At 31.7% G+C, this 139,499-nt stretch overlaps 4 protein-coding genes across 8 annotated transcripts; 3 read left to right on the top strand and 1 right to left on the bottom strand.

Annotated features, from left to right (window-relative positions):
• Nucleotides 1–8,974: 8,974 nt before the first annotated feature.
• On the top strand, nt 8,975–9,834 carry LOC145332166 (uncharacterized). The gene is made up of 2 exons (XM_080177121.1): nt 8,975–9,249; nt 9,394–9,834. Exons 1-2 carry the CDS (start codon nt 9,022–9,024, stop codon nt 9,499–9,501), a joined length of 336 nt encoding a protein of 111 aa, XP_080033247.1. The 5' UTR covers nt 8,975–9,021; the 3' UTR covers nt 9,502–9,834.
• A 9,565-nt stretch (nt 9,835–19,399) lies between these two features.
• Nucleotides 19,400–92,330, top strand: LOC145312795 (uncharacterized). 5 transcript variants are annotated; one of them, XM_080152041.1, is made up of 26 exons: nt 19,400–19,503; nt 29,294–29,355; nt 31,947–32,279; nt 34,499–34,588; nt 44,544–44,702; nt 45,406–45,468; nt 48,965–49,038; nt 49,538–49,590; nt 50,317–50,433; nt 51,267–51,352; nt 52,750–52,859; nt 54,391–54,488; nt 55,387–55,442; nt 58,961–59,038; nt 63,288–63,378; nt 63,749–63,833; nt 67,445–67,592; nt 69,369–69,479; nt 70,626–70,703; nt 72,873–72,921; nt 75,376–75,493; nt 77,876–77,921; nt 81,106–81,239; nt 82,388–82,463; nt 84,186–84,249; nt 90,100–92,330. In XM_080152041.1, the coding sequence occupies exons 2-25, from the start codon at nt 29,329–29,331 to the stop codon at nt 84,213–84,215; spliced, it is 2,310 nt and encodes a 769-aa protein (XP_080008167.1). In that variant the 5' UTR covers nt 19,400–19,503; nt 29,294–29,328; the 3' UTR covers nt 84,216–84,249; nt 90,100–92,330. The 5 variants fall into 5 exon arrangements, with proteins under 5 accessions (XP_080008167.1, XP_080008160.1, XP_080008181.1 ...); XM_080152034.1 differs by having other exon boundaries at nt 67,445–67,601; XM_080152055.1 differs by lacking the exon at nt 84,186–84,249.
• LOC145324499 (uncharacterized) lies at nt 21,782–25,926 on the bottom strand. Its single transcript, XM_080167118.1, has 5 exons — nt 25,785–25,926; nt 25,444–25,533; nt 24,773–24,921; nt 22,702–22,819; nt 21,782–21,787 (listed from the first exon to the last, which is right to left on the bottom strand). Exons 1-5 carry the CDS (start codon nt 25,839–25,841, stop codon nt 21,782–21,784), a joined length of 420 nt encoding a protein of 139 aa, XP_080023244.1. The 5' UTR covers nt 25,842–25,926.
• Nucleotides 92,331–100,220: 7,890 nt separating the features above from the next.
• On the top strand, nt 100,221–125,960 carry LOC145312839 (FMRFamide receptor-like). Its single transcript, XM_080152079.1, has 14 exons — nt 100,221–100,320; nt 102,731–102,799; nt 105,276–105,343; nt 107,581–107,652; nt 111,907–111,979; nt 112,222–112,312; nt 114,896–115,039; nt 116,609–116,737; nt 117,194–117,297; nt 118,600–118,744; nt 120,080–120,171; nt 124,105–124,170; nt 124,652–124,740; nt 125,636–125,960. Exons 1-14 carry the CDS (start codon nt 100,298–100,300, stop codon nt 125,914–125,916), a joined length of 1,446 nt encoding a protein of 481 aa, XP_080008205.1. The 5' UTR covers nt 100,221–100,297; the 3' UTR covers nt 125,917–125,960.
• The last annotated feature ends 13,539 nt before the right edge of the window (nt 125,961–139,499 follow it).

Here is a 139,499-nt window from a genome sequence, read left to right as displayed (position 1 = left end):
TTTATATCATTGCAATAAATTAATTTGTTTTTTTTGTGGCGAAGCTACTTTTGGAGTGGTCGTGTCTGTCTGTTTTTATTTTCTTCTTTAACGAAGAGGGAAAGTCGACCATCCACTTTAAATTCTTGTTATTTTTTAAAGATGAAAATAATTTTTAAGGGTGGGGGAGTTTTATTTTTTCTCTTTGGAGGGTGGAGGTTGTAAACCGTTGCTGGACCTATGAAAAGTGTCACTGTAAAAAAGAGCCATATGATATCTGTCCAATAATCAACAAGAGGTGGATTCTTTAAAAAAATTTGCCCCACTAATCGCTTAGTAGGGCAAAATTGTTTTCGTGAAAAATCCTCCAAAATCACATAGAAAATCTACAAAAATTAAATAAAATCTTATGTTCATAACCCTTCTATGATTTTGCTTAATTTTTGTAGATTTTTAATGTGATTTTAGTGGATTTTTTACGAAAACAATTTTGCCCCACTAAGCGATTTGTGGGGCAAATTTTTTTTAAGAATCCACCTAAAAACTTTCACTACACACTGTTACTCTTATATATAGATAAACAACATTTTATGCTAGTTATTGGGCAAAATCCTATAAAATTTCTTGGGATAGCCTAGAAGTTTCTTTGTCTTACATCTTTCCTTTATATCTATGTTAGGTTAATGAAACACCAATGCTAACTTTTGAAATTTTATAGCATTTACATTGGGGTTCAATAAATGTGTGTCCCCACCCCAATGACCATATGACGACTTTTTATTGGGTCTTTGAAAATCAACCATTAGCGTCGGGAATATTAACACAGCCAAGAAGCTACAAAAGAGCAAAAAGCAATTTGATGCCCCCCCCTAGATATACCACACTTTTCTGGGATCTTGCTGTGTCAAGTATCAACTGTTGGGAATATCAAAGGATGACTCCATGCAAAATTTGAGCCGGATCCGGCCAAAACCGGCCGTGAATTTTATGAAAAACCGGTTTTTTCCGGTTTTTATGGGGTATCTGTAAATCGATTCAGCTGGAGCAAAACCGGTCGGAGGTACAAAAAATTTTACTTCACATGAAATTTAGCCAATGCAATTGCCTACAAAAATGTACTTCATCATCAACTTGATTGGACAACTCTTTTCCCTCCTTAATGTCCATTAAAACCTCGGAAACGGCAAAAATCACGCCTTCGGCGGCGAATAACGGCTTAACGGTCAGCCGGAGGCGAATGAAACATAAATAAAGAAATGTCCGCCTCTAAAAGTTGTTCAACATCAAAGAGATGCTTGAAGTCTCTAAAATGACTCCTTCCCCTTCTTTAAGGGGATAAATTGAAAAAACGTGATTTTCAAAAGTATGCCGACTTCGTGGGTGTGGGGGGCACTGAACCCGTCACCCCAGGGTCACCAAATATAAAGTCTAGGCGGCCCACAATGCTGAATTTTCACCAAGTGAAAGTCTTGTGTCATTATCTCTTATGAGAAAAAAGTTATAAATTAATTAAAATTTCAGATTGTGATTTTTTGATGTATTTCTTTGATGAAATGACAGGCCGGTCAATTTTTAGGCCATTTTTGCGGTTTTTGGGCCGTCACGCCCAAACGGTTTGAGATAATCTCACGGGACCTTTTGCCCAACCTAAGTCTGGATATTTGTGAGGTCTAGGAAAAAAATCAGACTTACGCAAAAGATTATAATTATAATCTTTACACAGAAAAATGGCACGAGGTGAGGGTTTGAGGGGGCAAAATGAGCCGACCAGCAATTTTTGACGGCGCGCAGCGACGTCGTGCTTCATCCAATCCAGGATTTTTTTTTCTTAGACCTCACAAATAACCAGACTTAGGTTGGGCAAAAGGTCCCGTGAGATTATCTCAAACTGTTTGGGCGTTGCGGGCCGAAAACAGCAAAAAATGGCCTAAAAATTGACCAGCCTGTCATTTCATCAAAGAAATCCATCACTTTCACTTGGTAAAAATTCAGCATTGTGGGCCGCCTAGACTTTATATTTGGTGACCCTGGGGTGACGGGTTCAGTGCCCCCCACACCCACAAAGTTGGCATACTTTTGAAAATCACGTTTTTTCAGTTTTTCCCCTTAAAGAAGGGGAAGGAGTCGTTTTAGAGACTTCAAGCATCTCTTTGATGTTGAACAACTTTTTGAGGCGGACATTTCTTTATTTATGTTTCATTCGCCTACGGCTGACCGTTTAGCCGTTATTCGCCGCCGAAGGCGTGATTTTTGGCGATTTTTGCCATTTCCGAGGTTTTAATGGATGTTTAGGAGGAGAAAGAGTTGTCCAATCAAGTTGATGATGAAGTACATTTTTGTAGGCAATTGCAATGGCTAAATTTCATGTGAAGTAAAATTTTTTGTACCTCCAACCGGTTTTGCTCCAGCTGAATCGATTTACAGATACCCCATAAAAACCGGAAAAAACCGGTTTTTCATAAAATTCACGGCCGGTTTTGGCCGGATCCGGCTCAAATTTTACATGGAGTCATCCTTTGATATTCCCAACAGTTGATACTTGACACAGCAAGATCCCAGAAAAGTGTGGTATATCTACCCCCCCCCCCCTAACAGGGGGATCCAGGTAGTTTTCTGGTTATAAATCTATATTCATAGATTTATTGCATTTATATACAACCCGTTTCTACCTGAAATGTCCATCCTTCCTCGCTGTAACTGTTCCCGACATTTCCATCTCTTTCATGTACAAACAAACAAAAATAATTTTATATAAAAGATTTTCAGAATAGATCACATTGCGATATATTTGAACTCTACCAAGACTGCCCCCCAAAATAAGCTGAAATTATAAAGTTTTTTCGTCAATTGATTCAGTTGTTGGTTAGAGCTTGAATAAATCCCCTAAATATCAAATTTAATATGGGACATCTTTCCTTTTAATCCGGTAACTTTTTTTTTGATACATATTAAATCTTAGTTCTTAATATTTTATGTACATATTATGGAAGCTTATATAGTTTTAGGCTATTTTCCTACTCTCGTTACTCTTTATAATATAGAACTCCTAGATGCTAGGAGTTTAGCCGTTAGGATAGCTACAAAAGAATGCGTAAGACTTAGGTAACCCTTAGCTAGCCTAAGAAATTTAAGTTTAAAGATTTGGCCAATTGTTTACAATTTTGTATATCAAAAAGAGGACAATAAAGCTATGCACAAAAAGATTCTATAAATGATTTAATTAACAGTCTAGGTCTTGAACTTTTTTTCTTCTTACTCTATACAAAGTTATGTACCCTTTGTGCGTCTATCTAATTTTTTGCAATTTTTACGACAACATAAGTTTTTTGCAATTTTTACAACAACATATTTTTTGTATAGAAATATTAGATAACAAAGTTTTTATTAACCAGAAAACCTACATAAAAGTGTCATCAATGAAAATATCTAAGGTTATTTTAGCATTACTTTTGACTTCAACAAAGATTTCGTTTTTTTAATTAAGTGTTTAAATTTTTAAAGTTGAAAGCCTTTCTGTTAAGATTTTTCTAAACACTAACCCAATTGAATTCTCCATTTTAGAAAGCAGAGATAAGCCATAGGTTGGTTGTGCTACTTGATTCCAAGTCTTAGGACGGGTTTAGGCTACATTTTTCATATAAGAGCACCATCGTTATTTTTTTTTATAAAAAATATCATTTAAATGGCCATAATTGTTGTAAATCAATTATGAAAAGCACTTACGTCTAACATGTTGCAAGTAAAACAATTAAATTTATATTTATATTCGAATTAAATTGATTGTAAAATGTTATAAATTGGATACTTATTTTTATATATACAGGGTGACCATGGTGTATGTTATGTTCAATATGTTCATATTGAACACCATTTTAAGGTTTTTTGGTACGTTTTTGTAAGTTATTGGTTTTTGTGTTCAATATGAACATTTCAGTATACGTTATTGTACGTTTTTTGGAATAAAAAGTATAATTAGTATTAGTAATCAATAATGTTACTGTAGTTTATTTTACAAAACTAGTATAAAATGTCCTTAGGTTATTTTGTGCTTTTAGATCTTATTGCTGAAAGAAGACAGAGGGATAAGAAGACCAGGATTATCTTATAACTTACTTAAACTATCATTCTTGTTTAGATTTTTTGCTTAATCAATAAAAGTATTTTATGTAAATAGCAACCAACTATAATATAGAGATATATGTTTACTTAAATTGTTGAACATTTCAATTTAAAATACTGTTAATAAATAGGTGTTAATCATATAATATTTCAGACTTTACATTATTCACAATCTTACATTATCAATGTCAGCTGCAGCTGAAGGACCTCCTTCAGATAATTTGTCAGGGGAGGAGTTTAGTCAAGATGAAGAAAGTTCTTTTTCCTCCCTAGAGTTTGATGCTTCTTTGGCAAAAAGAATCTGGATACAACAGGTAATGATTTATTAAGTTCCTTGTCCAACAGTGTCTCTGTTGTAATTAAATTAACTATCATGACTGATACCTGAAACAAAATTAAATAAATATCCATAAGATATAGTAAAAGGATGTCTGTCTGTTTGTTAATTCATTTGTCTGTACCGAAGGAATTCGCTAACTGCTGAACCGATATGGTTCTTCTTTATAGTGTGTAGCTTCTCAGGTACTGTAGGTGCTGGAAAGGTTTATAACTTCCCAAGAAATATCGCCCCTGTAAAAAGTTACCCCCCCCCCAAAAAAAAAAAAAAACATAATCCCTACCTTAACATTTTTTTACCTTTCTTTTTTAATCTAAAATAAAAAATTGGGTCAACCCCCTTTCCCTAAAGACCCCCTTAGGCAAGTAAAAGTATTTACAAGTTTTTTTTGTAACTGTATATCAGTGTCAGGATGTTCCTTTGAAACACCAAATTTTTGTCTTTTAAGTGATTCACTAAATGTTTATTTTCTCTGTAGATTGAATCAGATTCTGATGACCCAGATGATCCAGGAGAATCAGCTGCCAATGTTAAGTCAAAAACAAAATCTTTGCCAAAGAAGAAATCTACAGGCAAAAATAAATTAAATGTCGCACATATTTTAGTGCAATAAGCAAAGTAACTCTATATTCAAGTTAAAAATTGAAAGTATGTTCATATTAAGTATTCATATTTTTAACTAGCTCATTAATGACTTAATGAATAATTTTTTTGCTCTAAATACTTTATGTGCATCCACTCTTTGTCAGTATTTGTTCATCCATCTGATTTCTTGAGCTTCAGCTTTATATATGTTTTCATTCTTATTTTATAAACATTATTCACCTCGTCGGTTTTGTGACATCCTGTGCTTTCATGTATTATAAAAAATTTTTTCATGCTTTCTAGCCACTCTGGGGTGCCTTATTCCTTACCCTACTGAGCACTTTATAACCCTTACTTAACCTAACCTTACCTAAAATATACATAGAATAGAAAAAACATGATTCAAAAAACCGACGAGGTACAAGAAAAAATCAACATCAACCTTCTTTTTTTACTTTTAGATGGCCAGAAAAAGATTTCTAGTTTTTTCAAACCTAAAGTAGTTGGACCTAAAGAAGTTGAATCTCAAGATGGATCAATTGTCCTATCTCCAGTGGTGTCTCTTGCCCAAGGTGATGAAACAAAAAATCAATCAAAATCTGGAGATCCTACACCATCTAAGTCCACAGCAGGAACAGGAAAGAATTCTTTCGTAATTTTAGCCTCAAAGTGGTAACAGCTTCTTATAGGTCCTGGGAAGGTTTTAAACTATTTTTGCAGGGGTGTCTTTACCTTCCTCCCAACCAAAAATATTTATTTACTCTTTGGAACTTAAATTTAAAAAGGATGAGGTCGACTTTTCCCCCTCCTACTTTAAGTGCCCCTAGAGGCTTCTAGGGGGCGTAGCCGCTAGTACATATTAAAACAATTTGGAACAAAGACAAAGCCTATACTCCCTGTTTATGCAAAAGTGTCAGAACTCCCCCCCCCCTTATATGTTATTTGAAAAGAATTCTTTATAGATAACGAAAAGAGAAAACGGAGGAACAAGAAACCTCCAACAAAAGTTGTAAAACATTACAAGAGTCCGAGATCGAAGCATGGTGAGGTTGCATTCCAGATAAGATGGTTAGATATGGAAGATTGCAATATGGATGAAGTTAAAGCTTGGTGTTATCAAGCTGACACTTATAATTTTGGGTAATACTGGTATATTTTTTAAAGCGAAGCTTTTCTATAATAAGGGTTGGTTCGTCCGTACGTCTGTCCGTTACAGTTAGCTCCTTTCGTTAATTTAAACAGGTTAGAATTGTCCAATTGATTTCAAAACATGCCGATTCCTATAACAATTAGGTATGACTTAGAAAGCGCAGCAATTCTATAATCGTTACTTGAAAGTCTGTACGTCCATTTAAAACAAGCTGATTTTTTACTTTTTTGACAACAAATTTTAAATTTATACTTTTCATCTGATTTTTAATACTGATTCCTTACAACAAGTTAAAATGTTGTAAGCAAAGCATCTCTATAATTAAGTCCTAAAACGTCAGTATGTCCTTAAACAGTAACTTGTATTTAATTAGTCTTGCTTCAAATTTACTTACAATTTTGTAAAAACATATGCATTTATATTCAGTTTTGACACTCAACAAGTGTTAATGTTTGTTTATCCTTCCATTTCCTTGTTAAAGCTTTTAATTTACTATCTATTCAAGCTGGATTAAATTCTTTTTGCTTAGTCTGGAAACGAAATTTTTAAGCTGCTTTTTAATTTGATTTCTTTGGTGTTTTCCGTATATTTTTCTTATTATTTCAAAGAGTTTCACTATATATGGATGTTGTCTTCCTTCTTTCTTCAAAAAAAAAGTATAAGTTATTGTAAAAATTACCTAATCAATTCTTTTTAGTTGTAATTGGTGTGAGCTATATAAGGGAAACACAAGAATGAAGTCTTGCAAACTTCTTGGGGTGACAGCTGTTTAGCAGCATGCATCAAGTGAAGGCCACAAGGAAGCTAAAAAAATGCATGACAAAGAAAGATCATCTTCAATTACAATTCCCAAATCAACAACTTCACAGGAATTGTCATCTTATTAAAGATATAGTCTTATAAACTTTCAAAGGGGGAGGGGGCGGATGTGCCACTTTTTAAAAACCAAAAGTAAAACGCGCATGTTCTCAGCCCTAAAAGAGTTACAGCTCTAAAATTCGGCACAGCAGTTGCTTTTGTGGAGAACAATATGGAGCTGTGAAGAAACGGCGGTGGAACCGCCGCTCTCGCCGAAAACTGCTGTTTCCCGCCGAATTTTTTTTGCCTAATTAGACGGTTCTCTATCATCTGAGATAAACTTTTTTTCTCATAAATATTTCCCTTATATTTTACGTGACACTTATATATTTCAAACATGTCAATATTAAGAAGTCAAGTGGAAATATAAGGGAAATTTTTATAAAAAATAGTTTATCTCAGATAAATGAAAATTGTCTATCATGGCAAGAAAAGGCAAAAAAAATTCGGCAGGAAACGGCGGTTAAAAATAATAATAAAATTTTTACCTTTGATTATTTGTAACTAGTACTATGCTAAGTCTTCTATAACTTTTTTTATTTATTTGAGTTGTATGAATTTGAAAAATGATAGGAGATTTTTTTCATTCTGTTTTTCTTTTCATATGATCTTTAATAAGTAAACATATTTAGAACAAACCCTCTAAGCTACGCCAAACAACCATATCAGTTACAGAAGATGTACCTGTTCCAACCTATGAAGCTTCATCTCTGGCAGACAAAGTTTTGACTTAAGAATCAACAATAAGTTTGTGTCAAGTCCAGCACCATTTTTCATTTAGAGGTATTGAAACCCTCCATCTAGCTTATAAAGCAGCATTGCCTCTTGATAAAGTTCTCCAAACTTCAAGTATGGGAAGAACCAAAGCTATGTACATTCCGACTCATGGAATTTCCGAATATCAGGTTAAAAGATTGAAAGGAAAATTAGACAAAGCTGAGTTTGCTATAATAAGTGTAGATATGTCAACATTTTCTCAGATTTCTGAGACAGGTACAAAAACAAAGAATCTTGACATTGTAGTTAGATTCTACAACGATTTATTCAAACAAGTTGAAAACCACTTTCTTGATGTGCATTTTCTGGAATATGAAACTGACGATATTCAGAAAGAAAGTATTCTTAAAAGTTTGTCAAGATTTTCCATTGGTCTGGACAAAATAATACAATTGTCACGTGACAATCCAAACGTCAATAAACGTTTGAATAGGTTGATTGAAGAAGAACAGATTACTGAAGTGGGTAAGGTAAGAATGTTGGATACTGGTGCTTGCCTTATTCATCCAAGCCATGGATCATTTAAAAAAGCCATTGGTGAGCTTGATGTCGAAATGGAGACAATTATTGTTTGTCACCACAGCCTTTTTAAATTGTCAACTGTAAGAAGAGACAAGTTTGCAGAGAAATGTAAGGAGTTAGGTTTACAACAACTAGAATATCTAGAATTTTGTAGTACAAGGTGGCTAGTTGCGGGACCATGTTGTGAAAGGATCGATTATTTGTGGGACGGAATGGCAGCTTTTGTCAAAGATTATTCAAAGGAGGACAAACAGATTACAAAAAACGGAGTATTTAAAAATCTCCAAAAGTTTTATTCAGATGATAACATTGAAGCAAATCGCTGCAGAATTAAGTTTGTCGTGTACACAGCAAGCAAACATGAACCGTTCAATGCCAAATTACAAACAGAAGCTCCCATATTTCCGTTTCTGAACAAGGAAACCAGATTTCTATTTTGAAATATCCTGGCAATAGATTTATATACAATTTTTATGATCTTTCACAAATCAATGAATCCAACTACCAATATATTATTAAAACATTCCTTCTTTACAATCATCAGTCATTAGCTTCAACTAGATTGTTTATTATACAATATTATATAGTATAGTATGCCTTTCAAAAGCTTTAAAACTATTGAATATTCTAACAATTGGTTTTTAATTAGAGCTTGCTGGTTTGCGTGACTAACGCCAATAGAAAGTATAAAGAAATGGAAAAAGAGAAAGAAAAAGAAGAGAGGGAAAAAATCCAGCAAGAGAAAGATGATGAGATTGAAAGAAAAAAGAAAGAAGAAATTGCGAAGAAAATGCAATCTTGGGAAGAATCCAAAAGGCTTTGCGAAGATGAAATATCTGCCATTAAATCAAAGATTGAGATTCATGAATCAAATATTGAAAGTAACACTAAATCCTTGGGTGACAAAAGAGTTGATGTCAATGTAAGTATAACTAAAGTTATTTTTAACATTATAATTTGTATCATGTTCAAGTTTTATTCCCTTTACAGTTAGTTTCATAAGTTAAGTATTTAGGTATATTAATTTGATAGTATGCTTAGATTCAAATGCTTATTCAATGATAAGGTGATGATACAAGTCATTCTTGGTCAACAACAGATATGTAAAGATTTACGTGCCAAACTAGAGGATCTTCAAGTAGTCAAAGAAGAAATTATGAAGAGAAAACCTTAAACATTAGAGCTTACCAACATCTAGTCTAAACTTTAAACATTTAAATAACCAAAAAAATGCGTAGGTACCTTGAGCATTTACGTTTAGTTTGATTTTTTTAACCAATTGTTGTTGTTTTAATTTGTTTAAATATTTACCTAACCTGGTTTAGACCTAGAACAATTATTTCAAAAGAAACATGTGTACCTAAACCTTTCTAAATACTGTAAGTTTGGTTTTTAACTTAACTGTAAATATTGACCTAACCTGTGCAACTATTACCAAAAAAACATTTGTCTAAAAACCTTTATTTCGGACCAAAGATTTAATGTAATTTAAACTTTTAATTATGTCTTCCCATATTTTTTCATGTGATATAAACTATATAAATGAGAAAATTAAATAACTGTGATTTTTTTTCAGATTAAAATGTAGAATATGATGCTGATATTTTATAGCTAAAGGGTTTTATCCTTAATTTGAATCCAAAAATTTATATAAAGAATACTAATTTCTATAAATACTAGCGGCTTTGCCACAGGAGGTATTTGGAAGTCCCCCTTTAGTAATTTGTAAAAGAAAGCGAAAAAAAATAAGTGGGAGACTTTTTCACTGGCGTGTTATTTTTTTTTGTTTACAAAAAGAAAGAAAAATTTGCTTTCAATTGTTTTTTTGTGAGGGGGGGGGGGGCTTTCCCCCCAAATATTATAGCTTAAAACCAACACAGGACCAGTAGGTATATTCCCTGAAGAGTAGATCCCAATCAGTTCATTGTTTACCGAGATCTTAAGCTTCAGGCAGATGGAAAGACATGGTTCTACTTTGTATTATAGATATATATATATGTGTTTTATGGTACGTTATTGTACGTTATTTTTTCAAAAAATGTACGTTATTGTGTTCATTGAATTTTTTTTGTAGTACGTTTTTTTCAATATTAATATCAAAAAAGTGGTGGTCGCCCTGTATATAGGATAAAAAAATGTTAGATATCCATATTTAGAAAAAAGGAAAATAAAAATGGCAAAATTTTTGATATCTCAACCCAATCTGTCCAGATCTCAACATATGATAAACGAACACTGTATAAACAAATTGCAATGGTATGTATCTAACCATCTGCTCTCATGGTTCCAGATATCTAAAATCCTCTACAACAAATCACTTCATGCAGCATGGTAAAATTGTTTTATTTTGCTAAGACATTTCTTACATGATGACCTCTAGGTGGCTTGGATTCACGCCAGGCTACAATTGAATCAAGACAAAAGTAAGTGCCGAGCTCTGGGACCTATGTATGGTGAAATTAGGCATAAAACCATGATGATTTCAGGTAAAACCAAAATGTTTCAGCGGGGTCTTTTTGAGAAAATTAGATTTGAAAATTTCATGTTCAATTTTCATCCTCTGGGAGTTACCGCATAATCATGACAAGAAAAGCAAAGATTATTTATTTAAAATTTTGAACAAGTTTGCTTCATAAAACCATTCCTGGAGGGAGTTAATTAATGGCTATTTTTATCAGTTGCTTTGCTAAGGTCACGGAAATTCAGCCTTAAATAAATCGTACATAGAGAGGTTTTATGAAAGACTTCATAAAAGCAAAGTTGGTCAAATCTTAAATAAATATTCTTTGCTTTTCTTGTCATGATTATGCGGTAACTTCCAGGGGATGAAAATTGAACTTGAAATTTTCATATCTAATTTTCTCAAAAAGACACCGCTGAAATATTTTGGTTTTACCTGAAATCATCATGGTTTTTTGTCTAATTTCACATTACATAGGTCCCAGAGCTCTGGACTTACTTTTGTCTTGATTCAATTGTAGCCTGACGTGGAGTCACATCGGGTTCACTACCTCCTACGCACCTTGAAAAATACCTAGCATCTTATAATTGCGGTGTAAAGTGTCCATTGCCCGATAGACAACCAACACTTTGATTACACGACTTTTGTATGGAAGTTCTACCTTTGCATGGTGATAAGTTGCGTCTATTTATGGGCCTAGAAATCTTCCCTACTCATACTATTGATGTCACGCACCTGACATAGCAACAGTAGAACCATTTTTAAAGTCTCTAGTATGATGCGGCGTGGTCTAGACTCGAACCCGACACCTCCCTGACTGCAAGCCGACACGTTACTAATTACGCTGATGCCGCGGTTGCTTACAAATGATACTTGAACAAGAGGTATATTGGGCTACAGCAACATATTCAGTACAGACAGACAGTTTTAGTTACTTGTCTTGTCATTATTTTAAAAATCAGCTGTTACTTCGTTCTATGAAGTTTTGGACCAATATGCATTTTCTTACAGCCCTGCTTTTATTATTTAGATGAATATTCTTGTCAACCTACAATATAAAAATATACCAAAATATATGTAGATTCATCGTCAAGGATCATTTATCTCAAAACAATAATAAATTCTTATGAAATTATGGTTTGGTTAAAAAAAAGAAGTTTTCAATTTAAAAAATCTAGATGAACATTAAAACTTAAAAAGCATGATCTATAATTTAATGTCAGGTGACTAAGAAAATTGCAAGGTGTACAAAAAATTGAAGCCACACTGAATTATACACATATAACAAATAGCCATTAGACAGTTTGGTTAGGTTATGTTGGGTTAGTCAAGGTTTAGGTTAGGTTAGGGTAGCCCCTAGCAGTGGACAGAACATCATAAGTAAGATTTGACACATACCAAATTAAAGAAAAATTTGTAAGTTATTTAACTTTTCCTTTACATTATACTCTTAGTCATTGGTAATTTTATGACTAATATGACACTTTCATTTGTCATATAATGTCAAATGTTGACACATATGATTTTAAAGCTTTTTTGGACATCGCCTCTAGATGCAAAGTTCCTGATTGTATCAAAACAAGTAAAACACAATTGCCTGTATAAAAATAAACTTAATGAGTTATGAAGTTGCCCTATGCAAATAACCAACAAAGCTTTCTTGAAAAGCACCTACAAATCAATCTAGAAATGAAATTCATTAAAGTAAAAATGGCCTTGAATGAATTAAAATCTTATCACTTAAATATAATATTCCCTAGAATTATTATTAACCTATCCTTATTTCATATATTCCCTTTAAATCCTTAATATAAATCTTAACCTCCTTGAGATAATTATGAGTTAATGAAACATAAATACAGGGATTATTAAAAAAATGATACCTTTCTTAATTTTTAAATACTAGACCCTAGCCTCTAAGGAGTATCACCATCAAGGAAATATGCATGAAAAAAGAAAGATAAATTTTAGAATGATAAGAAAATGAATTGTTTGAATATGGATAGATATATATATATTTAAACATAAGCATACAAAAATGATATTATTACCCATATTCACAGAATTTTAATGCATAGTTTGATACTTTTATTTCCAGGGTTGGCCGTTGCAAAAGCTGAAAATACCAATTAAGGACAAACATATTCAAACAAGGTTTTTAGGGTTTCTTACTATATCGAATTTTAGTAAGATAATTAAATTAGATTATATTATAACATAATAGGTTTAGACAGAATATATAAATAGATAGTTTATATCTGTTTGACTAAGAAACTCTCTTTAAAATTAGCTCAACCCTATTCTAGAAGAACTAGTAAAGAGTCCTCTTTAAAACTGTATACCTGTCTGTCTATAGACCTATAGGATCCAGATATACAGTAACACAAAATATCCAAATACTTATGAAATTAAAACTATTTGATTTTGTTTCATAAATAGTTTTTTAAGTATTCATATTTTGAAATCTATAAATGATAGATTTCTGACCCATTCCTTTATTCCTGCGTGGCTGAAATAGGATAAAAATAGCCACCTATTCAATAGAAAGCACCAAGGAGAGTATGTGTATGTGTGTGTGTGAGCGTGTGTGTGTGTGAGCGTGTGTGTGTGAGCGTGTGTGTGTGAGCGTGTGTGTGTGTGAGCGTGTGTGTGTGAGCGTGTGTGTGTGAGCGTGTGTATGTGTGTGTGAGTATGAATCAGGAGTAAGAAAAGAGAAGAAAGGAGATTTAAGTCAAGGAGGTGGATCCTACAATTAAGATAAGTTTTATTGCAAAATAGCAAAATATAAAAGAAATAAAAATAAATGATTTGTAAGAATTTGTTTTCTTATATGAAGAAAGAATATTTATTCCTTAATAATTCAATATTAATGGAAAATACATGGATTTAAGCAATTGTTTTATTAAAGTTAACAAATATCAGAAATAAAGAAATTAGTTATGGGTTACAAAACAATATAATTTTTAATTGAACTAAATTTAAAGAATTTCGTACGAAAGAAAGATAAAACAGTTAATTAACTTGCATGTACAACAATTGTTTAAAATAAGTATACATATAAGGTTATTAATAATGTTAAAAGTTTAAAAGCGAAATGAAAATACTACAGAAATGATTCTTTGAAGTTTATTCTTGATGAATAAATTTGTTTAGATTTTTATTGTTCTCTTAAAATTGAAAACTTTCAACTGTCGAAAAACATGAAGTTAAATGACGAGAAAATATCTATTAACTTGTTTGTAGCTAGCTTTATCAAGGTTATAATTGGCAAGTATGGAGGAACACCACAAGGAGGCTGAAGGGATAGAAGGAGAATAACGTTTATACAATAATTATGAAAAAATATTTTAAAAATATAAAAACACTTACTACATGAATATAATGGTAATATTTCTTTTAAACTCATGTAATAGACATGTAAAGTAGAAAACTTTTTTGTTTAATAATTGTAGTTTTAACATTTTACCTGGGGCTACAAACTTCTTGGGGAATAGAAAAAAATATTGTCATTCATTGATGGTTCAATAACTGAAAATAAATAAAATAAATAATAAGGTATGTATCGAATACAAAAATAAATACATTTGAGCGATATATCCTATTATATGAAGTTGTTAGGATATTTTGTCTGAAGCTTGATATCTCAATAACTAAAGTTCTCTTGAGGTAAACTGCACAGATGTTTATATGCCATCTAATTTTTTTAGATTTAGTTCTTGGCATTGTTTTAAGATATTTTTCTAGTCCCTTTGAATAAAAAGCTCCTAGATGTTATAGGCGCTCCTACTAATATAAATATACAAAAACTTAAAATTCCTGTTAATTGATTTCCAATTCGGAGTTTTTTTATCTATCATTTTAATACCTTTTTTAAAATAAACATTCAGTCTTTATACTTTTAAAAAACTAATCATGCAATTTTATTAGACCTTTCATTTATCTACATTGTTAAAACACCAATATAAGGAGAGGAAATAGAAATAGGTGCTCAATAGATAGATAGATAGACTTACTTTCTTAGGCACACTTAGTATAGTGCGAGTGAAAGGTATAGAGATGAATAAGTTAAGACACAAAATAATAAGTTAAAAATATGTATATCTATAGTTATTATTACATTTATATGATTTTTTCTACCATATAAACAGTACAAAGTTATTTTGTTAAATATCAATCTTCTTATAAATAACATTATATCAAAGGTTAACTTAAATGTTAGGAAGGAACTAATTTTTATATTAACAGACTGATCCATATAATACTTAAAGGTGTGTAAGGAGTTGTTACAAAAAACGGTTAAAAAAAGATACAAAATTGATACAAAAAATTATTAATTTGAAGAATATTTTTTAAGCTATGAATAACTATGAAGTCATACTTTTAAATAAATTTCCCAAATATATTTTTTTTAAATCTAAAACTGGGCCAATTTAGGTTATGCAGTCTGTGTGTAATAAACAGTAAATAATATATTTATGTTCAAGTTAACATAGGATATAACAAAAGTTATAAAGATTATAAAAATATAGCTGTGATTACATAACTTACTATATCTATATCGAAATAATATTTCCAGCATGGTATGAAATTTCCCAGCTTTATCATTTTTTTCTACTTGCAAGTCAAACCTTGTGTGACCTGTAAGTGTACAATTAACAATGTCTGGTTTTCTTTAGGGTGGCATGGCATTATGGTAGCAACAGCTTTTTTTTCGTTGGGAGAAACACCTAAAGTAAAGGGGCGCTGTCATTACGCTTTCAGGTTTTATAGTTTCCTACCTTTGACTAAATAATCCTTGTTCGTGTGCATCAGAATAAGTTAAATCTTTGACCTTTAATTTCATGGAAGAATTTTTTTTGTAGCGTGGCAACTGTGTAATTATTCCCTTAAGTCATTTGGCTTCCTGCAATGCTTATTTTTATATTACTAGTGGCTACGCCCCTAGAGGCACCTGGACACACGAGGAAAGATGTAGAAGAAGTCGACTTTCATCTTTAAATTATAATAAAAATAAATATATTTTATGGAGGGGTTTCCAGGGGCGATTCTTATGTTCTACCCTCATATAGTTATAAATATTCAGAGGATTTATGAGAACCTTATTTTAAAGGAGCACCATATAAAAATAATCTGCAAGTTGACTTTGTCTGTCCGCCAGACAGATCGTCCGTAACAATTTGGGAATGTGATTTTATCGGCTGATATTAAAGATTAACAGCTAAAATATTTTTGGATTATTCCCTGTACTAATAAGCATCCAGTATGTAAATAACTTGGTCCGTGAGCCAAGAGACAGCGCAAAACGGCACCAAAAAATGACGTCATAAAATAAAGCTGTCTAATGAGTTACATTATAATTGACCAATGGTAAAATTTATACTCGCCTCTCATTGGTTATTTCATCGTATGACGTCATTTTTTTGGTGCCATTTTGCGCTGTCTCGTCAGTCAAGGTTAGAAAGACGAAGGTTTTGTGATTACTATTTCAAAAAAAGTATCGCATATTCTTTTTTTTCATTTCTATGAAAACTGAACATCTTATCTACAACTCACTTTGCCCTTTTTGTCCAATTGTGCTTCGGTATTTATGGATGTTGTCATCTTTGATAATCTTTACTTAATTTTGTCTTTCTTAACATCATTATTAGTTCACAAGATTTATTTCATAATTTAATTGGGTGAAAAATGGAAAATAAACTAGAAGTAATTAGATTATTTTTAAACTTCTTGAAAGAAAATTTATTTAATTACTTTTTCCCGAAAATATATTATGTTTAACTAGCGACTTCGCCCCTAGCCTGTAGGGGCTTTGCCCCAAGAGATAATTTTAAAAAAAATTCGAGTTGCAACCACTAATTTCAAACTGATTTTAAAAAATTTAGGGGGATTTTTTAAAGTTGGGGATGCCCCAGTCCCCAAGAAAATAGCCTAAAATCATCTCAAGACCAGTAGGTATATTCCATGAAGAGTAGAATCTGATCGGTTCAGTGGTTACCGAGATCTTAAGGGACAGACGGACGTACAGACGTACAGACAGAAATCAAGCAACTTTGCATTATAGATATGCTGTTAGGTACAATGGTTAATTAATGTTCCTTTAATTAACCTAGTATCACTATGAGATGAAGATAGAAATTTTTTTAAAAACAGTTTCAAATTGACTTAATCACGACAAAAACGTAAGGAATGCACAGTGTTTTGCTAAAGGGGGGCTGTGATTTTTAAACTTGACACCCTCCCTTGGCTGTTTTAAGGGAACATAGACCCTTATCAAGGGGGTTTAGGGTGGACACTTATGAGGGTGTATTAACCCCCTTTATTTTGCCAGGAGGGTTGAATACACCACCCCCTTTCTGCATGCCTCTATCATAAACGTAACACAGTAAATTCGGTTTCTTATTAAACATACAGACATGTACGATGTTAAAGTAATTTTGTATTCAATATACATATTCGGCTTTGAGGAAAGTATCTGAAGAAAGGACAAATTTATCCACAATTTGTGTAACAACAACGTTGAAAGGTATGTTTTCAACTATTAAACTGTGACTTTTGGACAATAAAAAATCCATATTATAGAGTAGATGCGCCATTAAAAAATGCAGCCGCGCGTCAGCCGACTGTTTGTCTCAGGGAAATCAACCTATTATATTTTTAAATCAACTGCAAGTCTAAACCTGACTAAAATATGGCAGTCTCTCTTTAAAAAAAAAATTAAAAGCATCCAATTGGTTTTAATTTTAAGGCTTAAAGGAATTGAATATTTGGGCCAAATAATTTGAACCCAGCTTTTCTCTCAGTGCAAATAGTTCTCTCTTTCTTTTGAAATAAATTTTGAATAATTGTATTGGGGATTATTGAATGTTTTCAATGGCATTTTGGTTGGTTTAATCGAAGTATTTTATCTTAAGGCAACTTTAATATAATTTGTCATAGATTTCAGAAAATATTAAGAATCATAATATTTATGTCAATCCAAAATCCCCAAGGACTTTGCACCACGTATTTGGCGATTAGTTCACCCAATCACATTTAATGTTTGTTATAAAAGACATGAGAAACTTTTGGGAGATAGTAGATGAGCATAATTGTCCAGATTAGAATAGAGGACTGCTGTATATTTAAGCATTCATTGCAAGTTGTTTAATAAAACCGAATATGTAATTTGTTAACCAATAAGACATTTAGGATATTATTACATTTTAAAAAAATTATAAACTTTTATCAGTGGTGGTTTCTTTACAATTTTCCCATTATTTGTTTAGAGAATATCTATTTAGAGCACATTTACTTATTTATTTCATATTTTTATTATCTTTAAATGCTTCTATTCTCTGAAATAAAAAACATTTTTACATTTGTCTTCTAAAGAACTTTACCACGCAGTTTTAAACAAATTGCATTTTTTTTGCAAAGTAAAAGAAATAAATCCATACAATTCAAATCAGCTGAAAGTCTAAACCTGGCCCAAATATGGCAATCTCTCTTTTCATAAAAATATTCAAGCGTCCAAACGGGTTTAAATTCGAGGCTTAGTCGCGGCTGACAAGCGGCTGCCGAGCCATGATACCTTATAAACAAAAAACTTAAAATTTCTTGAAAAAAGAAAAGATAATTGAGAACGTCCAAGCTTTAATATTGGGGAAACATTTTACTACCCCCAATCCCTTTTCCTTGTACGGTCATGAGCGAGGGTAAAAGAAAATGATAGTTTCAGAGTAGCAGTGCAATTTATGAAAAATGTCATTTGTTATTTTTACATGAAGATGAATTTCTTTTTATTGGCCTTCGGTTAGAAAGAAACATATTACAATGTTAAATTGAAAATATTTATCCTTATTATAAAGTAACAGGATGTGTGTTTGTCTCTTTGTTTGTACCGAAGGATCTCGCAAACCGCTGAACTGATCGGGTTCTCCTTAACAGGGTAGCTTTTCATAGGTCCCAGGAAGGTTTATAACTATTTTTGGGGAGGGTACCACCACCCTCCCAAGAAATTTTTTTACGTTTCTCGATTTTACAAAGAGAGTTCAACACAGACATATTTTAAATATAAAAAGAAAACATTTAAAGTGCCACTAGAGGCCTCTTGGAGCGTAGCCGCTAGTTCATAAATAAAGTATCATAGTAAAATTTTGTCATAGTCCTCATCCCATACTTGCTCATATAAAAGAAGCTGTTTATAGTGCCTATAAAAAATTACGTCATGCAATACAAACGACCAATGATAGGCCAATAAACAGACTAAATTACCAATGGCAGGCCAGAATACATTTTAATTGACAAATGGTAGGTCAGAATGACATCATTTTTAAAAAGCTTCCTTATTAAACATTATAATCTGCTAGGGATTGTGTAGATTATGTTCATGCAGTAAGCCCTTTCTGCTTTTTAAATTAATTTTAGCGGCATTCTATACGCTAGTACCAAAATGAAGCAGCTTATGAAATGACGTCATACAATACAAATAACCGATAATATGCCATTTGTATCGTATGACATCATTTTTTAATAGGCACTATAAGCTGCTTCCTTTATAATTAGTTCTTGTTTCCAAAAGTCAAAGATTTTTTGATCTATTGCCTTATCCATATATTCTTGATTAATACTACTAATTTTATCAAATACTAATTTCAGATTTAATTGTAAAGTTGATCAAATATAAAATCTTGTAAAACATTTGTTGAGGCTGTGTTAAAGAATACTTTTAGCGAGGTAATTTTTTTATTTTATTATAAATACTTATTTGTTCACCTACGCAGCAATGTTTACGATCGTTTTTTACGATAGAAAACAAGAAATGTAATTATAGTTTCATTGAAGTTAATGTTGGTCATCGTGCTCTTAAAAAATGACGTCATACAATACAATTTACCAATAATAGGCCAGTACACATTCTTAATTAGCAATTGCAGACCAGTATTCATTTTAATAGACCAACGGTAGGCTATTATAATGCAATTTTTCTTGTCAAAATGGCAATTGACACCTCATAATGTGACATATTAACGAACACACCCTAAAGTAGAGATAAGCTTTGCAAATACAAGCTTAAACATTTAAATTCGATTATACAATTTAAGCAAGAAGTTAATAATCGGATCTACTGCAGTTCACGGTAAAATATTGCTGGTAACGAATATTGCCAAAAATTTATGAATTTAAAAGGCTGCTAGCTGCCAAACGGCTGAACGTACAGATCATGCCCGCACACTGTTTTAGGCGGCATAAGAAGGCCTACAAATAATCTGGAATAACCATAAATCAATAATGCATAATTATCTCGCAGTGCAGAGAAATGCGCGAAAAAGGCCTATTTTGCGCGTTTTTCTTTAGTGAAGCTTTCCCCTGTGCATCATTGGATCTTGGCTATTCCAGATTATTTGTAGGCCTTTTTATACCGCTTAAAATGGTGTGCGGGTATGATCTGTACATTCAGCCGTTTGGCAGCTAGCAGCCTTTAAAATTCCTATATTTTTGGCAATATTCGTTACCAGCAATATTTTACCGTGAACTGCAGTAGATCCTAATAATTTAATTTGCCAAATATTAAATATTAAAATACAAATGTATTTGGGATTATACTATACGATACAGTTAATATTAAAGTAGCAACTCTATGTAGGAGATGTTTGCGCGAAGCGTGCTGATTTTTCTTCAGGAGTAGGAACGGAAAGGGGGGGGATATTTAGTTATCATTCATGGTATATTAAACAGACAAATAAATTTAAATGTTATGTTTGGTTTGGTTTAAAAAAGGACTTTAAAAATCTATTTTTTTCTCACAATTTGGCACACCCTAGCTTGTTATATGCTGCTCCCTTCCCTATTTCCTATTTCCTGTCACCCTGTCTGTTTGAAATTTAAGATCTCGTTAACCGCAGAACTGTTTAGGCCCTCTAATCTTTAGGGAATATATACCTTCTGGTCCTCCAGTGGTTTTCAGCTTTTGTCTTACCCGCTCCCATGATTTTAAATAAAAGGAGGGGGGGGGGGGACTTCCATCACCTCTTGGGGTTAAGCCACTAATGTAATCCTTATACTTGTTACAATTTTGTAACACCACCGAAATTATAAACCACAACCATGCACGACTGAGCGCGCGGACAACCAGACAAGAATGAAGAACCAGCTGCCTGTGAAAGAAGCCAGTCTTTTTTATACATTGAAACCTAAACCATATATTTGATTAAAATGTACTGAATAGTGAAAATACATATATTGTTGATAAATAATATCTTTTTTAATTAAAGCGTAAAATATGCAATATGGAGGCAAAGCCACCGAATCTTTTTGAACCGGTAAGATTTCATTTTTGATTTTTTTTCTTCATTACAATTTTAGTATCTTTTTTTCCGCGGGGGTGCTGTCCCTTCTCAGTTCCTCCACATATAAAAGACTCAATATATTATCTATAGTCACAATTTGTCCCTTTAATTTACCTTATATTACCCTTAGAGTTAACTTAACCTTATTTTATACATTTACATATTATACATAGCTTCATACTGCTATAATTATATGTAGAATTTTGTTGAAATATTTATTATCCAAAATCACAATTTCGTCCCTTATATTAACCTTAGAGTTAACTTAACATTATTTTATACAAATACATATTATACATAGCTTCATACTGCTTTTGTTGAAATCGTTCCACTATTATTAAACAATATATCTTCTAATATTATCACAAGCTCCCTATTGAATAAAAATTTTTTGCTATCTTGCTATCGTTATACAAATATATTCATAGTAAATTCAACTCTCTGTTCATAATAATTTCCAAAGCTTCATTCTGCTTTTAACAAAAATTATACCAAAATGGACAGATATAGGGATTATGACGTCAGTGATGACGAGGCGTCTATAGGTATGAGGGGTAGATGGAGAACGTTTGGACGGAAATTCATAAAAAATGCACCTAGAGCCCCTTTACTAGCCCCTTCTGCACCTGCTCCTCAGGTTAATCCTCCGGTTAATTCCCATAACTCTACTTCTAAAAATGAAGATCAAATTAATGCTTTAAAAAATAATATAGGAGATATTGTAAACAGTCTTAATAAAATGGCAAGTGACATATCCAACCTACAGGTTAATTCTAATAATGCAATAAGGAATGATTTCAGCCAACCCCCTCCTAGCCTAAACCCTATACTTAGTTTTGGCCCTCAGAATTATCGCTACGCTACAACTGATATTCCCGTCTACAGGTCAAACCAGCGAGATTTATCTCCTACGGGATTATCCACAATTCATGCTAGGGAACTTCTGTCTTCAATAGAGGACCATATAAATAAGGCTAAAGGGTTGGATAGAATAAACAAAGAATTGCTATTAGATCAAACTAGCCAACAAATAAAACAAATCTTTAAAGCACAAAACTCAGAGAATACTTACAACGCCCCTCATTTAAAGTGTAACACCTTTAACAACCTTGAGCCCCCTTTCTTAGCAAATAGAAAAAACACGTACAATGCAGATAAACTTTTCCAAAAACAAAGAGTTATCCATCGTCAATTGATGTCCATAGAAACAGTAGGGCTAAAAGCTTTTTTAAATCAGTTGGATAGTTTTGATCTTTCAGACTTTAGCCCATGTGAATATAATATGTTAATTCACATGTCCATATCTAAGGAAATCAAAGAAAAATTGGAAATGGCTGGGGGTAACCCGTTAGATCTCCCTACTAGCGAATATTTAAATAAAGTAAATCGTGTCCTTAATGGGTCAATTACAAACATGTTTGAAGTAGAGGAAAAATTTTATAAATTTAAACCTTCCTCTAAATCCGTTATGTCCATTTTGTGGGAATACAAAAAATACCTTGAAAATATATCTGACACTATTATTTCTGAGCGGGAAAAGCAGAGAAAAATTATTAGTGCGGTATATAAATATATTCCCTATGACCTTCGGCACCTGCTTAATTCGACCGCTGCCATGCATAATGGCCAGCTTACGCTTTTCGGCTTTGAAAATTTTTTGCGTACCCACGAAGCTTCCATTGACAGTTTTATATCCAAAGAATCTAGAATACAGAAAAACATGATAAAAAGGGTAGATGTTGACTGGGAGCAATTTGACATTTATGCTGAAGACTTATATGATCACCCTGTAGATGCATGTCTAAAGAACAATTTTTTAGAAAAGTTAAAAAGGTCAAAAAAAGACACGTAAGAAAGCGTCGTCCTAAAAATGCACAAAATAACTCTTTTAATTGTACAAATAGTGTGCCATACTACACAGTCCCTGTTGTAAATAATGATACTATGTTGGAAAACCCTATCAACATTACAGATAGTAAGTTCAGTAAGTCAGTCCCTGTTTTAAATCATTCTGTTGATGTATCTTTGGAGAACCCTATCAACATTACAGATAGTAAGTTCAGTAAGTCAGTCCCTGTTTTAAATCATTCTGTTGATATATCTTTGGAGAACCCTATCAACATTACAGATAGTAAGTTCAGTAAGTCAGTCCCTTTTTTAAATCATTCCGTTGATGTATCTTTGGAGAACCCTATAAACATTACAGATAGTAAGTTCAGTAAGTCAGTCCCTGTTTTAAATCATTCTGTTGATGTATCTTTGGAGAACCCTATCAACATTACAGATAGTAAGTTCAGTAAGTCAGTCCCTGTTTTAAATCATTCTGTTGATGTATCTTTGGAGAACCCTATCAACATTACAGATAGTAAGTTCAGTAAGTCAGTCCCTTTTTTAAATCTTTCTGTTGATATATCTTTATCAAATAAGGTTAATGTAATCAATCTTGAAAAGAAAATTTATCGACATCATCTTTTTGAAAAAAATGATTTGAATACTAATTTTGCAAATAATACACAACAAATTAATAGCAGTAATAACTATCAGTCTTTACATAGTTTTACTAAATTCATTTTTAATACAACATTCTTTCTCATATTGCTAACATACTTTAGTTTAATTGACGTTAATTTTGCGTTATATCTATTTGTGTTAAGCTTTAATGTAACTAGTTTATTTCCCTTTAATAACATTAAATTTGGTATACCAAACAAGTACAGAAAATTAAAAATAGGAAGACGTTATAAAAGTTTAAAATGTAAATTTAAATCCTTTTTAATAAATTGTCCCCTAAAATATGGCTATAATATAGCCTTACCTATTTTCCCCTTCACTCTATCTTTTGTATAATAATTTAATGTCTGTCTCTATTTCTTATAACTTTTCATCCTAAGTTATAAATATATAGATAGACAGTTATACATCATACTCATTAAACCATTTCCCTGATTATAATTGTGACTATTATGGCATGTAATTTGAATTATCTATTAAACCATTTCCCCAATTAATATTGTGACTTTATGTTTGTACAAAAATTGTCCCTCCACATAAATATGCCTTTTAAAAAAATTATATCTTTAATGTTAATCTTTTAATATTATAGGAACCCTGTGTCCCCCTGTGCCCTACCTATCTTTATAAAGGCAAATTACTCTAAAAACATAAAAAGGTAATTATTAAAATACGCTAAAACGATATTTATCAAACATAATGTGTAAAAATTTGTAGTACATCCATAGCTAGCCTAATGGTTTAGTGGTAAACCTATCCGGTACGGTACGCACTTTCTAAAAAGGCGTTTCTGTGCCAGGGCAAGCTATGCGGGCCCGCCGTATATTATTTAAAAATAAATGTTTTGCAAAACTGGCTAAAAAGGCTTATATACCAAATATTAGTATCACGTCATTATACTAGTGTTTTTGTATTTTAAATCGTTATACAAGTATATTTGTTCTAAAGCCAATGCAAATTCTTTTACCAATTATTTTACACATAATTCCATCCTTTATATTGTAAATTAAACAATTTGCGGAAAAAGTAAGAACACCTTCTTGTGCAAAACAAGATATTCTACCTAGCACGATTTAGCATGACAAAGCAACATAAAAACTAGCTTTACTAGGCTTGGCATCCGGGTTAGGCTAAGCCCTACTAACGTTTTACAATTTCCGCAAGTTAAAAACAAAGTTTTCCCCTGCTCCATATGTTCGATTTTCTTCTTGCGCCTCTCGTTAGCCTGTCCTTGATAGTACTCCTTACATCTCTTCAGGCTGAAACCTACAGCTGCTAAAACAACCGCCGAAACCTAAATAAAATTAAAATAAAAATAGAATTATTTAGACCCTATTTTTCTAACTTGTTAGTATATTATCTTTTGTTGTTAAACAACTAGTTCCCAAACTTCTTTGTGTGTGTAAGAAAATAAAGGCTTGAAAATTATTCTTTGTTATGTACCATAAATAATATATAAAACTTAGTTAGGAAATTACGTTACCAACATTATAAAAAAAAAGGGTAACTAATCACGTCCGCGATTGCGGCAAGATAATTGAGTCTTACAGTTTTGCCTAGCCGTTGAATGAAAAATTTTTCTCCCCTTTCGTTCACAAGGTTCTTTTTTTGCTTGCGGAATTGATTCTTATCTACGCAATTAAACTAAATCGAATTTCTATTCTTTATGATACATAAATAAACGTTTTTATTTGCTTATACCGCATCTTTTATATTTACACAACGAAATGCTTATTAATTATTTATTATGAAGTAAAATAATAATTATAAGTATTTGCTTTTGAAGCCAGTAAAAGTGTTCTGTAAATTATCTTACCAAGAAACATGAAAGTACAAAAACAATCAGAAGTAGCCATCCGTTAACTTCATTCTTGCAAGTCTGACGTCCATCGAGTCCATAGGTTTCCTAAAAAATTAACTATTAAAAACTTTTTCATAACAAGTTGTATATTGGATATAAAAATCCCTTGCAAGTCTGACGTCCATCGAGTCCATAAGTTTCCTAAAAAATTAACTATTAAAAACTTTTTCATAACAAGTTATATATTGGATATAAAAATCCCTAAAAAAAAATTCTTATTTTTCAGGATCGACCATCCTCAATAAAACATCGCAGATTATACCTAATATTGAAGAATTATATAAGGTAAAACTCACTTTGAATCCCAATAAAGCATTGAAGACCGCTTGTCTAGTATCCGAGGTCAGATTCATCTTGTTGTACTTGATCTCATCACCGGTTTCTTTTTCCCTTAAAAAATACGTAAATTTATAATATGTATCTAAAAAATATATCTATATAAAGACAGATGTAAATATATATATTACATAACCAATCTGCATTGAGATATATTATTTTATTTTTTTATGTCTGCACAATACGCAGATATGGAATAAATATTTCAGAAAGTATTTGTCTACACATTACCATAACGATCGATATGGTCTTATATTTGTAAACAATTTGTAACGGTTTTTAGTTGGGTTTCGTGAATATCGGAAAATTCAAATCTCAAAAGTGGTCAATGTTTTTACGATACTCACACAAACAATAAAGTGTGCGCTCATAAAATACTATCTTCCTGATTTTTCAAGTAAATAGCGTTTTTATGCTTAAAAACATCCCAAAAAATTGCAAAAAAGTAATAGAAATTGCACATCAATGTACATAAATAATATTTTTGAAATAAAAACCCCCAAAAATTCCAAACTTTTAGGTATAAAATTACCGGTTTTTCGAGTGCGCACTACGTTATTGGAGCGCCAAATATCAAGGTACATTATGAGATACAACAACCCCTTTTCGAGACGCAAAATATACATACATATATACATACATATATATAATATACACATGTATTATATATACATGTATATACACATAATATACACATGTATATAAATATTAGACATATTTCATTTCAATTACATAAAAGTAAACGTAATTTTTAAATTCATTTCAAAGATCAAATGAGTAGTGGAGTTAAGTTTCCCTGTTCCTATCTTCTTTAATGGTCTTGATTTTCTTTTTAAAAAAAAATGGCTTAAAGATACCAGATAAGATTTTATAATAAGATCTTGCTTTTCAAGTTTCTAGTTTTAGATTATTTTTGTTTCCTATTAAGGTATCCAAGACAACCTTTGACGACGAAAATTTTAGACAAAGCCTGCATGATTAATATCTACAAACCTTGCCCTTTCTCGAGGTTTTTACCTAGACATTACCTGGTTTCTGTTAAACCATCTCACTCTGGGGGGTGATTCTACTCAAACATTTATCAGCGCCATATTATTACATTTTTTACAAATGTGTTTGCTCAAATTATAAAGTTATAGGGTTAATGTCCCTAAGATATACAAGAAGGAGTGCAATGTATACACCAGCTAATACACAAGAACCAGTGTTTATATCTCCTTAAGTCAATCCTAATCAGGAATAAAATATTAAAGCTGGTATTTATTGACATGTCCCTAAACTAAGCATTTTATAATTCACTCTTTATAAACCTGCGTCCCTAAATTAAGCATTTTATAATTCACTCTTTATAAAAATTGCGTAATCACAACAAGATAATTCAAACTTTATCTAGTTTATGTAAAGTATATCTGCCGTTAATTCATTCTTTAATTGGCTAATAGAATCGAAATGTAATTTACTTTTTATAAAAATTGCGTAATCACAACAAGATAATTCAAACTTTATCTAGTAGATGTAAAATATATCAGCCGTTAATTCATTCTTTAATTGGCTAATATAATCGAAATGTAAATCAATCAATAATCCATTCTTTATTCGATTGAGGAAATTTGTTATAAACCGACAAATAAACCATTATTTATAATTAAATACTTGTACAAATCAATCTAATAACCAAGTTGTCATACTTTATTTGGTTATAATAAAACAAATAAAAAACAGCAAAACAAAGAAACAATAATTATGATATTCAATTCTTATTATAATTATAATCAACAATTAGTATATGCTATAATTTTGGCGACATTTATTTATCTTTATTCTTTAATTTCTTATTTTTTAATTATGTTACATGTGTACAGCAAAATTAATTAATTTTCTTTTCATCGTTCAAACATTTTCGCCAGTAATTGTGATACAAAATTAATGTAATTCGCCAATTTGTGATACAAAATTTATGTAATTTTAAACATTTATTAATATGTGAACTATATATTTATATATGTTAAATATAAATGAAATTTAATGAAAAACTTAAAATGAAAAAATTGAATCAAATTTTTTGCAACAAAACTAAAGTTAAAAAGAGATTTAATTTTGATATTTTTTATGCTTCATGACAATTACAAATTAAATACAAATAGTAAATATTTCCCTTTGATTAAAAAAGTAATATTGATTAACATTTTTTAAGGAAAATTTTTTATAGCCATCTATAAATATAATAATTTGTAATATATGATATTGTGTACTATGTAACATGAACTTTAAACATAATTAATTAATGATACAAAGCAACTCCACTTCTTCACAAATTTGTTCATTGTCATTCTACTTCATATTATTCATATGATCCGCAAGCTTCTTCCTGGTTGAACCATCATATTGTCATCGAAACCTAAAAACAAAAACCTTACTATGATGAAGACGACATTTGCAATAACTTCCAATTCTACTAAAAAGAAGATAATCCAGGTTACTGAATGCATTGTAAGTTCCTGCCTCATTGGCCTCATTAAGAGGGGGGGGAACTTATGTTACAATTTTGTAACACCACCGAAATTATAAACCACAACCATGCACGACTGAGCGCGCGGACAACCAGACAAGAATGAAGAACCAGCTGCCTGTGAAAGAAGCCAGTCTTTTTTATACATTGAAACCTAAACCATATATTTGATTAAAATGTACTGAATAGTGAAAATACATATATTGTTGATAAATAATATCTTTTTTAATTAAAGCGTAAAATATGCAATATACTAAAGTAACAGGATGTTTGTCTGTGTGTTTGTATGTTTGTACCGAAGGATCTCGTTAACCGCTGAACCGAACGGGTACTCCTAAACAGGGTAGCTTCTCATAGGTCCTAGGAAGGTTTATAACTATTTTGGGGGAGGGTACCACCACCCTCCCAAGAAAAATAATAAAAGATCGAATTTATTTACGTTTTTCGATTTTAAGAAGAGTGTTTAACGCAACATAGACGTCAACGCAACAAAGACATGTTTGAAATAAAAAAAAAACATTTAAAGTGCCACTAGAGGCGGACGTAGCCGCTAGTATATAATAAAGTAAAGAAAGAATAGCTGTTCTATAATTGTGTGTTTCCGTATCAACACTTTAATATTTGTTTATTGGAATTGCTAATTTTCAAATTGATATCTGTGCTTAAATAATTGAATATCTAGAAGCTCATTATAGTACTTATAAAAATGGAATAAATTTTAAAACTTTTGGCAATAGTATCCCGAATGACGTCATATTAGAATATTAGACTAATATGACGCCATTCGGGAGTTTTGGGGCAAAAGTTTTGAAATTTATCCCCTCTTTTATACAGGCACTGAACACAGCTTATAAACTGCCAATTACAGCAGTTTCCACCCTTAAAAGATAAAATGAAGGTTGTACTGTTTAAAATAAAGCTTTCCTTAAAAGACACTTTAATGATAGATTGGTTTTTCAGGTTGATAAATAAGTGTTTCTTACTGGTTGGTAACAATGTCTAAGCCAGCAGCAGAAGAGGACGTAAGTACTTTTAAAACTTTAATTATATAGAAGCTATGCTATAACTACCGAGGAGGGAGGGACAATGGGCTAGTCCCCAAAGTTTTATAATATTCGTTTTCTTATTCGTTGGCTTAACAAATTTGGGGACTTCTATTGAATTTTGATCGGTTGATTTATTACCTTAAGTGTCCAAACGTTTCAACCACTAATTTCAATCTACAGAAGATATCCCTTTAGATCGCTGTTTATCCCCAGTATTTAGTCCTACTTTAAGCTAATTTGAATGTCTTAAAACATTAATAAAGTTTTAATTACTACTTCAAAAAAGATTAATATTTCTACTGTTAGGGTTTTTTTTACATTAAATTCGTATTTATGAGAATTAAGAGTACATTTTCTTATGACACAATGACTTCTTCTAATTAAAAAAATACTATAATCTCTTTCAGCAGAGCAAAAGACAGATTTGGGGCTTCATTAACAGATGATTATACAAAATTTAGTCAGGAAGAGAGGGGACAATGGGCTGTTTATCACACTAGTCCCCACAGTTTTATAATAAAGTTATTTTTATATGGAAACTTTAGTGAATTTTTATTGGTTGGTTCATTAAGTTGGGTGTCTAAACGTTTCAACCAATTATTATAATCTACATAAGGGGTAAATTTGTAAATCATCATTGGAGATGTACATCAATTTATTGGCCATTGTCTTATCCCTTTATATCGCTTTAGTACTCTAAATCTTTATATAATCAAGGATAGACATAGATATTCTAATGTTTAAGTTACTTGAAAGGTATTTACTTATTATGGCTACTTTTGATTTTATTCCGGTGATGGGATGGTGTAATATTCCCTCGAAAACTGTTGATGGTGCATATACCCGAGTTTGCGAAGCGGGGATATCGAAAGGGGTAATCACCACCCGGGTGCATTAGGGACACCCAATTTTTGTTTTTACCTCCCCCAAATAAAAAAAGCTTGGATTTCCTTTACTTGAAGCTTTTTATAAGTGTCTATCCAAAATTACGCCATGCAATTCAAATGACCCGTGAAGGCAAATACACAGACTAAATTACCAATGGCGACTGGTATACATTTTAATTAACCAATGGTAGACCAGTATAACGTCCTTTTTTATAGACACTATAAACAGCTTCGGTGTAGCATGTCTATACTTTTATCCATTCTTTACATAATAATATATTCTGATAAAGTTACCAATTTGTTTACATAAGCCTCGATATTAATATAGTATAGAAACTTATTGCATTATAAATTACAGTTAGGGAGTTGAATCCATTTTTATAGAAGCAGAAATATAATCTATGATTATGGTTTGGACCCTCTAAAACTGTAATCTACCCTTCCACTTTCCCCTCTCTTGGTGAAGATATCTTCAACGCCGATACGATTTTTGAAATATAAGATTCCACTTTTGTCTCTCTTGTTGAAGATATCTTCACCAAGAGAGGCAAAAGTGGAATCTTAAATTTCAAAATCGTATCGGCGTTGAAGATATCTTCACCAAGAGAGGGGAAAGTGGAATCTTACATTTCAAAAATCGTATCGGCGTTGAAGATATCTTCACCAAGAGAAGGGAAAGTAGAATCTTACATTTCAAAAATCGTATCGGCGTTGAAGATATCTTCAACAAGAGAGGGGAAAGTGGAAAGGTAGATTACAGTTTTAGAGGGTCCAAACCATAATCATAGATTATATTTCTGCTTCTATAAAAATGGATTCAACTCCCTAACTGAATTACACTGATAAATAAATCAAGATAAATTAATCAAAACACTATTTTTTTACTACAAACTATTTTTCTTTTTGAGAAGAATCTTCTTTCAGTATGGCTTTGAAACCGATTTATATCTTGTGGATTAGATCGAATTCTGAGAATAACTGAAAATTCATGTATAGCAACGAACTAGAGACAGTTTTTCACGAATATTAAAATTAAAATTATAAAATTGATACCAGTTCTGTAAGCCCAGGCCTCCGGCCCTCGGGACTAACAAAACATGTATTAATCTAATAATTTTTCATTTTATTACTTATGGAAATCTGCCTATAATACTATTATATAAAGAACTATTCCTTATTTATATGTATCTGTATCTGTAATTCATAAAAATTATGTATCCAATAAATAATTACCATTTCTGATTAATTGAATTTAGCAATCAGGTTTCAAGCGTTGTCAAATTTATTTACCCCCCCCCCCCCCCAATATTGTTTGGGGGGGGTAAGTACCCCCTCCTAAATGGTTGGGGGTGTCTACGGCACCCCAGGGTAGGGGTAAATTTTTAAATGGGGGGGGGGGGGGTAAATGAAAAAAATCGTTTGGGGGGGGGGGGTAATCGCCCCATTACCCCCCCCCCCTTGGACGTCTATGTGTCCCCGCCCCGTGGATCCAGTACTTACTTTCAATTGGGTCTTTGAATATCAGCCAATATAGCCAGACATATTAACACAGCCAAGTTGCTACAAAAGATCAGAAAGCAATTCGTTAGCAGACCAAAAAAGTCCCCAACACCAGATCTAGATAATTATCTATATTAAATATCTATACTTATACATTTATTTATATAAAAATTATTAAAGTGGGAGTACTGCTCTGAAGACGGGGAAGATTATGAATGGGAATACTCAGAAGAAGAGGCAGAAGAGCCTGAAGCTGCCGCAGCCGCCACCACAGCAGCTGCTGCTGAAAATAAGCCAGAAGAAAAATCCACCAACGGAGTTGAAAAATCCGCAACAGAAGTAAATAATAAATCCGCGAATGGAACTGAAACAGTGACAGAGAAAGCTGAGAATGAGGGAGAGTCTGAATATGAATATGAGGATGAAGAGGGGGAAAAGGAGGAGGATGAAGACCTTGAGGAGCTGGAGGATATTGATATTCCGGATCCTTTCAGCACAGAACCGGTTCCTAAAGTGAGCGAGAGTGTTGTGTGGTTGCTTAGAAGGAGCTAATATAAGACATAGCTTCCAAACACATTACAGTATTTCAAATATTTATTGTTCATCCAAAAGTCATGATACCATATATTTTATTATCTTCATATCATTGTCATGTTATAATTTGTTTGAGTTGGTGTTTTCAGAGTTCTTGGCTAAACAGGACTTAGCCAATAATAATCTTATTTTTTTATTTTGATTTTGTACATTAAAAATACTTCAAAAAACATAAATTTTAAAATAGTGTTTTAGATTCAATTAAAGGATTATGTAATGTTATTTCTTTTATTGGTAAAGGATTTTATTATCTTATTATATCATAATTCAATGTTTTATGTAGGGAAAGGACATCTAACTGTAAATTATAATGGTACCCACAGTTTTGCACTGGTTTATTTAATGGTTGTACCAAATTTATTGCTTTCCCCCACATATATGATTTTGCTTTCATAACTAAATTAAGACATAGCACTAATTAATACGTGAAAACATTCTACATAATGATTCATATTTTTTGCTTAAATTTGTAATAAAAAATTATTAATTCATATTCATTAAATAAGCGTGATAAAACTTATTAAATTTCTACACAATATGAAATATCTAAATCTAAAACTTTTATTTCATTTTCCTATGTATTACAATACAGATCTTATCATTGCAATTAGTCTCTTTTTCAAGTAATGGAATATTCAATATATGGGGCTTTTTAAAAAGGTTTAAGATAATGATGGTTTTATTATAAAGAGGGATAAGGTAAATGAAGGTTATAAATTGTTCCCAAAAAAATTTCATGAAAGAATTGATTCATAATAAGAGCAATCAGATTTGTGAAGGACATCATTCCCAAATTGTAAATTAATTTGATTGTAAAAAAATACCAAACAAAACGTGTACAATTTTTGAGACATTATTGCTACACAACCTTTAAGACACTAACCAAGTAAGGTTCTACTTTGTTTTTTAGCCTAAATGAACCTAACACATTAAAGTAAACGAATAGAAGGGGTAGAGCTTAAAAAGCTGTACATTCAGTTCACGGGGTGGGGACAATGTGCTGACTTTCAATAGGGTCTTTGAATATAAGCCAATAGCGTTGGAAATATTAACACAAATAAGCAATTTGCTAGTAGACGAAAAAGGTCCCCTCCACTGGAACCATGTACTTGTCTGGTTCATACAACTACACTTGTACATTTATTCCTAACACAATACCAACATCAAATATTTGTCAAAAATTTAAATTGGTTCATGTGTGCTTACATTCATAGAGAGAGGCGACACTATTACACTAGTCCCAAAAGTTTTATAATAACGTTTTTTTAATTCATCGGCTTAACAACTTTGTTGACTTTAGTGAATTTTGATTGGTTGGTTTATTAGGTTGAGTGTTCAAACGTTTCATTCACTAATTGTACTATACAGAGAGGGTAATTTTGTGCATCATTATCGGTGATGTATACCAATTTGTCAGCCATTGTCTTATCCTTTTAGATCCCTGGCCCATATCCCAACTTGCAAAACAAACAAATTACCTAAAAGATAAATCCCTCATCTCAGAGGAAAATCCGGAGAAGTTGTAATAAAATGTTTTAAACTAGTTGTTGCACCAAATAGCTGAACAAAACCATCCAATTATTTCTAATAAGATTAGCCTTTTCCCCCCACACAATTACTGTATTACATACGTTGCAAAAAAGATTAAGTAGTACAAAATCTTAATTGCAATATTTTTAGTTAAGATTATGAAGGTTTCTCAATTATAAGCATTTTTGCTCAAAATTTTTTTGTATTTACAAAATCTCACATTTTACATGAGGATTTTCTAATAATTGACAACACCACTTTGTTTTTTCTTCAACAAAATATTGTTTTTAAAAAAACATTTTATATGCTTTATTATTAAAATGCATATTTTTTCTAATAAGATTTTGGATCATGGAAAACGTAGCAGATTTCGTCATATTTTCAAAGTAGCTTTTCTCCTATGTCTAGCCCCTACGGGGATCTCTAACCCTGCGGGGCCAATTTTTTTTATTCAATCATTACCATATGCCTAACATAAAATAGCCTAAAAATGCTACTATGAAAATACGACGAAACCCACTACTTTGTTTTCTTTCCCTGATCCAAATTCTTTTTTAATTAAGGTTGGAAATGCCTAATTGTAATTGTAAACTAATATTATGATTTAGGTTCGAATGAATGGTTCTGATCAGAATGGAGATTCTGACAAGAAGGACAAGAAACACAAGAAGCATAAATCAAGACATCATGACAAATTTGTAAGTAGATTTGCTCATTTTTTATACATTTTTTATTACAATGGATTTATTATAACTTGGATCTTATCTTGTACTCTAATAAGGTGAAACTTGTAGATGTCTAAAATAAACCCACCTACCCCTTTACTAGGGTTGGGCCGGATATCCGGTGTGGCCGGATATCCGGCCGGATATCCGGCCATTTTCAATATCCGGCCGGATAACGGATATTGAAACTATCCGGCCGGATATCCGGCTCTTTAATTTTTTATACTTTACACCAAAAATCTCTGCTTTTTAAAATTTTAAATGGCTATAATTTTCTTATTATTGAAGCTAGAAGAACATTTTTTCTGAACAAGTTTAACTTTATGTAAATTTATATAAGATTTCTGAAGAAATTTTTTTTGCTACTTTAGTATCTGGTAATTTGGCCGGTTATCCGGCCGGATAACCGGATATCCGGCGTTAGCCGGATATCCGGTATCCGGCCAAAAAAGTATCCGGCCCAACCCTACCCTTTACCCCATCATCTCCCGTTCTACTGGATAAACAAACTAAACAATAAATGTTGTCCATATTAGCAACCTAAATTGACGACATTTTCCCCCTGTCAAATATCTACGTTTATTCAAAAGTCAAAAGCTTTGCTAATATCAAACTGACAAAAATAAAATTAACTTATCATTCTATTCTTATTATTATTTCTCTAAAAATCGTTCTAACAAACAAAAAGCTGAGACTAGATTAGCCCTTCAATTAGTTTTTAATATTAAGTAATTCTATTTAAAAAAAACTTGGGAAATGCGTAGTTGTAATTTTATTGAATACTTCCCAAAAACATTTTGTAAATGTTTTTACCCATAAAATGTGTCATTAGGTATTAGTAGGGAAATTATTTCTTATAAAACAAAATATTTACTATGATTCACTATTATCCAGGAAGAAGGTAATGTATCTCGTGATTTTAATCGGATTGAATCAGTGTTATTATTCAAAGAGAAACGGGAAAATGGCTAGTCCCCAAACTTTTGAAAAAACGTTTTCTTTTTTTTGGCTTAACAACTTTAAGGACTTTTACTGAATTTTGATTGAGTGGTTTATTAAGTTGAGTGTTCAAAAGTTTCAACCAAAAATTGTAATCTAGAGGAGGGGTAATTTTGTGTGTCATCATTGGGGAAGTACTTCAATTTATCGGCCATTGTCTTATCCCTTTAAATCCTTAGTTACTATCCCTCCAAATTAAATAGATTTAATTTTTTTTATAAAACTTATTTCTGGCCCTTGCGGGGATCTTTGAAAATTCAAATCCCTTTTGTAGGACTTTTAAAACCTATTTTTAACCTAACATAACTTTTGAAATGCGTTGTTTAAAAAGTTTATTTTGGTCCACATTTTCATAGCCGAATAATAAAACATTAAAGTTCAGCTTGTAAAAAGTATATATAGAAAAAAATATCTTAACTTTTTATAAAAATATGATTGTTTCATTATAAATTGCAGTGTCTATATTACATGAATTATTCACCTACAGTGCAAAAAGTGCTTGATTTGACTTTTTAAAATTTCCTAAATTCCTTTTCCCCCCAACTTTCCTAACCTTTCTCTATGCTTATTAACCAGATGTTTATACAAAAAAGAAAGATTGTAAAAATCTTAATAGTTATTTATTACATCGTATTACAGACAACTTTCCGCGGATATTTAAATGAAAATTTAAGATTAAACTTGTTTTTTTTTTGCCCCGATCTAATTCAATGCTGTTCTTGATTTTTCAGTAGGCTGTGATCCGGTTCTAATCCAACGGATAATAATCGGTTTCTAAGCCATAATGGGAAAACAACAAAATTGTACATTTTAAACTTTTGACCAAGAATTTTTATTAAAAAAATATTTAAAAGCAAAACTACAATTCTTTGCATTTTGTTTGTCTGTCCTTCTATAAAGTAAAATTCTCTGTGATATTTTGCTATCACTATCCAACTATCTTATTATCTCTCTCTTGATTAATGCCCTTGTGTTTAGATTATTATTATTTTGAAAAGATTTGCAATTGTTGAATTAGTTTAGTGTTGTTATTAAAAAATTGTGCTGTTTTGAATAACTCGTAATTCTCTATTTTTAAGCGTGCCCATCCCCCTCTCCCCCCGGTTTAATATCCCCCCTACCCCGGCTTCTTGACTTTCTAATGAGCGTCCACATTTTAAACTGCACAGATATGTTGTTGAATGTATGTATGTGTGTGTTTTAAGACATGCATATTCTACAGAGATAGAGGGGACCTTGGGCTGTATATTACACTAGTCCCCAAAGCTGTATAATAACGTTTTCTCATTTGTAAGCAAAACAACTTTAAAGACTGAATTTTGATTGGTTGGCTCATTTAGTTGAGTGTTCAAACGTTCAACCACTAATTTTAATCTAAAGAAGGGGTAATTTTGTGTATCATTATTGGGGATGTCATTGTATATCAATTTATCGGACATTGTCTTAGATCCTTTGATGTTCTAAATATTAAATATTCTCATTTTATAGATAAAAGTAATTTATGAGGTTGGTATATACGTTTCATGTGTTAAATGAAGCTTAAATTCAACCTTTTGAAGCTCTATAAGAGACTTAATTACCAATATAAAAAATCTAGGAAAATTTATTCTTTTTTCTTTATTGCATCATCTATGTAAGTTAAAATTAAAGAAAAAGTTTGTAATACTATCAGGGATCTTAAGAAATAAGACATTTGCTTGATTTACATCCAAATTATGATAAACAAAATTACCCTATTTTTAGATCAAAGTTATTGGCTGTTTGTGCCAATAAAAAAAAACAAAAAGTTTTCTTTTTTTATGCAACGAATGAGAGGCGGCATTTGAAAAACTTTGTCCACTCCCTCAATGAATATAACACTACTATTTTAATTTGATGCCGTTTTAAAAATCTTTCAATTTAAGATAAATAAATGAAATCAATAAATTTAAATTTCTTGACATCTGAACTAAATTAATGTCTGGTTATTATATTTATTTTCCATTGATTGACAAGTGTTTATAAACTAAGCCACTAAACAGAGGTAAATCTGGGATCCAAAGGAATAAGAAAATGGAAAATAAATTGATGTACATACCCAATGATGATACACAAAATTACCCCTTCTTTAGATTACAATTAGTGGTTGAAATGATTGAACACTCGACGTAATAAATCAACAATTACGAATTGTTATGCCAACGAATAAATAAACGTTCATATACAACTTTGGGGACTAAAAAGAGTAATAAACAGCCTAATGTCCCCTCCCTTCCTGGAGTTTAATATAGAACATACATTTGTATATTTTAGTCATAAACTCTTCCAAAATAGATAAACAAAAACTTTATTTCACTTAAAAAGAAACTTTACTATAAAGGAGATTTAAAATAAGATATAATTAAAAAGCTTAACTACAAATTCGTTTTTTTTATTAAACCAACCGTTTGAAGGTTGTAAAGTAATGGTGGTTATTTTATGGAAAAATTTTGCAGGCTTTTTAAACAGGTTCATGGTATATATTTAAAGATCACTCAAACTAAAATTGAAAGTTTAAACCTATAATATTGCAAACTGTAAATAAGATCTAATAAAAAATAAGAATTAAAACATCTTTTATATTTTATTTTTTAAATTCCAGAATGGATTTTTAAATGTGTTTTAATAATAAATTTCTCTTATGTTTCTTATTTCAACTTTCAAAAATCTTAATTAAATTTAAAATGCATAGAAAATGCTGTTAAAGATCTCAAAGCATCACAAAAAAAGAATCATTTCCTCATTTAGTAATTTGCTTTGAAAAATGAATTTCTAAGGAATTTAAAAATTTAACTTTTGAATGAAAATCTAGTATGTTCTATAAAACCAAAGATCAGAAATTATATTCTCAAAAACAATTTTTGGAAAATTTAATTACGCAATAGTGCCGCAAAAACAGCCTATCATCTAGAATAAAATCAAGGCTCAAATTGCGTCACAACTAAAGACTTTAAAATTCATCCTTCAGCTACTATTTCTGGTGCACAACATAGACGGTATGCACTGTCCTAGAATAGGCTTAACTCAATAGAATTTACAGCTGAGACTCCAAGACAAATGTTGTATAGTAAAATAGTGCCTACTTGTGAGGAAACAGTGAGAGAAAGAAGACAATGGATTAGTCTCCAAAGTTTTATAATAACGTTTTCTTCTTCGTTGGCTTAACAACTTTGGGGACTTTTTGTTGGTTGAGTGTTCAAATGTTTCAACCAATAATCTTAGAAAGGGTTATCTTTGTATCCATAATAGGGGCGCACATAAATTTATCGGTTATTGTCTTATCCCTTTAGATCCCTGCTACTTGAAATGTCTGGCTCGCCGTTATCATTAACCCTCCCAAGAGTAAATAATCAAGGATAAGTGATATCTAAAAAGAAAAAAAAGGCAAAGAAGTTTACTTTAAATTTTACTTTTTATTACCCCATTCCATATCCCTGTCAGAATGACACAAGCACTAAGTTGAGTTGCGCAGGGAAATTCCAGCCTCGATAGAGTTGTCCTACAAAATTCAAATATCTTAAAAAATGATAAAAACTATTTCTTTTAATAGTAAAATGAGAGTAATCATAGCTCAAAAGACTTTTGCTGGAAAAATCTTTTTAAAACACTAGGACATTTAGACAAAGGTTATGGTATCAAAGGGTTGAATGTCTAACTGGTACTCTACAAGGATGGCATCCACAAAAGCGATACTTAACAAATTAGGTAGTACTAATTTGTTATTGAAAAAGGTAAAACTCTCGCAATGTTAGCAATCTCAAATGTAGTACTGACGAGCTGATTAGAAATTCATAAAAGCCTTTCTTTCCATTATTTGTAGAACTATCTAGCCTCACATGTAGATGTTCATAACACATGCATACACAGACGCACACACGCGCACACACACATACACACACAAACACACACGCGCACATTCACACACAAGCGCATTGACACACAAATCATTGTATGTTTATGTCTGTTGCGACTTCCCCCCTCTTCCATCACAAATAACTCTTAATAGATGCCCTTCCAGAAAAATTCAGCTTGGACTAACGATTATATCTTAAACTTTTAAGTTTCTGTCAAATTATTTTGTCTCGTGGTTGATTAGCTTTAGACATTATTGTTTATTGGTTGGTCCATTCCTCAGCTTGATTCATCAAGTCAATTTACACTCTTCAATGTTAATTTAGGATTGCCTATTAATAGATAGAGTTAACTTAAGTTAATTTATACATCTCCGTGTTAATTTAGTATTTCATATTAATGGCTATAGATAAGATAAGAATAAATTATAGGGCATAAGTTTCAAAATGAAACTGAATTTAGGATAATTCAGATAATTATAAGTTTTTCATTTCAAAGTTATTTAATCCTAATAGTCAATTACTGCATCGTATTATAGAGACGAATATTGAAATGATAATTTATAAGATTTGTTTGCCCGGGTCTTCTGCAACTCGGAGTTAAAAAAACTAGTATTAATTTTAATATTCGTGGAAAACTGTCTGTAACACGATGATATACATGATTTTTCACAGTATGACAGGGAACCGGTTCTAATACACCGGTTAATAATCGGTTTTGAAGCCATACTGGAAAAAAAAACTACTAAAAATCTTTCCTACTTAATCCTGTATATATGCATCATTTGTATAATGTCTAATATAATGCAGTTTTTTACCCGAATATATTATTTTTCTACATCCAAACACTTTCCCTAATTTTTCCCCGGCTTCTTAATTTTTGGACATACGTAGAGTTTCCATAAAAAAGCCAAAAAAGCTTGCTTATCTTTTATAATACAAAGTAGAATGATGTCTGTCCGTCCGTCCGTTGAACCGCTGAACCGATTGGATTCTTTTACTCTTTAGGGAATATATCTATTAATATTATCTAATATATATTATTTGAAATTAGTGGTGGCAGCTCCTCCATCAGTACTTATTTTTTTTTTAAATTACCTCTAGGGGCAATTTAAAGGCTAGTATTATTTATAGCAGAAAGTTTTTTTTTATGTCTGTAGGTTTAGATTTCAATAACTACTGAACCGATTGAGTTCTCCATTTAATGGAAGCTTCTCATAGGTCCCTAGATGGTTTTCGGCTATTTAATTTTTTTCATCTAAGTTTGGTTTTAGGCTATTTTTCTGCTTTCCTTACTCCTTCAAATACATAGCTCCTAGATGATTGAAGCGCAGCCACTAGTATGCTATATTACTATTTCTTCATTTTCTTTTTAGAATAGTAAAAAAAAATCCAGTTGAAAATAATCCTTAGATTTTATGAATCTTAAGTAACAGAGAAACAGACTTCTTTCCTTACATTAGTTGGCAGTTTTAAAGAAACATAAACTTTCTCTGAAGCCTCCCTCCTTTAATATCTACTTAAACTGACCCTTAAAAGGCTTCCCTATAGTCTCCACTATTGTGATGATGAAATTTATTCCCCCCATTGACATTTTACTTGTGCAAATGTTTTTCAACAATATGTGAACAATATGGGGCAACAGGGGGTGCGTGCATATGTGTACAATATGGGGCAACAGGGAGTGCGTGCATATGTGAACAATATGGGGCAACAGGGGGTGCGTGCATATGTGAACAATATGGGGCAACAGAGGGTGCGTGCATATGTGAACAATATGGGGCAACATGGGGTGCTTGCATATGTGAACAATATGGGGCAACAGGGGGTGCGTGCATATGTGAATAATATGGGGCAACAGTGGTTGCGTGCTTATGTGAACAATATGGGGCAACAGGGGGTGCGTGCATATGTGAACAATATGGGGCAACAGTGGTTGCGTGCATATGTGAACAATATGGGGCAACAGGGGGTGCGTGCATATGTGAACAATATGGGGCAACAGGGGGTGCGTGCACAGCACATGTATATTTTGATGATAAAGGGCTCAGGTGACCCACACAAAAAAATTCTATGATACCTTACTCTTGTTTATTAATTATTACCTGGTACAACCTAAAATTCTCATAACTGAGACTTTTTTTTAAATGGATGAAAAAACATTTAAAAAACAGATTTCATTAACTGCATTTAAATATTAAAAAATATTTGAAGCAAATATGAACTGACACTGTAAAGAACAAATATATTCAAATGGAATATTTATGTTTTTTTTCTTCCAGTCCTTAAATCAAGCACTGCTGGATGGTGCTAGTTCAAGTTCATTGTGACATGGACTTGCCATGTTGTAGAGCAGCGTTACTAATGGATAAATGAGTCTAACTTTTGGAAAGTATGTTTATTAGAATGTCCCGTCCTAGAAAAATTTTGTTAAAATTTTGGCCCCCAGCCAAAATATGATTGATTTGTGCAAAAAAAATAACACATGGAAAATATTTTTTTTCTGTAATGCAAAAATTGCGACGGAACAAGCACTTTGAAATTTACCAATTCTCAATTCTCAATAAACTCTAAAAAATGGTGGTTTTTTAGTAATTTCTAAGGCTAGGAATGAGATATTTTGAAACGAACAAAGTGTCCTGATTCTCCTCATCAAGGCCTTTCCTGGGAGCACCACGAAGCCATTCTGATGCAATGAATTTTTGCCCTCCATAAGGGGGGCCAAAATTTTAACAAAATTTTTCTAGGACGGGACACTGTAATGTTTATTTATAAGAAGCATACAAAAAACTGAGGTATAAATAATTCAGATGGAAAGTGGACAGTTACATTAATGCTCAATAATACAGATTTTTATTACATGAATAACAAGCATTAATTGGAAATGGAAGTGCAATTAAGTCTGTCCCTTGTTGTAGAACCGAAATTCAGGGGACAGCTTAATTTCAATTCTTAAAAAGACTCTGGAATAGCTACAGGACTAATAATAAAATAAGCATCAGGAACGAAAATGTGCATGATAACCTCTTTTTTAGGGGTTTTCTTTCCCACTTCTCCTCTCATTTCCCTCATTTATATGACGTCACATGGCTAATTTTTGAGACACTATATTTATTAAAAACAAATTATAATATTTTTTACAGTGCATGTATAGGATTACTGCTACTGTAGGGCAAAGGGACTTTTAAACTGACCGTTTAGGCTAGCTAGCCACTAGGGGATAAAATGTAACATATTTTTAATGTTGCTTAAAAAAAACAAGATATATTTTAAAATAACAATTCTTTTTTTACTTTATGATATACTGCGCCCCTAGCATCTAGTAGCTCTGTATTCGAAGTGATTGGGATAGCAGAAAAATAGCCTGATGCCATCCCAAGCCTAATCTATCCAGGGACCTTTGTGAAGCTTCCATAGAATGGAGAACTCAATAGGTTCAGTAACAGTTGTTATCGAAATCTTATGCTACTAGCTAAAAATCATATTATTTAGGATTTAAATAATAGTTCCCGTTTACTCTAATACATCGCATTTTTAGTAGCGAAGCTACTCTATAATTCGAAATGTCCGTCCGTCCGTCTGTTTGTCCGTCTGTCCATCCGTCCGTCCGTCTGTCCGTCTGTCTGAGACAGAGTGGGGGAAACGTGATTTTCTCGGCTCCTATTAAAGATAGACAGCTGAAATTTTTAGTGAACATTCCCATGACATATGCGCATCTAATCTATATATTGTTTAGTCCATTTGTTTGTTAATTGGGGTGCTAGATCGATTCCTAGATTTTTTTGTATTCGTAATTTTCTCGACTCCTTTTCAAGTAAGACAACTGAAATTTTCAGGATTTAAGTAAATTTGCATCCTACATGTTTTTACTAAGTTTTATTAAGATTTGTACATTGATTGGGGTGCTAGATCGATTCCTAGATTTTCAAGTTTTCCTGATTTTTTCGACTCCTGTTCAAGATAAACAGCTGGAATTTTTAGGGATTAATTAAGTCAACATTATACATATTTTCACCAAGTTTGATAAGGACTTGCTATTTGTTGGGGTGCTGGATCAATTCCTAGATTTTACGTTTTTATTATTAGCTTAATGCTTTAAAAGATATTATACATTTTTAAAAGGTTTCGTGATTTATTTCATTTATGTCTTTTTATCATACTCAAAAGATTATTTTTTCCTGATGTCTATCAATAAATTTTGAGCTTCGCTACTTTTGGATGTTGTCATCCTTGTTTTAATTTTATTTTTTAAAATTTAATTTTGAGTTCTGTCAGATATTTTTACTTAATAATGAATAATCAATCATTCATAATAGTTCATTAAAAAAATATAAATTATCTAATTTTTTTTATTATACATTATTTCTATAAATAAAAAGTATGATTATTTCTTAATAATCTAATTAGTCACATCAAATAATAAAAATGTCTTAATATTAAGATATAAATAGATATATATATATAAATAGAATTCTTCATTTGAAAAAAAATCACAATTTTAAAAATAGATTTATTATTATTTGAATATTACACCAGAATATCATGAACTCTAATAAAGTGAATCTTGTAGCTGGCATAAAAAAACTACCCCCCCCCCATCGTCTCCCCTATTACTGGATGACCAATAAATGATGCCCATGTTAGCAACCTAAATTGAGGACAACTTTTCCTCTGTCACAATATCCACTATTTTAATATTAAATGCGACTTTGATATTAGCAAAGCTTTTGATTGTGATTTAATAATGTAATTCAGAGGCGTTCAGAAGTGGGGGGGGGGGGTGGTCGACCCCTACATAGAAGTGTTATATCAGGGGAGTGTAGAAACATGTCAAGAGTATGTAACCAAACAATTTTATCATGCACATAGGGGGGGGGGGGGGGGTAGATACACCCCCCTATGTGTCCACACCCCTACACCCTTTATTTTGTGAATTTTAGTCGAAAGTTATTTTGCCAAAATGTAAGTACTCAATCGTTTCTTTGGTTAAGGAGATCTTACCATACAAAAAAAACTTTACTACTTTATACAAGAAGCTTACTAATTAAATCTGTTTTTAGGAAAAATTCCGGCGATTAGAGGACGGCGGAGAGAGTCGGTCTAACGATGATCATAAAACCAAGAAAATCCACGTGAGAAGTAAAGATCCATCAAAAATCGCCAAAAAGTTTGAGAGGGCGGAAAGAGACAAGGACAGGGACAGAGGCAGACCAAAGAAGGTAAAATGTTAACTTTTTGAATGATTTAAAAATATCAAAGACATTTAATAGTTATTTCTCGCATCGTATTATAAACGGCTTTCCGCGGATATAGAATGTACAATTATAAGATTAAAACTAGTTTTTTTTTAGCCCCGAGGTGCCAAAGGCACCGGCTAAAAAAATGGTTTTAATCTTATGATTGTACATTTTTATATTCGTAGAAAGCTGAATATAATACGATGCTAGACATAGTTTTTTTTCGTACGGATAAGAACCGGTTCCTATCCACCGGATTCGAATGAATACGAGAAAAAGAATTTATTTCATTTATTGAAAAATAAAAAAAATAGTTATAGGTAACAAAGTTACTCTGCAAGTTTATGTGCCTGACTTTTGGTCTGTTATATTCATTGGTTGCCAATATTTCTTTTACTCTTCCATGTTTGCTGGACAAAGTGCCTCAAAAATCAGCCATGAGACGTCATAAAAATGAGGTAGATGAGAGGAGAAGTGTGAAAGAAAACCCCTAAAAAAGATAGGGATAATCCCTCATTTTTATGACTTCACAAGGCTGATTCAACCATTGTCCAGCTACTCCATTCTCCTAATATTTAACTGAATATTTTGCTTGTGCAAATTGCTTCCTTTGGAATTAATTGTTTTTGTTTTGTGAATAAAAACATATAGAATACATAAATTTAACTGTATAATTAATTTTTAGTTGAGTGCAAATGGAAAAGAACTACCAAAACCCAAACCCATTGAAATTAACAAGATATGTAAGGTAAGATAGTTATTTATCGCATCTTATTATAGACAGCTTTCCACGGATATTAAAATAAGAAATAAAGATTATAGCCAGTTTTGAGATTTTTATTTTAATATTCGTGGAAATTTGTCTGTAATTCGATGCTATATGTGATTTATCTGAGAGAGAACCGGTTTTAATCCATCGGATATTAATCGATTTCGAATATATACTGGAAAAAAATTAAATAAGTTCAAAAGTTTTAATTAGCAAATGAAAAACATTTATTAATTAAAAATCTAAAACTTATAAGCTTTCCAATGCAGGTTCAAAAGCTTTTATGGTTGCTATAGATTTTTTAAAAACAAAGCTTTTCTTTATTTAGGGTCGGCCCTTCCGTCCGTCCGTATATATGGAACGGTTAGCTCTTTTAGTTAACTTAGACATGTTAGAATTGTTCTATCGATTTCATACTTTGCATGATGTCCGTACGTCCATTTAAGACATTTTGCTTTTTATGTTATATAATTATTCTATGTATTCATATTATTATTCATAATTATTCCTAGCACAACAAAGTACAATGTTATAATCAAGTCGAACCCAGTAAAAGTGTCGAACTATTACGTCAGAAAAAATTAACAATTAACCAATGAGAGACCGCTATATATTTTACCATTGGTCAATTACAGTGAATACTGGCTTCTCATTGGTTAATTGTTTTTCTGACGTCATAGTTCGACACTTTTACGAGGTTCATCAAGTCCTTAAAAATGTAAGTATGTCCGTAAACAATATTCTGTATTTGCAACAAATTAACTTATAATTTTGTTTAAACTTATTATTTATATTCTATTTATTCTATATAATTAATTTAATGTTCGTTTGCTCACTATTTCAAAGCTTCACTTTCCTAGATGTTGCCATCCTTGTTATTTATATAAGTTTTTGATTTTCATTTTCATTAATTTAGGATTTTATAATTTTAAATCAAATTAAATATTTCTTCTAAATACCACTTCAAGAAGACGTGCAAATTAATTATATTATCTGTGCAAATTATTAGTAGAAAATCTACTCTATAATTTTTTTAACTCTATGATCATATGTTAAATGGAAAATTAAATAAATTGTATCGAAAAAATAAGATAGTTTTAAAAATATAGAGAAAGAGATTATGCCTTTTTTAGAATCCTGGTTTTGATGCTGCGCAAAATGGTACAAAAAAATGACGTCATATGATAAAATAACCAATGAGAGGCGAGTATATATTTTACCATTGGTCAATTACAATGTATACTGGCCTCTCATTGGACAACTTTATAGTATGACGTCATTTTTTTTGAACCATTTTGCGCAGCATCCTGGTTTTCTCTGCTCTTATTCATAGGGTTCTTCTTGTAGTTTGATGTCAACTAATCTATTTGAAATAGTATATTTCCACTAATTCACTAAACTTCATGCATAGGATAAAGCTTCTTTGAAAATGTTTTATTATAAAATATACTTTTGTAAACAGGATTTTATTGTTTTTTACAATATGGCTTCGAAACCGATTAATATCCGGTGGATAAGAACAGGTTCTGAGCCACATGTATAACATCGAATTACAGATAATTTTCCACGAATATTAAAATGAAAACCATAAAATTAATACCAGTTTTGTTGGATAGACCCTTTGGCTCCTTGGGGTAAACAAAACAGGTTCTAATCTTATAATTCGTGATTTTAATATCCACGAAAAGAGCTGTCTATAATACGATGCGATAAATAAATATTATACCATTTAATAATGCACTTTTTTTATTTACAAAAATGGTTAAGATCTTAATATTTTACGGTTAATTTTGTATCTTTAAACCTCTCCATGTTTCTATTGTATGAAACCATAACTTCTGAGTTTGAGTTATGAAATAAGATTATTATAATTATTAAGATTATTAATTCTAAGCTCAGAGAATATGAAAGGTTTTCCGCTATTCTGCTGGATTATGAACAGAGTTGGATTCTTAAAAAAAATTGCCCCACTAATTGCTTAGTGAGGCAAAATTGTTATCGTGAAAAATCCACCAAAATCACATAAAAAATCTACAAAAATTAAACAAAATCATAGAAGGGTTATTAACATAAGATTTTATTTAATTTTTGAAGATTTTTTATGTGATTTTGGAGGATTTTTCACGAAAACAATTTTGCCCCACTAAGCGATTAGTGGGGCAAATTTTTTTTAAGAATCCACCTCAGGAATTATCAGGGAAGGAGAGGACATTGTACAAGATTTTACACTGGTCCCCATAGTTGACTTTAAAACTTTGGTTTATTTGGTGAAATATCGATTGAGTTGTGCAAACATTTCCACCAATGACTTTAATTTACTGAATTTTGTCTATAGAAATGTACATCAATTTAACAATGCAGGGAGGGAGGGTAGTCCCTCAATTGAAATGGTCAAGGGGTTATATCCCCCTGCCTTTGTAATGTGAAGACAAAAAAATAATTTAAACAAAATATCAAAAACAATTTCGACCTCAGAGTTATGTTACCTATAAACTAATTTGGGCTGGATTCTTCTTTGATTTCAAGTGATCATCTAGAGAACCCAAGGGCATCATCGGCTTGTAATGGGATGCAATACTCTAACACCCACTGGTGGTTATTAGGCTAAGTAACACCCAAAAGACAACCAACTTTTTGACTGCACTACCTTTGTCTGCGAAGTCCTAATTGTGCAGGGTAATTAGTTGCAACTGTCAATGAGCCAAGGCATCCCCCCTATTCTAATATCGCGAGCCACAGTCGCGGGTTTTGCAAAGTTATGTAAGAGTTAAGGTCTATTTCTATAACTTACAACTATAAAAATGATTAATTAGCAAATTTAAAGAATTTATTTTGAATTAAGAGACAGGAAACACAACAAAAATGTTGTGGCATTTAACCCTTCTATCCTTTGTTTACCTTATCATGTTCCTGTCATTTTCTTTTCATCAGATAACCTACATTTTCTCTTCTTCCGTTTATACTCGTTAGAATTGTCCTATCGATTTCAAACTTTGCTAGATGAATCCTATAACAGTTAGTACTATTTAGAAAGCGTATCAAATCTATATTTGTTACTAGAAAGTCCGTCCGTCCATTTAAAACATGCTCATTTTAAAACTTTTTTTTATAACTTTTTGTATGATATAATTTTCCTGTTTATCTGATTTTTAGAACGATGATTCATGGGACAACAAGGTACATAAGCGAAGCATCTCTATAATTAGATCTTAAAAATGAAAGTATGTTATACAGTATCCTGTATTTTCGCAATTTTGCAACAATTTTATGTTCAATTTTGTTTAGACTTACAAATCGACGTTCTACAAGAGTTATTGTTCGTTTGTCCTTCATCTTTAAGGGAGTTTGCTTTTATGGATGTTGTCCTCCTTTTTCTAAGTACAATTTTTCTTAGACAGCTTTCAATGTTACCGGGTTTTCCCTCTTATTTTTTATTTATTTAAATTCTAAATTTATGAAATTTTAATATTTTAAGATATGTGGAAAAGAGCCTTACTTGGTTGAGAGATTGGTTGCAGAAAAATCATGGTGGCACAAAAATTGCTTTAGGTAACATTTCCTAAAAATCGAAAAAAAAATACTTATTTAAAAGCTTTAATATGATCGAAAAATATCCCAAAACGTTCATGCAGCATGGAAAAAAATGATATAATTTCCGTAATATTTATAGATTTAATGAAAACTTTTTGAAAAATCTAAGAGCATCAAAGTTATTGAGACGAATAATTCCAAGAAGTTAATTTAACCAGTTGATAATCAAGCTTTTGTTTAAATTATAATGTTATAATTATATTTTATAATAAGCTTATTAAGGTGTTATTCAACATTCTTGGGTTCTTTAATCTTATAGTAGCTTCTCTTAGGTCCTGGATAACTATTTCTGGGGAGGGTATAATTATCCTCCCCAGGTAAATCAAAAAAACTAGTCCCCTGAATTCACCCCCCTTTTAAAACTAAAATTAAAAGTGGGGTTGGCAACCCCCCCCCCCCCCCCCCCTACAATAGTTTATGAATAAATTATCTCTATCAATTTGTCTATTTTAAATAGATGCAAGAATTGTCAGAAGATTCTGAATTTGGACACCTACGCTTCACATCAAGGTATAACAATTATTTATTTTTAAGATTGTAAAAATTTTATATGTAGGTCTTGGCAAGATTAACATACTATTTCAATAGTTTTAAGAGGGTTAGAGTTGACAATCTATATGAATTGTGTTAAGTTTGCTGGATATTTTTGGCAGTATAACCTTCCAATAAACTACTTACTTATGGTAAACTTATATTCTTGATGGCTGGAAATATGCATTTGGTTATGTAACTATGTTTACAAATATGTTATATACGGTAGGAAACGATAGTGCTTACAATATACGATTAAAACAAATTGTTTTAATAACCTTTAATGCCGTTAACTAAACTCACCGTATTGAAGCTTTAATGTTTTTTTATTTAATCTTATCTTCTTAGAACCATAAGCCATATTAAAAAATGTAAAAGTTTTACAAATATTTAAAAATTATATAAAATAGCAAGAATCTTACACTTATTGTTAGTTTGACTTTGACATAACATTCGATAACCATATTGAGGTGTAATTTTTTTGGTTAGGTGTAATTGTAAAATACGTAACAAAATGTTGTCTGCCTGTCTGTACCAAAGGATCCCACTAACTTCTAATCTAATATCTAAAAATGAATAGGAAAGGACCGTCTCCCCCCCCCCCCCCACTGACAACAACTGTCCCTGGAGGCCTAAAGATGCTAGTTTCAATAATGTTAATATTGGATTTTTTAACGCCTTCTCTAACAACTCGATCTCTTCCAGGTGTAATCTACTGCAAGCCCCACCACCGTGAACTCTTCCAGCCCAAGAGGGTTGATATGGACCTAACCCAAGAAATTATCAACAAAAACCTTGATTTCTCTACAGAGGACCCAATTGGTAAGGAATTGGACCTTCAATTACAAAACCTTTCAAAACCTTTGTCTGAAAGTCCTTGAGTATTTTAGTGATTTACCCTTTACCCTTAGACCATCAAAACTGCCCTCCACCTATATGTATTTTCAATTTTGTCCCTTTTCAGACTAGGTATTATTCTTGTTGGGCTTTTTAAACCCTTACCTAACCTAATCTAAAATATGCATCAAAAATACAACGACAAACCAACAGTTTTAAAAATATTTATTAAAACATCAGAATTTCAAAATATGTCAAGTGGTGATTAAAATATTCTATTTTGACTAGCAATTATTTCTGTGTTTTAATTGATTAATTTCTTATTTTTATAAAATGGGAACTTTAAATTTAAAATCAACAAAAATTTCCTTAAATGAATAGAATTAATTCAACTTTTAATCAAAGTTTTAAAAACTTAATTTTGATTTGCTTTTTCAATCTTGAAAAGTTGATGATTAAAATGGAAAGAAACATTCAAGAAAATCGTAAAAATTATTTTAATTCTAATAGTGATGTTTCGGGGGATTATTTTTTTTATTAACATTTCATGAGTTCGTTTTTTATTTAGGTCAGGTTAGGTTATGTTAGATTGTACAGGGTAGCCCCGAAGAGTCTATCACATTTGGAAGATCTTTGGATGGTCTTAGATATTTTTCTGCCCCCAATCTCCTTCTTTGAAAACAGAGTCTTTAGTTGCTAAGGACGTAACCTTATAACAAAAAAATATAATACAGTTTAGAACACATTTGAATAGGGAATGATTTATTAATTCCGATGGGCCTTGAGCTGTATCCATATTTAATTTTTCCATCTTTTAGAACGTCACCGACGCCAAGAAAGGAAAATGGAGACTATTGTCAGAGAATCTAAGCCAGTCAAACTACAAGGAGTTGTTAAATCACAGGTAGATAGATAGATAAATATATATGTAGATAGATAATAGATATGTACAAGATAGATAGACAAATATATTTGTAGATAGATAGATAAATAATAAATATATATATATACAGGGTGCGCCACATATCTAGGGACTTTTTTAAAACGGCCATAGCGTCAAAACTAATTGACCAATCAGGACGTTTGACCCAACTATAAAAAGCTTAGGTAATGACCTTTTATCACAAAAAAATTTTTGGGCGAAGATGGCTCGTACTTCGAGCTGGCCGCGCTTATGTTCAACAAGGCAGATTCGAAGTGCGCCGGTGGTATAATCTGGATTCTCAACTAGGGCCCACTAAATCGGACCTCAGCCCATCTGTAGATGAGCTAGAGTTATGCAACTTGCTGGGGATACTGTTAGATACATAAGTAAGACACTAAAAGAATACAGCTCTTTATCTAAAATGGCTTGGCTTTAGTACTCCGGCAAAGTGAAACGTGGCAGATTTAGAGATGTCAAAAACGTCAAAAATCGTGTAAACTCGTGAAAATTTCTCGTTTCTCGACGTCAGAGACACATATGGAACTTAAAACTCATTTTAGACTATGAATCTTCCTGCCATTTCCAAAAAGGTATAGAACGTCGTTCTAGCTCAACTGTGGTCTAAATAAGAGCCTCCGTGTCAAAGGGTAGCTTGAAAGTTGGGTGAATTTGAATCCTTCGGTTACTAACATTCCTAAGGAAATGGGGCCTCCCAGCAGCCCGATCTGAATTCAATGGACTTTTGGACCTTGGGCTACTTAAAAGCATGCACCAATAGACGTACCCATACCATAAAGACCTCCCTCATTGCCACTATCAAGGAGAACTTCGCCAGCTTGAACAGTTACATTCTGACCTTGGCCTGCCGGCGGTTGAGGAGGCGGGTAGAGGCGGTGATTGATGCTTGCGTCGATTTTATTCAATGATCTAATAGTCATATACCTAATTTGCTCCCCAGTTTTTAAAATTTAATAAAATCTTTAAAATTGACGATTTTATGTTCATTTGTTTACAATTAAGAAAAAGTCCCTAGATATGTGGCGCACCCTGTATATTGTCAGGAATCTAAACAATTTAAACTCGGGAGGAAGGGGAAATTGCACAGTGAATTATACTGGTCCCAAAAGTTTTAAAATCACGTTATCTAAATAGTTGGCTTTAAAACTTTGGGTACTTTTAAAGGTCTTGATTTCTGTGTCAAATGAATAGACCCATTTTGTTTATCACCAGGGAGATGTACATCAATTTATCGCCCATTGTCTTATTCCTTAAAATCACTGATTTAATTACAAATATTATTGATAAGTAAAAATTGTTTGAAAGAATTACCTTAAAAAACTATATGTTATAAAACCTAAAATAAATTTTGATTTTAGGTTGATGACAGTAAATGGGAGGGTTTGGACGAATTGGACGTAGGATCAAAGTTTCTCATGTTTGAGAAGGGAAATTCAGAAGATAGGGAGCCAAGGCATTCCTCTGACAGGTATAAAGATGTTAATAATATCGTCTGAGTGTTTTCACTTTTTAAAAAAGCTCAACTCCTAGAGTCCTTAAGCAAAGGGTAGAAAGGGGGCGGTGGGGTGATTCGACCTTTGCTTATTTTTCAATTTAGTTTTTAAAAAAATAATTTCTTCTAGGGGCGACTTTTCTTGGGAGGTTAGTGGTACCCTCCCCGAAAATAGTTATAAACCTTCCAAGACTTATGCGAAGAACTGTTAAATAAGAACCTTATCGGTTCAGGGGTGAGCGAGATCTTTGGTATAGACACACAGACAAAGATCCTGTTAATTCTATATAAGGATAACACACCGCTGAAATTTTTTAGGGTGTGTGTTAAAACCTTTTAGTTGGTATTGACGATTATTAAGAAAGTGATGTACAGTTGTAACCCCTTAAAATTTAGTGGTGGGGTTGTATACAACCTACATCCGCAATACACCAATATTTATTTAAGGTCAGTTGAATTTGAGTTGCCCATTGTGTACACAGTTTCCTCATCCTATCTCAATATATACTACTAGCTAAAAAACTTCAAACTTTCAAAAAAATCAAAATATGAATGTATAAACGATTTATACATTCAAAATTTCAATTTTTCAAATTTTGATTTTTTTTGTGTGGAAGTTTGAAGTTTTTTTTAGCTAGTAGTAAATATTGAGAAAGTATGAGGAAACACCGAGGAAACTGTGTACACAATCGGCAACTCAAATTCAGCTGACCTTATTCAAATATTTATTGCGACTCAATCTTTAAAATTCGTTTCAGATTTTATGCTATGAATGATAATTTGATATTTACAATATGTATTGTAAATATCATATTCGATATTGCAAATTTGAAATTGTTATAAAAGTAACACAATTTCAGGTCAGTTGAATTTGAGTTACGATTGTGTACACAGTTTCCTCGGTGTTTCCTCAATATTTACTACTAGCTAAAAAAGCTTCAAATTTCCCCCCCGAAAAATCTTAATTTGAAAAATTATAATTTTGAATGTATAATGTATAAATCGTTTATACATTCATTTTTTTTAAAGTTTGAAGTTTTTTAGGTAGTAAAAATATTGAGATAGAATAAAGAAACACCGAGAAAACTGTGTACACAATCGGCAACTCAAATTCAACTGACCTAATTTCAAATTAATGGAAATATGTAATTGAATACATATTTAGATCTTTTATTTGTATTTAGAATAAATTTATTTAAATTCAATTGCGAAAGTTAATGTACAGTTCCAAATATAAATCTTACACTAAAAGTAGAAATGTTGTATACGTCCGCTAAGATTTCGAAAACAGTAGGACCGAATGCCTTACAATTTCCAGGGCAATTTTCAGGCTATTTTAACGGAAAGGTGTGTCTACCCCTAAGAGATAATTTTATTTTCCCCTGTCAATATATCTACGTATTCTATATCCATTCACAAATATCCAATGTCGGCACATCGATGAAAATAATAGATACGACCAAGTCATCAAAATTATTTGTGTAAAAAATCGTCCAAAATTATTAAGGTATGGAATAATGGAGAAACTGAAACGCCTGCAGGCTGGAGAGGACGTGGAAGAACTTCTGGCGGAAATTGATGAAGAAATGCCCAGCAATGACGAAGGAAATTATTATATTCATTTCATAGTACAAGACAAACAAAGTAAAAATTATTTTTTTTTGGGGTTAACATTTATCTAAATCTATATTTTCAGTACATTTTGACAAAAAATGAACTAAGATTCACCCTACTTGTCTAATGAATTTATAAAAGAAAACAGGACTGTATCACTAATGATTATATCGTATTGTATCCAATTCGTAAAAAGTACCCAGGACATTTAAAAATACCCTAGAAAGCTTGAAATTTAGATGTAGCCCTCTAGAAGTTCATGAAAAGAAAATGAAGTTACGGGTTTCGTCGCATTTTCACATTAGCTTTTCTCCTATTTCTAGCCCCTGCAGGGACTATTTTCTAACCCTGCAGGGCAATCATTAACATTTACCTAACCTAAAATAACCTTTCAAAATAAACTGTGAAAATGCGACGAAACCAGCCACTTTGTTTTCTTTCCATGACTTGCATGTTGTTTTAGGAAGCCCTATAAAATTAATATCTATATCTGAAAGCCGTTGTTTTTAGGTATTTGTTAAATTTTGATTTGTTCCATTAAACACTATGTGCTATGTCAAAAATATTTTTTCTTATTTTTTAATTGCGGCAATTCAACGCCCTTAAGACCTCTAGGCGCACTTGAGGTAAGAGTAAGTTGAGTAAAATGAAAAGAAAAAAAATATTTTTTGGGGAAATTTTTTCAAGGGTTTATTTCTTTATGGAGGGTATGAATATCCTCCCCCAAAACCTTCCTGGACCTATAAGAAGTTCTCTTGGTCTAACGGTTAGCAAGATCTTAAGCTACAGAAACACCCAGAGACATCCTGTTAGTTTTACATAAGAATTACTTACTTTCTTAATTTTCTCATTTTGAATGAAATGATTATTTGATAACACCTGCTAACAGAAGGGTCTGAATGTGAGGATGAAGATACTGCTGGTCTGACCAATGTACAGAAAAAGGTAAGATTTCGGAAACAGCTTGATGAGGTATTTATGTCTTACAAATGGATAAAGAATATATGTGGATATTATGACAGAGAAAAAATTGTCGTCAATTTAGGTTGCTAACATGGACATTACTTATTGGTCGGTTCGTTCATCCAGTAGGAGGGGTTAAAGTAGGTGGATGGTGGAAATCGTTATTTTAGCCAGCTACAAGTTAATTTCGGTATAGTCCCTTTCGTAACATCGCACCTTATGGGGCGATTCTTCGTGTTTTTCACAGTAGCTTTTCTCATATTTCTAGTCCCTGCGGGGGGAATCTAACCCTGCGGGGCTAATTACCTAATCCTGTGGGGCAATCACCTAACCCAGTATAACCTAACCTAACCTAAAATAACCTATAAAAAGCCATTTTAAAAATACGACGAATCGCCTCATATGGGTTGATGTTACGAAAGGGACTATTCCCGATAATTTTATTAGAGCACATGCTAATCTGGTGTTAGATCCAAGTAATAAAAGATCCATTGGTTTTACAGAGTAGTGTTAGAATTACCATTAATAATACTGTTTTTTGTAAGCCATACTGTACAGTATATTAATAATTAAGTAATATTCTTCATATATTAAAGTAAAAGAATAGAGGAAACACGAGCTAAATGTAGCTCTATGCACGGGGCGGGGACCCTGTGCCGACTTTTAATTGGGCCTTTAAATATTAGCCAATAGCGTCGGAAATATATACACAGCCAAGTAACTTCAAAAGAAAACCAAGCAATTGCTAGCAGTCAAAAAAGGTCCTTACCACGTAAGGGGTGGTTAGTTGTCTGTGTTATGCATCTATAATTCTACATTCTTAGTATAGTTAAATATTTATTACTAGAGTTGGCTCGATATAACTATCTCACTATTGGCTAGTTTTCTATAAGTACATATCTATTTATCTATCTCAAGTTTCCTCCTTCGCCATTACTATCTAAAAGAAAAAAGTAAATATTTAATATTTTAAATGATTTTAAAAAGATTTCTTAAATTATATTTTTGATTTAAATTACCATCACCAAAGGGTTAATATGATTAAAATTTTAGTTTTAATATTTGAACACTACGGAAGTGTCGCCACAATCGAATTCTTTTAAAACAGAGTTTTCTTAGATTTTCTACATTATGAACGTATATTTTTTGTTTATTAAATGAAGATTAAATACTTCAATGTAATTCAAATACCAACATGGATTGAAAAACTTTATTCATTACATAAACAAATAGAATAAAGGTTTTATCGCTTTGGTCAATGAGAGTTTAATGAGGATTATTGGAGCACTATGAGTTTTAAACATTTATTCCTTGGAAAACTTGAGCTCATTTATAGACATTTATTTCCTATATAGATCTGACATGGATCTTGAAGCAATAAAGCAGGCTGTTTTGTAAATGTTAAAAATTGGAAGAATCTATTAAATAAAAGTTATCGCAAATATACTTAGTAAATAATTTAGACGAAAGATTAAGCAGAATATATACAGTAAAATAAATGTTATATATTTTTGTATGATATATAAAAGATATTATATTAATAAAAGTAGAAATAAACCTCATTTGTTACAAAAAAGTTTTAATAATATTCTTAGAAATATCTAGCTTTGTACTCTAATAGATATTTAATGCTAGATGTGCAGTTTTCTTCAACTGATTTCTTTTGTGTTTTGACACTAATCTAATCTGAATTGGGTTTTTGAATATCAGCCAATAGCGTCAGAAATATTAACACAGCCAAGTCGATACAAAAGAGCAAAAAGCAATTTGCTAGCAAAGGAAAAAGATCCCCACCACTGGAACTAAGTAGTTGTCTGGGTTATACCTCTGTACTTATACATATAATGCTGATTTTTTCTCCAAGCCACCGAGCTTTTAAAATCTGCGTTTAGTTATGTTCAGATACTGTATAAACACGTGAGTAGACTGCCCAAAGGTACTTTTAATCTTTTAATTTGTGAACATCTAATCTCTCTTCACAAGATTAGATGTTTGCTGGATACAAGGATAGGCAAATCAAAGATAAATTATCAACCCGAGAATAAACAAAAATGGGGAAATAAACACTTTTTAAGTGTGGCAGAAGAATCGATATTACTACTTGGATGTTGCACCAGATGTTCATGTACTCTGATAAAGTTATGCTCGTAGCTGGCTAAAATAGCGTTACCGCCCATCCATCCTCTTTACCCCTTCCCTCCCCTACTACTGAATTAACGAACTGACCAATAAATGGTGTCCATGTAAGCAACCCAAATTAACGATAATTTTTCCCTGTCAATATATCCACGTATATTCCATATCCATTAGCAGAATCTCGGCCCAACACCTCGTCATAACTGAAGATATTAAAAAAGGTTCCTACTACTGATATGTCAGAAGCGCGAAATAAATATTTATAGCAAGGGCAATGTCTTGGTCCAAAAATAGGTGAATTTATCACTATGCACAGCAAGAACTTTCAGACAAAGTTCTTCGTAAATCAAAAGGTTGGTTGTTGAAAGGGTGTTTGATAGGTTATCCAGTCCTAAGTGTAGACACGTCTGCTAGTTGTCGGAAGGTTAAAGATTGAAGGGTAGGCCCATACCGCGTCATACAAAGCATCAAAATCTAGACAAAAGTTGTTCAATATAGTTAAAGAACAGATCTATAGTATAGATTTATATACAGATAAATAACTCCCTCCCCCCTTTCCAAGGACCTTTTTTGTCTGCTAGCAAATTGTTTTCTGCTACTTGGCTGTGTTAATATTTCCGACACTATTGGTTGATGTTTAAAGCCCTATTGAGAGTCGGTAACAAGGTCCTTGGGAATGGGACATGCAGTTATTTAACCCCTTCCATCTTTGTTGTTTTACTCTAATGGCTTGAGTGTATCCTGCCTCCAGAGGCTATCCCTCTTATCCCTGAGTAAAGGCGAGTGTGTAAAATTGGAATCTCCTAGTTGACGTGTAAATAAATGATGCCATTTTTCTTCAACAAAACTTGGACAAAACTTTTAACAAGACTTGAATTAACAACATAGAATATATTAATATAGAATAAAAAAGGGCGAGTTTGTACTATGGAAATAAATATTTTGGGGAAAAAATAATCAAATCATTTTTTAAAACGGTGATGCTAAAAAAGAGGAGTAAAGCACCTATAAAAAATAATTTTATACAATACAAATGACCAATGATATGCCGGTATATTTTTACCATTGGTCAATTAAAATGTATACTTGACTATAATTGGTCATTTGTATTATATGACGTAATTTTTTATAAGGCACTTTAAGCTGCTTCGTGATAGAAAAGTAAAGATAAGTAAGAAAAGTAACTAGGAATAAAGCGAAATGTAAAACTATTTTTTTATAGACTACAGCAGTCTAAGTGACTAAGTCACGTGTCACAACACTCAAAACTTCCTATAGTCTAAATTATAGACAGGATATCCATGATCTTTAAATGTTGTACCTGTATAAATTCTACATTTTTAACACATTATTCTATGTTTTAGGCGCACAATGCGGAGAAATTATTCACAGAAGATAGCAGGAAAGAAAAACTTGCTCTTCAAAGGAAAAAAGAACTCAAAGTAAGTTTTAATAACATTCTATTCAGAGCAACAAAATATGAAGGAAAAGTTGTAGCAATGAGGGTCAAATATATTTTGTTTCTTATTTCAGTTTGAAAGCTGTTTATAGTGCCTTAAAAAATGACAGCATACTGGCCTACCATAGGTCAATTAAATTGTATACTTGCCTGTCATTGGTAATTTAGTCTTTGTATTGGCCTATCTTTTGTCATTTGTAATGTATGACGTCATTTTTTTAAAGACAGTATAAAAAGCTTCTTCTGTTTGGGTCCGCAAAGATCTCACTAACCGCTAGACCAAGGAATTTATGGAAAATGTGGTATAGCACGTAGCGCATCCGCTTGTTGTCGAGCAGGTGAAGGGTTCAAATCTCAGCCTAACTGCGTAAAAGCAACTAGACCCCAACGTTTTGTTGTAATAACGTTTTCTTATTCCTTGGCTTAAAAACTGAATTTTGATAGGTTGGTTTATTAAGTTTAGTGTTCATACGTTTACACCACAAATCTTAATCTGCAATCATTGGGGATGTACATTAGGGCGGGTTCATATCGGAATTAGACAAAGCGGGGATATGCAACAGATAAAATTAACCTTAAAAACATCATTGACCGAAAAAGAATTAAAAAAAATTGAGTTTTAGAACACGACCACTTAAAACTATAATTCGTTACTTATTAGTATGCAAAGACGACATTCAAAATTTTTTTTGAATCAGAACTATGCCTTCATGGTGCTCCCTGGAAAGGCCTTGAGGAGCTGAATCAGGAACTTTTGTCCGTTTCAAAATATCTCGTTCCTAGCCTTAGAAATCACTAAAAAAACACAATTTTTTAAGGTTTATTGAGAATTGTCCAATTTGTAGAGGCTTTTTAGATTTTCTCACGCTAGGAACGAGATTTTTTGAAACGGACAAAAGTTCCTGACTCAGCTCCTCAAGGCCTTTCCAGTAAGCACCATGAAGCCATAGTTCTGATTCAATAAATTTTTTACTCCCATTTACAAATAGCTTTACAATTGAATGTCTGGTCGTCAGCGGTTTTAAGACTTAGGATAAATTTTAAATCATCCAGAGGTGTATTATATCTATATAAATTGAGTGCAGATCCCCGCTTTGGCCTCAGAAAAAAAAATGTCCAAAATCGACCCACCCTAATGTACATCAATTTATCAGCCATTGTCTTATCCCTTTAGATCCCAGGGTTAAAAGTGTCCCTACTGCTGCTGTCCCAGATGCATGACATTAATTGTTAGAATATAGTATGGCTCATAATTGGCACTTCTCATTACCATGCACAATATGGACTTTTAGTCAAAGGTCGTTTGATGAAAGAGTTGGTTGTGTGTAAATGTCCAGGGAAAGTTCCGAGTGGTAAAATTATCCCCTTTTTATACTTTCATATCAACCTTTTATAAAAGAGATAAAAGTCTGTCAAAAGGATACTGCAAACCATTGGACCGATATTGCTCTTCTATAGCTTCTTAAATACCATCGAATGTTTTTAAAACTTTTGGGAAGGGTTCCTCAACTCTCCCATGCCCCCAAGATCAGATCAATTCTCAAAAATATCACCTCCCACCCCCTAGTACACATATAATTGAATGAAAAATTTAACTAAAGTTTTAATATGTGAAGGTCAACAAGAACCAAAAAAGTAGCAAAGATTTTCTATTAAGACCGTGTCTGTCTGTCCGTTTGTAACACTGTGCTTTATTCTTCCATGTAAAAAACACTGAAAACACATCAAACATTATTATTTCACATAATCCAACTTTTTAAAAGTCTCTCTCTCGTTTTATGCCCATTATTTGTTTATGAGTTCAAACAGCTTCATTATGTACTATTGCTAAATTTAAATATAATATATTCTTTATATCTTATTTTCTAGTATTTTTTATCTGTAATTAAATGAAGACAGTTTAAAAAGTAAACGAGTAAATAACCACTTAAATACTACTACTCTAAAATTGAAAGAATATTTTGTTTTAAAAATCTCTTTGTTTTGTGCATTTAAATTTCAAGAAACCTTTTAAAAACTTAAACATGAGAAAAACCTTATTTACAAACTATTTACTTTTTTGAACAGGTTTTAAATTTCATTATTCCTATACTTTATATTATATTTGGAAAACTAAGACTTAAAGAAACAAATATAGCTTTAATTTATTTTCTATATATAAATAAAAGAAACATTGTATAAATTTCTCTTGCTAATGGATATCCCTTCAGAAAGAGGGACATACATTCTGAGATTTTAATTCATCATTTAATTTTTGTATATTATTCTCTTTTAAAACCATATTTCCTGCTTGCTATTCTATCTTATTACAAAATTGCCAGGAATAAGGTATAGCCAACAAGCGAAAAAAACTAATAAATAAAAATTATCTTTAACAGTTTAACTTAGTTAGAAAATAAATATAATTATATATATAGAAAATATTTTTGAGTATCGATCTATAAGCGCCCAACTTTCAGGTGAACTTAAATTTAAAGGTATTTTTTTTTTGGAGAATTTTGGGGTTGACCATTAACCAAACCTCCCCCCCTACACATATCAACCTGGGAAAGTGGATCATATAATGCCATTTCTCGCGTTCATTCGCTGTCATGCATCATGTTGAAAGGGTGACGCAAATTTCAGATCTCAGTTTTCGCTATTTGATTTACCTACTATTTTTCTCTATAAGATAAAATCGATGCCTGCAAGATTATTTAATTCGTTATAATATGAAGATAAATTTTTCTCAAATCACGAAATCTGGGATGTGGAATGACCGGGAGAAATTACATTATTTTGTCCACTATCATCTTGGGATGTCCAGGATTTTTGGGATGATGAATTAATTATGAAAATCTCTGGATATCGAACACTTTCCCTAATACCATTTAATCTTTAAAATGTGGTAAGAGGTTTGGAACAATACAGAAATTGTACTTTTAGTAATGAAAAAACGTCTGGAAAATATAAATCCTTACCATTTACATTGTTGATTATAAACAAAATTACCCATTGGATGAGAGGATTGAAAATCTCTAGTTTGAACCTACCAATCAAGAAGTGTCATAAGTTTTTAAGTCAACGAATTAGAGAACATTTTTATGTATATTAAAGTTTTGGAGAATAGTCCCTTACATGGCAACGCCCCTTTAGGTGCGATTCGTCGTATTTTTAAAGTGGCTTTTTATAGGTTATTTTAGGTTAGGTTATGTTATATTGGCCACACAATAATAATTGCCCCACAGAATTAGTCAATTGGCCCCACAGGGTTAAAGCCCGTCGCAGTGGCTAGAAATAGGAGAAAACCTACTGTGAATAATACAAAGAATCGCATTTAAGGTGCGTTGCCGCGAAAGGGACTATACCCAAATTTTGTCTATAAATATGGTATGCCGTCAAATGTATCTTTCCTTTCCTTTCTGAAACACGATATTTACATGCAATAGGTGTTCTATAACTGTTCGCTTTAATAAATTCTTAAATATGTAACTATGTGACGTTCATTTCTCAGCAAGTGTTATAGCACAAAAATTACTTCATTTTTCTTTAATTAAAACCGAAAAAGATTAATTACATAACCATTTAGAAAATACCAATAGAGGAATTTTTATTTGAACGTATTTTTTCAAAATTTAAAAATATTTTGTTATTGAGAATTAAATTCTATTTTTATGATAAATTGCTCATACTTTTGTACTTATTATTATGAGAAGTAAGAAAATACAGCAAAGTTTCTGTTAAAGTTAAATCAGTCTGTTGGGTTGTCTGTATGTTTAAATTGTTTCATCCGTTAGGTCCAACACTCAAGGATATCTAAGGGGACCCGATCTCTCCTTTTCTGTCCAAACGCCCAGGGTTGCACACTTTTTGATTGCACAACCGTTGTCTAGAAGAACTAACTGCGTATGGTAATTAGTTGCACCTGTTTTGGGCCATGGCACTCCCTTACTCTAATTTCGCGCATCTGACATAGCAGCAGTAGGGATCAATTAAATGTGACGCGTTGTTGAGTCGAGACTAGAACCCATAATCTTTTAAGCCGCATTGGGAGGAATCTAGTTTTAATACTTTAGATCTCACTAATTACTGGACCAATCAGACTTTGATTTTCAGGAAATATACCTACTGATCATTTGTTTAGTTTGCCATTAGTCATATAAAAAAGTAGAGTCTGTTTGATAAAGCAATTATTTTAAATAATTTGAATATGGAAAAAATTCGTCCTTGTTTAATAAAAATTTTTTTTTTAGTTGCTACGAGACAAATTAATGGCAGGTACCAGAGATTCTGTTTTGGATTCTTTTGATGAACTCAATCGCAAGAAAGTCAAGAAAACTCAGGGATGGACTTAAATATATAATTTCAGATAGTTAGGAGTCGGATACTTTAATTTCCTTTTCTCGTATTCATTCGAATCCGGTGGATAGGAACCGGTTCTCATCCATACGAAAAAACTATGTCTAGCATCGTATTATATCCAGCTTTCCGCGGATATAGAATGTACAATTATAAGATTAAAACCAGTTTTTTTTAGCCCCGAGGTGCCAAAGGCGAGAAATAACTATTACTTTTTAAAAAGTATGTTTTTTGTTTTGTTTTGTTAACATTGTGTAGGACTTATACTTCAAATAGAGTACCCATCAACTAAAACATGTTGTGCTTAACTTATCTGCTTCAAGAAAATAAAATTTAAGTATCGGACTATATCAGGTTGACGTGCGCAGCGAGAACGCCAAAAAATTTATGGAACTTTTCAACAAGGGCGAGATCCCGGAACATATTAGTGCTTCAGACAGGTATGCTGAGTATTTACAGATTTCAGAGGGAGGGAGGTGACATTAGGCTGTTTATCATGATAAAGTTTAAAATTTTTGTGTTTGTATTTATCAATTTTAGAATTATAAAAAGAAAATTGATTTCCCAATGATTTTCCACACACATATTTGAAAATATTGGTAAAATCCCTAGAGAAAAAAAATTATGTATTTTCAATTTTAGTTTTAAATGCGCTATCTTTTTAGATCTGATACCCCTTCCCCCCCCCCCCTTTAATTTAAAATAGATTTGAAATAGAGGGGGGTATAATATTCTTCGTTTATTTGTTTATTACTTTAAGTCAGGTTAAAATAAATTAGGTTATATTAGGTAATGTGGAGCCCACCAATGTATAGGCATAAGAAAAAGACTAAACCCCCTTATTAAAAAAGGGGGGGGGGGGAGGGTTATCAATGTTGAACTGGCCACTTGTGAAAGCACCTTTCAAAATGGTTTCCATTAGAGATCCTCAATTCATTATTTTTTTAGATAGTTTTATAACAGTATATTTTTTGTATAGGTTTTTAATACTTTTTATCAAACTAGCGGCTTCGCCCCAAGATGTAATTAAAAAAATGATAATACGCCCCTAGAAACCTCTAGGGGCACTTAAATCTAAATGGGGGTTCGACCCCCATAAAATTTAAGTTTTTAAGAGGAAAAGAAAACTTTTTTTGGAGGGGGGTGGGTATAATTTTTTTATTTTGAAGGTTGTGATACCCTTCCAACAAATAGTTGAAAAGCTACCCTGTAAAGGAGAACCATATCGGTTCAGCAATATCCTTCACTGCAGACAAAAAAGCTTACTACTTTATATAATAGGGTAGGAGAAAATAGGAAATAAAAGTGTGACAGTCTAAATTTCTCTGATTAAACTAAAAATACGTAGACTGTATAAAAATCTGTACATTTTTCAAATTTGATATTTACATATTGCTATGTTTTTAAAAGCGAAGCTTTTCCATGATTAGGGTCGGTCCGTTCGTACATCCGTCTGGAACGGATAGCTTTTTCGTTAATTTAGGCATGTTAGAATTGTCCTATCGATTTTAAACTTTGCATGGTGATTCCTGTAGTAGTTAGGTACGATTTAAAACGTAGCAACTCTATAATCCTTGCCAGAAAGTCAGTACGTCCAATAAAAACATTTTGATTTTTAACTTTTTTAACAACAATTTTTTTTGTGATATAATAATCATATTGATCTGATTTTTGGAATACTGATTCCAAGGACATCAAAGTAGAATGTTAAGAGAAGCATCTCTATAATCAAGTCTTTAAACATTATTCTGTATATAAGCAGTTTTTCAACAAAATTACTTAAAATTTTTTTTCGACTGTTATACATTTATATTCTGATTATTCAGTTCTGACACTCTACAAGTGTTCGTTTGTCCTACCGTTTCAGAGCTTTGCTTTTATGGATGTTATAATCCTTGTTTTCCATTGATTTAAATCGATTTAAAAATCTTATACCAATTTATTTGAATTTGTTTCATCAAACATGAATATAAACACATTTTAAGTGAAGAACTTTTAAGTGTTAAGCAGCTTAAAGGTTTAAAAGCTTTGATATTTGTCTGCCCTCGTTTACTAGAAAAAGCAAAAAGTTTTAAATATGTAGATAAATATTTCCAGTATGGCTTCGAAACCGAACAATATCCGCTGGAATAGAATTGGTTCTCAGAAGACTTATGTATAGCATCATATAACAGACAACTTTTTATGAAAATAAAAAAAAAATTTAGGACAGTTTTTTTTAACCCGGGCCTAAAACCCCTTAGGGCTAAAACTGGTTTTAATCTTATAATTTTTCATTTTTATATCCGCAGAAAGCTGTTTATAATGCGATGTGATAAATAACTATTCCTCCGTGTTTAGAATAAATACAGTTATGAAAACTAAGCCAAAATCCGTCTATATAAAACTTTGTTCAAAAGTTACATAGCACATACTCATAGACAAATTATCGTGTGTTTCTAAAATTATATAAAGTATACATGGGCTTACGTTTAATGGTCTTCAATTATTTTCAGTAAAAGCTCTAGAGAAAGAAAAAAATACCTTTTTTTCTAAATGAAAACAAATATTTACTTCCATTGACCAACGGAATTACGGACCTTTAAATATTTTAGCGACTACGTCCCTAGAGGGGAGGCAGTGGTCGTCAATTTTAGTTTTCAAAAATGTTGAAAAAAGATTTTTTGGACGTCATTTTTTTCTAAGGGTAATTTTTCTAGAGATGGTTGTGTTACCATCCCCAAAATAATCATAAACCTTCACAGGATATATGAGAAGCAAATTGCAAAGGAGACCCATATCAGTCCAAGGGTTAGCAAGATTTACATTTTATATGATAACCTATCTATGATTATCGGGAAAAAAGTTGACAATTTTTGCAATTTTGTGTAAATCTTCAATATTTCTTGAAAATCTAAACTTTTATAACAACAAGAATTGAAAAATTCAAAAAAGCATTCAAAGGAAATTTGAAAATTGTACAATTCATTTATCATTCATGGTTTAAGGGATGTAAATGTGATTAGAAAAAAAAATGAAAATTTTGTTGAAATGTATTTATATCAGAGAATCAAAAACAGATCTAAATTACACAATACTACCTTTTTCGAACATAAAAGCTAACCGTCAGCTACGGACTTACATACCATATTCCAGGAAAAGTAAAACTTTAATATAATAAATTACAAAACACCAAACGTTGAAGAAAATATAAGGAATTTTATGTTAGATAACATTGCATAAATGTCCTCTACAAATATGAAATGACTTTAAAAGTTGACCATTTTTTGTTTTTAGAAAGAAGGTGTATTACCTTTTTTGCTTTTTATTTAAGATAGCTAGCCGGTGAAGGATAATCTGTCCTTCAAAGAATTGATTGCATTTTTCTAGGAGGGATTAGACAAAGAGCTGTTAATTACACTAGTCCACAAGTTTTACAATAACTTTTCTTATTGGTTGCCTCAACAACTTTGGGGACTATTATTAATTTTTGATGGTTGGGTCATTAGTAGATTACCTCGTACAAGCGGGATTACAGTCCAGGACCATTTCGACTTGGTGTACTGTCTAGGTCCTGGTCCAGCAATTCAGGAGAACTAAGGATGACTGTTGCGCACCCTTCTCTGTCCAAACACCCAAGGATATTAGGTTAAGTAAAATCCAACAGACAACCAACTCTCTGTGATGCACGACCTTTGTCTGAGAAGTCCCAACTGTGCATGGTAACGAGTAGCGCCTGTTTTGAGCCAAGGCATTCCCCCCCTACTCTAACTATTTATGTCGCGCATCTGACATAGCAGCAGTAGGAACCATTTTTAACGTCTTTAGTTATGACGCGGTGTCGGCCTGAGATTCAAACCTATCACTTTCCCGACGACGAGCGGATGCGCTACGTGTTGAGCCACGGTCGCGGGTTTGGTTGGGTCATTAATTTGAGTATCCAAATGTTGCAACCACAAATTGTAAACTATATAGGGGGTAATTTTGTATGTAATCATTGGAGATGTACATTAATTTATTGGCCATCGTCATATCCCTTTTAGATCCCTAGTATTTATTCTTTATTTTCCAGGATAACTTTGGAGAAAGAAGCAGAGCTGGAGGCCATGAGATCAAGAAAGAGAGAGGAGAGAGATTATTTCAAGAAAATGGAGAATGGAGAACTTGAACAAAATAATAAAGAGTATCGTCCCAAACTCCTAGTGGGCAAGCTTAAAGACGTAAGCAAGGTTGTGTGCATTTCATCTTTCATTATATCCGAAGCAGCAAAAAGTGCCTAATAAAAATGAAGTCATACAATACAAATGACCAATGATAGGCCAGTATACATTGTAATTGACCAATGGTAAAGTGTATACTGGCCTATCATTGGTCAATTGTATTATATGACGTAATTTTCTATTAGACACTATAAGCTGCTTCATTATATCCATCTACATTCATATTATAATAATCATTTCTTTCTATCATTTTATCTATCATAACATTATCATAGGACCTTAATTTACAGCAAAAAGTAAAGTAAACATATTATAACAGTAACAGGATCGGTGTTTGTCTTACTGTGTGTACTGAAGGATCTCACTAATAACAGAACCGATATGGTTCTCCTTTACAGTATAGCTTTTCATAGGCTCTCGGAAGGTTGACAGCTATTTTGGGGAAGGGTACCCTTCCAAGAGAAGTCGCATCTCGAAATTCTTCTCTACAATTTGTTTTAAAACTAAAATTGATAATAAGGGGGATGTTTGACATCTCCCCCTACAACCCCCCCCCCCTCATCCACCTTAAGTTCCCTTAGAGGTCTCTAGGGGCGTAGATTATATTTAATACAAAAAGTATTGATGTTTCCAAATTATATAGTTTGAAACTTTCATTACTCATATTTATTTTCCATTGAATGTTATTTACATCTATCAATATGTTTTGTTTTTTTTATCTTATTTTTTTTGTAAAATTATTTTTTTTCGAAAAAGAACACAATTATTGTATATAACCAAGACAATATTTAAAATTTTTAAAAGCGAAGCTTTTCTATAATTAGGGTCGGTCCGTCCGTAACGGATAGCTTTTTTCGTTAAATTAGGCATGTTAGAATTGTCCTATCGATTTCAAATTTTGCATGGTGATTTCTTTAATAGTTAGGTACGATTTAGAAAGCGTAGCAACTCTATAATCATCACTAAAATGTCCTTACGTCCATTTAAAACATGTTGATTTTTTAACATTTTTAACAACAAATTTTTATGTGATCTAATCATCCGATTGATCTGATTTTTGGTATATTGATTCCTGGGACAACAAAGTATAATGTAATAAGCGAAGCAACTCTATAATCAAGTTCTAAAAATGTAAGTATGTCCATAAAAATTATCCTGAATCAAGCAGTTTTTCAAGAAATTTACTTACAATTTTGCTTTGACTCTTATACATTTATATTATGATTATTCAGTTCTGACAGTATACAAGTGTTAATGTCCGTTTGTCCTACCGTTTCAGTGCTTCGCTTTTATGGATGTTGTCATTCTTGTTTCTCCATATTTCATAAACATAAAAACAACTCATGTGAACTAATCTAAAATTTGACAATCATATTTTGCAAATTTTTTGCATAAACTTATTTCATAATCATAAAATTTAGTTTGATTCTTTTTTTTTCTTGAACTTTGCATGTTTCATTTTTTTTGGAGAAATGTATTTTACCTTCATTTTTAATGATGAACATTTTTTAATATTAAGAAACTTATTTCAAAACCGATCAATATCCGCTGGAATAGAACCGTTTCTCGGCAATACTGAGAAAATCATGTATAGCCTCCTATTACAGACAGTTTCCCACGATTATTAAAATAAAAAAATCCCAATTTAATACCAGTTTTGTTAGCCTGGGCCTTCGGATGTTTAGGGCTAACAAAACTGGTTTTAATTTTTAACTTATTTTCGCGGAAAGCTGTCTATAATACGATGCGGTCAATAACTATTATTATTATTTCTAGATGGGAGAAGGGGAAGGTGAAGGAGAGAACGGGGTGCCTAGTGACGATGCTCCCTTGGCCAAAAAGTTCTCCTTCTTTGAAAACTATAGTGATAAGACCAGTGATAATAAGGTATACCTGTCTATCTATCTATCCATGTATCTGTCTATCTATCTATTCATCTACCTGTCTGTCTATCTATCTATATGTACATCAAGTTGTCTATCTATCTATCTATCTATGTATCTGTCTATCCATCTATACATCTAGTTGTCTATCTATCTATACATCTAGTTGTCTATCTATCTATTCATGTATCTGTCTATCTATCTATCCATGTATCTGTCTATCTATCTATCCATTTATCTGTCTATCTATCTATCTATGTATCTGTCTATCTATCTATCCATGTATCTGTCTATCTATCTATTCATGTATCTGTCTATCTATCTATCTATGTATCTGTCTATCTATCTATACATCTAGTTGTCTATCTATCTATACATCTAGTTGTCTATCTATCTATGTAACTGTCTATCTATCTATTTATCTACCTTTCTATCTATCTATCTATGTATCTGTCTATCTATCTATTCATCTATCTGTCAATCTATCTATCTATGTATCAGTCTATCTATCTATTCATCTACCTTTCTATCTATCTACCTATGTATCTGTCTATCTGTCTATTCATCTACCTGCCTGTCTATCTATCCATGTATCTGTCTATCTATCTATACATCAAGCTGTCTATCTATCTATCTATGTATCTGTCTATCTGTCTATCTGTCTATTCATCTACCTGTCTGTCTATCTATCCATGTATCTGTCTATCTATCTATACATCAAGCTGTCTATCTATCTATCTATGTATCTGTCTATCCATCTATAAATCTACCTGTCTATTCATCTTCATCTATCTGTCTATCTATCTATTCATCTACCTGTCTGTCTATCTATCTATACATCAAGCTGTCTATATATATCTATCTATCCATGTATCTGTCTATCAATCTATTCATCTACCTGTCTATCTATCTGTATATCTATCTATCTATCTATATCTAGGATGGTAAGGAAGGAACCAGTGAGAGATTGCATGCAGCTAGGGAATACTATCTATCTATCTATATGTATATATCTCTATCTATCTATTTAACTATCTATCTATTTATCTATCTATCTATCTATCTATATCTAGGATGGTAAGGAAGGAACAAGTGAGAGATTGCATGCAGCTAGGGAATACAATCTATCTATCTATCTATCTATATCTAGGATGGTAAGGAAGGAACCAGTGAGAGATTGCATGCAGCTAGGGAATGCAAGGCCAGAAGTGTGCTTAATAAATTTAAGGTAAAGAATTTTTTGTTGAAGTCACTCATCACAAGACAACCATCTACAATTGTAGAATAGATTTATTGGGATAGTCCCTTTCGTGGCAACGCACCTTAAGGGGCGATTCTTTGTATTTTTCACAGAAGCTTTTCTCTTATTTCTAGCCCCTGCGGATTGCTCTAACCCTGAGGGGCCAATTTTCCAACCCTGTGCGGCAATCACATAACCCAATATAACCTAACCTAACCTTAAATAACCTCTTTAAAGCCATTTTAAAAATACGACGAATCGCCCCTTAAGGGGCGTTACCACAAAAGGGACTATTCCCGATTTATTATTACCTGACACCAGATTTTCATGTTCTTTAATAAACTCGTAAGGGCTAAAATAACGATCTCCTCCATCCCCTCCCCTTCTATTAGATAAACAAACTGACCGATAAATGGCAGGGGAAATAGCAACCTAAATTAACGACAAAAACATAATTGGATGAAAAAATGAAAAATCTCTTTTTTTTGCACATTTGATTATGTTAATTCCTTATACATTTTTATAAAATTTTATTAATCATAAGTCTAATTTTAAAAGATCTATTGTGAAGACAAAAAACTTTTTCACACAAAGAATAAATATTTGGTGAAAATGTTACACTTTTTATTTATCATTCTTTTTCCTTAAAAGCAATAGGAATAAATACAGGGATCTAAAGCGATAAGACAATGGCTAATATTTTGAAGTACATCCCCAATAATGATACACAAAATAACCTAATCTTTAGATTGAAATTTGTGATTGAAACGTTTGAACACTCAACTTAATAAACCAACCAATCAAAATTCACTAAAGTCCCAAAGTTGTTAAGCCAACGAATAAGAAAACGTTATTATACAACTTTAGGGACTAGCATAATAAACATCCCAATGCCCCCTCTCGTACCCTCTCTCCCTGAATAAATATACAAATATGAGAATAAATAAGCAAAACTTTTGTGTCTATTCTATTCATGGATAGGAATATGGCAGATAAAAGATTTAACTTTTGTTTTCCTGCTAAAATAGTTTTTAAGCTCGTGCATGTTGGGGCTAGAACCCCCCTCCCACTCCCGACTTAACTATGAAACCTGGCTGCGGCATTTTTTGTTATAATTAGGTTAGGTTAGTGGGCTAAGCTCCCGCGGCGAGGCAGGCTAGGGGGCCAAGCGCTGCGGCCAGGTTTGAAATTTTCGGGATTGTGGGGTGGGGAAGGTTTGAGGGAACTCTAATTTTCATAATTGAACAAAAACATCCTAAGAGAATAATAACCTGGTTTTTTTTCTTATATTTGAATATTTTTATACCCGTGGAAAGCTGTTTATAATACGTTGCGATAAATAACTATTCTTCAGTTGCCATTCCATTTCACTGATTCTAAATAATGTTTATGAATGGCAGGTAAATTGGTTCCATTTCCTGCACACCTCGGGGTTTATTGCCAGTATATTACGAGCTACACGATGGGTGTAGTTTTGAGTTTTTATATATTTCTTTCCCAACTACTTTTTTTAGGCGGTTTCCCTAAAATTATTTAGTCCACACTTTATAGTTATGGTTTAAAGCCAGGTTAATATGAGCTACATCATGGGTGTAGTTTTAAGTTTTTTTGTATTTCTTTCTTTCATAACTACTTCAATATTTAATACTTGTTAAGTCATAGTGGCCGTGCCCCTAGAGCCATCTTGAGGGGTTGTAGGGGAGGGATGATTCTTGTTCAAGCGGTTTATTTATCTCGAGAGCGTGGAGGCACCCTCCCCCTAAATAGATTTAAACCTATTCTGGACCTTTAAGAAGCATTAGTGTAAAGAAGAACCATATCGGTTAACTTACTTAACCTGTTACTTTTATATCAGATGCAACCAACAACGGAAATAATTTGAGAAAAAAATTTGGTAATTTCAGCTCATTTTTTCGTGATTTTTGGGGGTTTATGTAAAGAATTTCAAAGGGTAGTTTTTTAATAAAGTAATGATTTTCAGATATCATATATTTAAAAGTCTTAGGAAAATTAATAACTTAAAAATTGCTCAATGTGAAGAACTGAGCAGAAAAAAACCTAGAAAAATATGTTTTCATAATGTTTCTTTTTTATTTCTGAATTTATTAAAAACTTTGTTGGGGTAAATAAATAATAAACCTGTGTTGACCATTTTAGGATATGGAACAGAAAATTGCCAACGGAGAAGAAGTTGATGATCCATTGTGTAAGTTGATCAATGTTTAGCTACTCTATAACTACTTTGTCTGTCAATCTATATCGAGCACTTAAAACCTATGCCTTTTTTAAAAGCAAATCCTTATACTAAAGTAACAGGATGTTTGTCTGTGTGTCTGTACCGAAGGATCTCGCTAACCGCTGAACCGATCGGGTTCTCCTTAACAGAGTAGATTCTCATGGGTTCTGGGAAGGTTTATAACTATTTTGGGCGAGGGTACAACCACCCTCCCAAGAGAAATGACAAAAAAATCGAAATTTAAAAAAATATATGGGAGACTTCAACGTAACATAAAGAGGTATCGTAACACAAAGAAGTAACGTAGAGACTTTAACAAACAAAAACATCTAATGTGCCACTAGAGGCCTCTAGGGGCGTAGCCGCTAGTAGATAGTAAGATATGGGGGGGGGGTAGTTTTTTTCTTCTTCTATGCCTTACCATGAGGGACCTAGGCCTGTGGTCCGATAACCCTGCAGGGCTATACAGTTCCAAATATAACCTATATCCAAAGCTGAAATAAAGTAATGATCAATGTTTAGCTACCCTATAATTACTTTGTCTGTCAATCACTAATACACATTTTAAAACTTGTTGCTTTTCTTCCTTGCATTGATTTTGAAATAAATTAAAAATAAGGGGAGGTGTAGCTTTTTTACTATACATAACCCTGCGGGGTCTAAGTGTTTGGCGCCCTAACCATGCAGGGCTTCACAGTACCCAATATAACCTAACCTAAGCTGATTTAAAGTAATGAACAAACAAACGAAAAGGTAAAACACCTGCACCCCCTTCTTTTTGATTTAAAAAAGTAAAAGTTTATTTCTGTGCTTGTTATAGCCCAGAAATAAGGTGAGTGTTGACCCCCAACGACAACTGAAATCATGTATGAGTTTCGTGATTTTTTCCGAATTAATTTCGTTGTTGGTATGTGCTGGATATAGACACTTTTGGAAACTTCCCAAAACTTTTGCTTAAAATACTGATAGGTATATCTTGTATAATGTTTTTTTTTTAGAAATTTTAGATGAAGACACAATTTAAAAAAATCGTATTTACTTTTTATGGAGATATGTAATACAACATTGGGTAAAATCCTATAAAATTTATAATGTTAGCCTAGGGAGTTAGAGTTTCCCAAGTCATAATTATCCATTCCAGATAACCTATAGAAATAAACGTAACATTACAGATTCCAATTCGTTACTCGTAAAATAATACAAATTTTGTTTTAAATAGAGTTTAAATTTGTAATAGAAATAGAAGAGTAGAAGAATATTCTGAACCCTTTTTTCGTCAAATCTAAGAGAGAACATTCCTAGCAGACAAAAGTATTGTTTACTTTCGACTCAAGCTGATGTGGATTCTTAAAAAATGATAGACTCGCTATTCGATAGTGAGGCAAAATTATTTTTGTGAAAAATCATCCAAAAGCACATTAAAAATCTACAAAAATTAAACAAAATCATATGTTAATAACCCTCTTAAGATTTTATTTCATTTTTGTAAATTTTTTTATTCGATTTTGGAGGATTTTTCACAAAAATAATTTTGCCTCACCAGCGAGTTGCCAGCCTAACTTTTTTTTTAAGAATCCAACTTTGTTTCAAGCTTTCAAATTGTAAACGAAATTTTTGGGCAATTAATTCTGATTCCGCAAAGCTTTCTACTAAGAAAATATACTGTTAACAGCTGACTTTTATGTATGTATGAAATGAAAAAAAACATGCCTTCGTAGGAAAATGTGTACATAATTTCAACCAATGAGATCCAATGTAAATTCCGATGCGATTCTCCAATTGGCTCAATCAGACATTCCCTCTCTTTCTTAGTACCTTTATTAAATTTGTTTTGTTCTGACATTTTTGTACAATATATTATAACATATAACATATGACATGATAAAAGTAAATTGTGTCACAACTAATGCAACCCTTAGGGACATAATTTACTCAGATATCTTTTCCCAGCTCACACCATGCATATAGGTTTACAGGATATATTCAACTATTTCTTTTGAAGTCTAGTTTGTATAACTGAAAGTCTAAATAACACATGTTATACAATATCTTACCCCAAAAATAAAACAAGAATTAGATATTAGTCCAAAAAAAACTAGTTTTAATCTCATAATTGTATATTCTATATCCGCGGAAAGCCGTTTATAATACGATGCGAGAAATAACTATTAATTACTTGTATTGTCCCAAAGTTGATAATGTATTTCTGAGTCTATCAAACATTTTTTTCTAATTTAAATATTAATTGCAAATAGAACGTATAACATAATTCCCATTTCAGGTGCTTTCCCAAAAAGTGCTGTTAAGCACTAATAACCTCGATTCCCCTTTACTTCTTATTTTGAATCAGATAGAACAAAAAGGGGGGGGGGGGTGAAGTTTTCATATTTTTTATCTTAATTCACAAGATTATTCTTTGCCTAGTGATGCATAAGAGACCCATCCGCAAGTTCACTCCTCCCAGAAGACTTGGAACTGACTCCGAGAGTGAATATTCAGATTCAGAGGATTATTCCAGCAGCGAATATACTGATTCAGATGAGTAAGTAAATGGTCTAATAAATCCATATGTAAGATTTTTGTTATTGTGCCTATAAAAAATGACGTCATGCATTACAAATAAACAATGATAGGTAAATACACAGACTAAATTACCAATGGCAGACCAGTATACATTTCAATTGACTAATGGTATGCCAGTAAGTAATTATAGGCACTATAAAAGCTTCCTTACATGTCGAATTGGAAAGTCTTTTCTACAATTTAAGTATTTTTAAGTACGTCAGGATTAGTTTAGAATTGTTGTTTAATGGTCGAAGCGCAGTGACAATACATTTAATGTTTATTACATAATTGTATTTATAAAAGTCAAGTTGACCAGGTATCTAAATAGATAAGACAATGTCTAATATATTGACGTACATCCCCAATCATGATACACGTAATTACCACTTCTGTAGATTACAATTAGTGGATAAAACGTTTGGACACTTAACTTAATGAACCAACAAATTTAATTTGATAAAAATTCACAAAGTTGTTAAGCCAATGAATAAGAAAACGTTATTATAAAACTTTGGAGACTAGTGTAATAAACAGCCCAATGTCCCCTCCCTCCCTGCAAGTAGTCACTTAATTGATAGTGGACAAAATAATGCCACGTCTTCCGGTCATACGCCTTTACGCGTCAGGTTGGAAGGGTGACACAAATTTCAGATCTCAGTTTTCGCTATTTGATTTACTATTTTTCTCTATAAGATAAAAGCGTTGCTTGCAATATTATTTAATTCGCTATGATATAAAGATAAATTTTTCTCAAATCGCGAAAACTGGGATCTGAAATTTGCGTCAACCTTACAACCTGACGCGTGACGGCGTATGACCGGGAGACGTGGCATTATTTTGTCCACTATCCACTTAATTAAAGCATGCAGTTAAAAAGTTAGTTCTTTTTAAACCTTTTGTTAATAGGAAATTATATTTTAAGGCCACAATTTATAATTTGTAAAAAAAGAAATGTAATATTAAATATTAATGTGATCTAGTATTTATTTTTAAAGATAAATCATTCAGTTCTCGACAGACAATTTAGAAATTCAATGAACACCGTAATAGTGTCTGACTGATTATGACGTAATAAAAAAATTTGCCAATGAGAGGCCGTTATTGACCAATGGTAAAACTTATAGAGGCCTCTCATTTGCTAATTTTTTTTGTTACGTCATAATCAGTCAGACACTATTACTGTGTTCAATTCAATTCCCCAGAGGCCTATAATTTCAATGGTGTAGAAATCTAGAAATAACAAGGATGATAACATTGATAACAATACAACTAAGTTATAGTATTTAGATATTTAAATATTTGTTAGGGCAATCAAATATTGCGAATTGAGTTAAACTTTATATACTTCGAATATTGGTATTATGGAAAAAAAAACAGAAGAAACGGGTTACGTCGTATTTTCACAGCTGCTTTTGATAGGTTATTTTAGGTTAGGTAAATATAAATGATTGCCCTGAAGGGTTAGGAAATAGGCTCCTCAGGGATAGAGTCCCCCGCAGTGGCGAGAAATAGGAGAAAGCTGCTGTGAAAATAAGACGATACCCGTTACTTCGTTTTCTTTTCATGATCCGAACATTGTGATATCCATAATATAAAATTGTATAGCATGTCATTAAAAAAAATGCATAAAAATAACTTTTGCCACACATATTTTCTTCAGGTATCATGTACCTGTACAATATTTGTCAAAATTTGTATGTTAGACTTACACACAAACATAACTTATTTGTGTTTGCTTCTACAAATGATGCATTTTTTTCTCTGGAAGAAAGTTGAGAACTGGCACTAGATCAATTTATCACACACATTCTCATATCTTACACATTAGATAATCTTCAGATGAAAAATATTTCGTACGTAGTCGAGAAAAATAAAGTTTTACATTGTACATTGTAATCAAAGTGTAATTTATCACAGGTAGGGAGGGGACATTGGTCTATTAATTACACTAGTCCCCAAAGTTTTATAGAAACGTTTTCTCAATATTGCTTAACAACTAGTTGGATAATTAAGTGGATTGTTCAAACGTTTCAACCACTAATTGAAGTCTACAGAAATGGTAATTTTATGTATAATCAATTTATCGGCCAATGTCTTATCCCTTTAGATTCCTGATTTTATTGGGATTTTATGACTAGTAACAATAAACAATACAAGGCCAATGCATCTGAAAAAATATTTTACTTAACATTTGCTAGTAAAAATTTAGATAAAAGCATATTATTCTTGTGAAGACCTTTATTATTACCAATGGAAGGCTAGTTTGAATAATAATTGACCAATGGTAGGCCAGTATGACGTCATTTTTATAGTCACTATATATAATTTCCAATTAATTCATTATTTTCTTTTATTTTAGATATTCCTCAGATTCAGAAGAGGATGAGTACTTGAAAAACATCCGGGTAATTATCTTTTTTTCTCGTATTCATTCGAATCCGGTGGATAGGAACCGGTTCTCATCCATGCGAAAAAACTATGTCTAGCATCGTATTATATCCAGCTTTTTACGAATATAGAAATGTACAATCATTAAAACCTGTTTTTTTAGCCCCGAGGTGCTTGTACTTTCTATATCCTCGGAAAGCCGTTTATAATACGATGCGAGAAATAGCTATTTTTTCTTGGTGCAGCTATCCTACAGATTCATGTGTAGGTAATCCTTGAGAATATTCTCAATCACTTGTTGAAGACGATTAAAGTCCCTCCGCAGGTTATGACATCATACCATAGAATAACCAATGATAGGCCAGCATAAATTTACCATTGGTCAATTACAGTGTATACTGGCCTCTCATTGGCTATTCTATCGTATGACGTCATAATCTCTGGAGGGACTTTAATCATCTTCGACGAATATTCTCAATTACTTGTAGGAATTTAAAAGATACAAAAACTGGGGTACAATATTTTAAAAAAGGGTAGCAATCCTTTAATATAATTAGTAAGGTTTTTTGAAGCTGAAATTACTGGTCCAAATTGTTTGCATTTTCAGGGGAGCTTTTATAAAGTCTTGGGATGCCCTCGCCCCCCACTCCCCACCCTAGTATAGGGGGGTAGCAAATAGTTTGATTTGAAAGACATTTCTTGAATCTATTTACTGAAAACTACGATTATAAAATTAAGAAAATCCACAAATACTAAGGAATCAAAAAAATATCTGAATAGATTTCAGGAAGGAAGAGGACAGTGGACTGTGAATTAACCCGGTATTCACAGTCAATAAATGCTCCTCAAGGGGCATCGTAGCTCAGTGATAACGCACTGAGTTATGGTGATGAGAGTTCGAGCTCAAGTCCCCATGTGGCAACTCGAATTTCTCAGTCGCGATTTATTCACGCAACCTCCCCTTGGTTGTGTAAGAAGGGTGATAATTGGGTAGTTTGGATACTCAATGGTCAAGTACTTAATATCAGTGCAACCCTTACCCAAGCTCCTCTGTGGAGAGCATCATGCATTACGGTGACTTAATTTGGGACACCTGCCATACTCGGCGAGTGTTAGGTGATAAAGAGTAAGTCCCTTGAGACAGCGGGTCAAGTACTTGTACTGGATCGTGGACCTTGAGTAGGCCCTGGTGCAAAAGTGTCTCGTCCTACTCCATGACTACTTAGGTCCAAACACGAAGAATCTATGGCTACACACACTCACACACATGCATACTCTTCTTATTCGTTGGAGTAAAAATTTTGAGTCTTGTTTTTAAATCTTGATTAATTGATTTACTAACTAGCAGTGTCCAAACTTTTTGAACATTTATTTCTATCTACATAACGTATAATTTTGGCTATACATCTATTTATATTCCATTGTCTTATCACTTAGGATCCCTGACAAATTTCAAGAATTGTTTTCGATTAATAAATGATGAGGTCAATTAAAAGTTTCTATGGTTTCGGAAAGCCAAAAAACGTATTTCCCAAATTTGATCATCATCATATTTTAAAATTTCTAAAATATTCTGTGGATTTATAAGATTTCTTTCCACGCATACATGAGGCTAATCAAAATCAGGGATCTTAAGGGATAAGACGAATACAATAATAGTTATTTCTCGCATCGTATTATAAACGGCTTTCCGCGAATATAGAATGTACAATTATGAGATTAAAACTAGTTTTTTTAGCGCCGAGGAGCCGAAGGCATCGGCTACAAAAACTGGTTTTAATCTTATGATTGTACATTTTTATATTCGTAGAAAGCTGGATATAATACAATGCTAGACATAGTTTTTTCGTATGGATGAGAACCGGTTCCTATCCACCGGATTCGAATGAATACGAGAAATTAATATAAATTTGAAATGATAACAAAATTATCCTTTCCTTTGTTTAAAATAAACAGTGGAAAAGTTTGGACAATGCTCGTTTGTAACTTTTGGTACCAGTATAATTTACAGTCCAATGTCCTCTCCCTCTCTGAATTAAAGTACGGATTAAAATACAAATAATAGAGTTTTGTAACATCCTACCTATACGCGTTTAATATATCCTATTTAAACGTTTTTTTTTCAATTAACGTCAAAATTCGTTGCAGGTGACTAAAAGATCAAATCACCAGAGCTGGATCTTTAAATCGTTTTTATAGTGCGCTGAATCGGGGCGATTCAGAGGTGATTTGTAGGTGCGCTGGTGGTTAGCCACAGCGCGCCTATAAAACATTGATATTTAAAAGATTTTCGGCGCGGTGTTGTTAAATCGCTTGCGACACTCAATAAAATATCGATCCGCGCCAGTACAACTTTATTACATAAGCCGTGTCAGTAAGGCATTTTATGTAAAATTCCGTGTCAGCATGGTATTTTATATAAAACATTAATATATAATTTATTTTAAAAATAACTATAAAAATGTTTTCACAATAGTTTTGCAATAAAATATTAAAGTAATTAAAAAAAAATATTTATTTATTAAATAAATCACCCCGATTTAAACCGGCAATGCCACTCGGTGAGTGGCGTTGCCGCGCCGGGCCCGCGCCACTGCCCGATTCAAATCGCCCATGCAAATTCGATTTAAAGATTGATATTAATAATTTGATGGTGCGCCAAATGAATCGCCCCGGTTTAAATCACCTATAAACGATTTAAAGATCGAGCTCAGTACAATTTTACAAAACTAATAGTAATTATATAATTATTAAATGAATTGTTCAATGGTTAAAGTTTACGTATTTTCTTTATAATATTAAATTTTTTTTATAATTAGATCAATAAGCTTTTAAAGCAATGGTAACATTTTGTTGACAAAAGAAAAATGTTCACTAGCCATGTCTGCCATATAACATGCTAATCTGGTATTTACAACGATATTATGTCCAACATTGATGTTAATTACTAAACGTCATATATGTTGAATATCTTGTGCCATTAATTTCATAATAAGCTTATGACAGCTATAACAAAAAACTGAATTAACTTTTTTTTAAAAATAAGTGATGATCAGCTGATTTTTTAGTTATTTAGGGGGGCAACGATTTGTAGTAAAAACTATCTTTTTATCTGCCCACCAAATATAATTTTTGATTTATTTTGCTTGTTGATATACCTTATACATGTGACTATGGTCTTAATATGGAAATTTATGCCAGGAGGCTGCTAGAGCTAAGGAGCTGCGCGCCAAGTTTGAGGAGTGGGAGGCGAGTGTGGGAGAGGATGGGGGATACACCAACCTTGTAGATGAAAATGGACAGCCACTGGAAACTGCCAGCAAGCTTAAAAACAGGCAATTCTATACTAATCTAACATACATATAAATGATTATATTTCATATGTAAAACAATACATTTTCATTTTATTTTCATTAATATCCACTGGATTAGAACCGGTTCTCAGTCATACTGAAAAATCATTTTATTACAGACAAGTTTCCACAAGTATTAAAATAAAATCATAAAATTAATCTTAAAATTGTTCATTTAATCTTCGTGGAAAGCAGTCTTTAATACCACGTGATTAATAAACATTTATTTTAAATGTGGAAAAGAGGGAGGTAAAATAGTTTTTCCATAAAAGATTAAATATACTCTAATAGTTACAATCTAAAGTTTAAATTACTTTAGTCTGACAAAACAAATAAATGTTCTTAGCTAGAGAGAAAATATTTGTAATAGATTATCGCAGCATAATATAGACAGATTTCCGCGGATACTAATAAGAAAAATTATAGTATTAATTTTATTTTTGTTGGACCTTATAAGAAAATTTGTATTAATTATATGATTTTTATTTTTATCATTTGTGGAAAATTGTCTGCGATAAAGGAGTTTTATGTATGGCTTAAAACCAGTTCCAAAACATCGATACTGGAATTAATGATGGAAAAATTTTAAATGTTAGTTTGAATTTAACGAAACGTTTGATTTAATCATTATTTCTTTTAAATATAGAGTAAATTTTTTCCTGTAATAAAATAATTTAATACTTAAAATTTTCATAATATTTAACGTCATTAATAATTTTTGAATATTATTTTGAAATTGAAGATGGAATTTTACAAAATAAATTTAGGGGAAAAACCTAACTATATTTACTATCTGTTCATTATTTATATTATATATATCTAATAGCGGCTACGCCCCCGTAGGCTTCTAAAGGTACTTGAATTCGATAACCATATCTTTAAATTTAAGATTAAACAAGAACATAAAATTGTGCACTTCCTCATTTTAGTTTAAGTTTTAAAACAATTTTTTTTTGCGGGGGGGGGGGGTTTCGGTGGGTAGTGAAAATATTTTTACAGGCCATTTATTATAAGAGAACCGTGTCGGTTCAGCGGTTAGTGAGACTCTTCCGTACAGACAGACAGAGATCCTGTTACTTTTTAGTATAAGGATTATCTATCCACCATCTTTCCACTATCTATCTATCCAGGTTTGAAAGGTTGGCCATGGAGGAGGAAGAAGAACCCAGAGCATCAAGACCAAAGTTCCAAGTCAGAAGATTTAAGGTCAGAAATTATTAAAGTTTTTTTTCTTGCGAAATTAGTTTTCCAGGTTTTTGAGGATTTTATATATGGAAAAAATCAAAAGTAGTCATAAATTAATGTATCTTTTTTTCATTATCTTATTATTTATATCTTAAGAAAGTTAGAAAATTGTTTTTAAATCAATTAAATCCATCCTCATAAAAGTTCTCAAAATCCTAGAAAATAATATTTATTAGATTTTCTTCAAAACTCATAAAAATATATTACAATAGCGTTTTTTTGAAAAAGCCTTTTAAAAATTAATAATATGAATAGCTTATTTTTTCTTACCTAAAACTCTGCAACTAATTCTGAAATAATAATAATAAAATAAAAAAACTAAAATTGTGACCAACTAACTTTTGGGTTTTCGTCTAACTTTTGTTTCTAGCTTCAGCCTATTACTCGCTTTTAAGAAATTGTATAACACTCTATAATATATACTTTTCTTTGAAATTAGTTTTGATCTGGTGCTGGGAGGTTTATTCTTATAAAATAATTGATAAAACAGAGCAGCTTTATAATTAAAATGCAAATTATATTAAATGTCTGGAAAAGTAGTTTGCAATAAAATATAAGTAATTCAATTCAGCATTTTATAGAAAAGCACATTAAAGGAAGCCTGCAGGAAATACAGCGATCTAACTACTGAAAGACTGTCTGTCATAAGTAGACCAACTATTTTAAGTCTCCAGCTTCAATAACTAAAAAATGATAGGCATCTTAAAATGAAATATTAGGGCGTTAAAAATCTCCAGCCCTTATGTCAGGAATTTTGATATTAAATAACACCAGCTAGAAGCAAATTTACAAGCTTATTTTGTGCAAAAATATGGGGTATTGTGGCTTTGTGGTATTTTAGCCGTTAGAACAGTGTATTTCATACAGGCATCCTTTAACAAAGTAACACAGGGTTCATCCATTTTCAAAAATCTTTGTTTTTAGTTAAGGCAACTTGATAAGGTTAACATGTAAATATTTATGCATTTCGTTAATAAGAATAATATAAGAAGGGATAGTTTAAAACTTTAAATCGTTTTTAATCATAGATTGCTTTGTTGTATCAATTGTTTTTCGAAATATTTTTCCTGTCCCTAATTTAGGCTAAGTGAAAAGTTTCAAATTGGATTTATTTTTCTTATTTTATTTATGAGAAATAAAAAATAAAATATTTATATGTGTGTGGTTTATTTGAATCTAGAGTCCTTTTATCTTTATCATATTTCAAATTAAAAAAAATACAATTTTCAAAATATTTCTTATGTAAAATTATTTTATGTAACACAAAAAAGCAGGACAAATTTTACTTTTATTTTAGACAAAAATAAGTGAACTATTAAGATAATATAAACTTTATTAAAGGGCCTTCTAATGTAGTTGACTATTTTAATGACCTTTAAAGGTACAATTTCTATTAAAAAATATTTTTTGCTATATTAAACGGTATTTTTTTTATACCATTGTTTAACTTATTGTAATGAAATGATTGTAAGGCTTTGCAATCAAAAGCTTATAAATTCTAATTTTAAAAAGGGTAAATAACTCTTTTGTGTAATTTATTGTTTAGAATTTATCGCTCAGTCTAGATTCAAATAAACCGCAATGTATATCTTTTATTATCAAAGCTTAAAATATTAGTTGAAAATAAAGGAAAATTTGAAATAATCTGCGTAAGAAAACGAATGTAATTGGTGCATATTTCAGCCCAAGGAAGCCTATGAGTACCAAACATAGCCACTGCGCATTTCTCATTCATGATATAAACATTGTAAGTTTATTAATTATTTCTCACATTGTGACGCATTTATTCCCATACTTGAAACCAGTGGCGTGCTAAAGGGGATTATCAACACTCCCCCTAAACCCCAAAGTAAAATCTGACATTTTTTAATTCTCAAGGGTTTTACACCCCCTTGATGATTCTATGTGCACGCCATTGCTTGAAACTTTTATTCCAACTATTTATGTTTCCCAAGATAAACTACAAAAGGGGTATTTTTTTTGTATTTTCCGTTCAGTTGATGCGTTAGCGTTGAGTCAAATGCGCTTATTAAGTCAAACTGTACTTCAACTTGACCATTTCATATATCAACATTTGTTTAAAATTATGAACAGTTTGACTAAATTAGCGCATTTGACAAAATGCTAACACATCAACTGAACCGAAAATATGCGAAACAAATTTGACCATCTTTTGATAAGTCAGACTTTCTAAATGTAAGAAATGTTAAACTGTGCAGTTTATCTAAAGATAATATGAATACAGTTTAAAATAAAAGTTTCAAGAAAGGGAAATAAATGTTCACAGTGTTGCTATCTTTTGGTTTGAGTGATTTTGTGTTCCGTTTCCATAAAAACTCGTTCTTCCATTTCAATCTCAAATTATTAATGGACAGAGGAATGTTCATATGTGACGTCATAAAAAATATGTCTAAAATGGAGGGATAAGAGGAGAAAGAAAAGGGAAAGGAAGCCCCTAAAAAGAGATGGATGATAGACGTATTTTTATGACGTCACACATGGCAAGAAAAACAAGAAAAGAAAAAATTTCAAAAAGATATAAAATATCATATATTATTCTATCTATTTTTTTTATTATTTAAATAAAATTAATTTTCCATCTGTCTTGTTTTTCAGTTTTTCAAAATAGTCTAAAAGATATTTCTAAAAAATAAAAAAAATAAGTTTACTTATTCTTTTTGTTTAAATGGAAAGGATGAATTTTTAACCTTAATTTCTGGAATTTTTAAGGCCAAACTTACACATTAACTGTAAAAAAGGAACATTTACAGAAATATTATAATAAAGTTTTAAAATCCGTATAAACTTTTTTTATTATTTAAAACATTTAAGGCTTTATTGATATTTTTACCTCTAAAATCTACACAGATTATATGACAATCTGTATCAAAAATTTATTTCTTTGATGATTACAAAGCCCTCAGAATATGAATATGTTGTATGTTATATAAATTCCCCTTCCAAATTTTTATTTATTTAAAATTTTTTTGTCCAAGTGTCATTTCTTTATTAACTTTAACTAATTTTAAATATGAAATTAATAAAACCCCAAAATAATTTTCTAAATATAAACAATACAAACAGTTTTTAAAGAATTTTTAAAATTGCTGTATCAAAGTCGACACCATGGAAACTGTCCCAATTTTGTATAACTTTTGCGGAACATGTTCCAGTTACGTCATATTTTTCTTTCCCGAAAAAGGGAAGGGGGGAAAGAAAAAAAAGGGAAGGGGGGAAGAAAAAAGAGATGGGAGAAAAAGGGTTTTCCCCATCTCTTTTGAAGAGATTTTCTTCCCCCCTTCCTTTTTTCGGGAAAGAAAAATATGACGTAACTGGAACATGTTCCGCAAAAGCTATACAAAATTGGGACAGTTTCCATGGTGTCATCAAAGTCATCAAAATGGGTGCCTACAATGTCTTTTTTAAAACTAGTAAAACATAACATGATAAATAACACATTAAACATTAAAAACAATAATACAATTATAAAAGAGCAACATAAGCTTATATAATTTAATATTTAGTGAATGGCGGCCACAGTTACACTTTAATTATATGTTCAATATTGTACAAATTGTACGGTAGAAATCATTCTTAAAAACTGTTTTGAATTTCAATACACTCTTTTTCAAAGAGTAATTATTCATTCCAATTTTTAATGCCAAATTCATTTTTTGACGTATTTTTGACGTCATACATGACACTTTTCAGCGCTACAACAGCGAATAAATCTTAAGTTAACATACCAATTACAATTTTTTTTCTATTTATGAATTAGTGTACAATCTGTACATATTGTACAAATATTGAAAGTAGAAGTGGTGCAACACTGGAAATCCAATATATATTTATTAGCTAGCTAAACTATCAATTAAAGGACAATTGATAGCAACATGTTTGCAAATATATATTTTCCCGAAAATTCGACAAGTAAATTAGCAAAAAAAGTTGTGTTTTTTTTGCTGTTTGTTCCATAATGAATAAACATCTATCTATTTCAAGAACGTTGAGCTAATACCAAAATTAATTGATCACTTAAAGAAAACGAAGTAGCGGGTTTCGTCGTATTTCACAGTAGCTTTTGATAGTTATTTAAGGATTGGGTCGGTTAGGTAAATGTTAATGATTGCCCTGCAGAGTTAGAGCCCCCACAGGTGCTAAAAATAGGCGAAAAGCTAATGTGAAAACACGACGAATCCCACTACTTCGTTTTCTTTCCATGATCCAAAATAATTTTGCCCATCCAGCTATAGTTGCATTATACACTAGAGTCCAATTACAAGTCGCCCAATCGCAATTACTTTTTTTTATAAAACATATTTTTTTCTTTTTCTCCACATATTTGTACAATTAGATACAACCACTTATATAAATAATTTCTGTTGCAATGTATTAAGCAAAATAGGTATTTGTCAGTCTGTCTATCTTTGAAGAATGGGAGAATCCTTTCCTAAATTATACCTTCCCTGGACCAATAGAAAGCTTCACTGTAAAGATGCCATATATGAAATGCGGTTCGTTATTTTAGATTCTAGGCTACACACAAACATCCTGTTACTTTTATTCTGTGATTAATTACACATGACTCTTATCATTTGTTTATATTTTTCTCGGATTGGGTATTATTTTGAAAAGGTTGTTACTATAAAAAACATATAAAGGTTAGGTATGCATACATATAATCATAAAGCTTTTCCTTTTGCATTGGGTGATATTATCCTAGTGACATTATAGTTCGTCATTCAATTAGCAAAACGAAAATAAAAAAAAATTCTGTTTTTTTGCTCAGACAGCGTTTAATGTCTGCTGGATTAAAACCAGCTATATAAAAAGTTGAGAAATCTATTGTAAATATTATCTTTTTAAATGTATTTTATAAAATCAATAAATGAGTTTAAAATTTGACAGACAGAATAATCTTTTCATGTTTATTTATGAAATAATATATATTTATCCTATTGAAAAATTATAAAATAAACTTTTATTTAGATTGTTTATGCTGTTCTATTAAAGCACATTATTGTCGCTCGAAGCGTTGAAAGTGTTCTGTTTGACGTCATAAAAATACGTCTAAAAAATTGGATGAAGGAAAAGGAAACCCCTAGAAAAGAGATCTGGATTTAGACTTATTTTATGTCGTCACACTCGATACTTTCCAGCGCTTTATTGTTACATTAGCGGCTTCGCCCCTAGCCTTTAGGGGCTTTGCCCCAAGAGGTACTGAAAAAAAGTTTTTTTGGCGAAATTCGTAAAAGGAGGAAATCTTCTACAAAAAAAAAGGACCAAGGAAATCCTCTACAAAAAAAATGGGGGGGATTTTTTTGTTTTTTGGGGGGTTGGGGGTGTCCCACCCCCCATGAAAATAGCCTAAAATCACCACAGGATCAGTAGGTATATTCCCCAAAGAGTAGAATCCGATCGGTTCAGTGGTTACCGAGATCTTAAGGGACGGACGGACGGACGGACGGACAGCCAGACAGACGGACGGACGGACAGACAGACAGACAGACAGACGGACAGACAGACAGACGGACAGACAGACAGACAGACAGACAGACAGACATCATTCTACTTTGTATTATTGATAATGTTTGTAAGTGAGTTTCATGATTTCACAATATCGAAAATCATTAAACTTATCTTAGAGATGCTAAAATTTTTCTTTATGAGAAACTATTTTTTTTTGTCAATTGAGTTTACTTTTTAGTTTTGCATTCTGTCACTCAATTAGATATACACATTTAATTAATGCATACTTTTGTATATCTGTCTGTCGGTCGCTAACTGCTTGAATGAGCGATTAGGTTCTCGTTTTTTTCAGGGATCTTTTTGGGAACTCAGTAATAGTGTCTGACTGATTACGACGTAACAAAAAAAATTAGCCAATGAGAGGCCGCTATTGACCAATGGTAAAATTTACAGTGGCCTCTCATTGGCTATTTTTTTGTTACGTCATAATCAGTCAGACACTATTACTGTGTTCTCTTATTGGTACCCTTCTCTATGACAGCTTTAACAGAATTCTGACCTAATTTATAAAGCTTACATCAGAAAAAAATAATTGTTTGTTTGAACTTTAAAAAGCATTTAACATATTTTCATAGCGATTAGCTTGTATAAAAACAATTAGTAATTTAAATAATTTTTTTTATACACGATACATTTTGAGTTGCGTGTTTTTTAAAGATTTTATTAAACGTGTAAATTGTAATTAAGTTTCATATATTTAAATCAGTGGAAATGGTGGATTAATAGCATATTATAGACAGCTATCCGCGGATATTAGAATGACAAATTACAAGATAAAAACAAGTTTTGATAATTTTATGATTATTTTAATAATTCGTGGGAAGTTGTTTACAATATGAAACGATACATGATTTTTCAGTATGGCTCGAAACCGGTTCCAATCCAGTCGATATTAATCGGTTTCGAGGCCATACTTGAAAATCTTTTCTGCAACTGAGTTTAAATTTTTCTTGTTTATGTTAGTTAGACTTTCGAAAAGCATTTGACAGTTGCAATAAAGAAATCATACATATACAATATACATGAAAATACATTTTCAATAATATAATCAGATGAAATACAATATTCATTGATTTATTGTTATTTTTTTGTGCGAATTGTTCTGCTGTGTGTTTTCCTACATATTTGATTTCATGATCATTTAAATAAATTTTTATTTATTTTACATCTATCTTGAAATTATTTAAGGCAAAGTTAAGTGATAAAGGTCATAATTTGAACAAAATTGATAGCAATATGAAATATTGAAATTCTTAATAAAATTTCTTCAAAAAGATCTTTGCTGACAGTTTTCTCATTTTTTGGACATCTTTGAGTGGGTTGATTTTCAAATTTTCAAACTATTTCTTTCCAATCAAATTGGTTCCATATGGTTCCCCTTAACTTCCTTGCTACATATTTCAATTTTAAGATAGATGTGAAAGAACTTTTAATACCCCAAATTAAGTCTTTTTTCATAAAAAACTATTTTGCCCCTCAATTTTTCCTCTCGATTATATCTTTTGGTAAGCTCTATCTTGGGGTCTAGTTCAGAGGTGGATTCTTAAAAAAAAAATTGCCCCACTAATCGCTTAGTGGGGCAAAATTGTTTTCGTGAAAAATCCACCAAAATCACATTAAAAATCTACAAAAATTAAACAAAATCATAGAAGGATTTTTCACGAAAACAATTTTGCCCCACTAAGCGATTAGTGGGGCAAATATTTGTTTTAAGAATCCACCTCAGTTCACGGAAAAATGTTCCTGGTAACGATCATCTCAAAATATGTAAGAACTTTAAAGGCTGCTAACGGTGGAACTTATAGATTATGCTCGAACAAAATTTAACTCATTTAATACTTTTTTTCTTTAGTGAAGCTTTCCCTATGCATCTTTGGATATTCCAGCTTATTTGGGCCTTCTATGCGGGCATGACTTATACATTCAGCCTTTTATTTTTTTTTGAGATGATCGTTTCCAAGAACATTCTACCGTAAACTGCATTAGATCCCTATCTTGGAAAGGTAGGTCAACCAAAAGTTCAAAACTTTTACAAAAAAAAAATAATTAATATTTTATATATTTTCAGTGAAATTTGTTTCTGGAAGAATGGAAAAAATCTACCAAAGAATTGAGAATCAACATTTACTTAGAATAGTAATTTAATTGATAATTTTCTATTTTATAAGAGTCATAAATTACGGTGATATAATAGTTGTTTTTTACTAAAAATATGGATATAATAACAAAATTATTTCATAGTTAATGTTTATACCTTTTATAGATGATTAAAACAAAAAATGATAATTAATTAATTTTTTAGAATATGTAAAACTACTAATAATAATTTTGAATATTTTATCGTGTATTCTTATTTTCATTTTATAATTTAATATACTTTTAACAAATAAGAAAAAAAATTAGTAAAAATTTATTTGTTATTTGTTTCAAAAATTTAAATATCTCAAGTTTTTTGATAAATATGAGGCCAGCAAAGGTTTGTAGCAACAAAATCAAGTAATTTACAATTTATCTTATTCTTTTTCAATTTTTCAATTAAGGGATTAGATATTTATGAATGCCATATTACTACCAAATAAATAACATTTAAATAACACAAAATTAATAGGAACTGAAGTTCTATGTATCAGAAATTAATCTTTTAAAGTGGTAATTCTATACAGTAATTAAAATTATTCCGGAAAATGAAACTGAAAACCAAGAATTTAAATTTACTTGCAAATGATAATTAAATTTGAATTTTGTTTTTTTATGAATGTACTATTATAGATACAATGTTTTGGTAGAATAGTGAAAGAAAAAAGATATATTTGTTATGGGAATAACGATTCAAGACACTAAAAAAACTAAGTATTGAAATAACCAGAAGCTTGCAGAATAGGAGTGTAGGTTGTTTATTAAGAAGGGGAATACAACCACCTAGTTGTCCCCATCACCTCCTTGTCTATGCACACTCTGGTTACAACAGATTTATTTATAATTTTCCTGTATATTTACTTGGATTAATTAAATTTCTGCTTTCCGTCTTCTACAATTGAAATTCTAATTTCCAGTTTAAATTAAATTGAGGTACAGTAGAGTTGTTTATTATAAGCTGGCAAAAAACAGAGAGAAAGGGGACAATGGGCTGTCTATTACATCAGTCCCCAGAGTTTTTTAATAACATTTTGTTATTCGTTGGCCTAATAACTTTGAGACTTTAGTAAATTTTTATTGGTTGATTCATTAAGTTAAGTGTTGAAACGTTTCAATCATTAATTTTAGTATACAGAAGAGGTAATTTTGTGTATTATCATCGGCGGGGATTTACATCAATTTATCGGCCATTGTCTTATCCCTTTAGATCTCTGGGTAATGAAGAACAATATATCTGGGTTTATAATATAATATTCTGCTTTACCAACTTTCTTACCGACAATTAATTTAAATTTATGCAAACAGTGTATAACAGACAAACTTTAAAGTCAGGGATCTAAGGGGATAAGACAATGGCCGATAGATTTATGTAAATCCCCAATAATGATACACAAAATTACCCCTTCTGTAGATTAGAATTATTGGTTGAAAACTTTGAAACAACCAATCAATATTCAATAAAAGTCTCTAAGGTTGTTACTCCAACGAATATGAAAACGTTCTTTTTAGAATTTTGGGGATTAGTGTAAAAAACAGCCCAATGTCCCCGCCATCCCTGGATTTAAGTGCTGTTAAAGTATACCGTAAGGGAATTAAAATTGTAACTTAAAAACAAAATATTTTGCTTGATACTTTGATTTTCTTTAAATGAACCAAAAGCTTAGAATTTCATACAATTTACTTTTAAACTTCTTATTCTTTATAGAAAATACACAATAATTAAATTATGTCAAATATATTTATCCATTTTAAAACCTAGTTTTTAATACTTTTTCATTTTTCAATTTAATTGATATTTTATTATTAAAAATCATTCAAAAATCACCAAATGGCTTTCCTTTGAAAATTTGAAAAATATTGTATCCTATAATCACTTAGCAGTTATACTTAAATTGTTAAAAAAATTAATGTATTTAGAAAGAAATAGTGGTTGTTATAAAAAATACTAGATTTTAGTAGCTCTTTTTAATAAAGATAATTTGTATTTTAATTTAAATTTAGATTATTTTCAACCCAATGTAAAAAAAGTAAAATAATTGATGTAAAAAAATAACAAACAGTGTGATTATATTATGATTATATGTATAGCATAAATAAAAAGTTAACCTATTGTAAAAATATTTTGTTGTATTGTCAAAAAAAAATAAAAAACTTGCATTAGAATTCTCAAGTAGTTTCTTTCAATGTAAAAGCAAACCTTCTCTACTACTAGCTTTGTTCAAAATTGCATGGTTTGGTTAATATAAAGGTAAAAAAATTCTTAGTAGAGTAGCTACCATATGGTAGTAACGTAAGAAATGTTACCGTTATGAACAAATAAGTAATGGGTAATGGAAAGAAAACGAAGTAGCGGATTTCGTCTTATTTTCACAGTAGCTTTTGAAAGGTTATTTAGTTTAGGTTAGGTAAATATTAATGATTGCCCCGCAGGGTAAAGCCTCCGCAGGAGCAGGAAATAAGAGAAAGCTACTGTGAAAATACGACGAAACTCGCTGCTTCGTTTTCTTTTCATGACCCATTTCTTATTTTTTCTGAGCTGGATCTTTAAATCGTTTTTATGGTGCGCTGAATCGGGGCGATTCAGAGGTGAACCGTAGGTGCGCCACAGCGCACCTATAAAACATTGATTTTTAAAAGATTTTCGGCGAAGTGTTGTCAGATCGCTTGCGCACTCACTTAAATAGCTATCTTTAAATGCTTTATTTCCTAAAATTGCCACCTAAAAAAATAGTGTCGACCCATCCACATTGCAGCTGGGTAACAGCTGCAGCTCAGCTAGGAGCGGCCAAGAGTAGAATGAGTAGATAGGGCTTGTGATGTGTCTTAGGGTAGGTTTTTATGAGTGCTGAGCTCAAAATGCTACCAAAAATAGTGGTGACCCATCCATGTGGCAGCTGGGTAACGGCGGCAGCTATGCTGGGAGTGGCCGAAAGTAGAACGAGTACATAGGGCTTGTGACGTGTCCAGGGGTAGGTATTTATGAGTGCTGAGCTCAAAAATACTACCAATAATAGTGGCGGCTCATCCATATGGCAGCTGGGTAACAGCTACAGCCCACAAGCCCTATCTTCTCATTCTACTCTTAGCCTCCCCCAGCTGAGCTGCAGCCGTTACCCAGCTGCCATATGGATGGGTCGCCACTATTTTTGGGAGCATTTTTGAGCTCAGTACCCATTAAAACTTACACCAAGACACGTCACAAGCCCTATGTACTCATTTTACTCTTGGCCGCTCACATCTGAGCTGCAGCTGTGGCTCAGATGCCATATAGATTGGCCGCCACTATTTTTGGTACCATTTTTGAGCTCAGCACCCATAAAAACCTACCCCTAGACACGTCATAAGCCCCATCTACTCATTCTACTCTTGACCGCTCGCAGCTGAGCAGCAGCTGTTACCCAGCTGCCATATGTATTGGCCGCCACTATTTTTGGTACCATTTTTGAGCTCAGCACCCATAAAAACCTACCCCTAGACACGTCACAAGCCCTATCTACTCATTCTACTCTTGGCCGCTCGCAGCTGAGCAGCAGCTATTACTTTACTGCCATAGGGATTGGCAGAAACTATTTTTAGAAGCATTTTTGAGTTCAGCACCCATAAAAACCTAATCCTGGACACGTCACATGCCTCATGTACTCATTCTACTCTTGGCCTATCTCGTCTGAGCTGCGGCCGTTACCCAGCTGAGCTGCGTCCATTACCAAGTGCCATTTGCTCACTGATTCCGAGATGGTTGCATTAAACCCCCCCCCCCCCCTTTACTTAAAAAATAACTATAAAAATGTTTTCACAATAGTTTTGCAATAAAATATTAAAGTAATTAAAAAAAAATATTTATTTATTAAATATTATTCACCCGATTTGGCCCGGCAATGCCACTCGCTGAGTACGATTGGCGCGCCGGTACTGCGCCAATGGCTGCGCCAAATCGCCCATGCCATTTCGATTTAAAGATTGGTATTGATAATCTGATGGTGCGCTGAAATGAATCGTCCCGGTTTAGCGCACCTATAAACGATTTAAAGATCCAGCTCAGAACTTGAATTATATGTAAATGTCTAAAGAATATTCAATGTTGAGTTTATTAAGCAGCTAATCGTATGCGATGGTACTGAGCCAATTCACTGTTCAAAGTTTCGTCCTTGTTATTGTGTACCTAAAAGTTTTGCATCTTATGAACTATTTCAACTGACTACATACTGTTTTTTTTTCAAATCATTAATTTTTGGGTTTGAATGATTTAATCCCAACATAATATCCTAACCATAATCTATAATACAAAGTAGAATGATGTCTGTCTGCCTGTCCGTCCCTTAAGATCTCGGTAACCGCTGAACCGATTGGATTATACTCTTCAGGGAATGTACCTACTGGTCCTGTGGTGGATTTAGGCTATTTTCTTGGGAGGGTGTTGATCAAAAATCTTAGAGTAAAATAATAAACGAACAAACGAAAAACTTGCAAGTTACTTTAATGGCTACTCTCAAACTCTTTTTGTTGCCCAATTTTCCATAAAAATTTTAGAAAAAACTTCTTCATATAGCAACATTGCATCTGAATTTTTGAATTTTCTTTTACAATATAAAGATAATATTACTTACTTTCAAACCTAAAAATTTTTTTTTTTTTCAATGAAATAAAATTTTAACTATTAATACAAACAAAATATTATACATATTGTTTCGTTAATGCGAAATATTTTACTGTATTTTTATTATAAAAAAAATCCATAAATATTATAGTTTATTTCATGTTATTTGTAATTATATTGAAATAAATTAATTTATAGATAAAAAAAAACTTTAAATAGGTGAAGGCACTGTGAAGGAACACTGCACTTTGTTTAAGCAGTTTCTAAGATCTTACTGGTATGCACACATCTAGCTACTTTTGTGATAAATTATTTTTTTTCTTCATTTTCAAGAATTTGAAAGTCTGCTTGCAGCTATACCGCCTGCATATCGCATCGTCATAAGTGGCATAAAAAGACCTTTAATAATCTGGAATAGCCAAGATCAATTAACGCACAGGAAGAGGTTAACTGAAGAAAAAAAAACACACGTAAAATATTTATTTCTCTTGCTCAATTATGTGCTCTGCGAAATAACTGTGCATTTTAGAGTATTGGCTATTCTAGATTATTTATAGGCCTTAGTCTGTCGGCTTAGTCTGTCGGCTACATCGTTAAGCTTAGAAACCTTCAAAGCTCTTACTTTTTTGTTGTTGCTGAGATAACGATCCCAACAATTTACACTGTGAATTAACTAAACCATCCCAAAAATAAACAAGGTCATCCGGGATCTATAGGGATTAGACAATGGCCGATAAATTGATGTATATCCCTAATGACGATACACAAAATAACCCCTTCTGTGGATTACTATTATGTAGAGTTTGAAACGTTCGGACATTCAACTAAATGAATCAACCAATGAAAATTCTATAAAAGTTCCTAAAATTGCTAAGCCAGCGAATAAGAAAGCGTAATTATAAAACTTTGGAGACTGGTGTAATAAACAGCCCAATTCCTCCCTGCAAGATTATATATACGTTACAGATCTAAAACTAAATCTCAAAAAAAGTCATGTCTTCAATAAAATCTATTAGTACGTTTACACATATGAAGAGCGGATTTTTATTCTAACATCAATGTTTTTAATGAGAAACTCTGTAATAATGCCGTTTGTCATACTTGTCTGTCTACTTGGTTCCACTTTTTGGATGTTGTCATTCTTGTTTATTATTATTACCTATTACCTAATTGGGGCAGGATTCTCCTTCTATTTTTAAGCGATCATCTAGATAACCCAAGGGCATCATCCGCTTGAAATGGGATGCAATACTATAACGTCTACTGTTGGATATTAGGTTAAGTAACATAAAACAGACAACCAACCCTTTGATTGCACGACCTTTGTCTGAAACGTCCTAACTGTTCATATTAATGAGTTTCGCTTGTTTAAAGGCAAGGCATTCTCCCAACTTTAATTATTTATGTCGCGCACCTGACATAGCAGCAGTAGGAAACACTTTTACCGTCTTCAGTTATGGCCGAGCTTCGAACCTATCCCCTCCTCGACGACGAGCGGATGTCTTATGTTTTAAGCCGCGGACGCGGCTTGTGGCATTCTTGTTTTACTAGTACTTGGATAATCATTAGTCCAGCGTAATGTGAGAATTATTAGTACAGATACAGATGAAAATAGAAACTAAATGAAAGTACAACATATACTGAAAAAGGTTGCATAATACAAAACTGAGACACTGTACAGAACACCAGAGAGAGGACAATGGTCGATAAACTAATGTACCCCCAAATATGTTAAAAATATGGATACTATGAGACTTTGCCTAATCGAATCATGATTCAACCTGGACCCTAAATGTTTTAAACCTTACGATTGAAAAATAAAACGACTTCTCATCGGTTTTAAAAATCTTTCTGATCATGCACATACACAGAGAGGTTAAAAACCAGTCCAAAACTTAGATAATCATGATAATTTTCCGAATCAATTTCGTTGTTGGTATAAGCTGCATCAGGGTACGGCAGCCTCAGCGATAATTAGCCGCGCGGCTTTCTAATTCATCTATTAAACTTCAGTCTCAATTGCAGCTGCGCGGCTGAAAGAAAAAAAGCATCAACCATCCTCCCTCTGGCACTGAAAGCCTCAGCTACTAAATTTCAAGTAGCAGCTTGACCAAGCAGCTATTTTGGAGCCGTTTATTGACACAATAAAAACTGTCCCGAATTTGTATTAATTTTGAGGAACACGACTCCAGTTACGTCATATTTTTCTTTCCCGAAAAAGGGAAGGGGGAAAGAAAAAAAGGAAAGTGGGGAAGAAAAAAGAGATGGGAGAAAAGGGGGTTTTCCCCATCTCTTTTGAAGAGATTTTCTTCCCCCCTTCCCTTTTTCGGGAAAGAAAAATATGACGTCACTGGACTCGTGTTCCTCAAAATTAATACAAATTCGGGACAGTTTTTATTGTGTCCGTTTATTCAATATACTAAGTCGCCAAGTAGCTAATCAATTTGCAAGCAGACAAAAAAGATCTTAACCACTTGAAACAGGTAGTTGTCTGGGTTATACATCTGTACTTATACATTTATTTAATATATACTACATAATTAATTTACATCCGAAGTATTATTCTCTATATGTTGACTTAGTTTTTATACGATGGATTAAATACAACCATATGAATTAATAGTTGCTTCGCCTCTAGACTCGAAGAAGATTAAAGTCCCTCAACATATTATGCCGTCATACGTTAAAATAACCAATGAGTGGCCAGCATAAATTTTACCATTGGTCAATTACAGTGTATACTTAGCTATTCTATCGAATGGATCATCTTCTTTAGACTCCATAGAAAATCAGGAGAGAAGGGGAAAATAAGTTGAAACCCCCATAAGAAAAAATCTAAAGCTACCCTTAAAATTACATACTTATCTTTATTTCTTAATGGCAATCTCCCTTTACAACAGTATGCATGCATGAATTTACTCTTGTATAACTCAACTGTATATTGTTAAGTTAACAAAAGTTTAAATCAAATTATCTAGCACCGTAACCTTTATTATGATAGAGGCATTTTAAGTTCTAACTCACATACTATAAGTATACCAAAAACTAGTATGGATCTAGAATAACTCTATTATCTAGTGTTAAGTTTAAACCTAATTAATTAGCACCCTAGCCTTACAGCCTTAACTAGGATAAAGTTTTAATCCTAGTGAGGCTAACCCATGCAACTCAACCAATATACAGGGTGCTCCATATAGTTGTCACATGTAGTGCAACTAATATACAGGGTGCTCCATATAGTTGTCACATGTAGTACAACCAATATACAGGGTGCTCCATATAGTTGTCACATTTAGTACAACTAATAAACAGGGTGCTCCATATAGTTGTCACATTTAGTAGAACTAATATACAGTGTGCTCTATATAGTTGTCACATTTAATACAATTATTAAACAGGGTGCTCCATATACAGGGTGTGCCACATAAATCCGGACTTTTTCTTATTTTTAAACAAATAAACATAAAATCGTCAATTTTAAAGATTTTATTGAATTTTAAAAACTGGTAAGCAAACTAGGTATATGACAATTAGATTATTCAATAAAATCGACGCAAGCCTCAATCACCGCCTCTACCCGCCCCCTGAACAGCCCGCCGACCCTGGTCACCATGTCCCTGTCCAAGCAGGCGAAGTTCTCTATAATAGGAACAATGAGAGAGATCTTTTTGGTATGGGCTTGTCTATTGGTTCATGCTTTAATGGCGCTCCATGCCCAAAAGTCCATTGGATTAAGATTGGGGCGGCTGGGAGGCCACATCTCCTTAAGGACGTGAGTAACCGCAGGATCCAAATTAACCCATCTTTCAAGCTACCCTTTGACACGGCGGCTCTCATTTGGGCCACAGTTGATCTAGAACAACGTTTTATACATTTTTCAAAATGGCATGAAGATTAAGATAAGGTTGTTATCGCAACACATAGTCTAAAACTAGTTTCAAGGTTCCATATGGACCCCAGAAGTCAAGAACCGAGAAATTTTCAAGATTTTTGACATATTGGACATCTTAAAATCTACCACAATTCACTTTGTCGAGGTACTACAGCCAAGTCAGCTGGGATAGAGAGCTCTAGTCTTTTCTAGTGTTTTCACTAGGTATCTGATAGTATCTCCAGCAAGTTTCATAATACTATCTCACCTACAGATGGGCTGAGGTCAGATTTAGTAGGCCCAAGTAAAAAAATCCACGGTAAACTATGCGCGCTTTGAATCTGCCTTGTTGAACATATGCGCGTCCAGCTCGGCGTACACGTCCTCCATCGTCCAAAGATTTTCATGGGCAAAAAGGTCATTACCTAAGCTTTTTATAGTGGGGTCAAATGTAATGATAGGTCAAGTAGTTTTGGCGCTATGGCCGTTTAAAAAAAGTCCGGATTTATGTGGCGCACCCTGTAGTTGTCACTTGTAGTACAACTAATATACAGGGTGCTCCATATAGTTGTCACATGTAGTACAACTAATATACAGGGTGCTCCATATAGTTGTCACATGTAGTACAACTAATCTACAGGGTGCTCCATATAGTTGTCACATGTAGAACAACCAATATACAGGGTGCTCCATATAATTGTCACTTGTAGTACAACTAATATACAGGGTGCTCCATATGGTTGTCACATGTAGTACAACTAATATACAGGGTGCTTCATATAGTTGTCACATGTAGTACAACTAATATACAGGGTGCTCCATATAGTTTTCACATGTAGTACAACTAATCTACAGGGTGCTCCATATAGTTGTCACATGTAGAACAACCAATATACAGGGTGCTCCATATAATTGTCACATGTAGTACAACTAATATACAGGGTGCTTCATATAGCTGTCACATGTAGAACAACAAATATACAGGGTGCTCCATATAGTTGTCATATGTAGTACAACTAATATACAGTGTGCTCCATATAGTTGTCATGTAGTACAACTAATATACAGGGTGCTCCATATAGTTGACACGTAGTACAACTAAATTTCATTTTTTTTTATTTACATGTTTTAAAACCTTTGCTTCTATAGAGCCTCCTTGTACTTTTTATTATTTGGTAAATCATAGGGATTTAAGAGAAAAGACAATGGATGATAAATTAATGTAGGTGTACAATTACATCCCCAATGATTATAAATAAAATTACCCTTTTAGAATACTAAAGATTATTAGTTTAAAAATTGGAGACCACTAACAAATCAATCAAGTTTTAAAGTACTTAAAGTTTTAAGGCCAAGGGGATTAAAATTCCCAGTATAGTTTAGAGTTCATTATCCCTTCCCTTCTTGGGTCAATAAACAACTTTTAGAAACATTTTTTGTTGCAAAGTTGTGAGTCTTTAGTTACCAAAAGCCGACCAGAAATATTTCAAATTTGTCGCACCTTCTCCCAGCCATTTTCTCTCTCTCACTCTCCTGTGTTCTCTCTCTCTCTCCAAGTATCAACCTATCAACCTCCGACAGAGGTGGAACTGAGACTGAGAGAGGCGACGGAGTTTTGGATTGTTGAAATATTATTTTATAGTTTGCTAAATACTTTTTATCGTAATGGACGTATATCCAAATGGCAGGTAGACAAAAAATTCTTCAATATTCTAATTTTTAAAAACTAGATGTTTTAGTATGACATTATATAGACAATTATCCGCGGTTATGAAAATAGAATATTATAGGATCATTCCAAATATGGAAACAATCATATGATATTCATCACTATGAAAGCATGCTAGAAAAGTTTTTTCCTCATAACTCAAAACAAGTTTGTATCTATCGGAACCCAATCGAATTTACTTAAAACTTTAAAAATGTCAATATATATCAATGATTAAGTTACTTGAAAAAAAGTATTTATATCATTTGTGATTAAAACAGTGAACAAAAATAAAACTAAAAAAATGCTTAAAAATTAAAACAGCTGTAAACTGCTATATCATTCATTTAAAAGTATAATTATCTAAATTTAATGTTTAAAACTCTGCTTTTTAATTTTGGTTTCAAGTCTAAAACCACTCTAAAATTTCTCTGTTAAAATATTGATCCTTTAAAAGTTCAAGTGTTTTCATAAAACTTTTTGAAAAAATACTCAAACTTCACAATGAATAACAATTGTTGATGCAAAATTTGGGAAAAATATTCCTAAAATTTTCCCGAACTTTATGTACTATAACTTAATTTTATAGTTACTCTGAAAGTATTTTGTAATTTTCTCACATATTTCTGATTTAAAAAAAAAGTAAAATCAAAAATATTAGTTTAAAATAGTAAATTTCTTTGCTGTATGGTTTTGTAAACAATTAATATATGCTGGATTGGAACCGGTTCTCAGCCACATAAAATCATGTATTTACATCATTTAGTTGGCTTAGACCTTCTGCCCCTCGGGGCCAACTAAATTAGAATTAATTATATATTTTTTTCTTTTACTATCTATAATATGATGTGATAAAATCTTATAATAGTGAAGCTTTTTAAAAAGATAACTTTAACCAATAATAAAATTTTTTTTTTGACATATTAACGTGCCGATAAACAAACCATATTGAATCAAGGATGACAACATCCATAAAAGCGAAGCACTGAAACGGTAGGACAAACGGACATTGACACTTGTATAGTGTCTAAACTAAATAATCAGAATATAAAAGTATAAGAGTCGAAGCAAAATTGTATGTAAATTTGTTGAAAAACTGCTTGATACAGGATAATGTTTATGAACATACTTACATTTTTAGGACTTGATTATAGAGTTGCTTTGCTTATAATGTTGTTTTTTGTTGTTCCAGGAATCAATATACCAAAAATCAGATCAAAAGGATAATTAGATCACATAAAAATTTGTTGTTAAAAAAGTAGAAAAATCAACATGTTTAAAATGGACATATGGACATTCTGGTAATGATGATAGAGTTGCTACTCTTTCTAAATCGTAGTATTACAGGAATCATCGTGCAAAGTTTGAAATCGATAGGACAATTCTAAAATGTCTAAATTAATGAATAAAAGCTATCTATCTCTGACGGATGGAAGGACGTACGCACGGACCGACCCTAATTATAGAAAAGCTTCGCTTTTAAAAATTCTGAACAAATATGTTCTTGTTTGTTTTATGGTTTGCAATTCAAATTGTGATTGAGTGGGAGATTTGTTGAGCAACGAATGATAAATTCAGATATCAGAGATTCATTAGAGATGTGAATCAGTGACGTCATAGATTACTTTTTAATAAGACTGGTTGATTTTCCCCTAGCCTCTAGGGAAAGGCGGGGGGTGTAAAATAGCTTAAAACCATTTCAAGACATTTGTAAAGCATTCCTAATAAGTACAACCCAAAAGAACAAGTCAGCCGAGATCTTATGCTTCAGACAAAAAAGACTTAATACTTAGGAGTATATCATATCATAGATTTCCTTTTTTTTATCTTGTATGCAGGTTTTTTTTCAAACAATGTTGACAACGCTCATAAAAGCAAAGATTATATATCATACAGTTGGACAAACCTAAATAAAAAAAGTATACTATACAGTGACATCGCTTTTTCCTCTGAGGAACCAAAAATTAGATATAAGTCTAAACGAAAAATTTAAGTCAAACTTTTGCAAAATTCTTCGCATATAACATTGAGCATAATGGTTTGAGAAGTAAGTAAATAGGATAATTATATCCTATACAAATTTATGTAAAAAATCAACATGGTTGACTTGTGGTCTTTCTGGTAATGCAACGGCTTCTAAGTTGTACCTGCGAAAAAAACATCATAAAATGTTTGAAATTAGTTGGAAGAATCTAACATATTTTTTACCCTAATTTTAGTCTTGATATTTTGCATTACTTATTAAAATAATAAATAGACTAGAAACTAGATTTACTTTTTCCGAAACCAAATAATGGAGAACTCAATCAGTTCATTGCTTTGCAAACAAAAAAATGTTACTTTACCTCTAATCTAACTCTAAAACTGAATGTTTTAAATTTTAAATTTAGGTTGCGTGATCCTTTGAACAGCTCTATAACTACGTGTCTCAGCATATTCCATGAGAACTACATCAGAAAGTAAGTACGACATCCTGTTACAGTATGCAGGGGACAGTGGTCTGTTTATTACACTAGTCCCTAAAGTTTTATATTAACGTTTTATTAATCGTTGGCTTAAAACTTTGGGGAATTTACTGAATTCTTATTTGTCGGCCGATTATGTTGATTGTCCAAACGATTCAACCAAAAATTGTAATCTACAGAAAAAGATAATTTTGTGTGTTATCATTGGGGACGTGCATTAAGTTATCGGCCATTAGCTAATCACTGGATTATGATGCTGGTATAAGTGGTCTTTGTTAGTAATGTTGGCTTAATTATCAGACTAACCCCATAAAGTTGTCAAAGTAAAAGTAATTTGTAATTACTTGGATCTTGCATCCGATTATCACGGACTCTAATAAAGTGAAACTTGTAGCTGGTTAAAATAACGATGCACCCCTGTTACCCCATAATCTCCTTTCCTACCGGATGAAGGAACTGACCCATGAGTGACCTCAGTGTTAGCAACCTAAATTGACAACAATTTTCCTCCGTCAATATATCCATGTGTATTCATTATTCTAAACCTAAAAGCTGTATATAAGTAAATTCATTGACACTTAGACTAAAACAAAGCATTTGATAACCTTATTTATATCTTTTATATTTTCAAACTATTCATATAAATATGGTTATTTAAATCTTTTTTTCTCGAGGTAAATTGAATTTATTAATAAAAGAATCTTCTAAATAGAATATAGATTTATTTCTTTTAAAAAAGGAAATTATATTTTTTCTTTTCTGCATATATATTTATGTTATTGCTATAATGATTTTCTATTCAAGTTTCTAATAATTCTTTTCTTAAGAATATCTGACTAATATTTAATTGAATCGTTGTTGTTCACATTGTAGTGATTGGTTTAAGACATAAACTCAAAATTTCTAATAGTTATTTATCGCATCGTAATATAGACAGCTTTCCGCTGATAGGAAAATAAAAAATTGATATATATCTGTAAAATTTATGATTTTTATTTTACTTTATTATTCGGTTAATATTCGGTTTTGAAGCTATTCTGGAAATACACTTAACGGCTGTTATGTCAGTTGCGTGATGATTGTAATAACAATAACACAATACCTTAGTTGATTAAAAATTTGAACAGAAGAGCATTTTTTTCATATTCTTTATTCAAAAAAGCGTCAATGAAATAAAAAGCATCATATCTATCAATGCAAGTCACATTGATCGTCTTCTAATTTATGTTTGCCCCTTTGGATGTTGTCATCCTAGTTTTTTTTTTTTGAAAAATGAAAATATTTTGTTTAAAAAATCCACTCACGTTTATTCAGCATTTATTGTTGTATATTTACATCTTTTGAATCATTCATAGAAATTTAGAATGTCATTTTTTTTGAATTTTTTGTAATTGAAATATCCTCGGTTTTGTTATTCTAATCCTGTTTTAGTGTGTCTTTATGTCCGCATAGTTAAGGGGCTGTCAATTGGTATGACTCATACTTTAAGTGAACTTAATATTTGAATCATTTGGTAGAAATTTTATTTTCTACAACCTATCAATTTTAAATTCATTATATTGTATTGATTGATTGATAACAAAAGGCCTATTACATAAAAGGGTTTATATCTAAATTATTTTTAGTTGTAACAAAATTTAACAAAAAGTAAATAATAGCTTTACAGCAATTGGTGTTATGCAACTAAAAGTTCCAACATTTATGATTAATTACAGATAGGGATGATGGGTCTGAAAAAAATTTAGCAAATCTTCCTATGATAATAATATAATCTGATAAGCAGTAATTTAATAAATAAAGAAATCAAGCCATTAATAAAAAAATGTCAGAAAATTTGAGGGAAAATTGGTTATTCTTGAGATGAAATGTCCCTTAGGGTATGATTTGCAGAAGAAAAGTTTTCTAAAGAGTTTTATAATTATTTTTTAATTGTTATGATTTCAGATCAGGGATCTTAGGGGATAAGACGATGGACAATAAATAAAAGTACAGCTGCATTGATCTGAATTACCCCTCTAAAGATTAAAATTAAGGCAACCAATCAAAATTCAATAAAAGTACCCAAAGTTTTTGAGCCAACGGATAAGACAATATTGAATTGCACAATAGGTCATTTAATGCTCACATTTGTAAATTAATCCTGGCATTTTGTTTAATATGGTAAATATTAAGACATTGTTTTCATACTAAAATTAAGACTTAATTATGTTATTGAAATGTCAAAAGTATAAAAATTTTTTCTGTGTTTTTAAATTTAAAAAACTGGAAGCTTTTAATAGTGCCAATCAAAAATTTGTCATAACAGCCTACCATTGGTCAATTAAAATGTATACTTACCTGCCATTGGTAATTTAGTCTGTGTATTGGCCTACCATTGGCCATTCATATTGTATAGCGTCATTTTTTATTGGCACTATAAAGAGTTCCTTAACTCTGATATATGCGACTAGTTGAATAATTTCTTTTTCAGAGTGGGACTCGATCCCGAAACTACAAGTCCTTTGATAACTGATATCTCTGTTCTCCATACAATACTTGGTAAGTGGGTTTTATAGCGAAGCTACTCTATAATGTATGTCCGTCCGTAACATTTGTCCCTATGTCACTCCATCACAATCTAAGAGTACATTAACTTACAAGATTTCATGATCTTTACGAGAGTATTATTGGTGATGGTTTATTTAGGGGTTCTTCACGGCTTATATCAATAACGAAATTAATTTGGGAAAACATCACGAAACCTATACGTGTTTTTCAGCTGTCGTTGGGGGGCAACACATCGTAAAATTGACGACCTCATCATTTGCCCCCCATCATTTATTTCGCTTGTTGGTTATACCTTATTCCTGGGTTCTTCATATTCTTAAACCTATCTTGTACCAATACCAAACTTCACTGAAAATTGAAGAGCTTTTGGTGCAGCCGTTTACGATATATTAACTGACAAATACACACAACTAATAAACTATTTTTCTAGAATAGAATTGATAATCAATTAATCACTGATTAATACTCAAAAACCCAATATTAGTTATGATAAATGACACTTAAAGAACCAATTTATTATACTGTATAGTGTGAAGAATCCCTTATTTCGTGAATATAACATACATCCCCATATGCAATGATGCATCCTATTATATAAATTAGTTTGTAGCTTAAGATTTCAATGACTATTGAACTGGTCAAGTTCTCCATTTTAATGAAGCTTTACATAGGTTCCTTGATTTAGGCTTTTTTCTGTCCTTCCCTTTCCTTTCCTCATCAACAAAGCTTCATATGAGGCTTAATATTTTTCTATAACTTCTAACATCTGACTCTTATTAAGCTTCATATGAGGCTTAATATTTTTGTATAACTTCTTACATCTGACTCTTATTAAGCTTCATATGAGGCTTAATATTTTTGTATAACTTCTAACATCTGACTCTTATAAAACTTTATATGAGGCTTAATATTTTTGTATAACTTCTAACATCTGACTCTTATTGACTCCCCCCCCCCCTCACCCATTTCATTATTTAAAGAATAGCCTTGTCCACAATAAGCACCTCACCCAGAGGCAAAACTTTAATTTTCATTGGGCTCTAGAAAAAACCCTGAAAATTAATATAAAAATCAGTTAGAATTAGTCTAATATATAAAAAATTCTACAAAAAAAAGAATTAAACATCTTTTTTGTTATTTTTAAATGACAGACGGACGAATCGACGTACTCTCCACAACTTAAAATATGGTTTAATAAACATATAAGTGTTTTACTGGCGTTAAGAGATATTCTACCTATCAATTATTCATTTAGTCTAATATCATTATATATTTTGTGTATTGATATAAAAACTTGATGTAAATAACCTGTTATATTTTTTCATTTCTGCTTTTTTCTTCTTAATTTTCTGATTAAACTAGTTTTGTTATCAACCTAAGGAAAACTATATTTGACATATTTGATATATTTGTTGCCCCCCAACGACAGCTGAAAAACAAGTATAGGTTTCGTGATCTTTTTCCGAATTAATTTCATTGTTGGTATAAGCTGTATTTTATCATATAAATTAGTATTGTTATTTAGTTTAGGCTTATTATCTTGGCTTGACCGATTAGGTTTTGCCTATGGAAAGTATCAAATATATAATTTTTTTACCCACTTCGCCATCTAGTTTTAATATTACAACCCGCTAAAAGCTGTTCAAAAAACGATGCGATGAATAACTATTATTGAGTTTTGGACTAAATTTCATAATCTATTTAGCTTAATTCTGTTTTGAAGAGAAAAGTTTTAAATAAATTCTTCATGAAAAAGACAGACAAAGATAGAAAGAAAAAAAGTTTTGTTATTTCAAAGTTAGATGGAAAAAAAGTAATTTTCAGAGATTATTTTGAACATTGGAAACATTTAAGAGACTGCAAAAAATAAAAAGCCTTAACATCGGAGCTGCTTTTTGACTGTGCAATCTGTACGTCATTGATTTATTGACAAAACCTGGTAAACATATTTTCCAGTATGACTTCGAAACCGATTAATATCCGCAAGATAAGAACCGGTTAGCAGTAAACTAAAAAAATCATGTATAGCATCGCATTACAAACAATTTTTCACGAATATTAAGATAAAGATCATAAAATTAATACCAGTATTGTTAGCACCGACCTTGGGCCCTTCGGGACTAACAAAACCGATTTAAATTTTATAATTTTTAATTTTAATATCCGCTGAAAGCTGTATATAATACGATGCGATAAACAACTATTCTTATATATTATAATTTTTTTAGATGATATAACATATGAGTGTGGTAGAGAGGTCAGCTACTCATTACTCAATCCATTCAATTTTTGGATTACAGGTCAGAAAAAATATTTTTATCCGTGGCAAAGCTACTCCATAATTTTAACATAGTACATTTTCAAGTTCAGCTATTTTGTCCATTTAAGACATTTTAATCAGAGAATATTTAGGATTAGTTTTGACATTAGAGTAAAACACTAGAGGGAGATAGGGTTAAATAACTGTATCTCCACATCGAAACCGCCTTGTGCAACCTTTCTATTGGGTCATTGAAAATCAACTAATGGTGTCGCTTATATTAACACAGCCAATTAGCAGTAAATAATTTAGAAGCAGACGAAAGAGGTCTTTGAAAAAGGTAGGGAGATAGTTGTCTGTATTGTTATCATAACTTTTGTACTGTAAATGTACACTATTCTTTTTATTCTGACGCTTTTTTATCCATTTGACACATCTAATTAAAGGATTGTTTTGGATTAGTAATGACTTTATAACTCTTGTAATTTAAATGTACACTGTTATTGTTAATTGCTGCCTTTCATCCATTTAACACATCATTATAAAAGATTATTTTGAATTAGTTTTAACTTAATATTTTTATCATAGCTGTTATAATTTAAATGTACCTTTTTTTATGTAATAATTAAGACAAATAAAAATCTGCTTATAAAAAATGTAATTATTTAGACATTTTTGTAGGTTTTATAATAGAGTACTTTTATTATTATCAAAGAAGAATTTTAATATGAACTTTTTGTTCGACAAGAATGCATGAATAAAAACTATAATTCACTTTTCTTTCGCCTAACCTTCATTCTTTTAGCATAATAATCAGGGAGGGAGGGGACATTGGACTGTTTATTATACTAGTCCCCAAAGTTTAATAATAACGTTTTCTTATTCGTTGTCTTAACAACTTTGGGGACTTTTATTAAATTTTTATTTGTTGGCCCATAAAATTGAGTATTCATAAATTGCAACCAATATTTTTAATCTTAATAAAGGGTAATTTTGTGTATCATCATTGGGAAATTACATCAATTTATTGATAATTGTCTTATCCCTTTAGATCCCTGATAATAATCTTTTGTGTTGAAGTATAATATATTTTCATTACTGCATACTTCTATAAGAGAAACTATAGAGGATTTTTCATAGGTTGTAAAGCTGCATAATAAGTCCAAGAATATAAATACATTTTTTTTAAATTAGGACTCAGCAGCCTCAAATTTAAACCCGTTTAAATTCTTTGCAATAAAAAAAAGATACAGGGTGTTTTAAGAGAAATGTCTTTTTTTTTTTAAATTAACAATTCTTATATAAAAAGCTTTATATATTCGGAAAACCAGTTGTGGGAGATCTATGGAAACAGTAAAAGTGTCGAACTATAACGTCAGAAAAAATTAAAAATTAACCAATGAGAGGCCGCTATATATTTAACCACAGTGAATACTGGCTTCTTATTGGTTAATTGTTAATTTTTCTGACATCATAGTTAGACACTTTTACTGTTTTCGAGATCTATGTTTCAAATTTCAAAATTGATTATTTCATTAAATTTGCCCTACAAACCGTTTTTTCTAAAGGCCTAATTTATGAAGATTTGTGGACCATAACCAATTTAAAGGTTGTGTAAAAAAATGCGTACAAATGAAAAAGTCAAATAGTGAGGCTTGTGTTAATAGTAGAAAAATGTAATGCTTACAATGAAAATTGCCATAAGCTCTAGTTTTTAGTAATATTTTTAGTCATAAGCAGAAATCTTAATAATAAATTGAAATAGATCCCCAATGATGATAAACAAAAGTAGTGTAATTATTTGTAAAGTTTCGACTTTTAGTATGAACCATCCAATCAAGATTTGATAAAAGCACCTAAAGTTTTTAAATCAACAAAGGAAATAAAAATGACACAAAAAGTTTTTTTATTTACATAGTTGATGAAATATCTTTATTGATTTAACATTTTATATTCATTAAGTTGTTATAATTGTAGGTATTTGCATTTCTAAGATGCACTCAAGAGATAATTAATTAAATTAATCCTTATACTAAAGTAACAGGATGTCTGTGTGTCTGTCTGTGTGTCTGTCTGTGTGTCTGTCTGTGTGTCTGTGTGTACCGAAGGATCTCGCTAACCGCTGAACCGATCGGGTTCTCCTTAACAGGGTAGCTTCTCATAAGTCCCGGGAAGGTTTATAACTATTTTGGGGGAGGGTACCACCACCCTCCCAAGAGAAATGACAAAAAAATCGAAATTTTAAAAAAATTAGGGGAGACTTCAACGTCAAATAAAGAGGTATCGTCATAAAAATTAACTTTAACAGACAAAAACATTTAAAGTGCCACTAGAGGCCTCTAGGGGCGTAGCCGCTAGTTAATTATATAGAACAACAGCAATGGATAAATTATTACCTGAATCTTACACCAGATTTTTTATTTTCTCTAATAAAGTGAATCTTGCAGTGGGCTAAATTAACAATTCCCCCTTTCATTCCCTTTATCCCATTCCCTCCCCTCCTACTGGATATACAAACTGACCAATAAATGAGCAAGCTAAATTAACAACAATTTGCCCTATCATAATATCCATGTATATTCTTACATCCAGTTACTCAGCTTATACAATATATTAGTAAGGGAAATTATAAGGAGATACAAGCTTGGTTTTTAATTAATCAAGTTTTAAGCTATTTTTGCTTATTTAGAAGTAAATGTGGTTTAAGTAAGAAAATTGTTTGATGCTATATTTTCCCAAAACAAGAATGATAACTTCCGTAAAAGCAAATCTCTTAAATGAAACGGTAAAACAAACGAACATGAACAATTGAAGAATGTCAAACCTCAATCAACAGAGTATTTAAAAATATTAACAAAATTGCATATAGACTTGTTACAAAAGTACGCAAATACAGGATTCTTTTTAAGGACATATTTACATATTAGGACTTGATATTAGCGATGCTTAGCTTCACTTATTGTATCTTGTTGCCTTAGAAATTATTTTTCAAAAATCATACAAAAAAAATATTGTAAAAAATGTTTTAAATGGACTACAGACTTTCTGGTAACGATTATAGGGTTGCTACGCTTTCTAAATCTTACCTAATTGTTACAGAAATCTTCATCCAAAGTTTCAAATCAATAGGACAATTCTAACATAACAATTAACGAAATTTGCTAACTGTGACGTACAGACCCTAATTATAGATAAGCATTTCCTTTCAAAATTATTTTGTGCATTGTTCATTTCTTATTTACATAAACAGTTAATGAAAATTACATTAGGGAAAAGGGAATGATATTCTTACAAACAATTCTAATGGAAAATTTCCCCACAACCCCCTTCCCCTTTTCCTCCCTTTCTTACCAACCCCTCTTCGGCTATATGAAAAAAAACAAGATATACCCCCAGCTAACTTCCAAAGGTTTCGTGATTTTTTTTGTAGAATTGATTGTTACAATAGCTAGGCCTTACATTACATAAATAGATATTATGATGCAGTTATTAAAAGAGCATCTACCTTATAACTAAGGTTTTCAATGTGCACGTCATAGAATTAGACAGTCGCACTAACAGCAAAACTTAAATCTTTAAAAGCTTTGTAGATACTTGACTTACTAATAATTTACTGATTATTTCAAATAAAATAGGCAAAAATGTTTTTTGTTTCTGAACTTCCATGGTATATGCTGTACGATATGTTATTATGTAAAATAAAAATAGTAAGGTTTTATTTGTATGAAGCTTAAGATCTTGGTAAATACTGAACCGATGTTGATCTTCTTCTTTACAGTGAAGCTTCTCACAGTAAAGGTCCTGTAAAGTTATATTTATTTTGTGGGAGGCACCCCCACTCTTCCAAGAGAAATCGACCCTTACTTTTCCTTTTCAAAACCAAAACCAAAAGTTAATGGTCAACTTATTCCACCAAAGGTCCCCCCTCTTCCTTCCACAATGCATCTAGGGGCGTAGCCGCCAGTATATCATATTTCAAGTTTAAAAGCTTAGATATAATTGGATTAACAATAATTTGAAACTTAAATCTGTATATACAGTACCAAATTATAATCATTTACAAGAAGAAAAACTGTTTATTCTTAAAAGTGACAGGATCTGTGTCAGTCTGTCTGTGTGTAAAGAAGGATATCGCTAACCTCTAGACCGATCAGGTTCTCCTTTACAGTGTATCTTCTTATAAGTCCTTGGAGTATTTAAAAACTATTTGGGGGTTAATGATATTTCGTTCTTCCTACCATAAGATTTTAGAGGTTTGTTTGTACGGATGTTGTCATCCTTGTTATTTTTCAAGGAATCTTGACGTTGTTGGTGGCAATATTTGGACTGGCGGGAAATATCATCAGTGTTATGGTTCTCCTCAGAAGGTAAATACATTTTTAGTATGACTTAGAAACAAATTAATTTCCGCTGGATTAGAACCAGTTCTCAGCTATACTAAAAAATCCGAAATTGCCTTGTATCAAAGACAATTTTTCACAAATATTAAGAAAAAAAATATATTACCAGCTTTGTTAGCTCAGGCCTTCGGGCCAACGGGGCTAACAAAACTGATTTTAATCTCAAAATTTGCTCGATAGGCACTCACCAATATTTGATTTGTTTTCAGGGAAATGTCAAGCGTGTTCAACCATCTTCTCGTCATTCTCTGCATTACCGACATTGTCGTCCTACTTACAAGCATTCCTTTGGCTGTTATGGTAAGGTTTTATCATTAGTGCGCCTACTCTAGGAAATAGGAAATGGCCGAATATCCGTAAAACTGACTAACCGACAAACCACCTGCAACTGTTCATTTCCAATTACAGTATGTTTGTAGTTTAATTCTACTTCCCCTAAAGGCCTCTAGGCGCACTTTAGAGAATGTGTTTTGTGAGAAGGGGAGGGGGGGGGGAAGGGTAGATAGGACCCCTCAACATATCATTTTTTTGGGAGATTTTTTTTGGCGATTTCTTTTGAGATTGTGGTGGTACCTTTCCCAAAAATAGTTATAAACCTTCTCAGGACCCCAAAAGAAACTACATTGTAGATGAGAATCATATGGGTTCAGCGATTAGCAACAGACAAACATCGTATATAGAATACGATATTCAAACAAAAAATCAAAATAAGGTCACACTAACTAAGTTGGATGGATATACTGTTGAATAGACACACTTAGTTATAGGGAAGCTGCTCTACTAAAAATATATTAAATTAATTTTACTTTTTATGTCTTGAATGAGAGTTAGCAATTTTCATAAAACTTAATATTATATTTAAACATCTTGCTAAGTTGTAAAAATACAAATTTTCAGAATTTCTTGAGGACAAAATGAAAATTTATTGAATAAAGTTATGAACCAAAAAGAATCTGATAAAAATATAAATCTTGAAAAAACTACGTCAGAGACAGCGAGCTAGACGTTTCCTATGTATATAATATCATGCATAATTTATTTTTATTCAAATTCATTTGTATGTATTATAAATGTATATAAGGGTGGCTTCAATTAGAAACAAGGATGACAACATCCATAAAAGCGAAGCACTGAAACGGTAGAACAAACGGACATTAACACTTGTATAGTGTCTAAACTGAACAATCAGAGTATAAAAGTATAAGAGTTGAAGTAAATTTGTTAAAAAAACTGCTTGATACAGGATAATGTTTATGGACATACTTACATTTTTAGGACTTGATTATAGTGTTAGTTCACTTATAATGTTGTTCTTTGTTGTCACAGGAATCAATGTACCAAAAATCAGATTAAAAGGATGATTAGATCACATAAAATTTGTTGTTAAAAAGGTAAAAAAATCCACATGTTTTAAATGGACGTACGGAAATTCTGGTAATGATTATAGAGTTGCTACGCTTTCTAAATCGTGCTTAACTACTACAGGAATCATCGTGCAAAGTTTGAAATCGATAGGACAATTCTAACATGCCTAAATTAATTAATAAAAGCTATCTATCTCGGACGGACGGACCGACCCTAATTATAGAAAAGCTTTGCTTTTAAAAAATAGGGGGTAAATGGACCACCCAGAAAGTACAGGCATAAGTTAAAAAACACCTCATGTAACTAAGAAGCAAGTTACATATAAGCAATATGGAGCGAAATAAGTTATAAACTAATTCCTTAGAATGAGTGGTGTGGGGGTTTTGATCCCCGTCTTGAAGTCTTTTTTTACTTCTAAAGATTTATTCCTTTGTGAAGTAGTTTATAGATAGACAGATGGACAGGCTGGAAAACAGACATATTGATAAATGGAGTACAACCCTAGTTTGTACTCAATACATTGATGTACTTTTTGTGTATTACTATTTACATATTATTTAATAAATAAATTATTATTCTCTCCAATAGGAGCACAAAAATAACTTTTTATGATAAGAATAACCTATTAAGTTGCATACATTATTTTGGTGGTTTTGCTTCGGAGCTGCAACTAGAGCCGTACGATAGAGGCTGCAAATCGCTGGTTTCTAAAACTTTATTTGCTGGGCCTTAAGCATCTTTAGGATCTGTATTCTAAGATAAAAAAGCCTAAAGCTATCCAAAGGCTCAAATCTTTAAATTTAAATAGCCTACACCATCCTGGGAACCATGTGAAGCTTTACTAAAATGGAGAACTCGATCGGTTTATAAATAATTTAAATCTTAAGCTTTAGAAAGAAAAACTTTACTTCTTTATACAATAAAATGTAAATAAAATCAAAAAACTGTATTTCTGAAGATTAATGATTTCAGTATAATGTTTTGCGACGTTGAATATTATTTCTGTATAAAAATGGATAATACAAAAATATTAGAATCTATCTACTAATCTGGTATTCCTACAAAAATGTTGGTTTGGTAATGGAATATTTTTTGTAATTATAATTGACATATATATTAGACATTAACGTGTAGAGAAAATATAAATATTTATTATCTCTACCTTTGTTAATTTTCTATCTGTCTATCATCTAATCTAACTTTTATCTATCCACCTATCTACCCATCTCCATATAAATCTACCATAAATCTACCAACCAATCTATCTATCTAGATCTTATGGCCTAGGTCCATAATTGACCTCCATTGTGAGACACACACAGTGTCAATATCCATCAAAGCTAACAATATCTAACAATCTATCTATCTATCTAGATCTTATGGCCCGGGTCCATAGCTGACCACCTGTTCCATATGATGGAGGGTATAGCCCATGTAGCCGTCACTTGTAGTGTCTTCTTTACAGTATTAATATCCATCCATATATCAACTAATCTAACAATCTATCTATCTATCTAGATCCTATGGCCTGGGTCCATAGCTGACCACCTGTTCCACATGACGGAGGGTATAGCCCATGTAGCCGTAACATCTAGTGTTTTTTTCACTGTGGTGATAACCATTGAGAGGCACACAGCTGTCTGCCAACCAATCACATACCAGGTAAATACTTTTATAAAATTTTATCAGGTACAATTACATGGCAGGCACTTTTACAGTTCTAGCAAATATACAGTCTGTTCGGGCACTTTAGATTTAACAAAATTAGACCAACAATATACAAACTTGTTGTAAAATTAAAAAGGGCAATTTTAAAGAGTATGACAAAAAATTAATTCTTGCACTGGTGCATTTAAGTTTTGCTTTCAATAATACACCTATATTTGGACAAAAAAATATATTTATACAAATAAATCCTGTATTTCAAAATCTTTGTCTGTGCTGTTCTACTGAATTTTCCAACCTGAAGTCTTTGTGGCATTTGATCAATTTCTACATTACAATGCTTTATCAGATTCAGATACATACATAGCCATAATATTGATGTAAAACTTGACTACTTACTGTACAATTCTACAAGAAAGAAGAAATATTATGGTCATAACTATAATGTCATATTCTATTGATTCATGTTAAAAATTAAAATGTTCTTAAAAGGTTAACAATTCAATTACTTTTTGGCATTTATAGAAAAAAACAAATGTTTATATTTTTAATTCCCATAAAAAATATCTTTTCTAAAAATAGCGCAACTACTCTTTAATTGCTATATGACCGTCTGTAAATCCAAAACTCTAGAATTTTTATTAATTAATTCTAGACATATTAAAAGTGTATGATTTAATTTAAACTAGCTGTTATGTTTTATTAAAAGCAAGTGGGCCCTTGAGGGAGGAAAGTCGACCCCTTTACTTTAAATTGTAGTTTTATAAGGAAAAAGTTTTGGCACCCTTGTCATACAGTGGCGCCGCCTAGCGGCACTTAAAAATATTAGCGATTTCCATTGGGATGGTTGTGCTACCTACCCCCAAAATAGTTATAAACCTTCCCAGGACCTATGAATAGCTATATTGTAAAGGAGAACCATTTCGGTTCAGCAGTTAGTTATTTCCTTCGGCACAAAAAGACACACAAATTTACTTTAGTATCAAACGATTTTATAATTTATATTTTTTGCTTTTTTATGAAAAGAAATACTATTGAATAAGAATATCAAAAAAGCATAATAGAAAAAAGAATCAAGTAAAGGTTAATTAAAATTTGCACAACTCTATAGGATTTAATTATATTTACACAAAAGATAATCTTTTAATTACTTTTCTATTAACAATATAATTTTCTTTGATTATTATCAAATAATAATCATGTTTTTATACTAAAGTAAAATTGTGTTTCATCCTTATAGAAAAGTAATATGATGTCTGTCTGTCTATCTGTAGACTGTGTGTATCAAAGAATCTAGCCACTCACTAAACAGATATGTTTCTCCTTTACAGTGTAACTTCTCATAGGTCCTGAGAAGGTTTATAACTATTTATGGAAAGGGTAACACCACCCTACCTAGAGAATCGCTACTAGAAAAAATTACCTAAATTTTTTTTGAAAGTGTAGGGTTGGTCGGCTTCCCCCTCCCACCTTAAGGGCCCCTATAGGCCTCTAGGTGCGTAGCTGCTTGTAATATTTATTCACTAACTTTTTTTTGTAAATGTATTCTTTATCTATCTATGCTAGGCGCGTATATTTGACCGCGGACACACGAGAATTCTGCTGTCCTACTGTCTGCCTGTATTCTTTACAGCCCTCATTCTCAACATACCAAAGATCATAAACAACTTTGACTTTGCTGAACGGTTTACACAGGTATAGTTTATATGTACATGTCGTCAGGGAGGGGTTGATAATGGGCTGTTTATTAAATTATTACACTAGTCCCCAAAGTCTTTCTTATTTGGTGGATTAACATCCTTGGGGTCTTTTATTGAATTTTGATTGTTGGGTTCATTTAGTTGAGTGTTTAAACGTTTCAACCACTAGTTAAAATCTACAAAAGCGGTAAGTTTGTGTATAAACATTGGTGATTTTACATTAATTTATCGGTCATTGTCTTATCCCTTCAGATCCCTGACATGCCGTACATGACATTTTTTGTACAGATTTTTTTTTGAATTTTTAAAAATTTTGAAAAGGTTTGTTTACTAAAATTAAAAATTAAATAGTAATACATTTTTTATTAGCAGTACTTTGGTGCCTTTGAGCTATTAGACTAGCGTCTATTCTCACCTATTAAAAGTATGATATTTTTATGTATATTTTTAGGCAGAACCACTGTTTGTAAAGCTGGGTGTTTACTTCCAAATGTTTCATCCATTGACAACTACGTGCATCATTCCTTTCATTATCATAGCAGCGTTAAATCTCAGGTAATTAGATAGATATATAGGTTAATGGATGTATAGATGAATAGACAGATGTGTACATAGATGGATAGATAAATATATGGATAGATAGATAGATAGATGGATAGATATATAGATAAATAGGGAGATGGATAAATAGATATTTTATTACGAAAATTAAAATAATTTCTCATGAATAAACATTTTAAAAACTATTTTCTTAGATTTTATAACATTGTTTTTTACATAAAAGAACATGTTTTCTTTTTCATTATAATATTATTTTTTGAATTATGGTCAAGAAACGTGCACATTGTCATCGTCATTAGACACTTTTGTTTTGATTACATGAATAGTAGGATATATAAGTTGGAAGGAATTTTAATGTTAAGGGGAAATTTGAAAACTGCATCAAATTTTAAGAATTTTTTATAAAATTATTTTTTTTGTATAATTCTTTATCTAAAAGCGGAAATACAATTTAAGTTAATTATTTTGACATCTGTGATTGGTGGATGGAAAACTATCTGCGCTCTGATTGGAGAAGCTTAAGTGTCGTAAATCATTTAACCAATTAGAGCGCAGGTAGTTTCTTATCGACCTATCCTTTTGGTCAAAATTAATTAACTTAAATTGTATTTCCACTTTTAGATAAAGAATTATACAAAAAATGAATTTTATAAAAAATCCTTAAAATTTGATGCCGATTTCAAATCTCCCCCTAACATTAAAATTCCTTCCAACTTATATATCCTAATGAATAGTTGTTTCTAGTTAGGGATCAAAATTGATAAGGCAATGGCCGATAAATTGATGTACATCCTCAATGATGATTTATAAAATTACACCTTCTGTAGATTACAATTAATGGTTGAAACGTTTGGACACTCATCTAAATGAACCATTCAATGAAAATTCAGTAAAAGTTCCTAAATTTATTAAGCCAACAAATAATAAAACTAATATAAAACTTAAGGAATGGTGTAATAAACAGCCTAATATTCCCTTCATTCCTGGTTTTTAGTAGATATATCATGCATGCTCATGTTTACAAACAAGTTTTTTTACATTTAGAGTTTGTCTGACCCCATCTTCTAATTAAACATGATAAAGTTGTTAAGTTGTAAAGACAAAATATGGTGGTTGCAAGGCTGAATAGTACCTAGGTCATACACATAAAATCTTAAAATTGATTAATAAACAAGGAAGTTAGGCAAGGACTTACGGACCAACGCTTTGATATCCTTTTAATCCTAAAAACACCAAAATCAGAGTTATTTTTGTAAATCCACACAATTTTTTCTCAATAAAGTGTTAAATGTTTAGGATATTTCTATCGCTGAAAAGACGTAGCACAAATCTTCCGAACGCGTCTAACCCTGCGGATATGATGTTAGCCAGGATCATGATGGTTCTAGTCCTAACCTTCTTTGTTCTTCACCTACCCAGGCTTGGGTTGGGACTTTATGAGGTAGGGTTTACTTGTATTAAGTGTTTTTGCAATTTATATAAAAACAATGATGACAACATCCATAAAAGCTCTGGAACGATAGGACAAACGAACATTAACAATTGTAGAGTGTCAGAACTGAATAATCTGAATATAACCTGAATATTTACATTTTTAGGACTTGATTATATGTCCTAGGAATCAGTATTTCAAAAAACACATAAAAATTTGTTGTCTAAAAATCAAAATGTTCAAAATGGACGTACGGACATTCTGGTAACTTTTATAGAGTTGCTACGTTTTTTAGATTGTACCTAACTACTACAGGAATCACCATGCAAAGTTTGAAATCGACAATTATAGAAAAGCTTCTCTTAAAAAAATTTTCTGCCTATGGTTAAGTAAGGATTAGTAGGGTATGAACTAGAAATGTATTTTTTGTTCTTATTTAAAAGGATGATAAAATGTAAAATAATATATAACATAGACTGACTAATAATCCAATATAAATCGACTCTCATTTACATATTTAGATTTTTATTTTAAGATTTTAAGGAAAATATTAAAATAGATTATAGTAATTTATCAAATTTTTATGCTATATATATTATATACTTTTTAAATTCTAGAATGTAAATATAATAATTCCAACAAGCAATCGCTTATAAAACAGGCATGTTAATTTTAGATGAATTTTTTTTGTACAAATTTTAAAAAGCAACTCTTTTAATTAAAAAAAAACACATCCGCTTTGCATTTTTACAGAATTACTCCGTGCATAATAACTAATTTGATTAAAATGTTTTTAATTTAAAGCTTACTGAAGTGTCATTTAAAATATGAAAAATAAACAACTCTAAGTCGTAGATTAAATTTTAAATTTTATCATGTATACATTGAAAAGGTACAAAATTTATATTAAAACCTAAATTTCAGTTATTTTTAACCTAATTAGCTTGAAATCAATAATTTCTTTTAAACCAAATTTAAATGTGGGATGAAGGAGTTAAATACAAAATCATATGTCTTTAACTTTAAATAAAGTAAAAGGATCTGTGTCTGTCTGTCTGTCAGTACCTTGCTAACCACAGAACCAATATGGTTCTCCTTTACAGGATAGTTTCTCATAGATCCTGGGAAGTTTTATAACTATTTTGGGACGAGAAAACGCCTCTTTTAAAAACTAAATTGAGGGTGAGGTGGGGAGATCCACCCTTCCGTCTCAAGTGCCCCAAGAGGGCTACCTATGGTCGAATCCGCTAGTTTTATACATATATATCCAAAGTTATTTTTCAGTCTTTGATTTTGCTAATTATTAAAGAAAGATTGACATATAATAGACATTTTATATTTTAGGTGGTTCAAATCCCAGCCATATCTAAATGTGCAGCTCTTCAATGTCCATACAATCCTTCCTTCAAACAGTGGGTTCTTGATATATTTGTAAGGTGAGAATATTACAATGTTTGTCTGTCTGTTTGTTTGTAAGAATAAAATTTGTCCCTTAAATTATATGAAAATTGTTGAGCTATTTTTATTATCAGAGGTAAAAAAATACGAATATTAAGAATTTATTCTGAACTAGCCAAATAAAGTGCCATGCATAATTTTGGAAATATGCAGTGGGTGTATAAAAATAGAAATATTTTTATAAAATTTACATTTAGTTTATGTAATATTTAGATAATATGTAAGGACGTTCAAGCTTTTTATTTGGGAAGGAGGTAAGCACTCTGTTACCTCCCCCCCCCCTTGGACGTCCCTAGGTATCTATTCATAAAACATAATTCTTTCTTTCGTATTTAAAAATGGATTTATTTGGTCTAACCTGAAAATTATATATACCATTGACCATTCACTGTATATGCAAAGCTAATTGATGTGCCTAGTGATCTAACACACAATGAAAAAAATAGACTAAACATGCAGCAGATTAAAACAGACAACTTCGCTTGTATATATGCTTCAGTTTCTTTGTAGTTCTGAGAATCCCTATGACAGTGGTGGTTGTAATTACCTTTCACCACGGAAATATGTTTACACAAACTATACAAGAATAGTTATTGCCATTTTTAGCGCAACAAGAACAAGCTTACTACATTCCTGCTAATACATGGAAGGCTCTTTATTGTGCCTATAAAAAATTACGTCATACAAAACAAATGACCAATGATAGGCCAATGCACAGACTAAATTACAAATGACAGGCCATTATACATTTTAATAGGCCAATGGTAGGCCAGTAGGACGTCATCTTTTATAGGCACTATAAAAAGCTTAAATTAAAGGTCTCTAAAGTATCTTGCAGTAATTGTACACATTTCAATGATTTGCGATATAAAACATTTTTACTTTCATTTGATATGTTTAAATTCTAAAACTGACCAACAAATAAGGAGGATTTATTGATATGTCTAGGCTTTGTATAAAACCGTAGTGCCAAGTATCATTTGTGTTATTTGTCAAGGGACAAATATAAAAAGCAATTAGTAAAACATAAAAAACAAAATAATATATTTAGAATCATATCATAAAAAAACATATTGATTGATTAATACTCAATGAAAATAAATCCGATGTTTATCTGTAAAAAAATTATTTAAAAGTAGGATTTTTGATATGGTCTTGGTCATACTTATATGGCCTTCACTTCGCCTTCGTGTAATTTTATCCTAGGAATCACCATTTTAAAATTACCATCAATAGGATACTCCAAAAAGATGATAATTACAGAGTTGCTTCGGTTATTGATACGCCTTTTAGCTTTATATCCATCAAAATATAAAAAGGGGCTTTTTTCCAGTAATCGAGGTTGCGTGATTATATCCGAATAAATTTTAATGTACAGTACAATAAATCTTCCAACAATATTAAGTAAATAGAAAAACCTTATATAAAGAGATGCCTTACAATTAAATTACACTTTTCTTATAATTAAGACTTATAAGATTAAATTAAACGAAAAGCTTATGAAATTATTTATAAACTAAAAATATTAATTAAAATTTAAAATTTAAAGTATAATTAATAAGCTTTTATTTGATTTTAATGGTTATATCATAGATTTATTTTATTTTCGACAGTTTAAAAGATAAGATTTTTAACATGCATGCTAAAAATAACTAAAGATTTTAAGATATTAATTGTTTATGTCAAACCCTTTGCGAAAGTCTAATTGATTAAAATTTAAAAATGTAACATGATGTGCTTTTGTAAATAAGAATTCTTAATTAAAAAAGTATAATAAAGATTCAATTAAATCAAAATGTCTGAATATAATCTTGTTGACTGTAGCGAAAGATCTCGCTAACCACTCAACAGATATGGGTCTCCTTTAAGTTTCTTTATAGGTCCAGGGATGGTTTTAAACTATTTTTGGGTATGGTACCACTACCCTTACCCTCCAAAATGAAACCGCGCCTTAAAAATTGACCCCCCTCTCAAATTTTTTTGTCCCTTTTAAAATTGAAAAATAAGGGAGGGTGATCAATTACCCCCCCCCCCCCCCGGCCTCCCCCCTCCGCTCACCTCATGTGTCCCTAGATATCTCTAGGAGGGAAAAGGGGGGGGGGGAGGAGTAGCCTCTAGTAAAATAAAAAAGTATAATATTATTTACACTTCATATAAGAACATGACGTTGTTGATATTGTACAATATGTATTAAGTTAATCTTCTTACATATTATTAATAATCTACCGTATACCAAAGCATAGACAAAATTAATTAGTTTGTTGCATAATAATCGTACATAAATGTCATCATATCAAGTTTAAAATCGAATGAGCAATTCTAACATGCCTAGATTTTTATAAATACAGTGTGTTTTTTTAAGAGAACTTTTTTGAAAGGAATCTTACCCCACTTTTAGTTATCAGAATTTAATGATTAATCGCTTATTTTCTTCGTTTTTTATAACCATTTATAGAACATCAAAAAAATATTTCAGTTATTATTAAAAAAGTGCAGTAAAATCAAAAATTCAAAACCTAGGTGTCAACATCTAAAAATGGTTTTAGCGCATTTTTCTCATGCTTAAATCTTCTACCCTTTGCAAGAATGGCTGCAAAACGCTTCAAAGTAGAGACACAGAGTTAATTTATACAGATACTTTTGGGGACATGTACTAGAACATATCAAAGTTTGAAGTCCATATCTCAACCAGGGAGGGAGTACTGGCCCCCCAAAGTTGACTACTGAAAATCCAATTTTTTTCTTGCAAAGGGTAGAAGATTTGAGCTTAAGAAAAATGCGCTAAAACCATTTTTAGATGTTGACACCTAGGTTTTGAATTTTTGATTTTACTGCACTTTTTAAATAAAAACTGAATATTTTTTTGATGTTTCATAAATGGTTATAAAAAACGAAGAAAATAAGCCATTAATCATTAAATTCTGATAACTATAAGTGGGGTAAAATTCCTTTCAAAAAAGTTCTCATAAAAAAACACACACTGTATTTATAAAAATCTAGGCATGTTAGAATTGCTCATTCGATTTTAAACTTGATAAGATGACATTTATGTACGATTATTATGCAACAAACTAATTAATTTTGTCTATGCTTAAAAAATAATATTTAAGAACTGTTTTTGTACAGTTTTATTTTAATATATTTGTTTAATGTTTATTACTTTCCTATTTCCGTATAAAACCTAATTAAATGGATTGAGATCAACGAAAATAAATCCATTGATCAGCCGATTTCTCTTCTTATTGTAATTTCCGTTGAATGTAAGGCAAAATCCCTTTTGTTACCAGTAAAGGAACTTTAGGAATAGTCCCTTTCGTGGCAACGCCCCTTCAGGGGCGATTCGTCGTATTTTTAAAATAGCTTTTGATTTAGGTTAGGTTATATTGGGTTAGGTGATTGGTCCCGCAGGGTTAGAGCATCCCAAAGGGGCTAGAAATAGGAGAAAAGTTAATATGAAAAAAACGAAAAATCGCCCCTTAAGGAGCGTTGCCACAAAAGGGACTATATCCGGAACTTTTACCCCCAGAAAAAAAACTTTGTGGGAATTATATAAATCTTATTTAACCTAACCTAATCGATAATGTTTATGTTTTACAATAAAGGGTGATGACTTTTCCACTCTTTGAATCTGTAATTTTTCCAAACAATACAAATCAGGAAATGTATAAGACAAAGGCCGATAAATTGATGTACATCCCCAATGATGATACACAAAATTATCCCTTCTATAGATTAAAATTAGAGGTTGAAACGTTTGAACAGTCAACTTGATAAATCAACCAATAAAAATTTACCAAAGTCCCCATAGTTGTTCAACGAATAAGAAAATGTTATTTTAAAATTTGGGGACTAGTGTAATAAACAGCCCATAGTTCCCTCTTTCTCTCTGAATACAAAATATATTGTTTTAGGTTTCTTGTGGAAATCAATTCCAGTGTCAACTTTCTTATCTACTGTACAGTGGGCAGCAATTTCAGGTGAATAGACAGATAGTAAGATGCATGGATAGATAGGTAGACAATAAGATAGATGGATAGCTGTTTGTTTGAGGTTTTTGAAAAGTAAATCATGTATAGATAGCAAAATAAATACATATATAGAAAATTCGACAAATAATAGTGTTATTTTTCATACATATTACAATCACTAGCAATTTTAGGTATAGAAATAGACAGAACAGAAAAACAGAAAGACAAAAAATATGCTTAGATAGATAGAGTTATTAATATACAAAAGGACAGCTAGTTTCATCAATTGCTGAATAGATTGTTAAATAGTAACTTAGTAAGAATCCCTTTAATACCCACCACCCTTGGACAACTTTGTTTTTATAAATTGATGGAAAAGAAGGTAAAATTAACAATAGTTGATGGGATCAATATGAGGCTTACTTCTAGAACATACTAATTAAAATAAAAGAAAGATACACGAACAGTAAATAATCATATATTTGTTTAGGGATTGTTTGCGCAAGTTAGTCCGCGAGAGTCCGCTAGCTAATTGTATAAAGCCGACATTCAACTCAGATGATGGCATGATGACTCCAGGTAAAGTTAACACGTGGAATTAGAGTCTATTATATCACTTTATTTTAAGATGAAACTTTTTATAGTGCCTATAAAAAATAGCGTCATATTGGCAGGCAATTGGTAATTTGGGCTGTGTATTGGCCTATCATTGATTATTTGTATTGTATGACGTCATTATTTTATGGACACTATAAACACCTTCTTTTAAGATTGTTAAATATAGTCCTTGACATTAATTGTTAATATTGACCTTTAGACAATGATACTGTAATAAATGGGTTAGTTGTCTATGAGCACTGAGTACTGAAACGGTAGGACAAACGGACATTAACTGAATAATCAGAATATAAATGTATTAGAGTCGAAGCAGAATTGTAAGTAGATTTGTTGAAAAACTGCTTGATACAGGATAATGTTTATGGACATACTTACATTTTTAGGAATTAATTATAGAGTTGCTTCGCTAATAACATTATACTTTGTTGTCCCAGAAATCAACACACCAAAAATTTGATCAATCGGATGATTAGATCACATAAAAATTTGTTGTTAAAAAAGTAAAAAAATCAATATATTTAAAATGGACGTACGGACATTCTTGTAATGATTATAGAGTTGCTACGCTTTCTAAATCGTACCTAACTACTAAAGGAATCACCATGCAAAGTTTGAAATCGATAGAATAATTCTAACATGCCTAAATTAACGAAAAAAGCTATCCGTCTGTGACGGACGGACGGACGAAAGTACGGACCGACCCTAATTAAAGAAAAGCTTCGCTTTTAAAAACCTTAAGTCGTTAATGTGCAAGCGATAATACTTTGCAATAAATGCAATAATAGTAAATAAAACTTTAAAAACGTTTATACAGACAAAATGATATCGCCTATTTATACAGGTTTGTTTATTTCAGGTACCATGGCAATGAATATGAACTCCCGCAGTCGCCTACAAACCTATACATGTACCCAAGGCTGTGAAGCCCCAATTGAGCCCTTGCTGAATGGCCACCCTACAGAGCAGATGACCTGTATGTCACACGCCCACTCGAATCATACTGCTGAGGAATCATTTGGTCATACCTCTCCAGATGGACATCATAATATAGGGAAGCGTTTCTCTTTGATTAATTTGACCAAACAAATATTTTTTTGGCCCTTTTCAAATACAGTTTTGATTTTATTCCAATGGTAGTATAGATTGCAGTACAATGATTAGGAAATTATTTTTATTTAAAAGAAAAGTCTTATTTAAAAGAAAAGTCTTCTTAATGCAAATAGAATCATAGAGCAGCTTTTTCTAGAACCACTGTCAGCTACAACATCAACCAGTGCACTGATGATGGGAGCAGCAACATTGGCATCTTCTCCAGATGATCACAGCGACTCTGAAGATCATGAGCATGGCAGCGCTAACCAATCATTTCAGTCTGATAAATTTGATAATGATAACACTGAACAGTTTGTAAAAGATATTGAGGGTGATGATAATGCATCTGATGCAAGCAATAATAAAGAGTCGTTTGATTTAGAGTTTGACAATAATGATGATGAGCATAATGATGAATATGATTCTGAATCTTATTATTCTCTCTCCCGCCAAAATAGTGAAGACAACATTGAATTGACGCGCCAACCAATATCAGCTGATCATCCAAATATTGAGGTGAAAGATAAAGTTTCTGAACCGAATAATTGTAGGTTGATTATTAATTATAAACACCACCGCAAGGAGTCGCCATTGTGTGAAATGGATCCAAAAGTTGATGTTTATATTGCAAAAGATGGAAAATTACCAATTAATTGTTTACAAGTTTCTTATGTTTAAAATATAATAAAACTCCATTTCAAAAGTGATCAAAAGATTTTAAGAAAAAAAATATTGTAAAAGCTCAAATATACAGTAAAAAGTAAATAAAAAGATAAATATTTTATGAAAAAAGTCAAGCATCTGAGAGAAAAAATATAAATATATTGGGCAAAAGTACAAAATGATTTAGAAATTCGAGGTTCTGGCAATGGATGATAAAATTATGCCCCCCCCCCCCCCTAATTAATCATTTAGCAGCATGCAATTATTTGAGGAAAAGAAGAGGCCAGTAAAATTTACAGTCCTTTGGCATCTCTCTCCATGTTAAATAAAAGATAACACACTTTAGTGCTATCTACAGGCAGATAGACCAACAAGCAAACCAACTTATAAAGTAGCTTTAATACAAAAAAAATATTTTATTTTATTGGTGTTTTTTAACGAAATCAAAAGTATAAATTAAAAAAAATTCTGTGATGAAAAAATGTGATGATACTGGATAATAAAATTGTCATGTTTCTCAATGTAAACCAGTTAGATCCACGAAAATGAATTTTAAACTTATATTTTATAGATAAAATGTTTTTTTTTCATTAAGAGTTTCGATAAGTCTACAACAATGTTTTTGTGGATCCTGCTTTATTATTTGTATTTTTCTTCAAAGAAGAAAGTTTAATTATAAATGTATTTTAAATTTCATTTATGTATTTTGATAGTAATTTTAGACTATTGCACAAAGAAATTAGTTAGTAGTGCAGCTACTATATAACTGGGTTAGTAATGATACAAAATAACTTTAACTTCACATATGTATATGTTTTGTTCTTAATACAAAGAAAACATAATTGCCTAACCATATGGGGCAATCACCTAACCCAATATAACCTAACCTAACCTAAAATAACCTATCAAAAGCCATTTTAAGAATACGACGAATCGCCCGTTAAGGGGCGTTGCCACGAAAGGGACTATACTTGAATTGTCAAATATTAATACCAGATTACCTGTTTAATAGAGAGTAACAAACATGTATTAAAAAGAAGGTATGGAACATGGAAAGAAAACGAAGTAGCGGGTTTTGTTGTATTTTCAAAGTAGCTTTTCTCAAATTTCTAGCCTCTTCGGGGAAAGCATTAAAATTTGCCCAACCTAAAATAACCTATCAAAAGCTACGGTGAAAATACGATGAAACCAGCTACTTCGTTTTTTTCCATGATCCGAAGTTAATTATCTATTTTATATTTAAAATATTTGAAGAGTTTAAAGAATAGAATTAATCATATGTTAAGATAATTATATTTTATTTATAAAATAAAACAATCTATTGACGTTGTAAATGATTATTATATATGTATATTGAAATAAATTTGAAAAATCAATAAATTCTTGGTTTCAACATTAACCTATATGCCGTAATTTTACCCTGGTATTAGCGCTTGTGGTAACGTTTTTGGCTATCGGGCAGGTTGTTGGTTTGAGCTCGGAACAAACTACAACATACAAAAGATATTGAAAATGATGACGCTATCTATGGAAGTTGACATTCATAGAAAATTAGAAGGAATGCTTTGGTTCATAAACAGGCACATATTATTACCATAAAAAGCTAGAACTTACATATAAAGTCCTTCGATCAAAGGGTTTGTTGCATGTTTGTTGTTTAGACAAAAAAAATAACTGGACCTTCCACGGCAGTGTCATTATCTGCCTATTGTCTTTTTTTCTGTGACTGTTATATTAATTATGTTCTGCACTTAATAAAGACGAATATATGCAGACCAGCAAACACATTTTCATAGTAGCTTACCTGCTGCAGAACCAAATTTTCCATTTATTACATTTTGTAATAACTTATTGGAACAGCTACTGTATAACTAAGGCTTTCTGTAAGACATCCTGCCAAAAAATGACTAATTAAACTTTGATAAAGACGAAAAAGTTCGTACACTTTATGTGTACTCTAATATCTTAATTTGCAAAACACATAAAAATATCATGCATGTATTATTTAACAGTTACTCTTCTTTTCTCCCAAAGTTAATTTTTACATGTGTTTGCTGAAGCTTTTTATAGTGCCTGCCTATATAAAATGACGTCATACTGGCCTTCCATTGGTAAATTTAAATAGATAATTTAGTCAGTGTATTTGCCTATCATTTGGAACTATAAAAAGCTACGTGTTTGTTGCACTTATAATGAGCAAAATTTGTTCTTGTTTGTACGAAGACAGCTTAATCAAAATTCTTTCATCATACTAAAATCTAAAATTATTGAACATAAAGTAAAATGAGAAAAATCTACCAAAAATAAGAAAAAGTAGGAAGTAAGTTAGCTTTGAAATAATTCTTTATTTTTAGTAAGTCTGTCGGTCTACAGGGATCTAAAGGGATAAGACAATAGCCGATAAATTGAAGTACATCCCTAATGAATACACACAAAATTATCTCTTCTGTAAATTACAACCTATTGAACCAACCAATCAAAATCCAAAGTACCCAAAATTGTAGAGCCATTGAATAAGAAAACTTTGTCATAAAACTTCGGGGACTAGTGTAACAAATAGCCCAATGTCCCCTCCCTCCCTGGTTTGTCTGGAATTCGCCTAGATCATAATGTTTATGTCTTTTCTGATCATAGTACAATGTGATATCGAAAATATATAATCCTTAGTTGAGCTGTAATTGTTAGTCCTTCCAAAATATTACAGATCTCTCAAGATATCCTGAGAGAGGGGACAATGGGCTGTTAATTACATTAGTCCCCAAAGTTTTATGACAACGTTTTCTTATTCGTTGGCCTATCAACTTTCGGAACTACAGTGCATTTTAATCGGTTGGTTCCTTAAGTCAAGTGTTCAAAGTTCCAACCACTAATTTTAATCTACATAATAGGTAATTTTGTGTATTATTATTGGCGGTGTATGTACATCAATGTCTTATCGGTCAATGCCTTATTCCTTTAGATCCCTGCAAAATATCTCAGTCTTTCCATTTATAAATTTTTTTAGGCATGTTAGAATTGTCCTATCGATTTCAAATTTTGCATGGTCATTCCATTACTAGTTAGGTACGATTTAGAAAGCGTAGCAACTCTATAATCATTACCAAAATTTCAGTACGTCCATTTTAAACATGTTGATTTTTTTACTTTTTTAACAACTAATTTTTATGTGATCTAATCATCCTATTGATCTGATTTTTGGTATATTGATTACTGGGACAACAAAGTATAATGTTATAAGCGAAGCAACTCTATAATCAAGTCCTAAATATGTGTGTATGTCCATAAACATTATCCTGTATAAAGCAACAAATTTACTTACTATTTTGCTTCGACTCTTATACATTCATATTCTGATCATTCAGTTCTAACTATATAAGTGTTCATATCCGTTTGTTCTACCGTTTTAGTGCTTCGCATTTATAGATGTTGTCATCCTTGTTTCATCTAACGTTTGCCCGTTTATATCAACCTAAAAAATATGAATTTTAAAATTAATACTTATAAAAAATTTAAACAGTTGTCTGGCTTATTTAAATATCCCAATATTCTACTACTTAGAGTAGGTAAGATTCTACTAAATCTACCTAGGAAAATATTGGATGATGAACAATTAAGAATTTGCGAAAGAAAATCATGTATGTGTTGGAAGGGGGGGGAATATTGTAAGAAGCGAAGCTTTTCTATAAGTAGGGTTGGATCTTCCGTCCGTCCGTAATGGATAGCTCTTTTTATTATTTTAGACATGTTAGAATTGTTCTATTGATTTCAAACTTTGCATGCTGATTCCTATAATAATTAGGTACAATTTAGAAAACGTAGCAATTATACAATCGTACATGCGTACATATAAAACATATGGATGTTTTTATCCTTGTAAATTTTTTTTGTGTGCCCCTTCTAAATACAAATTTCAATTTAATTTTTAAAATCCTTTTATTTTTAATCATATGAATATCCCATTACCCTACTACTTAAAGTATGTTAGATTAAACTAAATCTACCTAGAAAATATTGGATGAGGAACAATGGAAAATTGTAGCGAAAGAAATTACAGTGTATGTTGGGGAGGGGGGGGGGGGATCAATCTTTTATTTTTTTTTCTATGAGAACCGGTACGTCCGTCCGTCCGACATGTTGAAATTGTTCTATCCATTTAAAATTATGCCTGATGATTCCTAGATAAAATATGCTGATTTTTAAGTTTTTGACATAAAAGATTGATATAATTACCCTATTCATCTGATTTTTCGAATATTGATTTCTGGAACAACTAGGTACAATATTATAAGCTAGGCATCTCTATAATCAAATCCTTAAAATTAAAATTATTTCCTTTTACTGCAATTTGTATTTGCGCAATTTTGTTTTAATTTACAAGTTCTGACACTTTACAAGCGTTATTGTTCGTTTGTCCATCCCTCTGATTTTAAATGGGCATTTATTTCAATCTAAGAGTTTTCGCTAAAAGGCCATAAAATCCAGATTTGTCCAGTAAATTTGAAGAAAATTGTAAAGAGTGTGTTAATCAGATTATGAAAACTATTAAATAAGAAAAAAGTTCTAAGAAAAAAGCATTAATTTGAAAATTAGATTACCAGAGCTGGATCTTTAAATGTGTAGCCGTTGCCGTAGCCGTGGCCAGAGGAACATCCACTAACCTAATAGCGATCTTTAAATCAAATTGGCTACGCGTGGCCACAGCTATATGCGATCTTAAAATCACAATCACTTTTTGAATTTTCAGTAAAATATGAAAATAATAATAATAATAATACGTAAAAACTTCAAACATTTTAAAATCCATGTTTTATTGGCAGCACTGGCAGTGGCGACGGCTACCGCTACGGCTACGACTACAGCCATGACTACGGCCACGGCTACAGCCACGCCAACAGCTACACATTTAAAGATCCAGCTCAGTACATCAGACTGACGTAACCATTCTGTAATTAATAACTAGAAAAATCTTCATTGGAACTCATTCACCCCATATTCTTAAATTTAAATGCCACTATATACAAGAATTAAATCTAAGGGTTCTTAGATTGTTTATTACACAAATATTACAATAAAGTTTTTATCTATGATATGATGTTTTTTGGAGAAAAAAAAAATTATAACCAGCCATCACACAACAAATTTTTCTACCTGCTATATTCAAAAATATTCAGCGAGTTAGCGGCAATGATGCGATAGTACACAAAGTCAGTCAGAACCTACTAAATTCTTGTACATTCCCTTTAAGCCTGTACCAAAAGTCTGAGACTACTAAAAAATTTAATATTCGATCCATTGTCCCCTCCCCCACTCCTTGGATTTTGGATCTTCGCCTTGATGGATATTGTCATCCTAAATACAAGAGTAGACTTTTCGTGGATGCTAGAATGGTCATAATTTAACATTCTAACCTTTCATTTATACCTCTCTTACTAGCCATTTAAAATGTTCCAATGTAATTAAAAATGATATCTAATTTTGTCTTTGAATTTGTCTTGAAATACATTGTACCTTCTGCCCATTATATGATTATATAATTATATATAAAAGTACATATAAAAGTTTGAATAAAATTTAGGATTTATACACGAAGACTTTACAATTACCTGGCAGATAAGTGCAGTATATGTATGACAATCATGTAAAATGACATATTTCAACTTTTTTTTTAGTTTTGCTAATGGCCTGTTCTAAATAAACATACTAGAATATAGTGGCTCTGAAGTCAGAATGGCGAAGAACTACACAAACTTGCAGTAGTGATGACCACAAGAGAGTAGGAAGAAATGCAAACGCGCATTTTTGATTGTTAAGACTCTAGGGGGCTTGGTGTCGCTTCGGGTAATAGATCTCTCTCCACGCACCTTGAAACATACTCTGCTTATTAATGCGGTGTAAATCTTCCATTCGCCCATCAGACAAACAACTCTCTGAGATGCACGACCTTTGTCTGAAAAGTCCCTAGTGTCCAAAGTAATGAGTTGTACCTGTTTTGTGGGCCAAGGCATTCTCTCCACTCTAACTATTTACGTCGTGCAACCGACAAAGAAGCAGTGGGAACCATTTTTAACGTCTTTAGTTGTGACGCAGTGTCGGACCGAGATTCGAACCTATAACCTTCCCGACGATGAGCGGATGCACTACGTGTTGAGCCACGGTCACAGGTTGCGATCTTTATTCATTTAGATGATTCTAATTTCGTACTCTCTCCTATTTTATATTTTTTACATTTATATTTTGTAGCATGACTGATAGGCTGACGGATTAAGTAAATTACATACTGAATGCTCATTTTATGGAGAATCTTTTATAAAATCAGCCTTTGAATGGCAGACACTATTAGTAGTATGGACTGATGGACTGACGGACAGACAATGTAAATTATAGATTACCTTCCCTACTGAAAAAATATTTTAATTGTGTACAACTTATGAAAGTTCGAGTATGATAATCAAAATTCAAATATATTAAAATAAAGTTGTTCAAGTATGATTATCTTTTTGAATCAGATTAAATTTACATTCATTTTGTTTTAAGAAAAAAAAACAAGGAAGAAAATATCAAAAAAGCAAAGCCTTTTAGTACTGAAAAGCAGAGAACTCGACAGCCGCGCATAAGCTTCAAATTTAAAACCGCATGTAAAAAAAAAGAAATTTTTAAACAGGTAGATTGTTTGTTGAGGGATAGGTTTAGACATCCAGCTTAGTTTTAAAGTCATAATATTACTATTTCACGGGGGCTTACACCCGGCTGACGCGCGGCTGCCGAGCACTGGTGAAAAGGGAAGGAATATTTCAACAAAAGAAATTAAATTTGAGTAAAATTTTCATAGAAATTAAGCTACTCTTTAAGTCTTTGAGAATGAATGTATTAGAATTTTAGAAACGAATCTTTTAATGTTCCAAATAAGTTTGGACCATATTAGAAAGCAAATCTGTAAGGATCCTACCAAAGTGAGTTATAGAGCAGATAATAAATGTAAAAGTATAGATGTATAACCTAGATAACTGTCTGGTTCCAGTGGTGGGAACCTTTTTTCTTCTAACAAATAGCTTTATGCTCTTTTGTAGCGACTTGTCTGTGTTCATATTTACGACGCTATTGGCTGATATTCAAAGACCCAATGGGAAGTCGACAAAGGGTATTTACCCCGTAGACATACATTTAACCCCTACCCCTCTTTTCTTTTAAAGTAAATTTACAAAAAAAAACTGCAGTTTATCTAAAATAGCATCCGAAAAAATTACATATTTACCATAGCGTAGCGAACGGACTGACGAACACAAACAGACAGAAAAAGTGAATTATGAATTACCTTTACGACAAAAATTGCAATTTTGCTGTTTCTAAACTGTATATATAACCAATAATGCAGAAATATTCTTCGATGAAAATGAAATAAAATAAGAAAAAATTTCTTTCAATCATTCATAATTCATTCAAGAGATGGATTAGTGATCAAAAGCGGGCACTAGTGATTTGTAGCGAAGCTAACATATAATACACTTAGTCTGTAAGTCTATCCGTCCGCCCTCCAGTCCGTCTGTAAAGCAATGGGGGAATGAGGATTTTTTGGCTGCTATTCAGGAGAGACTGCTGAATTTTTTAAAAGATACCTCGAAAAGCATCTTGTATAATACTGTTAGTCTTTCGATAGAAAATAAAAAGAAGGAAATGTTTAATGAATAAATTTACGGAGAAGGGGACTGTTTTAACTATTGTAATAATAAGCAGTTGCGATTATTTGATAATGTAATACATGTGTGGAAGTAAAGGCATGCTTTAAAAAATAATGAAAAAACTACATATTTGGGGAAAGGTGTAAGGATTTAGGAAGATAAACTTTTCTTTCAATTCCAAAAGTAAAAATTACTCTTTATTTAAAGTGTATTTTTTAAATTAAAATTGTAATTTTGTATAAAAAAAAACTTCAAAAATTACCTAGACATTTTATTTCTTTGATGAAAATAATTTATTTTTTTTGGGTGGGCCATAAAAGATTTTAGAGATCCATATTTCTAGAATAGCCAGCATTACACTGCTGTATAGTAAAATCTTTCAAAATCCATGTTTTATTGACAGCACTGGCAGTGGCGACGGCTACGGCTACAGTTACGACTACGGCAACGGCTACGGCAATGGCTACACATTTAAAGATCCAGCTCTGGTAGTTCTGGTAGTTTAAACCCAACCCAAAAATGGCAATCTTTCTTTTTAAAAAAAATTTCAAAGCATCCAAACAGGTAAAATTTTGAGGCTTAGTCGCGGCCAACGCACGGCTGCCGAGCCCTGATAAAATGAACTTATAATTAGTGCCCTTTGCTGGTTTTTTTTTATCTTTTTTTGTGTGTTGATGGATGGGACAATATTAATTTGGAATTGTAGGAATTATTTCCCACAGACACACACACACACACAAATACATGAGTTTATATTGAATGGTGTTTGACCAAATACCCAAGCAGGAGGTAATCTTATTATGTAAAGTAGTAAGGATTTTTGTCTCTAGCTTAAGTTTAGATAGATACTAAAATTATTAAGTTCTTCAATTCAGGGAAGCTTCACATAGACCCTACGGGGGCTATTTCATCTTTATATCCAAGAGATGGTTTAAGATATTTTTTCGTATTTATTCAAATCCTGTGGATAGGAACCGGTTCTCATGGATGCTAGGGGAGCAGCCACTAGTAGATTAAAACTAGAACAATTATGTCTGTAGAAAGTGCAACAATAAAATTTCACAATTTTGAACTTAAAATCAAAAGAGGAATATTGCTTAATTTGGTGATTTTTATTTTAAAAAAATGATTTTTTCCTCCGGTTTCCCTATTTCCTTCAGTTAATTTGATGTTTTTACAAAGTTATGCTAGGCTAGGTGAGAGTTTATTAACATTTATGTATAAAATTTTTTTGATTGGCTAAAATAAATATTTGTGTGTTTAAAGAAACTGCATGCATGCTAAAAGTTTCAACTAGAGACATGAAAAATCTTATTTGTTAATCATCAATTACAATTTTATAAATAATATATTCGTGATCGAAGGAGACCAATATTTAATTTATCTTATGTATGTGTGTATTATTTTTTTTTATGTGAGAAATAATCTTTTAAAGATCATAACGCCAGATTCTAAAATGCATTTATTACGAACAAAGTTTTAAAGAATATAAATTTTTAAACAAGGGTAATTTTTCTACGAGCATCAAAGCTAACGGAGATAAAAAAAAGTAAGGGAGAAAGAACAGATTAAAAAAAACGTACAAAACTTGATATTGATAGTTTAAAAAGTGCAAAAAGGCATTAATATTCATTTGAAAAAAAGCAAAATATGTTGGGAATGGGACTGGTATTTCTGCAACTAGAAGTTTCATAATTTTCTAATTCAAATCAATCAAAACACCATAAATACAAAGTTTCTATAGGTTTCTTATATATACAATAACTATATCATAGTATGTAGTCAATATTTTAATTATGAAAATGATTGGTTATGAAATAATAAATATACTGTTTCTGAATTAAAGAAACTAATAAAACTCTGGCGTTACTATTGCATTAAGAATAGATAAATTCCCCGTATTTATTCGTATTTTGACACGACATCTTCTTTTTAATCACAAATTTCATCATTGTGTGATCTTTCAAGGAGTGAAGCTACTATATAGTGTGATACAGAGGAGTGCACGCCCACGGGGTTTTGGCCCAGTGAGAGAGGGGACATCGTACTGTTTATTACACAATTTCCCAAAGTTTTATAATACCGTTTTTTTTTCGTTGGCTTAAAAACTTTTGGGATTATTGTTGAATTTTGATTGGTTGGATCATTGGTTAGAGTGTCCGAACGTTTTAACCATAAATTGTAATCTAAAGAAGAGGTAATTTTGTGTATTCTCATTGGTATTGTACATCAATTTATTGGCTATAGTCTTAAACTAAAACAAAAATCGAGTGAGGTTTTATACAGACGACAAGACGGCTGTCGGGTTATGGCGCGCGAAGCTTACAAATTTTTAATCCGATGCAACTCTTGGTTCTTGTAGGGGGTGTATCAGGGTGGTGTATCCCCTTAATTTCATCTGAGGGGTAGAAACACCCCCTTTCTTTACACTTCTGGTTTAATGATTCTATCAGTATGCCAATAAGCAATAAATACCTGGTATAAAATGCCAAGATTGATAGATAAATAAAAGATAATTCAAGATTATTGAAAACATGTTGGTACTTGGTATGTAACTAAAAATATTAAAACAAATAATTAATGTTTTCATTCAAACCTAATATTGGATCCAAGTTCCTCTTCCCATACTTTCATTCTAAAAAAAGTTGGTTCTAGTCCCTGCAGTGGCTCTAACACTGCATGCAGGTTCCAATTCCTACAGGATCATATATCTTTGGGTATCTTTTAACTTTTACTTGACCTAACCCAAACAAAAATAAGCATTGAAGATATGTTTTTTATCTTTAAAAATCTATTTTGTTGTCCATATGTAATAAGAGGGACACCACCAAATGTTGTTATTTTTATCCAAAGCTGTCCTACACGGGATAAATGTTATCCTTGTTTTTCTTGTGGTTTTTCCCATTCCCTATACTCATCTTTTTCTCATAAAAATGCGGTGGACAAAATTAATATTTTTAGTATTAATATTCTGTATATTTCACATGATAAAAAAAGGAAGATTTTAAAATGTTTGTGGGATATTTTAAATTTTTAATAAGAAATAAAACACGATATGAATGGTATTGAAAATATCTGCTGCTCCGCCACCAGCCTCAAGTCCCTTTGCCTCTAAGGATATACATAATATTTGTCACGAAAATATTACTACTATGTTTATAAAAAGTATAATTGCACCACATACAATACCCAGTAATAGTCCCTTTCGTGGCAATGCCCCTTAAGGGGCGATTCGTCGTATTTTTAAAATGGCTTTTGCTAGGTTATTTTAGGTTAGGTTTGGTGATTGCTCCACAGGGTTATGCAATTAGCCCCGCAGGGGCTACAAATAGGAGAAAAGCTACTGTGAAAAAAAAACAAAGAAACGCCCTTTAAGGAGCGTTGCCACGAAGGGACTACACTAAAACAAACCTAACACATAAAATAAAAGCTTCTCTGAAAACTACCCAACCCCCTTCTTTTTCATTTTCAACATTTTTAAAGAAAGAAAGGGGTTATCAGTTTTTAACAAAGTAACTTTGCTTTGTGTGATAAGAAAAAGCTAAATTTTTACTTATTATTTATACCTCTATCTTTTAAAGACACTCAAGAAAATGTCATTTTTGCTGATTCATACACCATAGTTATAGAGTAGCTGCGCAAAAAAAAGTAAGCTATTAAGGGTCCCCTTGTCAAAAAAGCATTTTTTTTCTCTATGTTACATAATATATGTTACTTTAATATGATTTGCCTTGTACATTAGAGATAACCTAAAGACATACTGTCTAAATCAGCCAATGGGAGAATACTAAAGGTATATTCAAGACATCTCATTGGTTGAAACATTTTACAGATCTTGGAATGTAAGGGCATATTTTTTTTTATTTCATTCGCATTATGAGTCAGCTATAAAGTGTCGTATATCTTAGGATTACGCTTTTCCTGGGTAAATGGATTCGTGAAAACTGTCGTCCCTCGTATCATGTAAAGCATATGATAAAACATATGATAAGTTAGATATGAAATTCTTTGAACAAAGTTAGCTTTTCAAGATTATATCGTCGAAAAAATTTCGATGCCTGTATCTCGTATATAAGAAAATGTAAACAACTGGTTTATCTGCAAAAAAATCCCTTTTTAAGTTTGACGAAAAATAGGGCCATTGGAACATCTAGCTATATTATGTCTATTCCTTTATACAGACATGTGTGTCAGGGAGTAAGGGAGGGGACAATGGATCGAATATTAAATTTTTAGGAGTCTCAGACTTTGGGTACTGGCTTCAAGGAAATGTGCAAGAATTTAACAGTTTCTGACTGACTTTGGGTACTAGTGCACAAAATGCCGCTAACTCGTTTGTTAGTTTGAATATTGCAGACAAGTATCAATAAACTTAATTTGTTATGATGTGGCTGGTTTTAACAATTTTTTCTATCCAGAAAATATCATTTCATAGATAAAAACTTTATTGTGATATTTTTTTAATAAACAATCTAAGTTTTGGGTTATGGGGCTATGGGTTTAATGGGTTCCAGGGAGATTTTTCTAGTTATTAATTACAGAATAGTTACGTCAGTCTGATGTGCTGGTAATATAATTTTCAAATTAATGCTTTTTTCTTTGAACTTTCTTCTTATTTTCTGTATTCTATTAACTCTCCCTTTACAATTTCCTTCATATTTTCTGGATTAATCTGGATTTCAAGGTCTTTCAGCAAATACTCTTAAATTTAATTAATTGCCCATTGTCCCCTTCCTTACTCCCTGCATGTGTGTACTTATTTTATTAGGTAGTGTAAGCTTATTTGATTAGAAATACACATACATATTCTATAAATATGTCTCTTGAATGATTAAATATTTAATCTAACTTGAAAATAGAATATATAGATTTATCTAATTAAAAGCGAAGATTTCCTATAACAGATTTATAGTTTTACTCTTATTTTCCTACAATCATTAAAAAAGAACCTGTCTTAAAATTAGGGTTGGTCCGTACGTTTATCTGTTTATATTTTGTACGTGCGTAACGGATAAACTTTATATTAATTTAGACATGGTAGAATTGTTTTATCAACGTTAAACTTCATGATGATTAATTCTGTAACTAACATTTTTAGGACTTGATTACATAAATAGATGCTTCGCTTATAACAATGTACTTTGTTGTCCTAGGAAATTAGTATTCCAAATATCAGACTAATCGGATAATTTTATCACATAAAAATTTGATGTTAAAAAAGTTAAAAAGCAACATGTTTAAAATGGACATACGGACTTTCTTGTAACGATTATAGAGTTGCTTCGATTT

Source organism: Acartia tonsa, chromosome 1, assembly GCF_053477335.1.
Source record: "Acartia tonsa isolate MP-2025a chromosome 1, ASM5347733v1, whole genome shotgun sequence".
NCBI classification, from domain to species: domain Eukaryota; kingdom Metazoa; phylum Arthropoda; class Copepoda; order Calanoida; family Acartiidae; genus Acartia; species Acartia tonsa.
The sequence above is the reverse complement of the archived record's forward strand: the minus strand, read 5'-3'. Positions and strand labels throughout refer to the sequence as shown.

Excerpts from the sequence above, each read along its gene's own strand:
- LOC145332166 (XM_080177121.1), top strand. The coding sequence starts at position 9,022 with ATGGAAAAAGAGAAAGAAAAAGAAGAGAGGGAAAAAATCCAGCAAGAG. Across the intron at positions 9,250-9,393 it reads ACAAAAGAGTTGATGTCAAT|GTGATGATACAAGTCATTCT; the intron begins GTAAGTATAACT and ends TTCAATGATAAG.
- LOC145324499 (XM_080167118.1), bottom strand. The coding sequence starts at position 25,841 with ATGAATCTGACCTCGGATACTAGACAAGCGGTCTTCAATGCTTTATTG. Across the intron at positions 24,922-25,443 it reads TTGTACTTTCATGTTTCTTG|GTTTCGGCGGTTGTTTTAGC; the intron begins GTAAGATAATTT and ends AATTTTATTTAG. Across the intron at positions 22,820-24,772 it reads ACTTGCGGAAATTGTAAAAC|ATTCTTTGGATATAAAACTG; the intron begins GTTAGTAGGGCT and ends TCTGTATTCTAG.
- LOC145312795 (XM_080152034.1), top strand. The coding sequence starts at position 29,329 with ATGTCTAAGCCAGCAGCAGAAGAGGAC. Across the intron at positions 29,356-31,946 it reads AGCCAGCAGCAGAAGAGGAC|TGGGAGTACTGCTCTGAAGA; the intron begins GTAAGTACTTTT and ends AAATTATTAAAG. Across the intron at positions 59,039-63,287 it reads AAAGGAAAAAAGAACTCAAA|TTGCTACGAGACAAATTAAT; the intron begins GTAAGTTTTAAT and ends TTTTTTTTTTAG.
- LOC145312839 (XM_080152079.1), top strand. The coding sequence starts at position 100,298 with ATGGACGTATATCCAAATGGCAG. Across the intron at positions 102,800-105,275 it reads CATGAGAACTACATCAGAAA|AGTGGGACTCGATCCCGAAA; the intron begins GTAAGTACGACA and ends TTTCTTTTTCAG. Across the intron at positions 120,172-124,104 it reads GTTCTTGATATATTTGTAAG|GTTTCTTGTGGAAATCAATT; the intron begins GTGAGAATATTA and ends ATATTGTTTTAG.